This window comes from Larus michahellis, chromosome 19, assembly GCF_964199755.1.
Source record: "Larus michahellis chromosome 19, bLarMic1.1, whole genome shotgun sequence".
Lineage (NCBI taxonomy): Eukaryota > Metazoa > Chordata > Aves > Charadriiformes > Laridae > Larus > Larus michahellis.
Window position 1 is genome coordinate 4,212,985 of NC_133914.1, and position 113,383 is coordinate 4,326,367.

The window sequence follows — 113,383 nt, forward strand, 5'->3', positions numbered from 1 at the left end:
TTTCCTAAACGAAGCCAGGCAGTGGTGTCTCTGGGCAGAGGAGCAGAGAAGCAACACCTTGAAGAGGAGCTCATGGCTCCTTGTTCTCCTGAGCTTCAATCAGGGTCCAGCACAGCCTGGACGAGCCGTGGGGGACCAGCTCCTGCACCTACCCCATCCCTTTCTGCTCCAAGGAAGGGAGGTCAAGCAGGGAAGGCTGGCTGCAAAGCACCAGGGAGATGCCCGTGGGCCGGCCCCGCGGGTCCCTCTGCTCCTCCCGGCTTCTCACTTGCAGGTCGGTGCGAGGATTTGCCGTTTTTCCATGGTCGCCCCATCGCTGAAACCAGCAGAGCCCGGATTTGGGCTCAGTCTGGAAGGAAATGGGGCATCTCTCGGGGCTGGGCTGATGCTTGTTGCGTGCTCGTGGGCTGCGAGCTGTGGCTTGGGGCAGATCAAGTCAAAAGAAAAAAATAAAACCACTTTCCCCCCTCTCCCCCCCTCAAGCCTTCCCAAGTGCCAGCCTGGATAGCACGAGGTGTTTTATGCAGCCAGCTCTTCCCCTCTAAGGCTTTTCCCTGCCTCCAAAATGCGGAGCTGGGGAGCAGGAGGACTCCACGGAGCAGAAATGCTCTTTGTTAAGCCTTGGGCACCAGGCACAGGGCAGAGCTGGCGCCCGAGGATGTTGCTGGCGGCGTTTCCCTCGGAGGCTGCGTACGTAGCCCACCTGGGGCTCGCACAGGTCCAGCCAGGGCTTGATCCAGGCCACCGGGGTCTTCCCACGGGCTGTGGATCCAACCCAGGCAGGACAAAACCACACCTCTGCTCCTCCTGCCCATCCCACGCTCCAAAAAACGATGGCTCCCGGGCTTGAGCCTCCTTGAGGGCGGAGAAAAAGGGTGCCCCGGGTCGTTAGCAGCTGCCGTCCTCCCTCCCCGCCAGCCCCCCCAAGTCTTGCCTTTATTTATTGGCCCCGGTGGACAGCCCTTCTCTCCCAGGGCAGCCCCCCTCCCTGGGCCGTGCCGAAGCCAACGCCAAGTGAAACCTGCACTAGGACGTGCGTGAATGACGTATCTTTGGGTTTGTTTGTCATCTTTGTTTTGGGTTTTGTTTTTGGTTTGGTTTTGGTTTTTTTTTTTTTTTTGGTTTGGGTTTGTTTTTTCTTTTTAATATAAATATTCCGTTTTTGTATTTTTGTATATTTTAATCTTTAAGAAAAGAAAGAGAAAAAAAAAAAAAGAGAGAGAGAAAGGACATAATTCCTGCAACTTATTCTCAGGTATTCGAGCAATCTCAGGGATAAAATGCCTCTGTAGCCCAGTGCTGGACAGAGAGGAGGGTTTTTTCTAACAGCACAAAGACGTGACGAGGTTTGTATTGGAAGCGTAGATCTACCTCACTGGACGTTCGCTAGGTGGACTGACGTGTTGTCGAGCTTTTCGGTTGTGTTTTTTGCTATGTTTGGGATTTGTTTTCTTTTTAACTGTATTTTACTAGAGTCTCTTTCCCTTCCCCATGGACTGAGGAGGAATTTGGGTCTGTAGATCCGTGCGCAGGGATGGAGAAGCCATGGGGCAGGGAACAGCTGCTAGAGCCCATGTCGGCTCCCCAACTCCAGATTTTCTCCCAGCCTGGTGGCTATTGAGAACTGTCCTCCATTTCTCTCTCCTGTTTGCGCTCACACGTCCCCTCCTCGCCTTCCCGATGGGAATGCTCTGGTCCGCCCTGTTCCTGAGTCCTCCCCTTGTCCACGGGCTGGGATGTCACACAGGCTCCCAGCAGGCTGGTGGCGTGTGGCTGGGGGTCGGAAAGTCAGGATGGGGGTCGGAAAGCCAGGATGGGGGTCCCAGTCCATTGAGGTGGTCCCAGCCCATTCAGGGGGACACGGCAAGAGCAGAGAGTGGCTGGGGAGGTCGTCGGGAGACTGAGGGTTATCCTCAATCCTCTCGTCCAGCAGCAAAGGGCTGGCTGGCTGCCTGGGACCTCCTGGGACCAGGGACCTGGTGCCAAGGTGGACCCGAGTCCAAGGGAGGTGCAACTGCTCCATCTTTCTCCTCCCTTCCTGGCTTCCCCCAAACGCTGACTCAGGATGGCCGGGGAAAACTCCCTGGGTTTGAGGGGAAACTCTGGATCCCTGGTTTTGGGGCATTAACACTCCACTTTGCAGCCCGGAGGCTGGCTGGAGCCTTCCCAGGGAGGACATCTCGCCGTGATGGCGTGTCAGGACGTGGGCGCGATTTCTGCTCGTTTTTAGGTAGCGATAGGTTTAGATGTAAGAGCAGGGCTGGAGCAGACAGGGAGCACCTACTCCATCCCTGCCAGCTGGGCGTCACCGGAGGGGATTTGCCAAGGATGCTGGAGCCCAGGCAGGAGGAGGAACTCGGTGTGGTGACTCTTGCCTCCGCTGTATCCGATTGCTGAGTGTGTCCCTTAATTATTTGGATCTTCTGTTTTTAAAGACGGGCATGACGTTGCCCTTTTCTACCTTCAGGGACCTTGCTCACCTCTGAGAGTTGTCAAAACATTACAGGCGGTTGTGTTTCTGGGTGAATTTAATCAGGCGCAGTCCGAAGGATCCAAATTCTCCACGTCCCGGCACGTGAGGGATGGAGAGCGGTTCCCCAGCCACTTGCCTGCTCTGCTCCAGTAGTTTTTATGGTGAGGTGGTGGTCTCTTCTTGGGAGGGGGGGGAAGGACTTTTTAGTTCTGGACTAGCAACGGGATCTATCCAAAAACTACTTCAGGAAAACGGCTTTTTGTCCGAACGGGGTAAATGCAATAGAGCGCTGGGCTGTGTGTCTAAGCCTGGGCCTCGGTCCCGCCGCCGCATTGCGGGAGGGGCTGTTGGCCTTCCCCCGGCCCCTCGGTTGTGCCGGGGGAACTGCTGCCCCCCCTAATTCTTCTATCTGTCTTAAAATCATGTAGGACCTTTCCCCCCTCGCCCCCAGTTTAACGGTTTGGTGATTTTTCTGCTAGATGTCTAGTGTGTGTAAATACCTCTGTAAATCTTTCCGTTTTTCTCTCAGTATTCTCCTTGATTATTGTTTACAAAAGTAAGAGGACAAAAAAAAAAGAAAAAGGAAAAAAAAAAAAATAAATAGCCAAAGCATCTAAATAGGTTACGGACCAGGGAGACAGGATCTTCTCTGTGTACTCTGCCTTGCAACTCTGTGTGGGGATATGAGCTCTGTGACCATCCCTGTCCTAGGCTGGAGCAAATCGCAAATGGCTTAGAGAATCACTCAGGTTTCCCCCGGGCCCAGCGTGGTACCGGGATCCAAGAAAACAGGGATTTTTATTTTTATTTTTTTTTATCTGTAAAGGGGAAGCCACGTTGGAGAAGGTGGGATTGATTTGCATCTTCTCGTTGCATTTGCCCTCGTGGTTCTTCCCGTATCTTGACAATAATTAACTAAAATTGCTGCATCGCCACCCACCCTGCCCGTGCTGGGCGCTATGCATTACCCGAGTGAATCGCTCGGGGTCCTGCTGGAACTCGGGGGCGTTTGAATGTAGGAGAGAAAGCTGTCCCTGGCGAGGGGGTGTCCGCCCTGGTGCCAAAGCCTCGAGTCGCAAGATTTGCCTACGAGGGAGACGGAAGAATGTAATCCATGTTTACTGCTAGCAACCAAAGCTTGTTTGTGTCAAAACTCGTGAGTTTTTATGAAGCGGGTGGGAGGGAGGGAGGAATGGGGGTGGCTGTGTGCGGCTCGGGGGTGACCAAAGAGATTTTCCTGCTGGAGAACCCCCTGCAGCGCGATCCCCAATTCCTGTCGCTGCAGGTTTTCCCTCCCTCCCTTGTTATTATTTTTTTTTTTTAAATTTGTTTTTGTACCAACTATGTAAAATGTGGTTGTTCTTTTTGCTTTTCTGGAAAAATAAAATTAAATAAAGACCATGGGCAATGGCTGCTGGTGATGTTCTCTGTGCGGTTACTCTTTTTTTTTTTCCTTCCTTGGGGTTGGAGAAGCCCAGACCCAAACAGCGTGCTGCGTGGTGGGGAGGGAGCGCTGGGAACTGGGGTACCCCCACAGCCAACACACCCCACGGCTCCCCCGGCCAAAACCCACAGCTCCCACGGCCAACGCGTCCCCCACAGCCAACACCCCATGGCTCCCACAGCCCAAATCCCACAGCTCTTGCAGTCAATGCACCCCCCCCGCCAACACCCCACAGCTCCCTCAGCCGACGTACCCCACATGTCCCACAGACAACACCCCACATCTCCCTCAACAACTGCACCCCACAGCGCCCTCAGCTAATGCACCCTACATGTCCCACATCTCCCTCAACCAATGCACCCCACAGCTCCCTCAACCAATGCACCCCATGTCTCCCTCAGCTAATGCACCCCACAGCCAACACCCCAGATCTCCCACAGCCAACGCACCCCACAGCCAACGCACCCCACAGCCAACGCACCCCACAGCCAACACACCATGGCTCCCTCGGCCTACAGCCGATACCCAGCCTGTTGGCACTGCCAGCCTCCAGCCCCCCGTACCCAGCCTCTCCCCACGCCCCACCTACCCCCCCCTGCCCCGCTCCTCGTCACCCGTGAACCCCCGACTTGTGCCGGCCGCGGCCCTGCCAGCCCCCCGCCCTCAACCCGCCATTGCGGCCCCCCCCGCCGCCTCACGGCGCACGCGCGCAAGCCCCGCCCCGTGGCGCGGCGCGGCGCGGCGCCTGCGCGCGCTTCCCGCCCTGGGCGCGGGCGGGTGACGCAGGCGGAAGGGCACGTCACCCTCCGGTGGAGGCTGAGGCGGCGCCGGCGGGCGAGGTAACGGGCGGGCGACCGGGCGCGCCTTCGGCAGCGGGGCAGCCGGGCAGCCCCTCGGGGGTGCGGTGGGTGTGTGTGTGTGTGGGGGGGGGGTCTTTCCTTCCACCGGGTCTCTGCCGCCAGTCCCGCTCGGTAGCCGCTCACGGGGCCGGGGGGAGGCCTGAGGGACGCCCCGTCCCCGGAGAGCTTCCCTTGGGCCTGCCTCACCCTGAGGGAGTGGGCCCGGTGTCCTTCCCCCCCCTCTCCCTTCTCCGCTCGCTGTCGGTGGGGAGAGCTGCCTGCCGCAGAGAGAGCGGCGGGGGGCGGGGTGTAAGTGCTCCTCTGGCTGTACCCGCCCCAGTCACGGCCTTTCTGGTGCTGTGTTTATGCCTTAAGGACAAGGGGCTTCTTCGCGAGGGTTATTTTTTAAGATGACTGTGTGAAACCATATATAAAAGATCGGTTATCAAGCATTGGAACAGGCTGCTCAGGAGAGTGGTGGAGTCACCATCCCTGGAGGTATTTAAAAAGCAGGTAGACATGGGGCTGAGGGACATGGGTTAGTGGTGGGTTTTGTCAGTGTTGGGTTGACGGTTGGACTCGATGATCTTAAAGGCCCCTTTCAACTTAGACAATTCTGTGATTCTGTCCTTGCTGTTAACAGCCAAAGGTGGTGTTGGAAGAGGGTGTTTTCAGGCTGAGCTATTCAAAAGGAGCATTAAGAGCTTTAGTAGCAGAGCCTGAGGTTCAGCGGTTCCTTGCCTTAATGTTTTGTGGCTATATCTGTGGCTAGGTGTCCCCTCCGGAGGGAAGAGGCAGAGAAGGCCCATACAGCAAATTAATGCAATCAAGTGTAATTTGAATCTGCCTCAGTGCCTAGATGGATACCAGGTGGTTGGATCTGGACTGTTGCCCCCACAGCTCTCTCTTCATAGATGCTTTGCCCACATCTCTCAAGGTTCCTAGCTGGGAGAATTGAAGATTAACATGGAAGTTCAGCAAAATCTTGTTTACTCAAACCAGATCTTAGTATTTGATGTGCAGATAAAGTGGCAAAAAATACAACATTTTTACAGCTCCAGGGGCTAAAGTTCTCTACTTGTGAAGGAAAAGAAATATCAGTGGTGACACAAGTGCAGGGTAGTTGGTGATGCAGACGGTTGCTTCATTTGAAGGTTTTCCAGCAATTCCCATGCAAAAGCATTGAAGGTCAGTTGGTACTGCGGCCACCCTGTGACTCGCCTGGCAGTAGCCCAAATTGTGGGTCTGTGCTTGCTCACCAGCTACTTCTGCTGGAAGACACAGTAATGTCTTTTTCTTGCTACCAGCTAGTGCAAAATCCACTCTCATGACATACAGCTGGAAAACTCCAGAGCTCGTTTCTGAGCTTCTTCATTGTTTGCTTATTGAAGCACTTGTACAGATGATAAAAAGGGCCCCAAAGCACCTACTTAAAGCTTATTTTTCCAAGGTGATGGTTTGTAGAGTTGCTTTGGGCTCAAACAGAATCTTCTGTACCTCTAATCCCTTTATTTTCATCTTCCCATTGAAAAAGAAAAGGAGCTCTTGGTAAGACATGTCGTGGATCAGAGAAGGCGAGCTGACCATCATAGAGAGATTTTGTGCCAACATCATTAAGGTAAGGAAGGAATTTGGTTACCTGCGGTAAAGAATTGGTGGGTTCATCAGGGTTCAGCGTGGAACTGTCTCTATGACTGCTCTGCTCTAGAAAGATAGTATTGCTAGCAAGGGTGCATATTAATGCTGGCACTGGATGTACATCCCTGAACAGCATCCGGGAATGGAAAATTACTTAAGCTTAGTCTTGCAAATGAACAAGGTTGTAGGAAGTCCGTGCCAATAATGAGCTTACCCTCACAGACTTCCATGTTTTTTGCCCTTGCTGATGAAAGCAGGGCATGGGAAGGAGGGAGAGACGCAAGATTGTCAGGTTATGAGTCTTAAGAAATTAAACTGAGTTTCTCTTGATTAGAATAACTCACCAGTTCTAGGAAAATTCTGTCCTTACTCAGCAGAGTCTTGAGACTGGTGATGCTGTCCTTCCTGCAAAAGGATCTGTGCAGACCTAATGAAGTCAGTGGAAAGGAACACTCCTCTTCAGTGGGGGCAAAATCTCATGGCTTGTTTTGTTTTCTCTAAAGTTAATTGTGTCTGTGAAAATGCCCTTGAACTCTGAAATAACAAAAGCTTACAATTATCGCAGCATAAAACTGTGCATCCTCCCCCATGCCTGCAGAGTGGTAGCTGTGGCAGTGCTGTTCTCTCGGGAGTACTACAGTTCTCTGTCGTGTGATAGAAACAGGGAGGGCAAAATTGCTTTTCAGTTTAGGCAATTGTCAATACTGATATGCTTTTTAGATAGCCTGAACCGGGATTAGCAAAGAGGTAATTAGCATCTTACTCTTTCCAGCTCCAGACTTGAAGCTGGGAGGTATGCATTGCACTCCTACAAATAGGTGGTGCTGCCAGGAGCAGTGGGACTAAACTCTCTGTGATGCAACGTGACAGCTTGGCTGTTCGCTTTCTGGTCTGTTGTACTTCTCCTTATTTTCTAGGCAGGTCCAATGCCCAAGCATGTTGCCTTCATCATGGATGGCAATCGCCGTTATGCTCAAAAGTGCCACGTGGAGAGACAGCAGGGGCATTCGCAAGGCTTTGATAAGCTGGCACAGGTGGGAAGGATGTTTGCTGCCTTTATGTCGCGTGTTGAAAGTTTGAGCTGTGTTCACCAGCTGACTGTGTTTACTGCTCGACTGGTGTATTGTGTTCCTTTTCTTTGCTGGAGTCAGGCCTGCGCTTGCAGCTGACGTTAGTCATCAGGGTTCCCAGCTCAAGCTCCTCTCTCTCTCTTCCTGTTATCCTGCAGAGTCATTCTATTCGTCTATTTTTTCCCCTCAATTAAAATATCTGCCTTACAGATCTTGAAGCTTTTAATTCTGTGAAGCAGGTTGAATTTCTTTGAAAAGGTTTTGAAAAGTACGATATTGTATAACTTACAGTGTTATCTACAAGAAGTGCTTTCTCTGGGTGGATTAATCCCATCCGTTATGGATTCACATCTTGTTCTTGAAGATGAATCTGCAGTTCTCATCAAGTGGATTTCATTGTCAGCTCTTGGTGATTGTTTCTTTTGATCTAGTCTTAGCATAGTGGGAAATGACAGGAAGGTTTTAGCAGTGGAGAAGCTGGGTCTTGCTGACCTGTCTTGATTGTCTGAGTCTGCTTATCTGACTTATGTTTTCCGTTATATTTTGTCTTCTTGCAGACGCTACGGTGGTGCTTAAATCTGGGCATTCAGGAGGTCACTGTTTATGCCTTTAGTATTGAGAACTTTAAACGCTCCAAGGAGGAGGTGGATGGACTAATGGACCTGGCAAGACAGAAATTTAGCCGCCTACTGGAAGAACAGTAAGAACTGCTCTCTCACTCTCATGCCTCTATCCCACAGGGTGGAACTAAAGCAGAACACGATTAAGAGGTGTTTATGGGGATGTTACAAGTTGTGAAAATGGATTAAATGAAGCTATTCTCCACCTCCAGCTAGAGATTTGTGTTGAGGGGCCCTCCCTACCTGGACGGGATGTACAGCTCCTCAGCACGCACAGTCCTCAAGCACACCAGGTCTGTGTCCATATCATATGGCTTAGTGTGCAACAATCCCATCCCATCAGTTGGGACGGTACAGCTTTCAGATAAGCACAACACAATTAGAAATTCCTCCTTAACGCTAGTGTGCTAGACGCCTTGTTTTCATGAGGTATCAAAACCTCCTCTTAAATTCTGTCACAGTATTCTTGGGAGATCAGAGTTTAGCTCAGCAACTTGCTTTGCCATAACTTGAGATTTCTACGTGTGGGCACATGGTGTGTTAAGTCACTTGCTGGAGTTGGAGAACCAGTTCATTTATTGTACGTACATGCAACTAGCACGGATCTGAGCGAGCAGGAAGTGGTGTTACAGTGTCCTGTTGCTCAGTGGATATGTTTGTTTCCCCACACCTGACTGGTGCGAAGAGTGGTGTGTGGAAGGGGTGCTAATCTGGCTAAAGTAAATTTGAAAGGCAGTGAGGGAGCGCAGCTGGAAGAATGGGAGGGAGAGGATAGCGTATGTGCACTAGTAGAAGTTGGGAAGATCAGGGTCAAAGAGGCCATTTCCCTGATTTCTACCCAATGTGGCCCTTTGTCAGGGAGTTTGTAACACCGGACAGACAGCAGGAACCTAAAAGATCCCATGGGATGTCCTGTTGGCTCAGAATAATGCTATAGCAGGCATGGATGGTTTCCTACCTCATGTGACATTCCCTCCACCACCCTCATTGATACATTAATCTTTCCTTAACCTTTCTGTTCCAGAAAGTAGTTGTGCTACTCTGTGGGTGACCATTAGTCATCTTAATTTTTAATTGGCTATAGATGCACAGAGTCTATGGTTGTATTCTAAGTTTTTCATATGGATTTTCATAACTTCAGGTAGGAATGCCTAATCTGTGATCATTTTATAGTCCTTTGCTCTTGTGTGTATCTTAGGAACTTCTATGGGGAACGATCAGTTTCCCTTTGTGGAATGGTTTGGGATGATCTAGTCTAAGCCAGCTCTCAACACCTGAAAAACATTTGGTGATTTTGCCTTTTTCTGGTTCTCAGTTTTGCTGAAGCTATGCCCGCTACATGGCTCATGTTTTAATTTGGTGGGTGTTACACAAGGCAAATGTGGCACTTGTGCAGTAGAAACTGGTCTGTTTTCTGTAGTCCTCACTCTTGTTGTTGGGTGTAGGGAGAGCTTGAAGAAGCACGGTGTGTGTATCCGTGTCCTTGGGGACTTGCCACTTCTGCCCTTGGATATTCAGGAGCTGATTGCCCAAGCTGTGCTGGCAACTAGGAACTACAACAAGTAAGTAACGCACAGTTTAAAGCAGCTGATACCTCATGCCTTCCTCTTCTACCCGAAGGCTGAGACTTGGCAGACATGCTACACAGTGTTGGTTTTTTTTTTTTTTTTTTTTTGCTCTTTGTCCTACAAGCACACATAACTGTTGTAGATATTCTTCTCTCTGTCATCTACTGACCTTCCCTAGGTTAGTCTTAACATCTTTCTCCTCTTTTCAGGTGCTTTTTAAATGTCTGCTTTGCATACACCTCGAGACATGAAATCAGCAATGCTGTCAGGGAGATGGCATGGGGGGTGGAACAAGGACTGCTCGAACCCAGGTAACTCTTGTCTTTTGGTGTGAGGTTTCACAGATGATGACTGCCTGTCTTACCTCCTACACTTTATTAATAAACCTCTCAGAAGCCAAATGGCTTTTAAAGAGATCTCATTAAACCAGTATGACTGGAACAAATGACTTAAAGTTACTATGCAATGTTTGGTTTTTATTATTTCGGTTACCATGGTGATAAGATACACAACCAAGACAGAAGAGAAATTAGGTCTGTGTCTTAAGTTAGTTTAAATGTGAAGGCAGATTTTATGCCACAACAATTGGCTGCTTGGCTGGCAGTCTTAGCTATGAGGTCAAACAACAGATGAATCACGAGTACTGAACTGTTCCTCCACCCTGGAGGAGATGGAGTAGTTAGCACTCTGCTCTCTGCTCCAGATGGAAGTCCTCACAGTCTGGTTCCACCACTGTATTATGTTTCAAAGAGCACGGGGCGGATGCTGTGGGGGATGAAAGAGCATTTGAAATAGCCTGTGGAGCAGACAGCAGTGTCCATCAGAAGCAAGTTGGTGACTGGCTGTGGTGCAGCTCCACCACCCAGTTTTAATCTGCAGTGCTGTGTTTTTAAAAAAAACCCTCAGTAATTCTGATCTAGTAGTGCCACCTCCATCGGGACAGGAAAGTGATCTTAATAAGATGCATCTGTCTTTCTTAGTGATGTGTCTGAATCGTTGCTTGATAAGTGTCTGTACACCAACAACTCCCCTGATCCAGACCTCCTGATTCGAACCTCTGGAGAGGTTCGGTTGAGTGATTTCTTGCTCTGGCAGGTAAAGTCTTTGTTTTCTCCTTGAAATATTCCATTTTTGCTTCACAGAGTGTTCTACTGACTCCAGGCATGAGCTGACCTGAGGGCTCTTAAACTCTCTCTGCAAGGGGTTGGGTAACTTCTTGGATGGACTGAGTAGTGGGGCACCTCTGAGGAGTCTGTTTATTGTGGTTCTGTGATTGCCTAAAATACCTTGTGGCACTGAAATTGTGTCCTCCTGAAAACACTTCATAAGAAATCACAAATTAGTCTAGCTGACAGCAGTCAAGGAAATCATGAATCGCTCATCCTTTTGCTCCTTTTCTTACATTTAGGTAATTCCTCATTTGATTGGTAAATTCCCAGGTTTGATTAATTTAACCTGGCAATATTCTTCCTGGGATGAGGAAATCCCAGGAAGGATTTCTAGATTCCTGGGAGAGGTGTTTGTTGCCTGTCAGCTGTAGGTATTGGAGGTGTAACCCTATAATGTACACGTAACGTATGTGCCTGGCTTGTCACAGTTTCAGAAGTGTTATTTGACTTTCATAGTGAAACAAGACCCTGCAAGACAGGTTCTAAGGATGGCAAAGTCAAATCAGCATGACTAGGCTGCTAAGCTAAAACATAATAAGTTCTTAACGCATAAAAAACTGATGTTTTTGAAGTTACAGTATCCAAAGCTGCTTCCATTTCTTTTTCTCCTGTGCTAGGCAATACGGACTAGTTTGTAAGCCAAACTTTGCAGGAGAGCATTTGAGTCAAGCTGCTTTACTTAAAGCTAACACCTTGTTTTACATGTATAATGTGGAGCCAAAACCCAGTTGCCTTTGAGCACCCACATCAAATGTTCCTGTTCTGACTTATGTAACTGGCAAGTTCACAGAAGTTGTCTGGCTTGAGTGGTGGTTGCCTACCAAGGCATCTCCCTCTCCTCCCTGTATTTTTGGGCGTCAATGCTGCGAGCTAACATTTTGCTTGCTCCTTTTGGTGGTCGTCCTGGCGGAGGTAGTCGGAGGCTGAGCTTGTAACTAGTGAAGCGTTCCTGAGGAAGTCAGTGCTCTGTGAGTCTGGCTGGTGTGATGCCTCTCTCCCGTGCCGTGAATTACAGCAGAAGCAGTAGAGGAGAAGGTGTGCTTGTGCTCCCACTCTGCCAGCTCACACACCAGAGCGTTAGTGCAAATTTCCCTTTGTTAACAATCACGTGGGTGATCCTGACCGCCCCAAAGTAGAACATTGTGCTGTTCAGGATGATTCTCTGCTGTCAAAGAAAATGTCCTTACACTGTTTTTTGTATTATAGAATTGACACTAAGATTTTCTATATCATTACAACTTTGAATCATGCAGAGTCCTTTTAAGTGTTAGATTTTGTAGTAATGGTCATAGGAACACATTTACCTGGAACCGTGAGGGACTTGATGGCAAAAATAGGTTTTAACTTGAAATCTTGCATCTTTTCAGTGCACTGCAACACTTAGATTCATTAAGCACTTTAAATGCCGTGAGTGGGCAGCAAAGAATATCATGAGATGTCATTTGATGAATGGCTTAAATGTCATGTCCTGATCCTCAGTTCATCTGTTATTCCCTTAACTCAGCCTTTGGTAGTCCAATGTTGCTATTTTGGTTTTGTTATATGTCCATGATGCTTAAGCTATTAAAAATACCTCTGCGAAGACGAACATAGCATTAGAAAAAATTCTGCTGGTATCTCTGCAGGAATGGATGACTAGTGTCCCAGCATTAAAAACTAATTAGAAAAACTCTACATTGTGAAATTTCAAACTCTCCTGGCTGGCATTTATTTCACTTTAAGTGGATAACACGGCCTAGGTAAAATCTTTGTGGGGGAAACTGGCATTGTTTGACCAGCAGAGCTGCATCTTGATGTCTTTTCCCTTGTGAGATGATTGAATTGTTGGTGATCTCGTTTTCTGCAGACATCCCATTCATGCCTGGTGTTTCAGTCAGTCTTGTGGCCAGAATATTCCTTTTGGAATTTGTGTGAGGCTATCCTTCGGTTCCAGATGAACTACAATGCTTTACAGGTAAGGGAGCCTTAGGGAGATGGAAAGCTCAACACAGCACATTATCCGCACAGCGATGAGCTGGAGATCAGGTGAGAGTGTGTGAAATGGGAACAAAGGAATTGTTCGTTTACTGTGGTTAGTTAAGATCTTGTTTCATTAGCAGCTAATGCCACATGTGTTGCTTCTCCTGTACCCATATGGCTTGTTACAGCATCTTAGCGTGTGGACAGACTCCTCTGCTTTTGGGAATATCTAAGGTATCTGAAGTCACCACTGTGTCTGTTACTCATTGTTTGTTCCACCAGCTGGAAGTATCTGTCCTCAGCTGTCAGGACAGAACAAGCACTCCTGATTTGCTACAGGGCAAAATCAGCCAGTTTAACTCAAACCATTTCATCAGTGGTTTAAGCAAAGACTGCTGAGTTTATTCTAGAATGGGCAGGGAGAGTTTGCGTGCCCTTCCTCTAACTCTGCTATTGTTTTTAGGGTTTTAAGAAGTGGGTTTAGAGTTTCCTCTCTGGGAGCTGAAGTGAGGCTGCCTGGGCTGTGAGACACTGGACAAGCGTCCTCTTGTGGGTCCAGATGTGCCTACTGAAGAGACTGATCTTATTGCTGGTTGTCATTGTTCCTCCCCTCTTAGATCTGTTGTTATGAGCTCTCCCTGGCCTGGTTCGGATAAATCTGGCCAATTTAGTAGCAACTTAGTAATTTGGCTATTTTTAAGCAAAACAAATTTGGGAGCTGGAGCGCTTGATGGGGAAATCTGGGGGGGGCAGCTTGTGGCACAGAGACAGCTGTAACTGGCAGGAGGAGGAACTCAGAGTGGCTACTCTTACCTCCACCACATCTGATTGCTGAGCGTGTCCCTTAACTATTTGGGTCCTCTGTTTTTAAAGACATGCATGATATTGCCCTTTTCTACCTTCAGGGACTTTGCTGACCTCTGAGAGTTGTCAAAGAGATTATAGATGGTTGCGCTTCTGGGTGAATTTAATCAGGTCCATTCAGTTTGGAAATACCCAAATTCTTTGAGTCCTTTACCGCTTTTATTCCTATTTCTGCCCCAAGTCTGCCCTTTTCCTACTAGCAATTCATTGTATTAATACAACTAATGGCAATTCACCTTCTGCACGAAGAGGAAAGAAAAAAAGGCAGTAGTGTTTGTCATTGACATTAGCTTGGCCTCTGTCTTGAACAGTAAGGTCACTGTTCTGATTTGTTCCTAGTGCTAATTTCTGATGGGTAACAAATGCTTCTTCTGTTCCTAGCTAGTCTCGTCTTTCTTAATTCTTGTTTGTGGCTCTATGTGTGTTCATGCTACGCTATTATTAAGGTTTCTTATCGGCCAGATTTGTTCCTTGGTTAGTTTTCTTGCTGTGAAACCTGCTTTGTCGGCAGTGTATGAGGCTGCCGTTGTTTTAAGGGTGCAGCCCAGTTGTGCAGAAGGGAGAACTTCTCACTCAAAGGAACTGCTGAGATTAAGAAGCTTCCCCCCACCTCCCGCAACACGCACACATTTGAAATAGGTGATCTTGAAAGCCAAAAGTATCTGGAGCTCTTGAAACAAATTACCTTGCTGGAAGGGATGCACGTCAGTGGGAATGGTGGGGCTAGGGGGTTGACTTGCTGAGAAGACAGAATATATGACAGCAGCTGCGTCTGATGTGGGAGAGTGCTGCTGTGTTCTGGACACTGGAGGCGGTTACGGTGTGGATTGGCAGCTGGATGGAAGGTTTGACAAGGTACAGAAAAAAACTTGATTTGGAGGCATTTGACAAAAGATATGCTCCTTCCATCAACTCAAACAGCGTCACTTTTAATGGCCATCTTCATTTTCCCATTAACCTGTTGCTCAAGGGAGGCTACTGGCTGGTTGTTGCTCACCCCTTAGGCCCAGGATCAGGTTTAACCTGCTGGTGGTGCATGGTAGACCTAGAGAGAATGCAGATGTTGGTTGGCAAGCCTGCCCTACGGAAGTGGTCACACTGGCTCTTTTCTGGTGAATAGACAGAATTTCACTTTGTCCAAGGGTGGAAGTCTTATGCTGAACAAGCTGACGATCTTTGCATTTCAAATAAGCAGAGCTACAGGAGTGGAGTGCTCCCAATTCAGTGAGTTTTCTGTAGCTAGGCATGTTTCTACTCTCATTCCCAGCGCAACAAAAGCTAATTTATAGTGCCAGAGCATAGACTACTGACTTGGGTGCAGGGAAAGTGTAATGAAGAGTGAGTCAGGCTCTCATTAGAATAATTATTTCTTTTTGCTCGTTTGAAATGCCAAGCTCTCTCTCAGTGTGTGCGTGTCAGGTTATGTCACAGTGACCAGTTTTATTCTTTTTAAAAACAAAAGCTTAATATTCCTGCATGAAGATGTGTTTTTAGCAGCCTGCAGTTGGAGGCTGCAGGCTAGGATATGTGCAATAAGAAAAAATCCAAAAGCGATGTTCTGCAAAAATATTTCAAATATTTGAAGGGTAGGCAAGGATAGCTACTGCCTTTACCTTTCTCCTGCCCATCCTGCTGTGTCTTGAGCTGGTATGTTATGAGACCACAGGCATTTGGGAATGCTGAGCCCACTTTTGCCTTTTTACTGAAGCTGATTAGCTCAATACCTGATCATCAGCTCAGAGAATTGCCCCATAAATCATTATTCTGAATCCTTGAAAATCTTTCAGCTGCCATGTGAATAGCATCAAAGACACTGGCGAGGAGAGCTTGTGTGCGCGTCTGTGGTTTGAAAGTCCTCTTGTATGCTGTTCCTCTCTGATTCCGGTATCTGAGGGTTTTTCCACAATCTGTCGTGACCTTTACCTATTTTAACTAGGAGTTAATGCTATGAGCTGACTTATGTCTTAGGGAGAAGGTCCAGAAGGATATCCCTGTATTTTTATTTTTTTTTTAAATAACCAATCTAGCAGGCTTCCTCAAAGCGGAGGAGGTGCGCAGAGAGCCACCCTTCATTTAACCTGCAGATTGATGGCCAAGCAGAGGCTATCTCTTCCATAACCTATGTGCCTTGCGTCTGTACCACAGATGAGCTGAAAGGCCTGATAAAGTGCTAACGCTCTGCTGCTTTTCACTCTAGAAGGCCCGAGACTCCTACATGGAGGAAAGGAGGCGACAACAGATGGAAAGGGATCAGGCTTATGTGACAAAGAAGCTGCAGCAGGAGGGGTTCGCGTCCCATGGAGACTCTCGGCGTCGACGGACACTGTTGCAGAAATGCACCGCCATGCGGGAAGAGAGAATCCAGGGCTTTCTACAGGCACTAGAGCACAAGAGAGCGGACTTCTTTGAAAGATTGTGCACTGTGTCTGCATGACATAGGTGCTGGGCTGTTCTTGGGAAGATAATTTTTAACCGCGTTAGAGGGAACAGCTGCTGCCCAGAGGAATTCACTCGGTGTGGTTCTGCATCACGGATGCGGGGCTGCTGTAGGACTTTACGTCCCTGCTGGTCCTGTCCGAGGGCAGGGACAGAGTACTGTGAACCTTTCTAGTTCTGTGAATGCTGCTGAGGAAGGTAATGCCGTCCTTCTGTCTCGCCTCCCTGCCCCGATGATGGAGAATACAGGCACCCCACCATATCTCTGCTGCTTGATACTTTACAGTGATAAGAAGTTAGCTAAAATGAGCCTCCAGTTCTGTTTGACTCCTTGTGAGTTGGCCCAGGCAAACCAATTCAGTCCTGTTAAATCAGTCTGGACTTGAGTTTTTTTCCGTGGCTTCGCAGTAGTGAATCTTCTGCTGTCCCATAAGGGGAGCCTTGCTTTCTGTAGGGAGAGGATTATTCCTGGTGTAGAAGGGAGCCCTGTGCCAAGCGGTGGCAGAGGTAGTCCCTGCTGCCTGCTTCACAAGAGCATCTTGTCTTTTCCCCACCTTACTGTCCTCATTTTGATGTATCTGCTCTTGGCTTCCAAAGAGCTAAAGCGAGGTGGTGTCAGCCTTGCTGTGAAGGCAAAAAAAGCTTCATCGCGTCCTGTGATCCCTTCTGAGCAGTGTGTGTGGGGAAAACCCAAGTGCCGAAGACACTGATATTGGAACAGACTGACTTAGGAAAGGCTCCGAGCAGGCAAGGAAAAAACATTGGTTGGGAATTGACTTTGTGGCTTAAAAAAGGAAAAGAAGGTGCCTAAAACCAGGTGATGGATGCAGTATGCTAAATCCCTCCAAGACCTCTGCAGAGCTATGACTTCACATCCCGTTTCCAGGGAATGAGGGTGGGCTTAGTTCAGGAATACAGGAGCCAAAACCAACCTCTGCCCCCAGCCAAAATGGTTTAGAAGGGCTGTTTAGCTGATTTTAATGGGAGTGGCTGGAGCAGCTGTGGAGTGTTTGTTCTCAGTTTTCCATCGGCAGGGAGATGGACTACCTAATTTCCAAGATTGTTTCCGTCTCTGATTTCTCCTGGATTCCGTCCCCATGGTCAAAATAACAGAAAATGTCTTGATTTTTGTTTCTGGTGCGCGTGCAGGTGCAGCAGTTACTATTGCTGGTTTTTAAAGTGTTCCTTTTTACCTCCAGGTGAAAACTAGAAAACACAGATTTAAAAGACTTGTAAGTGCTGCAGACTCAGCACTCTGAATGTGATTGTGAAGAGGAGAACTACCATTGTCAAATCGTGAATAAAGCGTATTCATACCAAACTTACTTTAAAAAAAAAAAGCCGAACATCTAGAAGTACGTAGAGCTTATTTGAAGGTGTAATGAAGTTGGCATCCAGGTCTAATATAATATTGTTTAACCTGTGGCAGACTCCTCACCTGATTGCTGTTAAACTGGAAATTATTTGAAGGCTGTGTTCTTTTTACAGTCTAGCATGAGCAATTTGCTGATACCCCAAGGCTCGGCCGAATGAAGCTCCGCGCACAAACCTCCTCTCGCGTAAGTACCAAACAGCAGGTTGGATGAACGCATGCCGAGATGACGGGAGCTGTCGATTTTTAAAACTTCTTTTGCCCTGTTTTATTTTCTCCATCTTCGCATTTCAGGAAGTTGTCTGTGGAAATAGTTTGCTCTCCATGAGACAGAGCACTCTCTGCTCTGCATTGCCAGGCTGATGGGGAGACTGTCTTCTACCTGAGAATGCGTTTTTTGCCTTAAAAACCACCAGGTTTTCAGTTGTGTTATGATGATACAGGTGACCAAAACCACAGTGGTGGTTTTCCACAAAGTAGAGGTACTGTTGCAAGTGTGGTAATTGAAGGATTTGGTTTACAAAAGGCTGGTAGGGAAAGTTTTAATCCCTTTTATAAAAGCCATTGTTGTAGTAGGGGAGGAGAAAAAAGTCAGGCCTTCAGGCAGTGGAAAAAGGCTTGTGTTACCTGGTAGTTTGTTTATTCCGCCTGCATTAGTTATTCTAGCAAAATACCAGTTTTCCCTCTAAGCCTCCCTTCGTTAGAGGCTGAGTGTAAGTTACGCAGGCAAACTCCCAGTTTCAGGAGCGCGTCTTTCAGCCGCACTGGTGGAAGCAGAGCTACAGGCTGCCTTTCGACTTCCCCAATTCCTGTTTATGTGGTGAAGATGCAGAAAAATCAGCACAACTGTGGGGGGGGAAAATGTAGCTCTTCTGGTCTGGAAAAGCCTGAGATTACCCGGGGAGGGGAAGGAGGGGGAAGCTCCTCTTCTGGATGAGGTTCAATGAGAAGCTTAAAAATTGTGGGCATGAGGAAGGGTGTTCTTTAATGGCTGGATTTGTGGTGGAGGGGCTGTGCCTGCATCCGGGTGGGGGAAATGGCCCGTTTTGGAAGGGGCTTCCCGAGTCCCTCGCCACAGGTGAATTTGGTGTCACTTTTCTTACATTTTGATTTTTTTTTTTTCTATTTTAGCACCGCCTCCTCCTCTCCCTTACTCTCTGTCCATTAACGCTCCCCATCTCCCTTTCTTTTTCTTTTTTTTTTTTTTTTTTTAACAGGAAAATCACGGTAACCCCGCGTCCCCCGTCCCTGGGAAGTGGGAGGGGGGGTACGGGGCGGGGGGGGGGGGGGGGGGGGGGGGGGTCAGTGCTGAACGAACAGCTCCGCTCCCCTCCGCGCCGGAGCGTTTGCGGCTCCCCGGTGTGTGTGTGGGGGGGGGTATCCCCTGTCAGTCCCGTTTTTTCTCTTTTCCCCCTTATTTTTGCCTTCTACCCCCCGGGGTGTTTCCCGCCGGCGGAATATGGGGGGGGGGGGGGGAGGGGGCGCGAGGCCCCGCTGCGCGCGCGCCACCTCCTCAGCGCGTCCCCCCCCCCCCCATCCCCGACTGGCCCCACCCCACGTGACCCCCGCCGTCCAATGGGCGGGCGGGGCGGTGGGGATCCGGCTGGAACCGGTTGGGCCGCGTCCGGCTCTATATAAAACTTTATAAACACCCGATTCGAATGTAGTGGGGGGTCGGGCGGCCAGCACAGCGCAGCCGGCAGGGAGGGAGCCCGCCCCGCACCGAACCGCGCCGTACCGCCGCTCCCAGCCCTTCTTCTTCCCCCCCCCTTCCCCTTCCCCTTCTCCCCCCCCCTCCCCTCCCCTCAGCTTCTCGCCGCACCGAGGGCGTCCCTCACCCTCTCCACCCCCTCACGCCGACAGCGCTCCCTCTCTCTTTCCCCCCCCACCACCCCCCCACTCCCTTTTCCCTCACGCACAACGCGCCCGCGCGGAGCCATGCCGAAGAGAAAGGTACGTGGCGCCCGCCGGGCCCCTCGGGGCCTACCGTCTCGCGGCCCACCCCCACCCCCCCCTCGGCTTCCCTGAGGAACGGTGAAGGGGGGGGGGGGGGCGGGACTATGGTTCCCAACCCCCCCAGCTCCGGGGCGGTAACGGTTGTGCGGCCGCGGTGAGGGGGGGGGAGGGGGCGGGGCGGCGCGGGGACCGTTAACGGGCGCGCTCGGTTAACGGCCGCGGGGGAGGGGCGCGCGCCGAGCGGCGGCGCCGGTGCGATCCGGTTGGTTTTGGCGGGAGGTCGGTGTGAGGAGAGGGCGGCGGGGGGAGGGGAGCGCCGGTGGGGCGGGAAAGGGCGGGAAGCGGCAGGGCCGCTTTGCCGCCAAAACCGCCGCCCCCACCGAGGGGAGGGCAGCCGTGGGCGGGAGTGGGGCCGCCCTGAAGGGGCAGTGCCGCTTCATCCCCCCCCATCCCGCCCCCGGGGAGGGGGGGCTCGGCCGCCCCATCGCTCCCGACGCGGCCTCCGGCCCCTCCCCGAATCGTCGCGGCCTCCGGGGCGCGGTGAAGGCCTGGCACCCTCCCGCTGCCGTTTGGAAATGTTCCCTTTGCGGATTGGGGGGGGTGTGTGTAAAAATAACGGCTGTTGCGGGGATGGGGGTGCTGAGGGAGCCTCCCCGTAACTCCCCGGTACGACTTGTGTTTCCCGTCCTAGGCTGAAGGAGATACCAAGGGCGATAAGGCCAAAGTTAAGGATGAGGTAAGAAGTTCAGTATTTTGAGAAAGTTGGATCATTAAAGTGTTTGCGTTGGAAGATGAGGTTTGACTTCATCAAAATAGAAGAATTGGGGAGGGGGGTGGAGGGTTGGTCTCCGTTGATTCTTGACTTTTCAAAGTACTTACTGTTAACCTTAACCATGAAAAATCTCCTGAACTGCTAACTTAATACTGTTAGCAGTGATATAAACTGGGATAGTTCCATATTTCTTGAGAATGGGGAAAAAGTTAAATAAAACCTTAAACATTAGTTATGGGATTTTACTACTTTGAAATGGGAGTTTGTTTATGACTTTGGGAGTTTATACTTTGACATGTTGAAGTCAATCATTTTCCTTTTTTAACAGCCACAGCGGAGGTCGGCGAGGTTATCCGCTGTGAGTATTCTCTTGTTGAGCAGAGATGTCACAACACCTGGTAGTTCTAGGCAGAGTTATGAGGTACTGCATCTGTGAGAGCTGTAGGTATTCTGGAGAGACACATTGTTCAGTTGAAAGAGAGTGACTGGCTTAACGAACTGCCCCATTGTGTGGTGTTATGGGACTGGTAGAATAATTGACAAATCAAGTAAGTATTTCAATTTCAAATGTTTGTATTTGCTTTCCTACAACTAAACTGCTCCTGTTGAATGTTTTTTTTTAAAGAAGTAGTATGTGTCTCTTAAAATTTTTAATTTGAATAACACAAGGTTTTTTTCCTCACTTGCAGAAGCCTGCTCCTCCGAAGCCAGAGCCTAAACCTAAAAAGGCAGCTCCAAAGGTGAGCTGTTGTGTCGGTGCTGTTACTGAGAGATAAATGGGTTACGAGGTTTAGATTTGTCTGGTAATAACTAATAAAACTTTGAATTACAGCATATGTAGTGATGAAATCGAGCTGCATCGTCACTTCTGTAAAGTTGCACTGAAAACTTTTGAATTTTACAAAACTTGAATAAAAAATGCCAAAGTGAAGACTCTTCACTGTTGTTGTCAATCTCTTAAACATGGAAACATTTGTGTGTTTGCATTCTTCTTGGGCCAACATCCAGTATTGATTTTTTTTTTTTACCATTCTAGTTTTTGGATTCTTGTGGCTTAATAAGTGGATGTTGGTAATTGTAATGGTGTACGTCATCTTATGTTTACAGAAGAGCGAGAAGTTGCCCAAGGGAAAGAAGGGGAAAGCTGATGCTGGCAAGGAGGGAAACAACCCTGCAGAAAACGGAGATGCCAAAACAGATCAGGTATAACAATGGGTCTGGCAGCTTGTCTCGTGCCAGACTATTATTTTGTTCTGTATCAAACATAGACAGGTCTAGGCTTGCGCTAATGACGAGGAATTACTGCTTGATCGTTTAGACCTGTTGCTTATGACACAAACAACACATCAACAGATAGGGAGGGGGGTGTTGCTTGGTTGGTGAAGAGTTAAAGTTGTCTGTTTGCCAGTTGAAATTGCCACATGAAAGTTACTGTTCTGAAAGTGCATAAAGTTTGCACCTAATAAAGCAACTTCAGCTTGAGTTTTATGGTTCCTCGAATGTTAGATTTCATTTTGTTAAAAATTACTATGGTGCAGGCCAAAGAGCAGTTCTCTGAACAGAAGAAATCTTATTTAGAAAAATGAATTATCGGTTGTTGGCGCAAGTGCGTGCTCTATATTGACTGGTTCCCCTTTTTCTTTTAGGCACAGAAAGCCGAAGGTGCTGGTGAAGCCAAGTAAAATGTGTGAATTTTTGATAACTGTGTACTTCTGGTGACTGTACAGTTTGAAATACTATTTTTTATCAAGTTTTATAACAATGCAGAATTTTGGTTTACTTTTTTTTAAGCTATGTTGTTAGCACACAGACCGCTTCGATGTTGTGGTTGGGGGGGGGAGGGGGGGGCGGGGCAGTGGGAACAAATGTCACTTAGTCTATTTCTCGGAACCTAAATTTTAATCAGAAAAGCTTTCCCTGTCCCCTGGGTTTTGGAAGCAGGGCTCTTCCTGAATAGAGGAGGAAGGGATTCCTCCGTGCTGCACGTCCGCTTAGTTCTGTGAAGTGCATCCGAGTGAACATCGGAGCTCCCAAGATGCCTTTTGCCGACTTGAAAACCGCAGTTTGTAATGTCCTCTGTATTTCCTTTCGCATCCTCGTTGTTTGCCTAGAGCCTATCACTCCAAAATACGGCAAAACCGGCATTTTTGGACTTACTACTCCAAATGCATTGTCAGGTGACCCAGACTTCTGGTGTCTAATGGGATAAAACAGCTCTAAAAGGAGCTGTACTTCCTCTTTTATATTGTGGATCTTCAGACTAAGAAAACCTTCATTTTAATTTTTTTTTTCCTCTAAAAGTCAGGGTAGGTTTGTGAAGAGTTGTTAAACAACATGCTAAATGTGAAAGTGTCCACCCTCACTCTAAACTTTTCCCTCTACAAGTATGAAATGACGATTTCTTCGGTTTTATAGCAACTTTTACGTTTTGGTAGTCCATAAAGGGAGGGGAGTTTGACGGTTGTTGTAAAATGTTGCAGATTGTAGCCCATGTCCTGCCTAAATTACCATGATTGTTTATGAAAAGTACCTTTAATAAAGCTGGATACGGTTTGGCTTGGACTGTTCTTAATGCCTTTCTAATTTCTCTTGCCTTTATTTCATCTCTCATGTGGTTAGTGGCAGAAGAATACTTGCTGTGTACATGTATGCGTTTGTATTGAGGCGATGTTTTGCTAATGGCCAAGGATTTGTTTTAAGCATCTTAATTCAGATAATTAATTCAGTCTTAATTCACAAGGAAAAAGCGGTATTTCCTTACCTAAAAGCTAGATCGCTGCAGGGTGTTTTGAAACTCTTGGCTTATTTAGGTGTCCCAAAATGGAGCGTGTAAGTGAATCTACTGAGATAAATTATCTTCATTATTGTCTAAAAAGCAGTACTATACAAAAAGGGGAAGAATATAGCAATCTTGCAGTCGCTGTGTAGAAAAATAAATTTTGGTGAGGTTTTCTTGGTAGTGAAACCAGAACTAGCTCCATAAAACTGATTATGTGTTACATTTCTGCACTTAAGCTTGAATATTGTTGCTTCTGCTAATCAAATACAGACTTTGCAGTGGTAGTGACTAAGCAGGAAACAAGATTTGTTGAGTAAAAATGCACCATTTTTATAGTTGCTACTTTACACTGTAGAGCAGAGCCAAACCAAAAACCCTAATGTGTGAATGTCCCCTTTGGTAACTTTCTCAGATGGAATATTTTTTCTACCTCTGCTTGGCCTTTTCTGGGGCTTCAGTGTCCGTTCCCGTGCTGTTTTCAGAGGGAATCCAATGAAAACGGACAGGGTGGAGCTCCACATCCAGAAATCTTTGGTGTGTGTAGAGTGCTAGAAATACTCCAGAATGGCTGGACATACAGAAAACAGCCAGTTAGAAATGTACCAATAGGAATTTTTTTTCTGCATTATCACAGCTGCTATGTCTTAATTTGCCTTAGCAAATGTAAGAAAAATAATGTTTAATAACCATGCATGTACCCCACCCAGAAAGCAGTAGCTTAGAAACGACCGACAAAAATACTGACAATTACTCGAGCAACCAAGGGGTAGGATGTCACAGTAACGGAAAGAGGGAGAAGAGGCCTGAACTGTCGAGGGCCTTCTCCGAGAGAACCAGCTTGTGAGAAACTGTGGTTGAGATGATGAGAGAAAAGCAGAAAGTGAGTTTTCAGATTTATGAGAAAAAGGCCGTTAGGGTGTTGTGACATGGCTCTGGTCTGCTCTGCCTCGTCCTGCGGAAGAGACTCGTTGCAGGGTTTGAACTCTGGGTTTCCCCATGACTCTGAAGTCTCAAGTACAAGAGGGAGATGAGCCTTGAGGCTGTGGAACAGTCCGAGACTTGGTCTGGGTGACACTGTAAGCACTTTCTGGGTGGTGAAATCAGAATTTCATCCAATAATAATGAAATGATTACATTAAAACAATACTCTAATTAAATGTTTTTAAATCAGAACTTCTGAAATGGCCTACCTTGCTTTTGTAGAGCCTTGTGGTGTTGGGCTTCTACAAAGAGAATGAGCAGTTCTAAATGAAGCGGCTTTTGAGCGGGTTGCTGCTGGCCCAGTTGCCAGCTGGAATGCTCCGGTGTTCTCTGCGAACGTCTTTGTGGTTGGAAGGTCTCTTCAGCCCCTAGTCATTCAATAAAATACTGCTAATGAAGTGTAATTGCAGGTGTTTTTTTTTGTTGTTGTTGTTGAAGAACTTACTACTTAACTATTACTTAATCTTTTCAATACCTAGAAGTCTAAGCTGTGTGTTGCTGTCCTGTGTGTTACTGTGCAGGGCATCTTCCCCAGCCGAGGAGGAAAATTATTATTTCATGTGGTAATTGCCACCTAAGTTTCTCTGTAGCTCCTCAGCCGTGCTGTCTTACTGCAACCGGTGAACTCCCAAACCTCACTACATCTCGCGTGTACCGAATCGACTGCCTTAATGTCTCTGCCACACATGTTACTCCATGCTGATCCTGTAATACGGTTTGGAAAGTGTTGATGCTTTCATTTTTTGCTACAAAACTCCTGTATTTTCCTTTATCCTGGTCTGGAATCTACTTGCTGATCAGAATGTCCCCTCTCCTCCCTACCTGTAAAGCTTGCTGGAGAAGTTTCAACCTGCCAGGATGATCTGTGCCGTGGCGAGGCGAGGGTTCTACATGAAGTGCTGCGTATATTCGGTGCTGCGAGATACCCACCTCGTGCTACATCCGAGGTACTTCCCACTGGACGTGCCCTTGTGCTGGAGTTATTGGCTTATTGGGCTTGACTTGACACGCAAGGCTCATCTATTTCTCCTGAAGCAAATACAGGGTAAGGGATGCTAAACACAGTAAATCCAACTAATTAGTTCTGTAAATTAAAAGCTAAAGAGCAGGCAACGCTGTGCTGCAATCCGTGCTTGTTTAGTGGTTAGAACAGCCACAAATCTGCATCCCCAGCTGCCAGAACGCCTTAAGCTAAAAATAAGTTTTTCTGTTAAATCGTAATCATTTTACATGGAAAATTGTCTCTGTGTATTGTCTGGGAATGTGATTTATGCTGCCGGGTGCATTTAAAAAGCTGGCCTGTCAGGTGGTCTTTGCATTAGCATGTGTTTTGTCCTATTTGTTTGAGTTTATAAAAAAAAATGACTGGAGACCACCGGGGCTTGATGGAAACAACGCTAACGCTAAAAACCACCCTGTTGAAGGGCAGCGGTGCTACGCAGTAATGTGCAATTATTTTCTAACTTAAAAGACAGAGAACGTCCTATTTTAAATCAAACTGAGGATCTGAGCTTTGACAAACCTGGGTATGCACGACAGTTCCCGCTTGCAGCTGATGAATAGGAAAGACCATGGATTGCACTAACTTTAGGTAAAAAATACAAGTACGAGGTGTAGAGACAGTCAGAGCTCGGTTGCATTCTTGGGCTCTGCTGGAGTATCTTATCGAGGAATTGGTCTCTTGTGGAAGACATCATCCTCTGTTTTTTTGACCGCTAGCCTTCAATACTTCTCAAATATTGATATTTTGAGGACCGGCAATGAAATTTTGGAAGGGTAAAAGTGCACTGGGATCCTGGTGATGTTCAAACAGCTTCGTCTTTGGTGGTTACTGCATGTCTTGAAAGCTGGGCTGGGCTGTTGGGCAGCGCGGGGTACGACAGATGTGACCTGTACTAAGACACAAAAGCTTTTTGTCTTTCTGCCAATTACCCCAGTTCTAACATTCGCTGTCAATTTACACGATAATTTTTCTTGTTCTGCTGTCTGATACCTTTCCCTCCTTCATTTTATCTGTCCTCTTGCAGAAAAACTTGTGGAAGAGACAGACGATGAACCAGAAGCCTGTTGCGATATGCTGGAGGAATCCAGCTGCTCATATGCAAAGGGGAACAGCCACGTGCAGGATCCAGAAAATCACCGGTGGCAATAGAAAGGCGAATGAGTAGGTTCCGTGTTCCTTATCAAGCCTTGAAGAAGTAGCTGCGTACCAGCGTGGTTTAAATCTACGTGAAATTAGTGGCTGTGTCACTAAATTGTTTCTCAGTTTATTAATTTCAGCACAAATTGTCTGGGAAATAGACTCAAGCTGCTGTTTTCATTTATTTGCCTCTTAATAGGCAAGATTGCCGAGTTCTTAATGGTGCTGAGACCTTTGGCAGGCTTCCAGCGGAGCCTGTGGATGATTCTTGTTTTCCTAATACTTCAGATTTTTGCTGGGGTCTTAAGAACTTTTAGATTACTGAGAAACGATAGAGCAAAGTCTCTGGACCCCCCAAAAGCAGTGTTCTAAGTGACAATTAAAACTGAGCAGAAGTTAACGTGAGCTAGTTACGGTAATCCTGCAGAACCATCTTTACCCCAACTGTGGTTTTATTTTGGGCTAAAAAAGGCACAAGAACAAATGAAGACTCCCCGGGAATGACAAACTCCTGTCCCCCCTCCTCCTAATGCAGTGCACTTGGATTAACAGTTTTGAGTTTCAGGATAATTCCCTCCTTCAGCGGTTTTCATCTTGCACTCGCGGAGCTCCATTATATTTGGAAAAAGTGACAGTATACTCCTCGTGTTGGCCGAGCCCTGCCATGGGTGGGTATGAAAAGGAGCAGGGAAGGAAAGCGTACTAAATTTCAGTGAGCACGCCCGGTGAATATTGAGTTGCAGGATCATTTGTGCCTGAAGAATCGCCGAGCTTGATGGCACAGGGATTTCATTGTCCCTAAATCATCCCAGATATGGTAATACCGTACCCAGGGACTAATACTGCTGACTGTAATTTCTGAGAAATGGGTCCTTATCCTGCAGCTCATAGGGATGAAATGGAGCTATAGTTAAACTCACAATTTACAAGGCGAGGCCGTCCGTGTTGGCAAGGGATGGGAAGGAGATGGCACAGGGGAAGCTGGTGCTGAGTAAAGTTCGATTAAGGCTAATGAGGAGGAGATACCGACTAATAAAGAGCTTTGGTAAATTGACATTAGGAAGACTTCTGCATGAAAGGCTGGGCTTTTTTGTTTGTTTGTTTTAAACTATTTTAACAATTTTGGTTTTTAACCATCTCCTTGCAAAGGGAATTTTTCAGGTGCCAGTAAATCTATGAGTTAGCAACAGAAAACATAAGGGAAAACTTGCTAAATGTGAGATCTATTAAAATGCATTAAAACCTCCAAACAAGAACATCTCATCACCTTCGGTGCGTAACGCCAGCCTGGAGAAGATACTAAGACGACACAGAAGGAATGGTCCTACAGAGGCTGCAGATGACCCGGGTGCGTAACATCTCATCGCTCCGCCTCCCGAAGCACCTGCAGCTACTGGAAGACTTTGCATTTTGCTACTGGATGCTTAAACCCCAAACTTTCTAGGCTTCCCCTTCTAAACAGATTCGATCGTGGATTTCGTTTTATCTTACTCAATTATCCCACCGAGTTTACTTTTGGATCTTTTAACAAATTTCCCTCCGGGCAACAGCCCTCCCCCGCTCTCAGGCTTGTTGGTTGCTGTGCATACTGCAATCACAAAGCGAGAGAGGAGTTACTATTAGATTACTATTAATCTAGTTACACTAGATTACTGTTTTAGCATTGCCCAGACAGGAGATTTTGTGTGCCTTTATTCTAACAAAGTGGTATCTCGGTGCTTATTGTTGATCGAAACAAGTGTTAGATAAGAACTGTATGTAGTATTAGGGGTTCTCGGTCTAGCCTGAGGACTGATTGTAAACTTAGGCAATTAAATTCTTTTTTCTTGTCATTTCCTTCTTACTGGAGATAATACCAGAGATTGTTACTATGCTGTGGGTGTTGGGTGAATAGGTTTTGTTGGACTGCAGCCTGGTTCGAGATGCCCACGTTTCCCTGCCGTACCTTGACCAAATTAGCTTCCTTCTTGGCAAGCCCTGCAGAAATCAAGGAAGGAGAATTCCATTGATACTCGATTAATTTCTCTTGCATGGTTTCAAAAGTATCCTGGATCCGAGGCGTGCTGGCAGGGGGGCAGGCTGGGTTTGGCAGCCTCACGGTACCTCCCTGCCACAGCCCAGTGGACTCGGGGATTTGTGTAGTGCTGTTTATCTCATTAACTACCGCTTTGATTAACAGCCTGTTCCTTCCCTTCACCACACGGTGGTACCAGGAAACACAGAATCGGTGCTCGGAAGGCAATAACGGCAGGCAGCGTCCAAATGCAGCACAAGCCACCTGGTAGTAAACTTGGGAGACTGAAGCCTGGTTTATCCTGATTTATACCAATCTAATGTGCGTTACTTGCTTTTAGAAAGTGGGAGAAGCACTCCCGCAGCAACCTCCATCGCCCTGCTCATCTGCCACCTTCAGAGGATCAGCGTTAGACAAACGATAATCACCTGAGCAGGGTGAGTCTCCTCTGAGCCTCGCTGATGTATCTATACATCACAGTATGGGAGCGCTTTCCGGTTTTTGTTATGTTTTTGCTTGAAATCCAGACAGAGTGCTCAATTCATTGTTAGTTTACAGGCATAGCTGACATCTCACAGGAGCCTATCCACAGTATAGGCAGCCTTTGACCTTAGGCTTCCCAAATTCTATTTTAAGAATCACTGGACCATTCCTTCTCTTCCTCAGGCAGTTATTGCAGCTGCTGTGGCACATGTCCTGGAAGTTTAAGCCTAAACTAGAGCTGCTACTATCCAGCTCATCTGTCCTCAACTGGGGAAGGGATACTTTATATTAATCACGGATTTAAATAGGCATCATATAAGTCTGGTCACTTTTAGGCATGTTGGTACAAACTACTTATATCAGATTTGCTGAATCTTCAATCTGAGATTACAGAATAAACTGTATTGTCCAAAGAAATAATACTTTATGGAAAAGCTTCCTGCATTTTTTGTCGTGTCTCCTTTTGGTTTTGTGTGCCCGTGTTTTGAGTGCGTGTGCTTTTTCTCTACGAGCTAAATCTAGGAAATCGAATTGTGATATTTGTGCTAATTCACTATGCTCCTTAAAGTCTAAGTAGCATGACTTTTCTGATGCTGTAAAACTCTGTGCTCAGTTTGCTAGCCAGCAGCTTTTACCGGTGTTAATTCTCACAGAATGCCGTCCTATAAGGTGGATGGGGCTGAAGCAATGCTGTCAATTGCAGAGAGTTGTTTTTCCTTCACCTTTTACATTATGAAATACCTTAGTCATTGGGTTATCTCCTCCTAACACATGCTTTCCATGTTTACCTTTGCCAAGGAGCAGCCTGTGAAGCTGGAAAGGAAGTGGCTGCTTCCCAGAGTTGGCAAGATTGCATGTGGAGCACTTGACACCTTCATGATACTTCCTTGAAGTGGGTGCAAAACTGAAAGATGAGCTCCTGGTAAGCCAAACTCATTCCTATTCTTCAGTTTGCAGTGCCTGCTTGGGGCGGGAATTTATGCATTGATTGGGGCGGGGATTTATGCATTTATTGGGTGAAGTGGGAAAAACACCGCCCAGAATTCTAGGGAAAAGGCAGAGATTTCCAGTCACTGACAAGTATAAATGCTGTGGCATGAAGTTGTACCAAACATTGAAACTAAATGTTTCAGGGACATCTCAGTGTGCACTCTACTGAAAAATACGACGTAGATTTTATTCACGCATCTCCATTAAACAGGCCCTGTCACCATGCCCCGCTAATTTCTAGATAACAAACCTACAGTGATTGTTCAGCGATTAGCAAAATGAGCAGACCCGGGTTCTTATCCGTTTGCATGGCAATGCTTTGGGAGTTTGGTTTATTGATTAACTCAGTAAACGAACAATTTCTATCAGCAAAGCAAGGATGAGCCAGCCTTAAGTTGAGTTCAGGGTTTTTTTCGGGGGAGGAAAACAGCCTGGCATTGGGGATGCTGGTAGACTCTTTCCTCCTGTCATTCACGGAGCTGGTGGGGCTGGCAGCCCCACAGCCGCCCGAGCGAGCACACCGAAGTGTGGGCTGCAGTGCAGTGGCCCCAGCTCGGTTATATTCTATGCAGTGCCTGGCTTGCACACATGAGTAAACAGATTGTTTAAGATAAAACACCCCAATGTCATCCCAAGGTCCTTCTCGCATGCTGTGTGCTCGGCACTGGGTTTGTGCGCTCGCTGCCTTTGTGCACCAGAGCGGTGAGAAGTGCAATGATTTATTTTTTGAACTCAAAGGCGTTGGGTTCCTGCCCGGTGTGAAGAAATAACGTCTGAGCAGATCGCTTGCTGCACAACCTGATGTAGGTGAAGACCAGCTCACCCAGCAGCGGTTCCCATGCACAGTTGTCATGTAAATCTCCGTGCAATACCCGGCTTTCCTCGCAAGAGGGATTCTTCCAGCATCGTCACCTCACCCACACTCGGCTTCTGCAGATTTTTTGCATTTCAGACACAGTCCCCATCTTATACTGGGAGGCAAATAGCTCAATTTTCCCCGTGACTGGTGCTAAGAACTGCAGGACCGTAAGGGGCAACTAACCGATACTTTACCCTGTTCTTCATCCAGACTGGTTTGCTTTCTGACATAACCCTTTCACTTTACTGAACAATTAATTTCTAAGGCCATAGTGATATTTAAAACCATCTGTTTCTGTCTGTATCTTCCTCTTCCAAAACGCTTCTGGCAGCAGGCGAGCTTGTGCCAGAAGTGAGCTGGTGATCTTGTAGAAGGGACATTTGTCCGTTGGTAATTGACTCCCATATTAATTTCCATGGAGCTGGCAAACAGCTGCCAAAAAACTGTTTTCCATCTCTGTTGATCAATATTACCTTTCAACAAGTATACGGTGTTACTGAGTGTTAGCAGCTAATAGCACTGTGTTTCTTCTACTATTTTAAGGACTGTAGCATACCCCTTATATTTGAGAGAAGATTTTGGTTTAAATGACGTTACATTAGATGTTATTTATTATCCATTTCCAACGCACTGACCCTGTTTCAATCGTATCTTATGCTGGGCTGCTGCCACAGGACACAGGACATTTATCTCCAACATTATGTTAGTGGCTTCTTGGGTTAAGGGGAAAACGATTCTGTGCGGACTTTAAATAGACAAATAAGGCAGCAGGTCTGGCCAGGACTTTCTGAAACCAGGCTGTGAGTGAACATCTGATTTCCCACAGCAAAAGGGTGAAAGGAGTCGTTACCTACCATGCAAGTCTCGTTTTTGCTGTCTCTGAAGTCAGTGGCAAAACTTAAACCATGTTCCACAGTTGGAACCTTTTAAAATCCTCACTGCCGCTGGCAAAACCTTTATTGATACGACGCAGTGGCCGCTGAAGCTTTTATCTGTCCATTGGGTGACAAAATACCTGTCTCTGAAGCTGCTCAGTGGCTGGAGATGCAGGTTTGAGCAAAGCAGGGGCGAGTGAGACGGCAGGTCCCACCAACGGTGATGACGTGTCCCTTGAGCACTCTGGGTGCTGGAGGCTTTTCTGTGAACTGAGCAGTCTTTGATTATTTGGGGGGTTTTTATGTGCTTATTTTATGAATTCTTGAATATGACTGTTGCGAGGCATTTCTCTATAAAAGATATTTAGTCCCCAGTGGTAAAACTTTACTGTCTGAGCAACACTACCCTCCCCTCTTTACAGTGACAGACATAGCCGCAGCGTAACAAGGAGGTGGCTTTTGATCACATGGGTGCCCACAAAGTTTAGCAGACGAAAGATAAAAGTAAGCTTCTTGCTTTTGATCACAGAAATTATCTTTTCTGAGCAATTTGGGAGTATGACAATGAAATGCGACCAGCACACAAGAATCAGGCAGGGGGATTTTTAGCCTGCTAACAGAAAACCCTTTGGGCTGAACTTTGAATGCCTGTATAGTCCCTAGAGAATAATTCTGAAAGGGGATTTTTCTAGTTAAGGATCAAGTGGTTCCTCCCTCATCAGCAGAGATGTAAGTACTGTAGGTAAACTCACCCAGAAATGCACCAAGTCTCTCCTCTGAGAGCCAGAAAAGGCCCAGCTGGGCAGTGCTTACATTGCTAATATAAACCACAAGCGCCGCTTTTTGGAAAGGAGCAGTCTCCAGGCTCCCTTCCTTTACTCATCATGAAGGTGAGAGGAGGAAAAGAGCAATTTAAAAAGCAGAAACAAAAAGTTCCCCCATCGTTAGCAAATTCTCTTCTGCTGTCAGGTATTGATTATGTCCCCAGGGGAGCAAAGAGGGAATATTCTGAAATAGCCGAGCAGCAAAGTACCAGCCTTGTATTTCTGCACCATTTTACGGTGTGCTGTGAGACATGGACATGCAACACTGTGAAATATCTAAGAGCCTCACTAACTCCAGAATCTTTTTTTTTTTTTTTTTTTTTGTAATGCTGATGAGGGATGGATAGATTTTCTTTTGCCAAGTTTCTGACATCCCTGAACCTGTTGTGCCTTTTGTTCACTCCCCAACAAGGAAACCATTGAGCAGCGTGTAGATGTATCTGCTACCTGACCAAGCCAGCTGAGTCATAGCGGTGCTGCTGCGCTCTCTTCATCAGTTTTTAAAATACAGAAAACAAAGTGTTACTAGAAGAAAAATTGGAGACCTGCTTCTCTCTCCTTGAACGGTGGAGGCACCTCTTTCCCACACCTCTAGAAAATCTTGCTTGTCTTATGTCTTCCTGTGTAATACAATTGGTCATTAGGCCAAAATATTCCCAGTCAGGATAATTTCTCATATTTTGGAAGTTTATTTCTCTGGTTATTTTGGGGATGTGGCTTTTCAAGGCCGGATGTGTGCAACAGTCTCTGTTTTGTAAGAGGACTGAGAAGTAAAATGCTGCCAGTCGTGAGTGTATCAGTCTTGAACAAATCAGAAATAAAGTTTGTTTTTTCTCTCTAAGGAAAATAGTTTACTGGGATCTTTAGGCTTCTCATCAGGATTTCTGAAATTCACTGTGGTTTTTTGTTTTGTTTTGTTTTTTACTTTGGGTGATGGCGTCCCAAACTGTGGAATGGGGTAATTAGGAATGGGTATTTGTGTGTGCCCTCTGTTAAGCAGGATGAGACTTGTTCAGTTGCATGATGTAGGCTTGAGACCGCAAACACTGGAATGACATTTTCCTCTCGCTGGAGCCCGGTTTCTGTTGAAATGTGCTTTTGTTTTCCCCTGCCCTGTCTGGAGAAACTGGGACCTGTATGCTCTGTAAGTAGCAAAAAACTGAGGGCATCTATTTGTATCTCCTTAAAAGCCTCATCAGTTGTTTACAAGTTCTTAAACCTAAAAGAACCGTAAAAACTGACTGTACTTAGAGCACTGTTGTTTACTCAGCTTTCTCCCTGGCTAGGGGACAGTGAAAACAGGCCTGGCAGTTTTACTTCTGTTTACAGTTTCTAATAGTTTTCTCTTTCATGTTATCACTCCCTTGCATAGTGCTACACTGAAATAAACTACAAGCGTATCTGTATGCTAATTAAAAACAAAATTTGCTGGATAACTCGCTCTAAATAACTTACCACCTGGGCTGCAAACCTGCTTTAAAAATTAAAAAAAAAAAATAAAGCAAGCAATTGCTTGTGTTTTATATGGGGTTTTGTAAAAGCTGGTTTTAGGTGTAGTTAGAGCCACACTTGACCTCTCGTTTTTCCTTTGGAACAGGGAGCTGAAGTCACTGGAGCCTGCAGAATTGTGCCTGGGTGTGTGTGTGTGCGAAGGCAGCAGCGTGCGCGTGCAGCCAGCAGAGCCCAAGTCCCTACAGCTTGTCATGAATCCAAAAGGCTGAGCGAGAGTGAAGGCTGAATGGACTGTGAAAACAGCTCCTCTGAGGTCCTCGGAAATAGCCAAAGGTTAGGACAGAACCACATGGAATTGGGCAGAGCATTATCAGACTCACATAGTTGGAATACTGAAAAAGCAAGTCACCTCCCACTCTCCCCTCAGATGATGTTAAGAAGGGATGTCTAGGTTTGAAACAGATTATTTTCTCCTTTTGTTTGGGTGTAGAGGGTTGTGGCCAGCATAGGAAGAGGAGCAAACCACCACTTGGTTATTTGCATCCAGGAAAGGGAAGGTAACTGATACAGGAGACCGGCAGCGATTGTATCCATGACAACCAGCAGATATGGCCTCGCTGCCTCGCAGCTCATTCCCCATCGCCTCCCCTGCCTTCCTAGGGCACATCCCGGCTCCGACAGGTCCCTCTCCTCAAGGCACCTCTTGGCTGCAGTTCAGTGGTTCCTGAGAGATAGGTGCAAAATTCACAAATTAAGCCAACGGCTTAATCAATTCCACTAGCAAAACTCTTCCCTGGCTTGAGCTGCGTGTGCTTCAGCCAGGGGCTCCCCGGGAGATGCTTCAGGAGACCTGGTCCATGGAGGAACGACATGGTTTACAGCAATACCACGTAGAAGCAGGATGGGCTTAGCAGACTGATAGTCGGTTTGCAGAACCAGCAGGCAAAATGCAATATATTCTGCAAAAGAAAGGGTTTCAGATATGCTAGACACCTTCTGAAATGCACGTGAGCTGAGCAAGGTAGCACTATGCTCACCTTTGCGGGAAGTATCAGCAGAGGTTAAAGGTGTTTTGCTCTTCAGCCTGCGCAAACCCCATCCAGGGGGATGAGAGCTGCCTGGGCTGTGCTCCCCGAGGAGCTCTTCGTCCCACTGTGGTGTAGTTCCTGCATTCCGACCGCTGCCTGGACCTGCCTTGGAAAACGCTGGCATTTGAGGCAGCTGCAATCGCGCATGGTGCTAAGGAACGGAAAGAAATCTGTCAGAAAAGCAAAAAGTTATTCTGCTGTTAAACACAGCCAAAGTTTTCTCATTTACAGGGCCCCTGCTTTATATCTTCAATGTGATGTTTGTACCACGCTAAGGAAAAATGTGTCCCTGGGATCAAAACAAGGTGATCTATCACCTCGTCTTTCATAGTGCAAAAACAAAGCAGAAGAGGCGAGGAAAAGAGATTGTGAATTGAGAGCTAGGGCTTAGAAGACAGGACGCGGAGTTCGCATTCTACCCTGACAACCTATTGAAAACGTGACTCAGTTTCCCTATTAGTACAGTGGGGGTGACAATGAACTATGGAACTAATTAGTCAATCTTAAAAATACAAAGAGGGTTGCTGCGCGCTCTAATTAAACTACTCTCTTAGTGTAAACACAAAGCAGATTACACGAGTCTGTAAATTGTAGCAGGCATTTGGGACTCAGCCGTGCAAGTTCTCCTGCCCGCAAGCCTTTCGCATTTCCTTATATGTGTAAAAGCAGCGTAGCATGAAGCAGGCAGTTAACAAGAGATGTTCCCTGGCTTCCGTAAAAAGAATGGATATGGTGAGCCGTGGAAGCACTGGGTTACTCTATGGTTAGGTGGAAAATCACTTGGACAGCTTCTGGAATAAGGAGGAAAAATTGGATCTGGTAATGTGGATAAGGACCAGTCTTGATACGTCTGCTTTGGAAGTGCTTCTTTGGGGATAACTGGCTTAACAAATGTTGTCAACCTCCCTGAAAAGGAAAATGTTACAAACCAAAAGCCAGCCAGCTGCAGAGGCAATAATATCTACAATTGTATTTGAGGAGGATTTGATTAAAATCAACCTAAAACCGCAGCATTTTGAATTTTCAGCAAATGCAATACTGACAGAAGGGTCATCCAGCTGATCTGGAGTCTCTGTTTACCATAGCAGCAGCTCTCCCCAGCCTGCAGCTGTCTCAGAAAAATGCCAGTATATATGTTTTAATCACTGTATTTAGCCGTGACACTCACCCAAACAGCAGGCTCTGCTGTTCGACTCCAAAGAACACTTTTTGTACCCTGCTTTCAGGTTAGGGACCGCTTTTTATAGCTGTTCTTTGATGAGGAAATAAACCCCGGAGGAGACCAGTACCTCGTTTCTCTTACCCCGACATCCTGCCCTGGGCTAACCAGCAATCTGCCGTGGCACGTTTCATGTTCTGTTCATCAACTACGATTCAGCATTATCTGGTGTGGGAATCGGGAGAAGGTCAGGCTGATAACAGGTAGCTTCCATCAGCAGATAGATTGCTTCTCTTTGAGTCCTGCAGGTGGGGGTTGAGAGACCTTAGCTTGTCTGCCCAGCACTGCTGCTGAATTGCTGTGGTATTACCTAGCCTTTTTGGGGGGGGGTGTTAGTATAATTTTGAGGATGCTGTAGAGCTACCTCAGCAAAATCCTCTCCTAGCCTTTAACAAAAGTAGCTGCAGAGATGGAGGGAATAATCATGCACAAATCGTTCGTAGTCTCCCCATCTTTAATTTGCTGTTTTATTAAAAGAACTGGGCAGGATAATTTGGTAGTTTTATTTAGGTGCAGTGGTACCCATGGGTTTAGAGCCATCTTTTTCTTCCAGCCTAAAGAAGTCATTGCTCCATAAAGCTTTGTGATTCCTGTCTTTTGTCAAGTTGACGGTCAGACTGCCTGTCTTTCTGCTGTGAAATATGATGGACTTTCTGCATCTCAATAGACCTACCAGGGGAGGGAAGCAGCAGCGGGTTCCTGTCTCCCTTCTCTCTCCGAATTGCAATAGGCCTTGGCTCCTCTGGATATTGCCCATTAACTTTTCACCATGACCTTGAAAACGAAGGCTTGCTTTTCTACTGGTTACTGTACCCTGTAACTGTTCAACACTTCAAAAGCCATTTATTTTATTTTGAACATTATTTTTTTTTTTTTACTGTTTATAATAACAATCGTGACCTTGGAGTGAGAAATTTCCCAGGAGTTAATATTGACCAGCTGGGCTGGGATTACCCCCTCAGCTTCTGCAGATAACTGCTCAGCACCTGATCCTACCTGACTTCCATGGAGAACCCTCCTTGGAAGTTGGGAGGGATTCGGTGGGTCGTCTGATGGGAAATGCATGGCATTATGGCTTAAATACCTCCTGTGGGCTTGTCACCCAGGTGGGAAGCACCAAGTGCACCGGGATGTGACATCCAAAGGTCAAATTCATGGGGTCTGGCATTAAAGCACAGCAGGTCATGGAGCAGTGTCTCATTTTTTTTCCTCCTTCCAGAAAGGATGCAGAGAACACTGTCCTACACTCGCCTTCCCTCTGCTTTCTGACCCCGGACATGTCTGATGTGCACATGGAGCAGCAGGAAAGGGAGGTGGGTTTTGTAAACAAATGGAGAAGGTAAATGGGATGCCGGTATTGACATCATTGTGTTACTGATGCCATTTAAAGCAGGTTGCAGCAGCTGGAGGACGGCTGTAACCAGACGGCACGCCGTGTACCAGGCAATAAGGGGAAATTATGGACAGCTTTGGAGCTGAATGAATAACTCACCACAAGATCTGCTTCAGCTTGCTCCAACCGTAAGTGACATGAGTTTAATTGGCTATAACAGGACCTCACTTAGTACCAGTCGGGTGGATTTGTGTTATTTAATGCCTTCATCTGAGGCTCCAACACTTATGGCACAGAGGGGGGCTGCGAGCACAGGACCAGGAGACGGCAGTTCCCAGCCTTGGCTCAAACATGTACTGTCACCGTGGGAATTTTCTACACTCGATTCCCCCATGTGCGAAAAAGATGACGGCTCTAGCCTTAAATTGCAAGCAGGTCCTGGTGATGATTTACAGATTAGTTTCAAGGGCTGTGAAGATTAACTGGAATTTTTCTAAGCCCTGGGCTGTGTCTTAATTCGTTTTTTTCAGAGTTCGCGGTGCTCCCTGAACAGGTTAAGGACTGTACAGCCCCAGCTTCCTGGGACCGCTGCCCTCAGAATGCAAAACCCCAGCTGTATGTGCTTTCACTTACGCTCATTAAATATTTCCAGCCACACCTTGATGAAGTCAACCCTTAGCAATGCACCCTTTTAAAAAGATATTTCATTTTTTTTAAACAATTTTATAATGAAACATGGTGCTTTGGGGTTTGGCGAAATGTGAGTAGAAGAAAACTTTTTCCTATTTGAGAAACCTAGCAGGTGAGAACAGCCATGACTTATGAACGCTTGTGCTTAAGGTACCTTTACTCTGAGTATCTCCAAGCACCACAGAGAGGTGGATGTGTGTTTTACCCATGTTTTGTTGTAGGGAACGTGGGAGGGGGGGGACACTGCAGGCGGCGGTGAGCGGTGACTCATTGCGCATCTCAAACTTGGAATCCGGATTTCCCAGAGCAGTTTCCTGCTTTAAGCAGCGATCTGAATTGTGTCACTGAGTTTATCCTCGCCACCTCTTCTTCTGCTGATGCTGTGCACCATTGTGCGTACAGAGACCCAGCTGGACGCTCCTAGAGGAGAAAAAATAATCTTTCCAGGGCACAGAACAGCGGGGGACCCTCGGCGCTGTGTATTTTTCAGTAGATATTTGGTGTTCAGGTGTTCTTGGTGCCTTGAGCATTCCCTTGCTAGACATGGGCAGGCAGTGAGTGCCCCCCTCACCTTGCGAGGAGCGAGCGGGACCCTCCCCGCAGTTTTAAGCTCCGTTTTCATCCCAAATTGACCGGGGAACGGTGAGGCTGGTGGGGATCGGGTCACCCCTCGCCACCCTCGCCGCTCCCATGTGCCATCCATGCGCGGCTCCTCATCTTTGTCCCTTCCCCAGCCCGCCGCGGGGGGGGGGGGGGGGGGGATGGCTGTTGGCTGGAGGTATCCCCCCCTCCTCCAGCACCGCCCCGGCTTCCCCCGGGCCCCCCCGTCCCTGCGGCGGGCGGAGCCGCCCCGCTCCGCCCCGCCCCGCCGCTCCCGGCCCGGCCCGGGTAACCGGTGCCCAGCGCCGGGCCGCCGTTCCCGAGCAGCTCCGAGCCCCGCGGGGCAAACCCCCCCCGCGCCGCCGCCGCTCCCCCCCACCGGCAGCATGCCGCTCGCCCAGCTGGCCGAACCCTGGCCCAACATGGAGCTGGTGCATCTGGACACGGAGGTGAGCGGGGCAACGGCCCTTCCCGGTGGCGCGGAGCCCCCCCCCTCCCCCGGCCCTGCCGCGCTCCCCCCCCTACCCCCGCCCCGGGGGTCTCCGCCGAACAAAGGAGCTCCCGGTCCGGCGGGACCCTCCCGGCTGCGGTCGCCCCCCCCGCCGTCCCCTGTGCTTCCCCGGGGAGGAAAGGGGGGTTTGGCGGCACGGGGGGGGGTCGCAGCCGGCCGGAGGCGGGGGGGGGGGGGCGGCTGCCGCCGGTTGCGCCGGGGGTCGGGGTGTGCACGGCGGGGCTGGGGCAGCGGGGGCTGCTTGGCTCCGCTGCTGCCCCTCCGGGCTTTGATTATTCGGGGAGCGTGAGCAGCGTGCTCCTAAATCTCCTCCCAGATAGAGAGGAAAACTGTCCCCGCTGAAGGCTCAGGGAATAAATATCTCAGATTTTGGGTATTTCTCCACCAGGCTTCCTCGCTGTCTGCCTCCCCATCTGCTCTCGCCGGGCCTGTGTTTCAAACTCTGGTCACGGTCCTGTGTCACTTTGCTGGGTATCCGCTCTTCCCTCCTGCTTTGCTCTTTTCCTTCTAATAAAAACCTCTGAGCCAGATGTGGAGGACGGTGCACAGCATCTGTCCCCATCTGCAGGCTCACATCACAGCCATTTCAGAAGAAAGGGACAGCTCGTAGCAGTTTTCACCCGTCGCAGAGCAGCCAGCTGAGGCACTGTGTTCTGGCACTCTTTAGTTAAACATCTTCTCATCCGAATTGGAACTAGCAGCTTTCCTGGAGAAACCAGTGGGATGGTGGGGGGGTTTATCCCAGGTGTCTGCGCAGACCTTGGTGCATTCCCATCATTTTGGCTGGATTCTGTGTTGTCGCGCTCTTCTGTCACTCTTACGGATGTCAGATGTCACGATGGTGAATTGGTCTGATTTAGAATCATAGAATGGTTTTTGCTCGTTCCTGTTTAAAATTGCCTCTTAAGAGAGCTCTGCTTTGAGTGGAGGCAGCGTTTCACCGCTGCTGCTGGCGATCGGAGGTGAGGTTACTTAATTTTCATCGGCTCCGTATGGCAGGGCTTCTCCTAGAGACCCCCCTGTGCGGGTGGGTGCTGTGCCGAGGGACTGCCCCTGCTGGGGCTGCAAAGGTGTGGGGAGACCCTGCAGTGGGCTGAGAGCGTCTGCTCTGCAGCATCGCTTGAGCCATGAGGATGGGCTTGTGCTCCCAGGTGGGAGAGGAGGGAAGTCCTGCGGCGACTTGATCGTGATTCCTGAAACCACATCATGCGCCCAGAGCTGGGGTGTAGGTTACTGCTGGGAGACGGGGCTTTTTATTTGTGGTTTCTCCCTTTTAAGTAGGAAGATAGCCTGAAAAGGTGAAAACACAAGTAGGCTCATAATGGGAGGAAACTAATGCCGGTGCCCAGGGTGGTGAGTGCCATGGGCGAGATTCGTTTACTCCTTAATCCCAGGTCTCACAGGTGCCAGGCAGGCGCTGTGTCAGCATCAGGGGATCTCTCCTGAGAGGAAACGGCCGGGGGAGTCCGGTCTGTTTTTCAGCTGTGAAGATCATGGCAGCAACGAGGACTGTTTTCCCCATTGCATTAGTAACGGGTGTGTTAACTGTAAACTGAAACTGGAGGGCCTGCCTACGGCTTCAGCTTCGAGCTGTCCCCTTCCCCCATCTCACCTTGGCCAGAGCTCTAGGTCAGGGTCTGGAGCCGCGTGCAGGTGGTATTTCTGCAGAGCTGTCTTTTTACATCTCGGGATCACAAGTGGGACGTTGGCTATTTACCTCCCTGTGTGTTAAGGCGAGCAGGTACATGCAGTTGACTCCAATACGGTTGTTCTTCACCTCTAAACTGGGCTGCCATCACCTGGGCCAGACTTCAGAGGGTTCCCTTAGAGCCAGCAGCGTGTCTGCGAACAGTGGAGGGGGACCTGGGCTCGGGGGGGAGTTTTGCACCTTGAGGTTAAAATCACCAAGGGCAGGGGCCCAAAGGGAAAGTTTTCACCACTCCTGGGCAAGGTGGCACCACTGAGAAACTGAGGAGACTTTTCTGGAACGCCAGTTACGTAAATTGCCCTGGGATCGCTGCCATCCAGGTTAGAAACTGGCTTCCTCCAACCTTTGCTTTCTGAGTCATGGAGCAGAGGTGCTGTCACCGCGCTGGTGCAGGCATCAGTCCTATTGTTAAGAGATTTGGGGTTTTTCCACTGCGTTCCAGGAGTGTTGGTTGTCTGCTGCTGGGGTCGGGTCCTGGCAGGTCCCCCGTGTCCCGGCCCACTGGAGCTCAGCCTGGAGCTGTGCCGGGAAAACGCATGGGAGTGGGTGGCAGTGGGAGCTTGAATTGATCCCTTGCAGGAGAGAAGTCCCTCTGTCCTGGGGACTGAGCTGGCTTCGTAATACTTTTTCCTTTTTTTCCTCTTTCCCCCTGTTCTCTCTGCTGCTTATGTTATTCAGAATATTGCTTACGTAGTAGAAAAACCTGGCTGGGGCAGAGTACAAGCGATAGAGAGTGGAGTTGAATGACTTCATCACCATAGCGATGGATGCTGTCATCGGGGCTATGCTTTTCTTTAAACTCTTGTCTTGTTACACAAACACACAGCAACACAACTGACGTGGGATTACGCCAAACCCAACCACTTCAAGCTAATTATTTTTCCCTGTATATGTGTATCATCCTTTATTGAGCAGGAGCTATTCATGAATAACTATCCTTTTCAAGCATCTTAGCTGAACAATGCATAAAACAATGATCAAAAGATAGAGGAGGAAGCCGAGCGACTGTCGTCTCCGATATGCCTTGTGCATAGACTCCTCGGTCTGTTTAGGCTACGTGAGTTCTTTTGGAGATCTTTATTTTTGCAGAATCGTTTCCTTTCTCTGAATTGCAATAGGCAAGATCCATAAATTCCACGTAATAATAAAATGGCTTATTCTTGTGTCAAACTGGCAGAAGCTCTGGGGTGAAGGGTTTTTTCTTCCCCCACTCATACCTGCTTGAATGCTTCACGGTTCATCAAAGTTGGGTGAAAGAGCATCTCTGGGTACCTGGTACCCTTGTTGTATTGTGTATGGGCACCTCAAAAGTGACTAGTCAAAACCTAGAGGTCCAGAAATAACAGGAGGCTGCTTTTCAAAGCAGAGCTGTTGATAATCTGGGATGACTTGTGCTGATGGTGCTAACTATAGAGCGCAGCCCTTGATGGCAGCAGGAGTGGACACGCTCTCTCACGGTCCTGCCAGGGGTGCCACTTATCCTGCTTTCAGATCAGAGCAGCACTGGCCTGTTCTGTAAATTGCTCCCTGTGCTGCGGATTATGTGGAATTAAAAGGATTTAAAATGCAAGATGTCCTAAGATAAATATCTCCCAAGTTCAGCCAGGCTAGCAGTTGTGTAACCGAATGCACTTGGTTTTCCAGTATACTTTTCTGCGTGCTATTAAGAAAACTTATTAGAGCGGCGTGTGTGCAGAAGGGCTTTTGCGTTACCTCTCGGGCAGTTTTAGCTGTCGCTCGCCCAGAGGTGCCCTCGCTGCCAGGCTGCCGCTCCATGTGCCCGTCAGATTAGCTCTGTAATCCCCCTTTACGCTCACCCCAGAGCAGGGATGGATGGAAAGTTGCAGGGACAGGCTGCTGGCCCCGGTGAGGCTCGTGCTACTGCCTTCTTGGTAGCCCAAGCCCTGCTCTGTCACTATCAGATCATCTCCTTACTGCCCTGGGCACCCAAGGGAAGGAGCTGTGCCTCCCTCCTGCCTGGTTACTGCCTGCTGGGAGATCTTCGGGGGGGCTTTCAGAGTAGGATGTTCACGAGGCTCCTTTCCAGCCCTGAGAACAATGTGCTGTGAGGGGGTATCTGGCACGGAGGCACTCGCTAACGCGCTGCGCGTGGTATGCAGGGGGAGTGCAGAAATAAAGCATTTTAAAGGGACAAACGTCAAACCAAGAGACCCACAAACTATTTCAGCTCTTCTTACGACGTGGTGAATGGCTGTATTTTATCTTGGGAGGTGATGAGTCTGTAACTGAGTGCGTTTCCATCTTGGATGCTTACAAATGGCTCTTGAATTCCATATGAGGCAATAAGGACTGGTTTTGCTCTGGGGTAGGAAGGAAAGCACTTGGCTCTAAATACTGCGATTCTCTCCTTACACATCTGCCTTATGTCAGCTTGAGAAAAGTGACTGTTTCTCAGGAGCTTCATCCCATGGACCTACATGCCCAGGAGATCTCCCAGGGATGGATGCTGCTCTGTTTCTTTCCACATCCCTTCCATCCCCATGTAGGATGGATTTCTTTCAACAGCAGGGTATAGGACAAGCGTTCCTCAGGGTAGGGAGCTGATGAAATGCAGCACTCAAAAGGTCCGGAGGTAGCACCCGCGTCTCCTAGCTTATCCTTGAAGGCAAAGTGTTGGACAGACCCTGTGCTTGCTTGCCACGTGCTGGTCTTCCCAAGGGAATAAAAGACCTTGTCCCATGCATCAACTCGCCTCTCTCCTGATGCGTGTCTTATAGATCTGTTCTCCAGACCATGAGCCAGGCACTACTTCCCTCTGTCCGACACGGAAATTCCACTTCTTAAGCTGTTTTAGACATAAACAGCCCTCCCCGAGCTATGGTTTGGATTAGCAGCGAGCTATGATTTGTTGATCAGTGACAGCAGAGCCAGTAAACATAAGTGTGTTTCCAAGCCTGGTTATCTTGAGCACGGTGTCTTCCCCTCTCTTTGGGGAGGCTACACATAAACACAAAATCTTACTTCACTTCTTAGCTATTTGTGCTAATGGCACCAAGAGCTCCGTGTAAACATCAGAGCAACGTTCTTCTGGAAGAACTTGGCTTGCGTGGCAGTGCTGTTGCTTTTTTCAGTCATCGGCTGGAAAATACTTAGGAACGTAACCTAGGTTAAGTCGGTGCTAAGGTGAGTTACGGAGCTCAGAGTGGATCCGTATAAATGTAAATATTGCAGGGCCAAGCGGCTGGTGGTCTGCTCCCCAGCTGATGTGGTGGTACTCCACGCTGTGGTAGGACCAAGCTGTTCTGTGAGGTGCTATCTATGAAGATATCTGGAGACTCTGGACTATTGTCTGTGGATTTGAAGTATCTGAAAACTAAACTTGTGCTTAAATTCAGTTCTTTAGTGTTACACCTGTTCTTGTGAGCAAGCAGGTACCCAAGCAGGTTGAAAACGGCAGCGATGACCTCCTATAAAGCAGAAGAGTGTGAAGCTGGAAGCACCCACTGAATGTTGTAGAAAGTGAGCGCAGCGTTAGAGGGAGGTTTTCTTGGTGGCCCCAAAGCTCTCAAGATCAACAACTGCAAGTTTTGCTTTGTATTAAAAGGAAGTGAGTTAAATGCGGCCCAAGGGGGAGAAGGGGATAGTGTAGTCCTAAAATGGATGTCAGGTTCGTGTCCTCTTGCTTCTCCAGGGAAGGAGCTGGCTTTGTTTCTGTTCGATTCCTGAAAGGCTCTAAAACCCATTCACTAAGAATCTGAGGTTGAAATACAGTTGCACACCTTTTCTCTTGGACTGTAACATTGAAAGAGAAGTGTATACATTTGCCTTGTTCTTTCAAGGGAAGAGAGGACTTCCACGAATTTTTGGAGCCCGAGACTGTAGTGCAAATAGATGTCACAGCAAAATCTTCCTGCCCTTGTTTTTTAGCGTAGTCTGCAGAAAACTTTTTGTACATGCTTATCCTGCTCTGAGTGTCTCTGTCTGAGTAAATCCTACCCAAATCTGCTCCCGCTGGCTTCTCCAGGCACGGTGCTGTGCTGAACCTGATACGCCTTTGGGCCAGCGCCGAGTGTGACCGGCTCGATGCCACTCCAGGCGGTTCAGGTCACCGGCTGTGACTTTGTGCGTGGCTCCAGCAGCAGGAGCTGGACTTTCAGGCCTAGAGCCAAGCGAGTGGTGCGGATTTCCTGCGGCCCTATCAGCTGCGATAGGGTAATAAATAACTGATAAATGTTTGTATTAAAGCCAAAGTCATGGCAAAATGGCTGTCAGTTGCACTCTAGCGCTGCTTTCCCGACTTCACCTGATCTCCCCTCCTTGCTCCTCCCGGCCGTCCCGGAGAAGCGGTGGAGGGGGGTATCCTCAGCGAGGGTGTGGGAGGTGGGATGCTGCGACCGCGGGGCTGTGTCTCTCGGGCAGTTCCTGCCGTCCGTGCTGTTGAGGGTGGGGGTCCTGTACCCCCCGCCTCGGGGACCCACGCCTGAGGAGTGCAGGGGTGCCCTTCGCCCCACGAGCGATGGGCGGTATAAAAACAGCCCTAATTTCATTTGGGGGAAATGTGGAGAAACTCTCTGGACAAGAAACTCTGGACAAGTGTTTTTTCCTTGGCAGAAAGCGTCCCCTCGGTGTATGGGGAGTGTCCAACCATGTCTGAAAGTGTCATCCTCCCCTTTTATCCTGCACGAAGGGCTCTCAAGGCCAACAGCCTTTCTAAGGGGGTGTAAGGAACGGTCCCATGCCTGGCGTGTGCTAATGTCAGTTCTCTTCCTTTGCAGAATGGGCAGGTTGCTCCAGAAGAAGGCGGAAATCCTCCATCCAAGGTAAAAATGCTCCGGGGTTACGTCCTTAAATCATCCCTCTGAACTGCGTAGGGGGTGTGAGCTGACTTGGGGAATGGGTTGGGGACGGCTATTTTTAAATCCTGTAAGCTGCTGCTTTGTAATCTGGATGAGTGCACGTGGGAGTGTAAGGGGCTGGAGTAGGGGAAGAGAAAAGATAAACCCTCTTTCTTCCTGTCCCTTTGGTCACCCAAATATATCTGGAAAGTTTCCCAAAGGGCCTCCTCAGTCCGTCACCCAGGAGATGGACTGGAGGCCGCAGCAGAGGGCTAGAAGCGAGAGTCCCTGGGGTGTTTCAGCGCTGTGTTTACACCTTTCTCTATGTTGTGATCTTGCCAGACGGGATGAGAAATGCAAGAGTATTTGATGGTTTTGGCACAGCTGCCCTTGCTGAGTGCTTGGTATCTGTTTGTTCTCTCAGCTTGGTGGGGCTGGGAGAGGCGCCACTTCTGTCAGGTTGCCCTCTGCGTCCCCGGTTACATCGGCAGGGAATGGTAGAGGGAACTGAGCTGCTGTTTTCCATGTTTTGGGCAAGGGTCTTAATCTGCTAGACCTTCTTCAGACACCTAAAGCTCTTCCTGTTCCATACGTGAGCAGCGTGACGTTGAAGGTCTTGATTTCCCTGATGGGAGCCCTCTCCAAGTATAAGACTGAGGGCTGATGTTGTTAGTGTGGGTATTTCCTAATTGTGCCCATACTTCTCTGTCCTGCAAGACACTGTGCAGCGTATAAGAGCCATATCAGTACCTTGAAATCCTTTCAGGATTTCCTTTTCTGATACGTACATGCTATAACCGTGAAGAGTGACACAACGTGTTTGATTTGGCTTGGGAGACCTTGCTGAACGGGTTGTAAAGAGCTTGTCCTGCACCTTACCCTCAACGAGTACCCTGTAGCAGTTTCACTCTGAATTATCATCTGTGCTAAAGGCCATGGGGGTTTATTGTATTGTTTTTCCAGTTGGTTACTGTCGCATTTTTAGTAAAAGAAATTTAAATCTAAAAACCAATCGGCTGCTTTTCAGGTAGTTCTTTGCCAGGAACTTATGCGAGACTTCTAGCATTGCTGTTGCATCTCACCTACGTGTTCTGCATTTCTGTCCCAGTTGCTGGACTGGCACTTTTCCAGCGGCCTGCACAGAAATCTGGCGTGGGTCAGATGAACTCAGGTCAATGAGACTGTGCACTTCCCTCCCCTGAGAATAGTGGTTTTACGGTTCTTCACTGTGCCTGCATCTCTGGCATGGGAAAAAAAAATAAATCTGTCTCTTCTGGTTGGTTTCCAGCTGGGCTTCTAAGACTTGAGACTTTGCCTCTTTCATCTTCAAACACTTGGCTAAACTGCCCTCCCATAAAAGCAGCTGAAGGATGTTGCTTTAAAAATAATTGAAGATTTTTTTTCTGTCTGAAGGACATCACTGGGACAAACCCTGGCTGATTCCATCTGTAGATGCAGCCCCACAGAAATATGAGGCGATAGAGGCCAAAAAGCACTCGGGGTTCTCCTTGCTGCTGTGTGTCTGTCCCGCTGTGGGACAGGGAGGTGAAGTCCCCACTGCAGCTGGGGAGCAGGCGCAGAGCAGCGGGCAAGTTGTCCCGCATCCCACAGCAGGAAAACCACAAGAGCCCTGTGCTGCGTGCAGGTGTCCTGCTTTGCACTTTTCCGAGGCGCCGTGGCCAAAATGCCTGTGAGCGGTGTCAGACAATCCCATTTTCGGTAACTTTTGAACACATGAAGCCCTGCTACGTGCTCCTGAAATAACCTCGGTGGCGTTTTCCAAGTTTGTACAAGGTACGTTTGCTACCAGCACAGACAAATGAAATCCCTCCTATAAACACATACCTTCAACTTCAGGGCAAACTCTCTGGCGCTCTGCACCAGCTGCGGTGCTGCAGACGGGGGAAGCAGGCAGCGCGCTGATTATCATAGATTCATAGAATCAAGATACCTATGTATTTTTCTGTCCTTTTTGGGGGTAGATGTCAGCAGCAGCTTCTGGCACTGGCTCTACCTACAACAAGGACTGAGGAAGGAGAAGTAGGCGGCAGTAAACATCTGAGGCTGGCTATTCTCAAGTTGAAGGTTGCTCAGGATCCCTCCCATGCCCTTCTGTTCTAGCTGCGTGTGGAGAGCTGTAAGGGGAAGAGGCACCTTTATTCTAGGTTTGTACTTGCTATCCTTTTGCGGCTAATTCTGTGATCTCTTCTAAAAATAGCCCGAAGCTGTGACAGTGGCGATTACTCAACACCCACGCAGAAGTGCCGTCCCTCCCCCTGTCCCCGTAAGTAGGATGCTGCCAGAAGTACAATCGTTATTTGCCTGGGCAATAACCGAAGACACTTTGCAAAGGAGGAAATCCAAGAGTTCCTCAAAAGAGTTGGGAACTTCGCAGCTGGTAGCGTGAGACTGATGCAGTCTAATGCCTCTGTCATCATCTCACCTGCTGTTGTTGCACATTAGGGATTTTGGGCATAAAAAACAATGAAATGGTCACTGCAGAGGTAGCGAGGGGATATTTTGGGCCAGGCTGGCTGTGATCTGGTATTTTCTGGTTGCATTTGTAGCTTCAACTCAGCTTCCTACCAAGGACAGCTGGTGCATTTCACAACTTCTTGTGGCTTTTATTCCTGTGTGGATTCCCACCTTTCAAGAACAATTGTGATACGCAAGTCCCTGCAAGCATCGTACCTCGGTGTGTTTATCTGAGTATCTTGGAAATGCCTGCAAGATCCTACAGGTTGGGCAGAGAGCTGTCTTGGAGCGTCTGCCTCCCTTTGCATGGTCACAGGGAAAGGAGCCTGGGTCTGCTGTCAGGGCCATCCCAACATCATTCCAGCTCTGTAAGCATAAGGAATTCCAAGCCAAACCCTCTCCTGACAGCGAGCACAATCCTAGATTGCTCGTGCCTGAGTCCTTGCTTATCTGCATGTTCCCAGTGTGTCCCTACTGTAAGAGTTTGCAATCTGCCAGGCAATCCTGGCCACATCCCTAAAACCAAGCTGCCGATCCGACGCTGCATTGAACAGGAGCCTTTGGCAAAGATAGGTACGAGGATGGCTTTTTTGTTTTCCTCTCCTCTTTGGTGGTGGCGTTTGGCCCTGTTTAAATTTGATGTTGGCTTTCGGATAGCAGCAGCGTGGCTTGTGCAAGGTTTCAGTGCGACGTCTGTGGGCTGCTGAAGAGAAGAGCTGCTCTTCCACGTTCGTATTGGTGGTAGAGGAGCAGGAGCGATGGTAACGGAGCAGGACTGCTATCCTCATCCTTTGCGTTTCAGGGCTCAGGGCTTGCTTTATTCCTGTTCTGTTTCCTTTGACTCAGCCTGGGCTGACACCAAGAGAAGCATCTCATGCAACAGCCTTGGATTAACCTCAGCTGCGTCTCCGTGCAGGTTGGGAGCAAAACAGGAGGTGTCTCGCCCTGCTCTCAAAAGCTGCTCTGCCCCAGGGGCTAATCAGCAGCGCCGAGCATTGGTCCCTAGGTACTGAACCTTGTTCTGTCCTACGTTCTTTAGATTTTAATTGTCAGGTAGGCTGAAGATTGGTCCTTGTTCAGCTGGGGAACGGCAACAGAGAGCTTGAATTCAGTGGGAAAATGGAACCTCTCATAATTGGGGTTTTACAGCCTGCTCTGCAGCCAGCTTGGCTGAGGGGTGAGCTTGTGCTCCCTGAAGGTGCCAAGTGTGAGGAATTATGCATGAAAGTACAACAACCAATTAGCGAAATCACTTCATAATGAAGAGCAGAGGAGTGGATTTGCAGTGCTGAGTGTACCCACTCTCTCTCTGGAGGTAACGCTGGCGCAGGCTGGGAGTGCTGATCAGCTTGTTCTTGGGTGATAATCACAGTGCGCAATGAAAACCGGGGAAGTGAATGAGTAACCTCTTCCAGCTCTGCTTTGCACCATCAAGGAGACCTTTGAGACCGGAGCGAGGGCTTTGCTCTGCTGCATGCACCAGGCGTGAGGTGCCCCACCTGTGCAGGCTGAGCCTGTTGGGCAGCAAAAACTCTAGTGGGAATGCAGCAAAGGGGAAGACATGGCTCTTTCACAGATCCATACAGCTCCTACTGATTTATCCTTGTGTCCTGACCAGAAAGGTCCTCCCCTGGAGCACCTTCAGCAAGGGAAGTTATAGACAGGAACCCTGGGTCTGGACACTTCTGGCCAGAGAAATACCTGCATCGCCAGCGTTAACATCAGTTTGTGTTGTTCTGGGTGAAACGCCCTGCTGTAATGCTCAAGCGGTGACAACGTGCAGTGGCAGTTGCAGCTCTGAAGTGTAATTCTTTGGGACGAGTTGGAGGAAACAGGGTTGTAGCCATCTACCTGCAATAGCTCTGTGCCGGTCCTCGGTGTGGTTCGATAGCAGTCACCTGCTGTTAGAATTATTTCTAGTATTTATAACATTTCTTATGGCTGGTTCTTGGTTTTGGTACGCTCCTCCTGCACCTGCCGAGGTACTCAAGCCCAGCTCTCCACTCCTGCCTGCAAACTGGATGGATGGAGCAGCTTTCCTGCAGGCTGGACTTGACGGCTGGTGAGGAATCCTGCTCGGACCTCTAGTCATGAACTGGGAATTCTTCGTGCTCCTCCAGCGAGCTGTAAGAGAGGAAGGCTTTGTGCTGCTCCATTGTGGCACACTGCATCAGTGCTTGCTCACAGCCCTGCTTTCCATCAGTACATCTCTCCCCTTCACCCAGACTTTGGGCTCTGCCCCTTGCTGTGGGCTTCGCTGACGGGCAGAGCATCCATTGCCAGTTGTCCTGTCTTCTCTGGAGCTGCATCACCGAGTGGGTGAGCAGAGGGGAAACTTGAAGCGCCTTCTCTTCACAGTGGGAGAGGAAGAAAGAGTCATCTGAGACCTGCTGGCCACCAAAGGGCAAGTCCTGTGTGCCCACCTAGTGTCCGGGTGATGGAAGGCTCTCGTTGCGTAGGCTGCCAGCGTTGCTCCAGGGTGGGTGCAGACCGTGTTGACAGAAGACACGTCCAGTGGTGCAATCCTCATCACTACTGGACACTGCTCTAATCGCGGCCTCTTAACATGAAAGGTTTTAAAACAAACAAGTGAAACGCTCTGCTTTGAAACAGGCCTGGCGTGTTTGCACAGCTGCTGCTGCTGTTTTCTCCAAGAACTGGAAAGCTATCGAACATGGGAAGAGCCAGGTACCTCAGCACATCCCTTCTCTGCCCAATGCCCCTCTTCTGTTGCTTCCAGCTGCTCGGCCAAGAGTGCTCCGGCCGGTCTGGTCCCCCAGGAGCTGGGATAACCTGGTGGGAGCAGAACACCTCCAGCATGGCGTGGTGCTGCCTGGAAATCCACCTTCCCCTCTGCACCTCAGGGACCGGGCTGCAGCTATTGCCACTCTCTCAACGTTTGGCTTTTTCAGCCTGTCGGGGTAAAGCTCTTAGTTTAAACTGGCTGCTCCATCTTGTCACTTGAAGTAATCAAGTGGGTTTGTTTTTAATGTAATACCTGACATCTGCCTGGCTGGTTCCTGCCAGAGTGTTTGCTCTTCGTCCTTGGCAAGGCTGGGCTATGGTTAACAGCAAGCTTCTGAGCTCTTAAAAAAAAAAAAAAAAAAAAAAAACCACAAATGCCTGTTTGAGGAGCAGAGTCTCTGATGAGCTGCAGACTCTAATGAATAATTGAAGAGGGGTCAGTTTACAGGACTTGCACATGAGGAATGCAGCAGAGTCTGCAGCGCTGGCGAGCAGCGCTCTAGCAGCCCTCGCGCACGGCACGCCGACCCATCAAAACTGCTCCGGGTTCTTCTCTTCCATTTCCACCCCCCTCCTGGGTTAATAGAAACTGCCTCAAGCTCTGTCTCCAGAAAGCCTCTATTACTGGGGGGGGGGGGGTAATAATAGTTATAATCTTTTACTTTGTGCTGTACCTGGAGGAAACATGTGTAATCTATCTCTCCATCAGAGTTAAAGGAGTTCTTGATCCCACAGCAAACTGAGGGACCCTCCTGCCAGCCCTCCTCAGCCAGGCTTCCCCCGGCTGTCTGGGAACAGAGGGCAGGGAATTGCTGAAGTCACGTTCTTTGGGGACCCAGGAGGAGGGTGGGCAAGGCCAGAGCTCTGCTGGCGCTTCCCCAGAGGGATGGAGGAGCCACGGGCTCCTCTCTGACCAGGGGAAAGGTAGATGGAGACCGGCCGAGGTGGTGGCAGCTCCCTCTGTGCCAGGGACAGCAGCAGAGAGCTGGCACCAAAGAGGACTCTCAAGAGCTCGAACTGAAGAACTTATTCCCATTTGATTTTTGAAGGGGTCAGAGTGGGCTTGTGTCTCTGGAGGATGCCACCCTGGCATCTGGGAGCTTTGAGTCCCCTTGACTGGGTTTGTTGGGGGGTCACTGGCTCCATGGCTGGCTCAGATCCCAAGTCAGGACTCTCCCTCCACATACAAACCGTCTCCCTGAATCTCCTGCAGCTTTACAAGTCTCAGCTTTATTTGGAAGCCGAAGCCTAGTTTTGACATGAGCAGTAAATTCCTTCTCTAGCTCCACGGGAAGCTGTGATAACTTTCCCCCCGCCCTCGATTGCACTGTGCTGCCTGCCAGGGGCTGCCACGGGGCTGGGGACCGTCCAGGGAGGATGACAGTCCAACTATCCTGTAAGGAATCCTGCCTGCCCTGGAGCATTTCTCCTTCACTTTAGGAAAAGCCACTCACTGGGGCTGCCTCCATGGCAAGGAGGGCAGAGGCATCCTCCCAAGAACTCCAGCTGATCTCATTGCAACGATGCTCTAAGGCAAACAGAGTTTCCCAACTGCAGCGTGAAATCTGGGTCCTTCTCTCGCCAGCCCTGGAATGCACAGCCGGGAAATGTCACCCTTACGGAAAATGAGGGCATTTATCCCTCCTTTGTACTTGAAACCTTGGTCTCAGCAAAGCTTCTGACGTGGCTCTGGGGACACCGAACGGACTGCGAACACAATTTTTTTGTGCTCCCGTAAGCACTCTCAGACGTGGCGGTATTGATTTCCTCGCCGTCGGAGAGGTGTATTTAACCGGACAGTGCGGGCTGGCCTGGTTACAGATTGGGAATACGTGGTGTCTGCTTACAGAGCAGGGGAGGCGATGGCTCTGCACCCTCACCGGGGCTGGGGGCAGCGGTGGCATTTGGGGGGGGTGTCACACTCCTTTTGTGCCGTGGGAGGGGAGCCCCAGGGTCTCCGCATGGACAGAGCGGGGGGAAGAAAGCCCCTTAAAATAGCATTTTTCATATCTAAGGGGAACAGGACAAAACATGTTATTCCCAGTGTTCAGGGTGACTAATCCCCGTGCTGTGATGTTTGGGAAGGGGGGGGCCGGTGATCTTTGCGTTACGGCCCCGTCCCCGGCATGCAGGGCAGGCGTGTGCCTGGGTCGTGGCTGAGCCACGGAGGGGGCGGCTGCCAGTGTATTTTTTACAAGCGTTAAATGAAAAATCGTGCTTTGCTACAGTAGGTGCTCACCCTGTACACGCACGGCGTTGGGAACACACGGCTCAGGGTGTGTTTTCGACATGTTTTGGTTTTTTTTTCTTTTAGCACTGATAAAGTTCAGAGACACCATGGAAATGTGACGATTGCTTTTCTCTCGGTGTGTCTCGCACACGTGTCGTTCCCGGAGGGTGGGAGAGAGCTGGGTTATTCCACATATGGAAACCTGGTAGATACCAAGCAAAGGCTTTACCGAGTCCTAAGACCGCTTTTTGTGTGTCTTGCAACAAGAAAACCGCCGGCAGCATGTGTGCTGTGGGAGGAGTATGGAATTCCTGCATTCCTGTGATAGAGAATAGTTTCCACATCCCACGATAACTCCAGGGGCAGCAAACACTTCTCAGTTCTCGTTGTGAAACCAGTGTTACGTTTTATCCTTCAGTTATAAGGAGTTTTTATCTTCTGTACTGGAAGTAGCAAACCTGTGTCGTTCCTAGATGGGGGGGGGTTGTGTTTTGATGCTGGTTCCTAAGAGTGATATTCTTTAGAAAAGCCTGGGCTGCAGTATCCTGGTTTTACCACCATCGAAGCTGAATTTGCTGAGAGCGGACCCTTCCTCCTTGCTGGGAAATGTGTGTAGGGCTGCGGGAAGGGGCGGCAGTATCCCTTGCACTCTCTAAATGGAGACTAATTTGTTCTGTAGAAGATGCATAATTAAGTAGTTCCTTATCTCCTGGCAATTAAAGGTGTTTTCCTTTCCAGCATCTCATTTCACTGGGAGCAAAGTCCTGCCGGCTGTGAGTGCTTCTCCCGCAGCTCCACGGCAGGCTGCGCTGGCATCGGAGAGCTCTCGGAAAGTCTCGGTGGGGTTTGGGAAGATCTTTTGCCCGAGCTTGTATCTTGAGCCCAAACTGCTCATTGTCAGGTGATCCTGGCCAGCTGTGGCTTGTAGTGCCTGGAAAGGGTGGAGATATTTTTATTATTATTATTATTTTTAAAGAAACTTTGTAGGATCTGGTGCCAGAATGCCCCTGGAGAGAGCCAGGAGAAGGGAGGAGACCAGGGAGCGCAAGGGGGATGCCTGTGCATGAGCCTCCCTGCTCTCTCCATCCCCTCTCTGGCGTAAAGCAGATACTTTGGTGCTCCTGGTCAAATGAGTCGGGTAACAACAGAGCAAAAAAGATGTTATGAAGCAGACGGATTTGCCTTGCCGTGGCAGCTCTGCTGCGTGAGGCCACCTTCTGCCTTCTCCAGCCTCAGGCTTTGCTGGAGAAAACATCTCATCCCTTAATCAGTTCCTGGATCCCCCCTCTTTTAGGGGTGCTGAATCTTCCCACTGAGGTGTTTATGAAATGGGTGTTGATGAAGTGGGTCCTTTTGGCTCTCACCCTCCTCTTTCAGAACAGAAACGTGGTTTGGACATTAAAAATGCTCCGAGTGCCACCTGCTGGAGCGTGCTCAAGGGGGAGCGGTGGCCGGGCAGCCAGCCTGGCAGGGTTCCCTGGGGCTCTCAGCCTCTTTGGGGGTGACACAGCCTTGCCCTGTGGCTGCAGATGCCGGTACCTGTCACCGCTGTCCCACCATGCTCTGCCGGCAAGTTCCATGCCCTGTTAGTGCTGCTCTCCTGCCCGTTGCCAGAGCGTGATGGCATCTGCTTGTGGCCTCCAGGATTTCACAGTATTTCCTCCCTGTGACAGCTCTGTCCACCTCCACGGAAGGTGGTGGGGGTCACTTTCTGACATACGAGAGAAGTGAACTTGCTGGTGAGAGAAGGGGCCAACAAAAAAGGGTGGAACTGCTCCATCTAAACACCAAACAGGGTAAAAGCGTGCTGCCTTGCTCTGAGTTTTCCCTTTTTAGGGATTTGCTTGTAACCCCCATTGCGGGGAGCCAAGATCGCTGCTCGGAGTGGCAGCAAACCCCTTCCCAAGGGTGACCAAATTAATTTTACACTGAGCGTTTGGCTGCCTGTCTGAGCAGAGAGGAATTGCCCCGAGGAAGACAGCGGTGTGCCTCGCTGTGCAGGGGTCTGACTGCGTGTCCTGGGTTTCTTCCCTTCTCCCTCCCCGGTTTTTTCGTTTGTTTTGTTTTTCGGAAGACCAATAAATCAGTCCTCGGAGATGGTGTAGGGTGAAACGTGCCTGTTTCCCCCCGCATCGCTGTTCCCTCTCAGTAGCCCTTCCTGCAAACCTCTAGCAGCAAAGCTCCTGCCAGGAATCCGCCCCCATCCTTATCCACTTATCGGGAAGTTCCAGTTGCCAAAGTCTCCGTTGCTCCTTAGCTGTGTTTGTAGAAGTGACTTTGTCCAAGACTTCCATGTTCAAAGCCACCCTGCAGTGGGCCCTGCCTCCCCCCGGCTCCGGCTGCCTCCCGAGGCTTTTGTCTGTCAAAACAGCAAATGCCCTTGTTCAGCGTGAGTTTAGTTTAAAGGACTAACGAAGCCGTCTCTTTCCTTGCAGATCCTCTTGCATTGCTCTAAGAATCTCCCTCTTCTTTTAAGCTTTTCCATGACCCCAAGCATTTACACTCTCCTGTTTCTCCCTCCTCCTGCAAAAGCTGTTGCTGATTCTCTGACGTCTCACAGGGGCATGGGCACACTCTTCCCTCCATCTGCTGCCTGCTTTTATAAAACCTCCAGGACTGAGTTCTTCTGCAGCTTTTCCTGCTCCGAGCGTGGTTGGAAGTGGCTGAGGAGCTCAAGTGAGAGGTCTCGTGTCTTTTCTCCCCGACCTTTTTGCAGATGTGGGGATGCACGTACGAAGCAAAAGTCGCCCTGTCTTTATAAAATGCAATAAAACGGTGCTCGGACCTTCACTTTGAGCAGGCAGCCCTGCAGCGGCGCTGGGTCGGTGATGTTGGGGATGATGCTGGAGTGGGAAAAACAGAGCCCAGAAGGTTTCATACCTGGAAGGGAGGGCAGCTGTGGGGCCGAGGGAGCGTGGGCTGGGATTAAACCCGTTGGAACATGTGCGGGAGAACAGGACAGAGTCTCCTCTTGGGCAGAGAGGTTTTAAAATCTGCTTGAGGTTTCAAATTACTATTTTTTTTTTCTTTAATTGCATGTGTGGTATGTGTAAGCGGGCGAGAGATGGCTTTGGTGTTTAATCTTTGAATACAACCTTGATACTGCAATGCCCGCTTAATTAGATAGAGTGAAACTCTTGAATTCTCCCAGGTGTTGTTTTGTTGTTGTTTTTTTTTTTAACTTCAGCAATCGAATGAAATTGGTACGATCTCACAGAATGTTCTGCTTGGCTGGACTTCTGTTTTCAACTTCTCTTGTAAGCCGTAGTGAGTGGCAGGCCAGGAAACGTCTCCTTTCCTGATAAACACGGGGCAGCAGCATCTGCTTACTCTGACCCAGCTCTTGCTCTCTCCTCCCAGCAAAGCCCCAGCAGCGGCAGTGGGCTGACGTGGTGACCCTGCCGATGTGCAGGACGTGCGTGTCCCACAGGTACAGGGTGACATTTCTCAGCTCCCGAGAGGTGCCGGAGCAGTTGCAGGCATCTCGAGAGGCATCAGTCGGAGGGCAGGTTTCCTGTGGGGGTAGTGAGCATCGCCTGCCCTGCTTTCCTGGAAGTCGGTGGATGGCAACAAAGCGAGTTAAAATCTGCAGCTGCTGATACGACCATCTCGTCGCTGTGGGCAGCGTTTCCTCTCGTGTCAAAATGGCTCTGCCTCGAGGCACAGCTCCCTACTCCCCATCCCGTCTCTCCAAACGGGTCCAGTCCATCCTCTGTGCTGGCTGGTGGCACCGTTCCGACGCAGGTACCACAAGCTGAAGCCCTTCGCTTTGCAAGGGTGTCTCTGCTCAAGGAAGACCGGTGCTGCTCAGGGACAAGCATCCCACAGGATTTCTTAGTCTGGGGGGCTCCCAGGAGCACTGGGCGGGGGGGATCCACCAAAGAAGTACAGACAAAAGTACAGGGTTCTGGCCAGTTCTTTGGTTGCAAATGAGACCAACCGTCAGCCTTGCCCAAATAAGGCCTTTGCAGGAGGGCAGGCAGTGGCTGGGGAGGTTGCTTTGCTTTCTTTGTTCCCCTTTTTGAGAACCACCACTTAAAAAAAAAAAAAGCTCCAGACAGAGCAGCCTTTGCCTCTCTGCTCTTCACAACAGCAAAAAACAGACTCGCTTCCTCTGCAAAGCTGCAGCATCTCTTGCTTCCCATTTATTTCAAGCTCCCTCCGGTGCAGGGATTGCTGCCCTGCAGGGAGGTTATTGCTCTGGAGTAGATTGCATAAAATAACTTAACGTCCTTAAAAGTTCAGGAGTGTGAAGCTCCCACTCCTGAGGCCGGCACCCAGGAGTGGTGTGCGCCGGAGGGTTCTCCATGAGCCATGTCTTCTTCATCCAGTGCTTCCTGGCCAACAGCTGAGACCTCTGCTGAGACATCCCTTTGGTCTCGCACAGGGCCACCAGTCCCACCTCTGAAACGTATTGACGTGACAGCAGCTGTCTCGCAGCGGTTCTTCACACCATCGCCTTCCTGTTTATGAAACCCTGCTCCTTCCCTCCCCGACGCTGTTCCCAGTGCTCGGTGGGGTGCAACTGCGTCCTGGCAGGAGGCGAAGGCAGTTCCCTGGTTATTCTGATTTAAATCTATAGGGCTAGCGAGTGTCCTGTTTTATGGAGCCGATGTTGAGACTTGCTGGAGCTCAGCCCTACGGTCTTGTCTGCTGACACAGAGTTGGATTACAGTGTCTCGAAACCGTGTGCTGGGAACCATTTGTACCTGGCACCGCTGGATTTGGGGGTCGTCTTTCCTAGAACTGGTGTGCCAATGACAGCGGGTTCACGCGGAGTTTACAGCGGGGTCTTGGCACTTCGGTACCAGCGTCTGGCCGCCCGCCGCTCGGCAGCATCTCATGTCTCCCAGCATCCATGGGTATAGGAACAGAACGAACAGAACCGGCAAACCCACTTCTGTCACCGGCTTTTCCCTCTTCAGAAAATACGGAATAAGGCCTAGGAGCGACTTAATTCTGCCCTAAGAGTGTCAAACTCAGCTGGGATGTGTAAGGTCATTTGGAAGTGTGATGGAGGAAGGCTCTTGGCTCAGCCCACGTGTCTCTTGCCCTTAGACCCACAACCTGCCTGTTCGCATACAGCTGCCTGCACCACAGCTTCCCTGGGTTTATGCTTCTTGCTTTAGATTGATCACATTATATTGGGATTGTTACCTGTTTGGTTGGTTCTGGTCCCTTCTCCTGGGAGCAGAGAGAGCGAAGCAATGGCGGTTTGCACTCTAGCAGCAGCCGGTCCCTCCGTGGCTGTGAACTGCACCCGAAGCACAGAGCTAATGGTTTCTGCTTCTGACCAAGACTGGTTTATGGTCTCTAGGTTTAGCAGAGGGGCTTCGGGATGGGACTCTTCCTTGTGAAAAACTTCAGGAATTCGAAGCGCTGTTTCTAGGTGAGAAAAGGGGCAGGCAGGCAGGCTGAGCCAGGCCTCTGGCAAGGCAGGATGGGGCGCGGATGCAATTCTTTGTGTCCGTATTAACACACAGGTCAGAAAAACGGTCAGAAGAGAGGCCAGGCCACGACCCAGGGTACTGCATTGTCCCATCTCGCACTGAAGCAAGCCTGCCTTCCGCAGCTGCTTTAATTCCTTGCACAACCTGTACCTGCCCAAACGTAAGCTCCAGCTTCTGTGTTTCTCTGCTGCAGAATTATTTTGAGATCTCTTGTGCCTCCTGCCACTGTGGAGGGAGTGATCTCCCCTGGAAAACCTGAACGCAGCAGTCCAGGGCAGCACTAAGCAGCTAAAGAGCTGCAAAAGTTGCATGGATGCGGAAAGAAGTTTGGCAGGAACTGCAACTGCTTTAAGGTACAGAGTAGGGACAGCTAAAGGGATTCTGTAAAACAGCAAAGGACCTCGCAGTGACACTGGTGAAACAGCTGGGTAACTTTTGAAACCATCTAGGGCATCTCTTTTGCATAGATGAAATGCAGATGGTCTCTTGACGGGAACCGGGGGTCAGCACGTGGCTCACTCTTTTCCTTGCAAACACAGAACTTGGGAGAGGACTGATTCGGAGCCATAGGGCTGAAGCCCCTCTTCCCTCTCTGCTCCCCGCGTCGGTGCTGCCCAACTTGGCCGGTTCCCGTCTCCTTCCCGCTCCGGCCCTGTTGGGGCATCCCTGGATGCGTACGAGTGGGGCGCAGAGCAGTGTCACGGTGCAGGACCCCTGAGCAAGTGGGCAGGATTGTGCAACCCTCCCATAAAAGATGCCAGCGTGCAAACCTCACGAGTGGCCTCGCAGCAGCGTCCCGACGACCTATGAAGCAGCAACTCCGACACGGGGCAGGGACAAACCAGGGACGGCTGTGGGAGCTGCCACCTCCTGTCCCCTTCCCCGGAGACCCGCGGTTGAGCTGATCCCCCAGGGAGAGCGTTTGTGCTGCAATCAGCATTTGTGCTGCTCGGAGCAGGGACAGCGTAACTTTGGGGAAGAAAACTACACAGACTCTCAGTTGCTCGTTGCTGCCTCACGTAGGGACTGAAATTGCTCTTTCTGTGCCTGTTTTCCTGTCTGTGACATGGGAGACTTTATACTGAACCTCTTGAAAATCCTGCCGAGATTTGCTGATGGAAAGCGCCATGCCTAAGCACCCGTAAAGCCGTCCAGTGTTTTCATCTGGCTGCTGGCGTTGTGCAGCCATCGCCACACAATGCAGTTTCCCCATACGAAACCACAGTTTCCTTTCAGCGAAAACTCCCAAAATACATCCCAGTGACGTAACTACTACACTCGGGGTTCTCGTGCTGGTCTGGGTGCTGCAGAGCACTCTTAAGTTCAGAAGCCAGCTTGCAAAGTATGGGAGAATAGCAGCCTAAAGCTTTGGAGATGCTGAGGCTCCTCTTTCGCAGCAAGCCAAGGATCCAGGAGGCAAGTGTCTAGCTGGTAAAATATCTGCTCTGCGTGCAGTGCTGTGCTCTCTCTCTTCTGCAGGACACGAGACGTTGCTGACTCGCCTGACCTTAGAGAGCCAGACCTTATCCAGTTTTAATTAATGACTTCTCTTTTGGAAAAGGCATTTCCGATGGTAACACTGCTTTCTAAGAAGTGTCTTTCCTAGGTGCTGCCAGAATTTGGGAGTGTTTGGGGACCAGAGCATGTGTTGAAGAAACAGAAATTAAAACAGCTTCTGGTTAGTTGTTGATGAATAGGAAGGGAAATGCCAAAAGCGTAATCTGTTTCTAGCTCTTGCAGGGTTGTGTTTTTTTTTTTTCTTGCATTTAGATGTGACTGTCTCAACCAGCGAAGTGACAAAACGCGAGCAAAAACAAACCTGTCTCTTGGCTTCTGGCTTGTAAAATCCTTCCTCAAAAAAGGGGAAAGTAGGAAAGAGGACTTGTATTTTGAACTTGGTGTTGGGAAAAAAAAAACCCAACCAACCCGTATGTACGTCCCCAGCCCCTGGTCTAGGGTGACTAAGCCATCTGTGCAGTTCGACGGCGGCAGTGGGAAGTTCAGAAGAAGTCGTCTCCTGCTCTGACTTGAGCGTCCTCCTGGGCTCAGACCTGGCTGGTGGCCAGGGGCGACCTTTTATTTTCCAGGAGCAGCAAATATCATTTCCCAGTGGCGCAGGAACCTGTGTAAAATGGCCTCCCCCGGGGCTGTGGGTGTCAGAAGATGGCTTGGTAGCTCGCAGGGGCAGTGTCTTGTAGGGTGGTCCTGCAGGGAGATCCATGCTTGTGGGAGAGAAATCAACCCCTCCCCATCCAAGGCAGGGTTTGGTGCCCGCTGGAGCAGTGAAGGAGCCGTTTTCCCTGTGTGTGCAATCCCTGCGGAGGGACTGCTGAGGGTTTTGTGATTGCTTTTGGGCGCTGGGGAAAGGGTTTAGTTGTGGCTTCGGTAGATGTGTCAACTGGCTGCCCTGGGCATCCGCTTCCCACGGCGGCAGCGGGACATCCACCTTCTCCCAGACCGAGAGAGATCTTTGCTGCTCCCACATCAAGGGCAGAGCGATGGAGGGGAGGAAGGGAAAGGGTGACTGCAGGGGCCCCCTTCGATCTGATTCAGTCCTTCCGGAGCTGAAAATCAGTTACCTCTTAACTCTAATCTCACTGTTTTCACGCAGCTCCTCCCTTCCCTCAAGGCTTGCTTTTTCTCCTCTCACCTCTCCGTAGCTCCTGCTCTACTTTCAGGTCGCTCTGCCTCGCGCCGTGCCCACCCGGTTGACGTTGCTGGCGCCGAAGAGCCCTGCCAGCGCCGCGGGCTCCCTCGTGCTGACAAACGGCTCGAAAAGGCACAAGAGAAGTCACAGCTTGAGTCTCTCCTAGATCCCTTCTGTCTGCAGTCACATGAGTTTGCTCTCATCCGCAGCCAAAGACTTGAACCTCTCGGAGGAAATGTTAAAAATCTGATTTGATTTGGGGGCAGGGTGCGGGGGCTGATTTTTCTAATCAAACTTAACTCATTCTCTCAAAAAAAGGTGAAAGAGCACCTAGATGTGATAACAGATCTGTGTATGTTCATTAAAATACAGCAGGCTTGGGGGCTGACCTTGCAAAAACTTCCCTCTTCCCTTGAGTTTTTGGGGGAGAAGGAGCCGTACCCCAGCTGAGAAGCAGTTCTTTTCTGAGCTCCTTTGAAATGCTTCTGCATCCCTCCCCATAAGGGTTGACAGAATTGCATCTGGCCCCAGAGGCAGCGTAAACTGACATTTCTAAGGCTGCTCAGGGACCTGTCAGAGCAGCTGGCCCGGCCCTGCCCTGCCCTCGAGGGATGTGGTGAGTTTTGGTATTTGAATGTGTTCCTGCTGGCTGCTTTAGAAATGCCGCGCGTGCCCCTGGAGAGAAGCGAAGCGAAGCCCTCTCTTTGCCATGAGGGTGCCAAACTTCCCTGCAGACCCAGGACGCCACCACCAGAACAGATGCTTCTGGAGTTTGTCCAGCTGTAGCTGAGAGGAAAATGTGATCTAGATGTTAATCAACCTGCCAGAAATTAATTCTCTCTCCTTGCTGCTGATACTCTGATTCTTGGGGAACATGTGTAACCAAGTGCCGGCACCGTGTCCTTCTCCACCACCCATCAGAGTTTATCAAAGCCTTTAACAGGAGCTGGCTCCTACTGCTCTCCTGGAGCCACCAACGCAGCTCAGAATCACATCCTGAGGAGCAATGTGTGGTGGGACACCACTGCTGGCTGCAAACAGCCTGGTCTTGCTAAACAAGTTTCTTGGGGAAACTTTAGCAGAGTATCACAACCCCTCTTGTGCTGACGCTCCTTTATTGTCCCGCAGGCAAAATCAGACATCACTTGGATAGAGAAAGACCTCGTGGACTCAGCAGACAAGGTAAGAACCCGCTGCAGATGTGCACCTCGAGGAGATTCGTGCATTTAATTCGCACTTTGTCCCATGGCGGGTCGTCCCACGTATGCGAGGGCGTAAGCAGAGCTCGCAAGGACCTTTCTGAAAACCAAACCCGTCCCTGCAGCACGCCCCTACCAGCCCGTCTCAGCTAGGTGGGACTGCTAATACAGAAAACAGCTATTACTCACTTGCTCATGTGACATCCTGGACTTGACTTCATCCTCCTCCTCCTTCCTCCCCACACCAAACCCCTTTCCGTGCTGTCATTTATGTCTCCTGTGGCTTTCTGATCTTGTCAGCTCGCTGGGGCGGGTGCTCCAGCGTTTTAGTGGCATTGGACGTACAGTGGGTTTTTGTGATTGCTTTTCTGAAGCTGCTCTCCCCGCGCTGAGTGCCTGGTGACACAACATGCAAAACTGTCTCGGTCGGGACAAGATTTATCAGATCTCGCCGGGCCCACGCGCAGCGAGGTGGCTGGCTGCAGCACCTGCACGGCTTCGCTGAGCAGCGTGAAGCTGCCTTGGAAGCGGTGATGCTCATCTTTGGACTGCACACCGCGGACATGGTTTCTGCTTCACTGGGACCGTGGCAGAGTGAAGGATGTGTCAGGACGACCCAAGTCTCCTGGAGACTCGTGCTCAGCAGCTGCACAGGGCTGTTGTGCTGCACTGACACCAAGCTCCCTTGCTTTGGACCTCACCGGCTACCGAGGTTCCCTCTGTGGAGCTGGGACCAGTTGCCTTGCTGGTATTAAGTCATTTTTTTCTTTCGTTATCGGTTCCAAAAGAGTATGTTATGGGGGCGGAGGAGGCAAGACAGTCATAAGTAGTTTCTCTGGGTCCAAACCAAGATCCTCTTTTCGTACTCTGCACTCTCTGGAGAAATTCAGAAGTCAACGCTGACACAGGGTTATTTCTAATTGCAAAGGTGTGTGGGTGTCTTTTTACTCATTTCAAGGGGTTTCGTTCTTACCTGCACTCTCTGGGGGCTTGCTGCAGAGAACATCTGTCTGTCCTGACCCAGTGGAAAGGTCAAGGAGGAACAGGCTTGGAGGGGGAAGGAGGAAAACCATGGGATCTAAAAACCTCTCCTCTGTCCTGCCAGTAAATCCGAGCAGCAGTGGGTTCAGCAGCTGTCTGCATCAGAAATGCTCTTAAAAACACCTCGCGTGGAACTTCCCAGCATGGCTTTTAGATAATTCCAGCATCCACCGCAAGGACTCTTGTGCAGCGTAAAGCAAATGAAGCACTAGATGCAAATCGTAGTGATGCCAGAGGATTTGCTCATGGGATCGATGCACCCTGAATCCCATCATGGGTGACCCATCATCCCTGTGCCAGGGTGAGAGCAAAGAGATGTGCAGCTTTCCAAGGTGGTGTCAGACTTCTGTGTGAGCTTTCATGAGGATTTTCTCTTCCTTTTTAAAGAGTAAGCGGCTTCTCAGAATATTCCCCTCTTATGGAAATACCCGCAAATATTACAGCCTGACATGAGATTCGCGTGGCACGAGGTGGAAGTCACTTTAACTAGACCGTGTATGTTTTCTGTCAGCGTCTCATCTGAACCAAGGAGCCCAAATGTGAACAAGCCGAGTTTGGTTGGTTGTTTTTTTTAAAAAGTAAAACCAGAAAAAAAAAAAGAAAAAAAAAGCCCCAACCACAAGCGCTGTTGCTGGGGAGTGGGAGCATGAACCTGCCTCCGTGCGACCGAGTCGCTTGTCTCTATTGCGCATCTGCCAGCTGGGCTTTAACCACCTGTATCTCCTCCATCCGGCAACCTCAAGCGCGGGGCGTCCCTGCGGCGCCGCCGGAGCCTCCCGCATCCCCGGGAGCCTCCTGCAATCCCCGGGAGCCGGCCCTGCTTCCCCGGGAGCTCGCGAGGGCGGTGGTTACTGGGGCTGCGCGATGGTGATGGGGATGGGAGAATGGAGAGGGACCCTAAACTTCCTCGCATCTGCGCCTTCCTCACGCTCTGGCTGCAGAGGAAACACCGAGCCAAGCCCTGCAGCCTGCAGCTGCCTGCCCCCAGCCAGCTCGCCAGCCCGGTCAGTACTGCCGCTAGCTCGCTTTGCTTCGCTTGCTGTCCCTGGTTGCTCATCCTGATGCTTCCAGATGGATGTTTGGAGCAGTCTGGTTTGCTTTTCATTTTCTGCTTGATAGTTTGCTTAATGGCGCCGTTGGAAGAAACTTATCTCGGTGCGAGCGAAGCCTGTTTGTGCTGCAGGTCGGTGGCACCCAGGAGCTTTTGTGCTGGAGACTGGTGTGCTGCTAAACAGGCTGTAGGACCTGGTTTTCAAAAGTCCTAACTGTTGAACTGGAAGTTATTGGATGAGTCCATGGGAAGAAACCTCCCTTGTGTGTCAGCAAGATGCCAAATGACATCTCAAGGCTTTTCTCAGAAAGCCATCAGCAGTGTCTCCGCTGATGCCACTTTTGGTCTAGTTGGCGTGTGTGTGCGTTTGCTGATGTGGTCTGGCTGGCAGGCGGCGCGTGCAAATCCCTGCCCGCCTTGAGAGCCAGCTTGGGCTGCTGAAACCACTTGCAGTTAAACACACTGGGCCTTGCTACTGGCCAAGGCGGTGGATTCCCACAGCTGTGAAAATACGTCGCTCCGCAGCTCCTGAAGAGCTGTGGTAGGAGGATGGGTCGAGATGCCTTGGAGGTGGATACGGGAGTTTGGTTTCAGTGTTCCTCTCTGCTTAGGTGTGCGATGCTACAGGGTGAAACATGGACGGTTGTAACAAGTGCTGATGCTCGGTAGACCTGGTTTCTAGTGTTTTCATGAAGATGAGGGGGAGGGAAAGAGCCTACAACTTCCACTGGTCCAGTCCCCGGGTCTCTCCCTGCTGTGGGGTCTCTCCCTGGGGAGCTGAATGACGTGGAAGGACTGGCAGGAGGAGACCTCTTGGATGACTCTCGCTCAGGCTCTTGGCCAGAAGTGGGAAGCTGTTCCACGCCAACAGCTGTCGGCCAAAGCCTCCGAACGAAACCAGAAGCGTGAGGTGGCTGCTTTAAGCTGGGAGATCATATGGAACACGGAAACTTGTTGTTACAGGGATTATAAGATCTTTCTTGTCTGTGATCACTGAGACCAGCAAAAGGCAGGATAAACACGGAGGGAGCTGCTGTCCCCTTGCCCTCTCAGGCTGTACGTGCTGTGAGCATGGGCTTCTCTGCTAGCTCTTAGTGTCTGAATATCCTGAATAATGCAGGAATTTGAGAGAGCAAAGCTACCAACGTGGAAACAAAGCCACGTCCTAATCTAGAGAAAAGCCAAGCGTGAGAGCGGGAAGGGAAGGGTGCTGGGTGCAGGTAGCAACCACATCCGTGGGCGCTTGGCAAGGCCACGCTCCCCGAGAAGGTGCCGGGAGGGTGGGGAGTGGGGCTGGGGCACAGGGGAGAGGCAGGGCCTGAAACTTGGTTCCTGTTGTTTTCAAAAGCTGCTTTGATTAAGTGGGTTCCAGAACAAGTGTCTGAACAGTTTTAAAAAAACAAAGCGTAACTTTTTTCCCTCAAAAACTCTGCAAGGGGAAATACTAAATGGCTTTCTGGCAGCCTCTGATGGCCACACCTGCCCTAGAGTCAGAAAGCAACCGAGTTTAATGCCCTTTGGAACATAGTTGCCAGCCTTCAGGTCCAAATTCAGGTCCAAATAGCAACCAGACCATGTCTAACACTGGATAATGTGGGACCGAAGTGCTAAGAAGCCTGGACTTGCCCTTACAAGACGTACAGCTACAAGGGATTTCTGGCCGGCGTAAGATTCATGTCTGTGGAAGCGGGACGTTGAGTCCAGCCTCTGTGGTCTCTGCCCCTGGCCAGAGGGGTTGGAAGAGGGGCTGGAACAGGTCAAGTTCAGAGGAAACCTAAGTACAGATATACTGACGAGGTGTGATCAAGAGAAGTAGAGGGAAAGGCACAGCTGAATAAAACGTCTCTTTCAATTTGGGATACAAACAGAAAGCAGCACAAGGTGTTTCTGTTGAGCTGAACTCCGGGCTTTACGCACCGGAGGTACGGACAAGGATTGCTGGGGAGAGGAGGTGTTTCAGCATCACCTCGGGGTCTGTGGCTGTTCTCCTGTGCTTCGTTGGTGAGTTTATTCTAGATACTGCTGATCAAAGCTCTTTTTTCTTCTTGATTTTTTTTTTTTAAATAAAAGAATGTGTTTTAAACAAAACATGTGCCAGAGACCTTGGCTTCCCCTCAATCTTCTTGAAGGCTTGAGTCTGTTAAAGCATCATCTGTATGTGCTGAAGATGCACTAAGACTTATGTTGCAGAGTTGCTCAGATTGCTGAGCAGATGGGCTCCAACATGTCTGATTTTTGCCAGCCCTGGCCGTGTTTTGACAACAGAGCCGTATTTTTGTGTTGTGGGATTTTTAGTGGCATAAACACTCCTGTTTTTGCCACCAGTGCCTTAAAAAAGAAGGTGCTTTTCACGCAGTCTTCTGAAATGCAGTTCAAAGCAACGCAACGCCTGCGGTGCGAGGAGCGGAGCCTTTGGGGAGAGCGCTGGATGTTTAACACGGCTGCTTGGTGCAAGCCTACTGATCGCTTGTTTATTCCAGATGTTGAAGCCAGGAGGTACCTGTGACAAACACCAACTTTCATGGCGCTCTCAGATGTGGTTCCTGTCAGTCTGTAGCTGCCATCCTTGTTCCTTAATGCGATACGGTTTGCTTTCCCTTGTTCGGGAGTATATTCCCAGTCAACCGTGTCCCCTCTTTTTCAGGGTGAAGGTGTTGTGAAAGAAATCAACATCACGCACCATGTGAAGGAAGGCTCCGAGAAAGCCGATCCTTCGCAATTTGAGCTCCTGAAGGTGCTGGGACAGGGCTCTTTTGGCAAGGTGAGATCACTTCTTCCTATGTGTCATGCCAGATAAATGGTTTTGATGACAAAAGGGACTGTCCCCAATGAAACCACTTCCCTGATTCCCGTCAGATCATGAGAATCTCCCTGATGAGCCCACTTAGCAAATGGTTGCTTCTGACTTGAAAGGCAACTTGTAGTGATGCCTTCTCCTAAGGGCCAGCCTGTATGTCCAAAGCTCCCCTGTAATTCTTTTTTCAGACGGTCAGGAGGAAAGGATCCTGCTTGTGAATGCAGAGGGACCTCCTGTAGCTCTCGCTGGCTGCCAGGCTGTCAGTTGAATTGAGGACTCGGGCATGTTCCTTTCTTCTCAGAAACGATGCTGTGTGCATCTGGTTTTGGCCCCTGCTTACGGTCCAGTTTCCCTTCTGTGAAGGGGGAAGGAAGTAGCCTGTAACTCTTATCTGTTTCAACACGTAAATAATCCAGGTCTCTTACAGACCATCTGCTCGCCCATTAAATCAACTTCACGTCAATCAGTTACCAGCGCTAACAGCGGGGGCTTGTGCGGGACTGTGTGCTGTTGCCTGGGCAAATGCAGCAGTGGCTTTGTGCACGAGAAGGGTGGTGCCTTTTTGAAGCTGCCTAAAACCAGGTAGCCTGGGACATCAGGGGAGGGAAGGAGGTAAAAATCCAGAGAGGATGCAGGACCTGAATGGTAAGAAGTCGATCTGGCTGTCAAGCCAGCAAGCCACCAGGAGGCTTCGTGGTCCATTGAAGCATCAGTGCTTCAAGTCACAGCTCCCAGGCGTCCGGCACAGCCCCACAGAGCTGCAGGAGCGAGCAAGAGGTGTGGGAGATGGGAGAGGAGGAAAGTGAAAGATTAAAAAAGCACAAGTACCGCAATGGCTGGAGATAGGGGATGAGAGGAGTCTCCACACAGCACTTTCCTGAAAACCTCATGGGGTTTCCCATGGGGAGCTTGAGGTACAACTTACCAGTCCCATGGCCAGCTGCTTCTCAGGGTTACCGTGAGGTTTGCCACTTTGGGAGGCATCCAGCTCCTGCTGCTAATGTTCAGTGCTTGGCTAATGTGGTGCGCTTCTGCCTCAGGTTTTCTTGGTGAGAAAAATAACGCCGCCAGACAGCAACCACCTCTATGCCATGAAAGTGCTCAAGAAGGCGACATTGAAAGGTAGGAGACTCCTGCTGCGATGTGTCCTAAAGAGCACTGGGGCAATGTCACAGCAGTCACTGCTGGCCCCAGGGTGGTCTGGGTGAAAGAGAAGTATCTTTATCTCAGCCAAACAACCTCCTTTTCTTTTTATCTATAAAAAACCCTTTTTGCAGTGATGGAGGTGGGAAAAGATCTGGCTCGAGCTGCCTGGTACTAAGGAGCTTAAGGCCGGGGACAAGGCTGACGCCGGGGCACTGTGTGCCTTCTTCAGTGTCTGAGCTGTTCCTCTCTCTTCCCACAGTGCGCGATCGAGTAAGGACAAAGATAGAGAGGGACATCCTGGCTGATGTAAACCATCCCTTTGTGGTGAAACTCCACTACGGTGAGTGTGGAGCGGGTTGGGATGCTGGGAGAGGGGCTGCAGGCTTAAACAGACGCTGACTGCCTTAAAGCACAATATGGAAAGATGGTACTGTAGGCACGCCTGCCATGAACAGGTAGATGAGCTGCTTGGAGGATGCTGAGAGCCTCTCGTGGTTCCTAAGAGGCTTCTGGAGATACCTGAAATGGAGAAGAGGCCCGGATCAGTCTGTGTCCCCGATGGCTGTGCTGCTCTGGAGCCTTCACAATCCCCTTAACACAAATCCTTTCCTGGAAAGGTCTTTGGTCCCATGCCCACTCTAGCTTGTTGAATGGGGAACAGAGCATAGACCGGGAGAAGAGGTTTAAACATCAAATCCTTGGGATTAAAACATTAAATCAGGAGAAACTGAGAAAGCAGAGTTAACTAGTCAAGCCAGAGTTTGGCAGGATTAATGCTCTGACTGAGGAAGGCGAGGACAGCTTCTTTCCCTGTAAAGTGACCAGTGCCTCTCTCAGGAAAACGGCGCTTTCAGCAGGGCCTCACTGGCTGAAAGGGAACCAACACCCCATAAAATGAGGATTTTCTGTAGCGCCAGAGTGCTGCTGGTGAGCTCCCATTTCAACATCACAGACAGGCTATCTCATTTACCCCAGATAATTAGCCCTACCTGTGTTTAACCTAGTAACCACGCAGGGCATCTGCACAACTGGAGCCATTAGGATTTAAGTGATTAATGTTACACCGTGGAGCCTTCTCTCAGCAGAGAGGCCTGATTCCTGCTCCGGCTTGTGTTTCAGCATTCCAGACAGAAGGGAAGCTGTATCTCATCTTGGATTTCCTCAGAGGAGGTGACCTTTTCACTCGGCTTTCCAAAGAGGTGGGTATGCTCTGGCATCTTGGTGGGTTGCTGAGGCTCTCGGTTCATCTGGGCTTAATTGCCTGGAGAAGCGATTGACCCTTGCAAAGTCTTTGAGAGGGGTGGAAAAAACCTCCAACCTGCTGCTAGCCCAGAGCTGGCAACTGGAGAGGATGTCTCGGGAGCCCTGTCCTCTGGCAGAAAAGCAGCAGCATAGGAGGCAGGTCTCACCTCTGCTGACCATCACGTCAAGAACGAAGACATGCGAGAACCGTGTTCTGCTGCAGTGTCGGCTGGTTGTGTCGCCTCGCTGGGACGGGGTGAGGGCAGGGAATGGGAGGGGTGACGAGAAGTTGTGCCAGGTGAAGACATCCAGGAACATAACCTGGTGAACGCAAATGAAGAGTTTTTTAAAAACCTGTCTGCTGCTTAGCAACCCCATTTGGTTTTTTGGTGTTGCCGCTTAATTGATACTTTAGGATGGTGGGGGAAGCCTGGGGAACTTGGGTATGGAAAGGCAGGAGGGAGCAACACGGATGTGAAAGGTCTTGCATGGCTGCAGTGGAGGTGGTCCCACTGCCAGCGTTGTAACCCCAGCGCCTGTCCGCTTCTGCTCCCTTCCCACAGGTCATGTTCACCGAGGAGGACGTGAAGTTCTACCTGGCAGAGCTGGCTCTGGGGCTCGACCATTTGCACAGCCTGGGAATCATATACAGGGATCTCAAACCAGAGAAGTACGTGCGGCACAGCTGAGGCAGGGAACTGAGTCCTTCAGTCCCGAGCCTGTAGTCAGCAAACGGTGCAGCCTTCTTCCACCGAGGCAAAGCTGAGTGGTGCCCCGAGGCCAGCCAGATGGAAGGCAGCAGTGCCAAGCGACAAGGCTCCTGCTCCTCGGATCAGCAGTGACGGCCAAAAGCACTGCGGAGGCAGCATGTGTGCGCCACATGTCTGAGCAGTAATCCTTGGCTAGTCTCCGGGCTCCATCTTTATGCAGTTGAGAGCCTTCGGAGGGAAAAGGCTCTGGGCTGGGCCTCTGCAGAGACACGTACCAGCTGCATGAGTTGGGTATTCTTACCTGGGGGATGTGGGGGATCAAAGGTGGTGTCACCTGTGTGGGTCATTCGTTCAATGAGAAGTTGAGGGTGTAGAGAGAGGGGAACTGCTCTTTCTCCCACTCCTGTCTTGGTGATAGAGCTTAAAGCACTGGGGGAAGGGACACATAACTTTCTCCTCTGGATTCTGGGAGCATCTCAGACCAGCCTCTGCTGTGTGTGCTTCTTCTCACCAGCCCTTATTGCAGACAGTAACAACTTGTTTTTTTCATTCATGCTGTAGCATCCTCCTGGATGAAGAAGGGCACATCAAGCTCACAGGTAAGGGACTCCACAAAAGCCTCGTGCTCCAGCAAGCTTGGTTCTTGAAATGCAGAATTGCTTTTAGGCCTCTCTGCTCTGTGTGATTGCTCAGAGCACGCGGGCGCATGCTGACAGCTTTTCTCTTGTGTAGATTTTGGCTTGAGCAAGGAGGCTATAGACCACGAGAAGAAAGCGTATTCCTTCTGCGGGACAGTGGAGTATATGGCACCAGAAGTCGTGAATCGCCAGGGCCATTCCCACAGTGCTGACTGGTGGTCGTACGGGGTGTTAATGGTGCGTACCCAGCCAGTGGGTTTGGGGACCTGGCTCAGCAGCTGCTCCAGCGGTAGCTCTGAAACACCTTGACGTGACTCTGCATGTCTAGCAGATGTGCCGGCCTGGGGAAGTTCTCCAGGCCCCCCCAGAAGGGCTCTGTGACAGGCTGTCCAGGCATCCAGCCTGGTTTCTTGGGGGAGACAGAGCTCCTGAGGCTGTGGTCCCAGTGAGTGCGGGGTGCGCAGCGTGGGGCATCCGACTTGGGGGTGTCCACGTCCACCCCAGCGCTGGGGCGCTGGTGTCTGTGCAGATCTGGTGTCTGTGCAGATCTGGTGCCACCATCTGGCGGTTGCTGAATCCCAGGGCTCCCGCAGGGGCAGGTGCTGGCTTGAATATGTTCCCACTGCAAACCTCGTGAACCAAGCTCCTGAGAAAACAGGATGTCTGCGATCTTTTTTAGAGCTAGGCTTTTGATCCCTCGCAAGCTTGTCGCTAGCTTTGGCGAGCTGCCAGGTGAAGGTGCAGTGGGATCTGTGCAACCCTCAGACTTGCTCGGACGTGACCTCCCCTTCTTCTCTTTCCCTCCCAGTTTGAAATGCTCACCGGCTCGCTGCCCTTCCAGGGGAAGGATCGCAAGGAGACGATGACCCTCATCCTCAAGTAAGAGGAGTTTCTCTTTCGTCTATGTACAGGAGGCGAACTTCTGCTCGTTCTCTGAGTGTGTTGCAATTTGGGGGTTCTCGCAACTTAATGGCATTATTTGGCAAGCGGTTTTGGATCAACAGTTAGTTTGAAGGGTGCAATGTAAATGCCAATCAGATGATTGTACTTTCGGGGGTGGAGATGCTGCAGTCGGCTTGTGGGTTGACTTCTTTAAACCTGCAACGGATTGCTTAACTTCCTCTCCAGAGCAAAGCTGGGCATGCCGCAGTTCCTGAGCTGTGAAGCACAGAGCCTCCTGCGAGCCCTTTTCAAAAGGAATCCAGCCAACCGATTAGGTAAGACAATTATTTTTTATTTATTTTTTTTGGTTTCTGAGTACACCTGACGCTGTCTTGGGGCCTCTCACATCCTCGTGGGTCAGCAGCATGTTCACGCTTGTGCACAGTTAATGGGCTTGTTTCATTACAGCCAGGTTCCCCGTAATACCTGGCTGTCTTGCGTGTACGTGGTGGTAGCCTTTGCTTTGTCGGTGGTCCTGATTTAATGCGACGCACTCCACGGGTGCATCTTTCAGGTTCTGGACCAGACGGGGCAGAAGAAATCAAGCGCCATCCTTTCTACTCCACCATTGACTGGAATGTGAGTATCAGAAATATAAAAGTAAACTTCTACCCCACTCAGCACCAGTAACGCAGTTCTGCTGATTGCAGTAACAGCAGAGTCGTGATGCTTGACCAGCTATGGGAGAGCTACCAGTCCAGGTTTCCATCTCTTCCAATAATCCTTCCCGAAACTAAAATTCTGTTTGTTCTGTGAATAACTGTTTCATCCCTGAGTTTGCCTATAATCTCACCCTGGTTCGAATTTACTCATCTCTCAGCAGTAAGGTGCAGGTTTTAATTGGGGTTTGGCACAACACGGATTGTCTTGCACAAAGCGGGAAGGACTCAGGGAAACATTTCTGGCAAGGAAATACCTCATTTTGTACAGAGAAGCAGGGCGATAACTCAACCGGCATTTCCCAATTGCTTCTGACCAACTCCCTACTTTACCACATAATTTTGTCCCTTCCCTGTTTTCCCTTACTTGGTAAGGGATTTTGAAGATCAGCCTTTCAGAGCTTTCGAGGCGCCCAGCAAGCTGCCAGACTGAACCTCCGGCAACGCTAGTAAAGCTTATTTCAAATTTTTGCTTCAAGAAGCAATTTGGAGAGGCTGCTTGTGGGTGTGCTGGGAGATGAATGTCCTCCTAGGGCATCTCCTCTGGCTGTCCCTGGGGGGATATGTGTCAGCAAAGCCCTAATGGCAGTTAGGAGGAGGTGGAAGAGCCTGGCGAGGTAAATACTTTATGGATACTGCTTTTGGAGTGGGACTAAGCTACGTATAGAACACTTTTTTTTTTCTTTGATTTATTATAAGGTAGAACTTGTAGAATTTCTCCGCAAACTGACTCAAAATGCACCCCACTGGCCAAGAAGCCTTCCCTCAGACTACTGAGCTGCAGTTCAGTGCTAAGCCACAGAGCTGTTTCTAGGTTCACAAAATCTTTTCTTGGCCTCTCGTTCCTAGCAAGCCTTTGCGCCCTTCTGAGTGCGTACGGGAGCGCTGACCTGTCGGAGCGCTTTCGAGCTGTCTTTGTTTTGCAGAAGCTGTACCGCCGGGAAATCAAACCGCCCTTCAAGCCTGCAGTAGGCCAGCCAGATGACACCTTTTACTTTGACACAGAATTTACGTCGCGCACACCAAAAGGTTTGTGTGAATTCACGCAAAGCCAAAGTTTCCTGTGTGAAATGACACTGTACGGCTTAAACGGTGATTTGCCGGTGCCAGGAGGGCAAGGTTTGCCTCCTGCTGCCAGATCCAGAGGCTTGCAGCGCTGAGGAGGTGACCCAGCCATAGATAAGTGGAGCGTTCTGTGTAAGCTCGGTGCTATGCGGTGTGGCTTTTGTCCTGAATAACCTAAAGAGGAGCCACAGCTGCTGGGGAGCACGGGGAAGGCGCCTGGTTCTGCAGGGCTCGCCCTCTTCAAGTCATCCCTCAACTCCTGTTGCAGATTCCCCAGGCATCCCCCCAAGCGCTGGGGCCCATCAGCTCTTCCGAGGCTTCAGTTTTGTGGCGACCGGATTGATGGAGGATGGCAAAGTGAAACCCGCCCAGTCGCCTCTGCATTCGGTGGTACAGGTAAAAAGCGGGGACAGAGGAACAACTGTTCGAAGCTGCAGTAACGCTCCAGCGTGGGTCTGCGGGACCATCTGGAGCAGAGCTCACGGGAAGCCTGAGGCCGCGTCGTTCTGTTTTGAATTCTTGCTTCCTGTTGTTCTTTAATTTCTATTGACTGTCGCGTGCAAAGGCTGGCAGGGCAACGCAAGTCTCTTTGCTTTCCCCTCCCCAGGTGGGCCCGTGCTGGCGGGAGGTCCGTGGGTTGGTAGGTGCCACCAAAATGCACCACGCTAGCCGCAGATAGCGTTAGCCCACTGACCTATATCTGCCTTGTTCTCTTCTGCCTCTCCCCAGCCGGGAGGAGAAGCTGTGGGATGGAGCAGACAGCCGTCTGTCAGCTCCCTCTCTGTTGCTGTTATCACTCATCGCGTTGCACAAACCCTTCCCTGAACCCTCCCAGCTCATCAACTCTCTGCTCTCCTCTTGCAGCAGCTGCATGGCAAGAATGTCCAGTTCAACGACGGCTACGTGGTGAAGGAGACAATTGGCGTCGGCTCCTACTCAGTGTGCAAACGCTGCATTCATAAAGCAACCAACATGGAATACGCAGTCAAGGTCTGAGATTTGCCATCTGAACTGAACTCCCCTGTTAGATTTCTGTTCATCCCCACAGTGACCAAAATAACATCCAGGAATGAAATCGCTTTCCCTGCTTGAGTAGGGCCTAAGTGGACAATTTCTGTGCTGCTGTGCGTGTAACTGCACAAGCTTTCTTATCTGGGAATAGCAGGGAAGCAGCGTTCTCCTCTCAGAGGGAGGACAGTATCTCGCCTTTCTTTGCAAGGCTTGCTGTGGCTATGTCAGCTCTTAACAAATAAGCCAGACATAAAACATTGGGGTTTGGGGACACAGAACTGATGAAACAACTAGGAGCTTATTGCTAAAGAGACCAGGGGACAGGGAATGGATACGGTGCAGGATCTCTGCAGGGCTCCAAACACTCACCTTTTTGCATTGTCCTGCTCCCTCTTCCCTTTGTGGCTAATGCTGGTCCGTGCTCTTGCAGGTTATTGACAAGAGCAAGCGAGACCCTTCTGAGGAAATAGAAATCCTCCTGCGATACGGGCAGCATCCAAACATCATCACCTTGAAAGATGTGAGTGTGACTGGAATGACTTCTCCCGTAGTTTGGTTTAGGAAGGGCAGATGGTCTGTGGGGGGAGCAATGCAGCTCCAGCACGGGCAACCCAGTGCCCCTGCTCCGTGTATGGCTCTGGGGTGGGGAAGCATCCCCCCCCGGCCTCGGCATTGCTGATCTCTGTCTGCTTCTTGGTGGTAGAGGTACAGAAGGGAAGCTGTGGAAGCACTTTCCGGTTAACCCCTCCATGTTTGCTTTGGTAGGTGTACGATGATGGGAAGTACGTGTATCTGGTGACTGAGCTGATGAGGGGAGGGGAGCTGCTGGATAAAATCCTCAAACAGAAATTTTTCTCGGAGAGGGAAGCCAGTTCAGTCCTGCACACGATCTGTAAAACAGTGGAGTATCTGCATTCCCAAGGGGTGAGTTTCCTGTTTTCCTGGGAAGCCGCCTGGCGTTGCACTGTGCTCCCTCTCCTCCAGGGAGTAACTGTGCCTGTCAGGACTATTATTTCTTGCTGGTGTTGCTGTCTGGGTGAGCCAGATGTGGGGCCAAGGCAGGGATTGACTGTCCTGATGCAGCTTCGGACCTTTGTCTTCTGGGGGTATGAGAATGGCACTTTCTTTGCTCCACAGGTGGTTCACAGGGACTTGAAACCCAGCAATATTCTCTACGTGGATGAGTCAGGAAATCCCGAAAGCATTCGCATTTGTGACTTTGGCTTTGCCAAGCAGCTGAGGGCTGAGAACGGCCTTCTCATGACTCCCTGTTACACGGCAAACTTTGTGGCACCTGAGGTAAGCACCTCACTGACCTGAGTCCCTTCGGTAGTTCTCGCGTCCCTCCCCCAGCCTGTGCTCTCACTCGGCACAGGCAGGTCTGCCCCATTCCGAACTCCAGCCTGCTCTGGTGTATTCTGTCCTGGAATAGTTAATTACAGAAATACCACTTGTAGTAATGAACACATAGGGGATCTCACGTGCAGTTCTCCAACTTGTGCTGCCCTGATGGGAGGCTCTGCTTAGGGTACTGAGACTTTAAAATCCCAGTGATTTTCTAGGTTGCTTCTCTTCCTGATTAACAGACCTGGTAAAAGAGGTGGGATGATTTTCCACTCAGCTGTGTTGGTTTGTAAGAAAGGAAAAGAGCAGGCACGCGATGGAGCGTACGTGCAGTGTCACCGCACTGGAACATGGCTCCTTTCTCACTTGTCATTTTGATGTGCCTGGGGGGTTCCTCTGTTCCATGAAACCAAAATTTGATTTGAATCCTGATCTTTAGTCCAAGACTTCGCCGTCAGTAGGGCTCTAGGAGCTTCACATACAGACTGCACGCTCTTCAAGAGCTGAAGAGAGCTCAATGACAAGAACCGAGCATTTATATTTTTTTCCTTTGCTTATTCTGTTCAGGTACTAAAACGCCAAGGCTACGATGAGGGCTGTGACATCTGGAGCCTGGGAGTTCTCCTGTACACCATGCTCGCAGGGTAAGTGCTTCTGCATCGCTGGAAGGCAGCAGCTGGGACTGTGACCACTGACCACCTTGCTCTCAGACACGCTCCGTGGTGGCAGTTGGACCTCTCCTTGTCGGCTGCTGCTACCTGGAGGCGCTCCCTGGCTGGGTTACAGGACAGTAAATCAAATGCTCTCTCTTCTGTCCTCAGCTCCACTCCGTTTGCAAATGGTCCCAGTGACACTCCGGAAGAGATCCTGACCCGGATAGGCAGGGGGAAGTTCTCCGTCAGTGGAGGCAATTGGGACACTATTTCTGACATGGCCAAGGTAGGGTTTGATATTCATCTCTGTTACATTAAAGGGTTGAGGTGACGCACGGCCAGTTGCTGTGAGGCAAGTTTAAAGCAGGTTGGGGAGGAAGGGCAGAAGAGAGCAGAGAAAACCAGCAGTGTAGCTTCTACCCCATGCACGTCTCCTCCATAGCAGCTTCCTTCTCCCTGCTTTGTTTTAGCTCTGGCCGTGAATATTTGTGTGCAATACCAACCTCATGCTTGACCTGTGCGGGGTTTGCTGCTGTGTTACACCTCCCAAGCCTACTGAAAACATAGTTTGTACAAAAGGAGACTGATGTCTGAGGGCTTTAAACTTGGCTTCTGAATTTAAATTCAGAGGGGGCCAACAGGTGGTATTTTTGCATTTAAAGTATAAAATCTTCTAAAGTCTAACTTTCCAAATGATGCCCTTAGGATCTGGTATCAAAGATGCTTCACGTAGATCCTCACCAGCGTCTAACAGCCAAGCAGGTCCTGCAGCATCCATGGATAACCCAGAAGGACAGCTTACCCCAGAGCCAGCTGAATCACCAGGACGTTCAGCTTGTAAAGGTACAAAGTCTGGGCTGGTTCCTCATGGACCTTGGGCTCTTTGGAAAGCAGCGGTCCAGGTGGGGTGACGGTGGTGTGGGCAAAGCAGGATGGAAGGTTGGAGACTGTGGGCCAGGGGAGGCAATACAAGACAAGCAATTTTTTTGGCAGGAAAACCTAGGGAGGTTCTTTAACAGCATGTCGGTATGGGAGGGAGATTTAAAGAAAAAAGAAAGACGCTTCTGGCTTTGTTTGTGGGTCTGACTACTCTGGTCCCTCATCTTGAAAAGCCATGAGTCTGAAATGCTTCTACATGTAAATGACTTCTCGTGCCTTCTCTCCAAGGGGGCGATGGCTGCCACATACTCTGCACTGAACAGCTCCAAGCCAAGCCCCCAGCTGAAGCCCATCGAATCCTCCATTCTGGCACAGAGGCGGGTGAAGAAACTCCCTTCCACCACACTGTGAAGCTGGGATGGTCTGCGGCCGCTCGGCGCGCTGCAGGCACACCAGACTTTGAACACCTACTGAAGACGGGGGGGCAGGAGATGGGGCGGTCAATGCCTGCATAGGAGCTCCCTTGAGGACTTCTTCTCAAAAGGCCAAGTGCCTTTCTGTTTCTGAAAGACTGGCTCCTCCTTGTGTGGACTGATCTTTGCCGAGAGAACTTCACTGTAAAACTTTTTTGAAGTGTAAATTGTCAATTTTTAAAGACATCCATCTGTGTATATGGGAACTAGAATGTATAACTGATGTCAAGTGGCACTAAAAAGCAGCTCTGGTTCACCCTTTCCTGTGTAGGGCCAGGTATTCGTTGTAGCTACATCATTTCTTGGAACTGATCCTCTCCAACGCCATTGCAGCTGGAAGAGTTGGGTTTTAGGCTTTAGGGTTTTTCCTCCCTTGAACCTTTCAATGCTCTTCCCAAATGGGATGCTCTTCCCAAAGTCGACCCCGCAGCCTCCTAGCCAGCAGCAGTCATGTTTGTAAAGGACTTCCCTCCCCTTCACTTCTTGTGCGTGTGAGTTCAGAGTGTAAGGTCGATTTTTCAGACTCCATTTCTTCCTCTCTCCTGCCCTCCCCCAGCCCAGACGACAGTTCTCTGAACAAAATAAACCACGGGTTTTCCAAACACCCCCAGTGATGCTCAGCTCTCCAGAATACCTGCTGGGATTGGCTCACTCCTGCCCTCTGCCCTCCCATCTTCATGTTCTCCCCATCACTCCCTGGGGAGTTTGTCACCCGCGCAGGCAGGGATGACAAAGGAACTTTCTCCTTGGCAAAGCTGGCTCTGGCTGCTGCTTTTACTATTTTTGGGTTTCCTTTGCTTCAGCAGGAACCTCTGAAACAAACCATCCTCTTTTTTAATTTAACTTTGTTCTACAGCTGGTAACTCAGGGTTTCTTTCTGAATCGTACAATAAACGTGTCATTCAGTTGATGGGTTTTTTTACTCGCTGACTTTTAGCCGCAGAATTAGCGACCCTGGTCATTCCCCTACGTCGGACGGGGCTAATGATTCTTGCCTGCCTTTTGGGGAGATCTGCAAAGCTTTTTCCTTTGGCCCTGTGATGGGAAAACCAGCAGTACTGCAGTAGGGCTGCATATTATGCCACCTTCTCTCAGGTGCAATACCTCACTTTGCAGCGGGAAGTAATAAGAACCAGTTCTGGAATAAGGCCGTCACCAACAGGAACGGTGGCAGGATGCGGGCTGCGGAGGGGAACTTCTTGCTCTCAGGACATTTTAATGCTAATAGAAACCAACACTTGGAGGCAGATTGTGCTAGAAATGAATTCCCGACCCATTCTGACTCGCAGGGAATTGCTGGAGCTCCCCGGTTCGGCGGTGGCTGTTTCTCGGGAGGAGCGGGAGAGCTACAGCGACTGCAAACGCTCACGTGCTCAAGGATGCGACTGAAGCCAGCAAAGGTTCTCACGTGAATTTCTGCTATTGTGGCTGATCATGTAAGGAGAGGGGAAGATTTCTTTTTTCCTTTTCCCTTTTGCTTAGTCCCAGTTGACTCTAAAGTGGAGAATTCCATAAAAAACCATTTCTCAGAGACGTACAGCTCTCTCCTCCTCTACCCTCATCCAGGCAGGTCCTGGTTTAGTCCCTGGAGCAGCCAGTGAGAAGCTGAAATAGGCACGATTTTTTTCTATATTTATTCCAAGTACTGCCCTAGTGTCCCGTGCCGCTGCGAGGAGGCAGCCAGTGCCCGTGTACCCGGGATCTTCTCACTGGTTTTGCCACCGCCCCCCAGCAGAGCTGGATTTACTGTTTTGCTGATAGCTGGGGAGGGGACACTCCACCACGCAAAATGCCTTCTTTAAAAATACTTGCTTTCTCCTCTGGCACGAGGTTTGCGTTGGTGCCAGTGGACCTGCCTTATGTTTCCTACAACTGTGCAGAAACTCTCGTGCCGGTGAGAAGGTGTGTGGATTTTAGGTACCTGAAACAAATACAATAATTATAAACAGCTTCTTTCTGGAGCTGGAGTCAATCCTGTTGGGATTGACGCAGACACTATGACAGTTTTTCAGAATATTTCCTCTGTTGTGCTTCAAGGGTGGGGTCTGAAACGGTGGATGGGGTTGGACGCGTTGGTGGTGATCACCACTCGCTGGGAGCCTCGCAACGGTACGGGATGGGTCTTAAACCAAACGTTCATCCCGCTTGGATGGCAGCCGGCTTGTTTGTACGGAATTGTAAATGTTCTCAAGTATCAGTCAGGAAAAACACGACAACCTTTGCTTAATCCTCCAGTGGTGCTGGTGTGAAGCCAACTAGTGACAACTCCAAGGTGCACAGGCCAACCAGGGGCAGAGCTCGGTGGGCACAGGGAGAGCAGCCCACGGTTGCTGCAGGCTCTGCCTGGCCGTGAGACGATACGCGGAACGTCGAACCCCGATACCCGGAGCGTCAAACCCCAATAGCCGGAGCATGAAACCCCCCTGCCTCACTGGGGTCTTCCATCAGAGGAACTTTGTGTTTGGTGCAGCTGTAGCTTCTGGGACCTCCATGACTTTGGAGAACAGAGTGAACATGAAGGGCTGCACCTTGCTTTCTGGGGTGCTTTTAACCAAGTTGTTTTGCGTGATCTTTCCATAAGTAATAATAAGTCTTGATTTCTAGTTCCAGATCAAGCAAGTGCTGTTACTTTTTTAATTCCAGTGCTCAATAAAAATGGACTTGTTGATCTTTCTGTGTACGAGAACTGTAGGTGTTTGTAACGGGTCAGGTGGGCCCCCTCGTTCCCTTTCTGGTTTTGTCCCGACAGTATTAAACCTTTGCCAAAATACAGCTGGGACCAACCGCTGTCAAATTAACTGAAATTGCATTTTCTGAGGTGAAACCTGTGGCAGGTTGGGTGTCTAATGCCTGTTGGGGGGAGCCACTGGGTGTCTTAGAGAAGACCAAAATGATCTGCCCTCACCAGAGTTTGAGGTCATTCAGCTTTAATTTGGGACAAAGGATATACAGCTTACCTTTGTTTTGATTTGAAAAGGGACAAAAATGTATTTAACGTTCATACATAAGGAAATCCTTACAAGGAAAACTGCTTGTGTTATTTCAGGTGTTTAACAGTTGACTGGACCTCTAAGATTCTTGTCCTGTACGTCTATACGAAAGCTCAAGGGAGCAGAAATCCCGGAATCCAGCCTCAAATAGCTGAGTCTACCTGGAATTAACCTGTGTGGAAATAGCATGTTAATCCATAGACAAGGAGCCTGAAAATAATGTTGAACCGCTCTATATAATACAGCTTCTGTATAAGAAAGGTTAAACTTTCCTCTTTCGGGGCGTAAAAGAGCAACTTTTCTGTTGTAAAAGAGGTTGACCCCGCTGAGAGGCCGTTTTCCTTCTTCCCACTGTGTGAAGGAGTCGTGCCTTCCTCTTAACGACGTGGTACTGACCTCTGTCAAATTAACCGGAGCGTAAATAAATGTATTTTGGCCTGGTAAATATTCCCATCATGACTATTTAGGCTGCCTTTAAAACTGAAGGCGGGTAACTTTCTCAGCAATCATCTTTTTTTTTTTTTTTCCTTAGTGAAACGTCACCGAGCAACTGATCTGCATTTGAACTTCCCATCCAACTAATGCCAACGCCCTCTTCAAATCCCCACCCTCAAGTTAGGTCACGCTAATTCTTTTTCTGGCGTCTTTAGGCATTTTTGGACAGGGAATTGCGCAGCCGGCGGCCTCCTGGGTGCCACCACCTCCTCGCGGTGCCGCCTTCCCGAGAACGGGGGAGGCTTCGGAAACACTCGGTGACCGCAAGCGTGTTCGACGGTATGCGGGGCGGCTGCTGCGCTTTCATGTAATATTCAACAATTTAATCCCTCTTTTAACGCGAAGAAAACAGTTAAAATATTTCAAGGTCTTCTTTTGCAAGTACATAGGGGGCTCTGAATAAAACCTTCATTCATGCTATGAAAGCTGGAGGTCCGCTGCCGCTCCATTTTTTTGCCTCTGGTTATTAAAACATCAAGCTGTCTTACTACTTAAGCCGAGCTAACTTGCTGCCTTCCTCCCTTTGTGTTCCACTGGAACACCTGCCATTAATACTAATTCTGCTCTGGAGAGCAACTCCCTTTCAGATATGCTTGTCTGAAAATAAATTGACATGTAAAAGGTCCCTTTTGTCGAGAAGCGCGTGTAAAGTGCCGGGGTGAGAAGCTGATCGCTTACAAAAGGAGCCCCCGACTCTTCAAATGCTGGGTGTGTGGAGGGGGTTCTAAATGGGAAATACGGCGGGTGACGCTGTAGACGGGCTGCCGTGATGCGGCTGGAGAAGGATTGCGTAGCCGCGTCCTCTCTTTGCTATTAGACTCTTAAAATTTGGGGTCATTTTTGTCTAAACCTGCAGCAATAAAATCGCTGCCTCGTCTCAGGGGGAATGGCTGGGCTCCACAGGGACCCGTTTGGAGAAAACACTTTTTTTTTAAAAAAAAAAAAAAAAAAAAAGTGTTGTTATTAAGAATACTTCTTTGCTTTTTAACGCAACAAAAACTAAAAGCATCGGTGGCGAGACCTTTGATTTAGGTGTGTAATGACCTCTGGGGCTCTGTTGTTTTTCCTGGGACAAAAGTTTGAATCGCTTCCAATTAGGAAGCAGCAAAAGAATCCTTGGTTGGAGTATTTATTCTGTCATCCAGGCAGCGGTGTGCGGCAGTAAAAGGTAAATATTTTTATTTTTAATGGAAAGAACAACTTTCTTTGAGTTCCTCATACCCTGTGGAGGTTATGGCTCTCTCCTAAGGAAGTATTAAACTTTTTTAGAAGGTTGTTTTTTCTTTGGGGGGGGGCAGGCTTTGGATTGGAGTGACGCCGCTTTGAAATTTGCTTCAGGACTAAGAGGTTGGGGTCCTGTGGCTGCGGACAAAGATTTAAGTTTTGTGGGGCGGCCCTGGCTTTCAGCTGCTGTCACTGGGTTTCGGGGTCTTCCAGCGAAGAAATCGTTCACTTCATAATTAAGATCAAGTCGAAACATGTTCAGGGCTTGAAAGAACAGAAGTGCAACGTGCCAATTGCACAAACCTTCTAGATGAGCTGGTGTCACTTCTGCTTTATCAAACGAGTACAAACTCTCGTGCGCTGCCTTGCTCAAATGCTGTCTTATTTTTAAACAGCAGATGGTGTTAGAAACCTGTAGCAGGTGGAACCTCTTCAGTTTTATGCGAGAGATCAGGAGTAGCAGCAATTTCTTGTTTCCCTAGGGGTAGTTCCTTCACGAGATAAGCAGCAAGCTGGCCCTCTACTTGGGTATTTATTACAGAGGGAAAAACTTCTGAATCACACATGTTCCCATGAAAGCAAGCAATTCTGGGTTGACGTATCCTGGTTATAATAAAAGGAACCTGGTAATGTTCTCCATAATCCTCTGCTAGCAACTCTAAAAGAGAGATGCAGCAGGAGAAATGAGCTGTGTTTGCTGCTGTACCTCAAAATCCCGCTCCAATCTGCCGTAGTCTGTTGGTTTCTTGTCTGGGATAATAGCACTTCACATGCTTAAAGTGTTTTATAAACATTTAATTACCGCAGCATTTGACTCGAAGCCAGGAATCTCTCATTCATCTGCATCTTGCAAGGTTTGTGAAAATGATATTCAAATTACAGGATTACGAGAAGGGCTGAGTTCAAACTTCACGTAGGGAAACCTCCGTTAGCCGGGATCTGCCAGCGTCGCTTGTCCCTGCGCCCGCGTTCTCCCGAGCGAGTGACTCCTTCAGCAGCGGAAACGGTGACGTGGTTTTGAATCCCTCCAGATTTGAGGATTTGTCAGTACCCCAGGACAGGGAGCTGCATTTTAATCATATTAGGGAAACGATATGCTAAATTCTCCTCAGCCCGTGCTGTAGGAACTTCTAAGGCAGGCGGGGACTCCAGCTCTGTCTAGACCAGAGCCGTGTTTGATCCCGCCACGTCCTCTGCAGGAAAAATCATTATTTGTTAAAAGTCGCTTTTTTTCCCATTCGCCAAATTACTTGTAATTTTAACGTGTCTTCTCCGCTCCGACTCCCAGCTCTATTTTTTGAAAAAGGTAGAGAAACGCGGGCTTACAGCGTGGTTTTTGTGCTGTGCCGCCTCGCTCAGCTCACTGTCAGCCCAGGGGAAGCCCCCAGCTTTGCTGGGGTTTGTGACGCCAACTGGAAGCAGCAAATAAAGGTAAAAAAGCTTGTATGGGATTAATAATTTCTATCCAACCATCTGCCTCTTTCACCAGCTCCCTTTTCTGTTCAGCAGGTTGTTAAACGCAGACTGGGTGTGCAGTAATAGAAATCATTTCCTTCCCGTGGAAAGAAAAAAAAAAAAAAAAAAAAAAAAGAGTTGTTTTGGTGGATGGATGCAAATGATCGCTTCTGGTCAGGGCAGGAAACCCCAGGTGAGAAGTTCTTCTCTACGAGCCACGTATGAGCTGACCCCGATCCACTGGCTTGAGGAAGAGTTATCCTAAGAGGTCAAGGAAGAGTTATCCTAAACGATCGAGGAAGGGTTATCCTGAACGACCGAGGTCTGCAACTGCTAATATTTCCAGTCTTTACTGCAATTCTGAAGGCATATTGTGAGTCCCCTTTAATAAATGCCATTGCTGGCAATTAGAGCCTTTTTAATGAGACAGATCCCTAATTTCAAGGCCCCAGATGAGTTGCTGCTACGCCTGCGCTCTGTTCAGCGAGTTGCGAGCTCGCGATGAGCAGCGACCCGCCAAGTAAAACTGGAGTCCCTTTTCCTGCGCTGTTTAAAGAAGGGGTAGGGAGCGCTTCTGATGTTTCATTAAAGCTGGCTTTTCTCCTTGTGGCAGAGCAGATTTAATCAGACCCGCCTCCTAGTTCCAGCTGCTGGGTTTGAAGGCTCTGATCTGTGCACTGGGTGCACGTCTAATTATGGAGGCAATTCCCATGGATACCAAGAAGAATTGTCTGTACTGGCAAAAAAATGATCCCAGCTGGGAAAATGGTGAAGGAAAATGCATTGAAATATTCGGGAAGGGACTTCAAAAGTTTCTGGAAATGTAAGTGAGAAACATTTCTGGTGTTCTTGCACCTCAATGTGCAAATCTTCACTGTTTTAAAAATAAGATACAGGTTGTTTTCCTTCTGGTTTGCAAGAGCTAATCCAGAGTTGCTGCTTTTTGTGCCGCCGGGGGATTTACCAGCACAGCAAAACTGATATTCCCCTGCCTTGTTGCCTGCATCCGCTGCTGCTTCGCCCTTGCTCTTGTACCCTACAAGGTTCCCTCCGCTCACCTGCCCAGCAGAAGGGTGGTGTTGGGAGAAAACTGCCAAGAGTTTGTGTTTCCGTAAAGGCACCACCCCGGGAGAGGCAGCTCGCTCCCCTGGGGAGGCACCTGCCCAAGGGCTGGTAATTCTGGTTCCAGCTGCGGTGCCGGTGCCGGGGCCTTTGGTAAGTTCCTCCCCTTTATGCCTCGTTCTTCTGAAACATACGAATTTAAATAACTTATTTCTGTGCAAATTAATATTTGAAGGGGCTGTTTGAGGAAAAAGAGCACTCCCTGGTTAAAAAGAGAGGGGGAAATACCTAGTCATGCGCTGCTCAGAAGTGGAAAATTAAACGAATGTGATTTTAAATTATTTTGTAATTGTTGAGCTGTTCAGACTGCATGGGGAAAAAACAGATTTTTTTTTTTTTTTATTTAACAACACAAGTGAAAAAGTCATTTTGAGGGTTTGTTTGTTGGTTTTGTGGTTTTTTTGCTTTGGGTTTGTTTGGAGGTTTTGGGGAACTTCCTAATCAACTACATAATGGTTGTAACTTGTATTTATGGCTCTAATTTGTCTCCAGCAGGAGCTCAGCCACTTTTCAAGATGTTGCTAGCTAATATAAACATACAGAAAAGAAAAGCTGCAGTACTATTAGGTTGGATTTCCATCTCTTTCTCATCCAGGGCACCTGCTCCCCTTTCCCTCCCCCCCACCCCAGTCTTCCCAGCTGTCTGTCTGTCTCATTTATGTCAATTAGAGATTCAATGCTGCCTGATTTAATTGGCCTGACTTTCCCCTCTAATAGAAACCCAAGCGAAGGCAGGGCAGGCAGCTCTCCGTGGGCTGCCTGACTGGGGAAGGAGCCTGTCTCTCCCGTGGTTGGGAGGGCTGGGGCTTGTTTGCAGAGCAGAGCACAATAACCTGTTTGTTACCATGCACCACGGAGAGGCCGGTGACCTCCTAACGGGGATGGGACGCGGGCAATGATGTCATTTGAAAGCTTGGGGGTGTTTCTGAGCGATTAAGGGATTTGGGCAACCAGCGGCTCACCTCGGGTTGCCTTTTAGCGTGCTGTAGAGCTCGATATTTGCTGCCCAAGCTGGCAGTTCTCCCTGCCAGGAGGCTGAGTCCACGTAGCAGCGCTTAACCGTGAGCGAGGTTGACCAAGACCTGGGTTTCACGAGGTTTCCATGAGGGCCTGATCCTGTGTCCCCTTCGGGCAGCAGACCTGGAAGCAAACCAGCTCAGATGAGATCTTTGCCATCCCTCCGCTCCCCCCGCCGACAACTGAATCCCAGGAACCAGACCTGACCTACTTCTTCTCCCTGGCTCCTTGCTGGCGTCTCCCTGACAAATAACACGGCCCTTCTTCAGCTCTCAGCAGAAATGTGAGTTTCCCAAATAGCTGGCCCACAGAGGCGTCAATATTAAACAGCAACAGTACCATCTAGTGACTTGGACTTACAGAGAGCATCATTTAGAAGGGGAAGAGGAAATCTGTGAATGAGTGAGGCCGAGCAAGGTCCCACGTTTGCAAATGAGATCCTCTCTCTCGGTTCATTTGGATTTAGGAAACAAATCGTGCCGATGCCACAACTGACTGTCTTTGAGAGCGCTGTGCTGTGCCGCTTCCTTGGGAGACAGTCCCATTTTTAGCCTACTGCCTCCCCGCTGAACCCAGCCCTGACCCACGCTCCCTCTGCTGGTAACCAACTAATTGATTTAATGCCTCCGCAACTTCTCGCACACCCACTCGCACGCACAACAGCAAATCCTTGCAAATGTACCAGACGAAATTTAGAGCTGTGGTGGTTTCCCAGTGCCAGTAAATTTTGCTCTGACGAGCCACCAGTGGAATCCTGAATTGGACGCATGAAATAAATATGATACAATTCAATTTACTAAATCAAAAATAGGTCCAAAACTGAGCGTAAAGGGCGCACTCCATGCCGATCTGAAATTACAGGCTCTCCTTCACAGCTGAAGGGAGGAAATCAAATTAAAGCATTTATTTTTCCATCAAAGGACATTAGTCCTGATACAGGCTTGTTGCTCCTCGCCATCGTTTATCGTGCGCAGGAGTTACCCCTGTAAGAATCTGGGTTGACCGAGGCATCGTTTGGAGGTATCAGGTTAATGACGGGCTATGGCGTGTTCTGCGCTTAAGGTGGGAACTTTTCACGGCTGTTTTGTAACACGCGTGCGCGTGCTACCCCTTTCCCAGTGAAAGAGGCTGTTATCGCAGGCACAAAATGCAGCGGATCGAGGAGAGGTGGCGCAAAACCCTGTGCTGCAGAACTTCAGTGCTAAAGCGCTTTATTGAGCCTATTAAATACCATTGGCACCAGCAGAAGAAATCGCTTTGCTGGCTGATCAAATGTGTCCCCTCCTTGCTGCGCAGCGCTGCCCTGAGTCCACTTAGCCTTGCTCGTGGGCTGATGAGCGCCTGACAATTTTCCGGTTTCGAATTAAACAGAAAACTAAATTAGCAAATTAATTGTTTGCCATGTTTTTCCTTGGTCCCCATCAGCTGCCTCAGGACCCGCAGCCAATCCCGAGCCCCTCTCCGCAGTCCCGAGTAGAAGGTGGAGCCCTGCGCTAGGTCCCGCTATCTACCAAGTGTCAGTCATGTTAATTTTAAATTACTTTTGTACAGCTTGGTGTCAAAACGATTAAAGCATGAAAACTAAAACTGAACTGGAGGGAGGGAAAGGGTGGGGGGAGAGCGAATGAATAATTTACCTTGCATTTACAGCAAGGACACTTAGATTTCTTGAACTCCTCAACTCTGAGGAGCCTGAAACTTTTATTTCCTTGACTGTAACCTGTTTGGGATTATGCCTGAGCAGGTGCTCTGTAGTCTACAGGGAGGCAATAACTGCTCGCAGCACAAAGCTGTGATTTTTATCTCCGTTTCTTCCCAGGCAAGACTTTTCTCTGCACTGCACTCGCCGATTGTTGCAATCGCCAACACAGACAAATCCACCCACCCACATGCAGACCTTTCTCCCCTTCTCGCTGCACCACTCCCAACTGGGTTTACTCCATAACCCACACGTACCGTGCTAGGTAATTACGTACTCAGAAAATACAGAAATGCATAATCAGATACAGCCTGAAATCTGCAAGAATTAGAGTTGTAGGACTGCAGTGTAACATCCCCGTAGCTCTCTGTCGAGTTCACACAACCGGCCCATGTGCATTGCGAAAATTTGGGGGTTGGGGCACAGCGTGCTTTTCTCTCTCTTCTTAACTTCATCCACGGCTTTTTTTCTCTTTCCAGTTACTGAATGGCATAATCAGCGGTCTTTGAACTATCCTTCTAGATCTGTTGAGGCCAGAAGAACAGCAAAAAGATTTGTAAGGGGGCAACCTGTCATCACCAGAAAATGTGAAAGTTAGCTGCTTCTGTTGATGTTTACTGTGTCTTCAGCTTATACATAGGAGCATCTTCCATTCATTAAAAAAAAGGGTATAAATATTTTGAATTATTTTGTCTTGAGGGACTACAACCTGCAATGAGGTGCCTTTGACAGATGATTGCTAGTAGGGTGACAGAGCTGTTTGGGAAATGAGAGAGGCTAGATACTCGCCTGTAGTGTATCCCGCAGGATGTGTGTGGGCTTGAACTGATTTGTCAAATTTGAGAAAAGAAAACAATTCCACTAATGGGTGTTTTCTGAAAAATGAGCATGCTGTCTTGGCAATTTTTGTTCTGTCTTGTGCTGTCTTCTCACTACTTCTCCTTGGCAGCCACAGAGAGGAGACACCTCTACCTTCTACCTGCATTTTACTTCTTCGGCCTTCGGACTAACGCAGCCTTGCCCGATCGCAAACAGGTCGTGCGACGGGTTGAAAAGCGTGCTTGAAACTTCCTCCTCCAAAAAGACTCGCCTGACTTCTCTAACGTGTTTGCTTTGGCTCGCTAATCTCCACCTCTCTTTGTCCTCGTGACTGTAGTTCCTGTGACCCGCAGCGCTGGCTCCGGCGCGAAGGTGAACACAGGTACCCCCGACAGCCACTCATTCAAACAAGCGGTGACTCCTCTCTCTGCTCCCCGTGTTTGTGCCGCCTGCGCTTGGAGCACAGAAACGGTGTGAGTTTGCCTGGTTTAGGGGCTGTGACTGGACGGCGGTGGCGCACAGGCTTTCACTGAAACCTGCAGGCGTGAAAACATTTCTTTCATTAATAGTGGGATTCCCTTCACATGACAATGTTTCTTCAGCTGCTGATTCACAAATACATCATTTAGCTGACTTTTTTTTTTTTTCCCCCCATTTGGGAGTCTCCTGTAAACTTCCCTCATCCTCCGCCAGAGGCCTAGCAAGAGGCTCGAAAGATAAAGAGCGGAATCTCTTGCAGTATATTTCAGTAACATCACTTCAGACGTACCATGTGGGAGTACCGAGTATCAAGTACTCCGGTCTGATAACCACAGCTTTCCCTCTTTAATATGCGCTTAGTGATAGAACAGCAGCTAAATAAAACTAACACCTTTTTTTTTTTTTTTTACTACATTCTGCTAGTCCGGATTCAGAGTGATCTCTGCTCGCTGGAGTAACTTTAAAAATTAAAAACGTCAGCTGGAACATTAAAAATACAGGTGTAAATACTACACTGGATCTGGTAATTATTTAAAAGAAAGCACAATTCTCAACCAGATTATCTTTTTTTTTTCCCCTAAGCAAGCAGGACTGCCCTTCTACCCGGCGCTGGGGAGCCACCGTAACAGCAGGAGAGGGATTTGCATTGGATCTATTATCAACAATACCGTTAAATCACTTCCAACTGCAAAATCTTTACCTATCAGTTATGAAACGGTTTCAAATTCTAAACTGTCTGCCGGCCAGGCAATTAGCATCGTTAATTGAACAAAATTCAGCCAGAATAATTGATTTATGCTTAATTACAGAACCTGGAACTTTTCAAGGTGCATCTTTGCATCTTAGCCCGTCGTGCTGAGGATCCCCGCGTCGGGCTGCGGGCGCGGGAGGCACATTATCACTCGCACAGCTCTCAGGAATCACTGAAAACGCTCAAGTGGTTAATATTAAAGTGGTCGATACTGGAGTGGTTGCCATAAAAACAAGAGGACAAACAATAACTTACTCAGACTGGAGCACACTAAAAGGACATTTAGGAATAAACCACTTTTCCTCAATTAAGAGTTCATGAAATCAGGGAGCTGTGGGCTTTTTTTCTCTCCAACATTCGAATTTCCTGCAGTTGGACAAGAAGAATTTGAGTTCTTCGTTTTAATGTGTTGTTTTTCTTTTTTTTTTTTTTTTCCCCAGGCTTTTGATAATCCTTCCATGATAATTTAAACTATCTACCAGGCAACGTAAAGCTTTTCAGTCCAGACTATTGAACCAGCTCTTTGTCGGTAGACACTTTATCCCCTTGAAGTATCCAGGATGATTTATTCTTATGGGACTTGCAGACAAAGTGACATTTTCCTATCTCCTGCTATCTAAACACAAGATTGCAATTACTCCGAAACAACCAGCATCAGAATGTGGTGCGCCATCGGCTTTTCAATAGCGGCTGTTTATTGGCTTTCCCCGGGACCTGCCTTTTTTATTGAGGGGGAAAAAAAAAAAAAAAAAAAAAAGGATCTGGAAACAATCGATTCTCAGCCAAAGTTTTTCGGAGGCGTTGTTTTTAATTTGCTGACTTGCTCCAAAGAAAGCTGTCTGGGTGTAAATTCGCAGATCTGCTGATGAGTAATCAGCGAGCTTTTGTGTTTTAATATTTTGATGGTAGAAGGGAAGCAGCGCAAGACTGACAGAATAAATACATATATTTACAAGACGTTCTGTACTGATTGGAGTACAAAGACCAAAATAATAAAAGTGCAACAAAGAGAGGAACTAACTAAAAGATACTAAAAGGGAGCTGAGGCCTAAAACAGAGCACAGATCGTCTTTAATTGACTGGTGCTGGAGGAGCGTAAAGCCGATAGATGTTTCTCTCTTTGTCCTCAAGAGCTGGAGGCTGCACTTTCCAGTAGATCCTGAACTCCGTAATTTAGAGCTAAAACCAATGAAGGAGACGGCGACTTCAAAGAGATCAGGAGGTCGAGGACAACCTTCACCCTCAATTTACATTTGGATTTTAGGTTTGTAAATGAAGCCACGAAGAGATTTAGGGAACAGTGTTAAGGAAATGGAAGCGTGTGAGCGGTGCTGGGCATCTAGGATGAGGAAATTTCTATGGAAATGCTTGGCCGCTAACAGGATTTACGGGTATCTACTTGCTATAATGGATCTTTCTCTTCCACATAATTTCATTACATGTTGCCTGCTTCTCCTGAGTGGTCCCAGCATCCCCGAAACTCACGGATTCAGCGGAGGAAGAGGGTTTTTTTTGTGTCAAAGAGTTGCATTGCAACAGCAGAGAGGATCAACAACAACACGTTTAAAGTGCAACAAACTCTGGGACCTGAAAGAGCTGGAGAGAGCAGCTTGTAAAAGGCCACAAGCGGGAGAAGGCAGTGGGAGCAAGTTCGACGGTTAGGCAGAATCACTAAAGCCCATATCTAATGAACCATACGCTATTTACTGATGCTGCGTGTCCTTGTTTGTGTATCACGGGCATTTATCAGTGGCCTTGCTTTTCCCTCCTGTTTTTTTCCCCCCCACTTCATTTTTTATTTTTATTTTTTGTGGCTTGCATACACTATGTGCTTTTGTCTCGTTAAGCAAGTACTAATGTGTAGACCCCAAAGCCCTCCCAACTTGAGAATATCCTTTAGCTGAGTCTAACGAGTTTTAGCCCCGTAAGAAATCCTGTTGTTTGGAAGCGAGGAGAAGAGTGGTGCATGAAAACCCAGGAAAAAAGGATAACCGATCGTATTCAGAGCAAGAAAGGCAACACAGGTACAAGAGCTGGCCCCATTTCCTCCATTTTTTCACCCCCCCCCCCCCCAAAAAAAAGGCGAGTTTTCTTTCAGCTCTCTGAAGCCAGCAGCCCTGCGCAGGAGGGCCCGGCCGCCTCGCCGAGCGCAGCGGCAGGCAGAGGGCAGCAAAGGGAGGCTTTTCACTTTTTTTTTTCTTTTTTTTTCTTTTTTTTTTTTTGTTCTCAGCCCTTTGCAGTTGGAGCTTTCCAGCCCGATTGTGCTAAATGCTTATGTACCAGTGTTTCCATTTACAAACTCGGGCCTCCCCTCCCCCGCCGGGCGCTCCCATTAACTCCCGGCCCCCGCAGCCCCGCTCCCACCGAGGCCCACGGCGGGGAGCCGGAGCCACCCGGGGCGGGGAAACACGGGGGAACAGGGAACCGATTTGGAGGGTAGCTGCCCCCTATTACCCCCTCAAACCAGGCTGCTTCTCCCCGCGCCCCCTCCCTGCCAAGGCCGGGATGAAGAGCTCTTCGTCCCCCGGCCACTCAAGTCACATTCTCCCGTTCCCCATCCCTCTCCTTCGGGTTAATGAAGGGGGAAAAAAAGAGGGAAAAAACGGGGGGAAAAACGGGGTGCCCACCCCCCACGACGGTTATGAGGGAGTTTATCCTTCACTTCCCCGTCCTCCATGTGCACAGGAAAGGCGGGTGGGGGAGGTCAGTTCGAGGGGTATCAGCGGGCTCAGGGGATGGCCAGGCTGCCCCTGCCGGTCCCCGGTGCGGCGGCGGGGAGGAGGCTGTGCCGTTCCCCCCCCTTCCCGACCTGGGACTCCTTCCCTCCCGCTCGCCCCCCCCCCCTTCGCTCCTAAGCGGGAGTTTCCAGGAAGCGCTGAGGAGAGCCGCAGCACCGCGCATCCTCTCGCACAGCGAGCTCCTTCCGCCGAGGCCGTGGCAGGAACGCCAAGTAGTCCCAACCGCCTCGCCTCTCTCAACCCGGCAAAAGGCTCCGTCCCTCAGCGGGTTACCGTTACAGGAACGGGGAGAGAAAGGTTTCTCACCCCGCGCCCTCACCCCGCGGCCTTGGCCGGAATAAACCAGGAGGAAGCGGTGTGGGGAGGGGGAGGGGAGGTGAAAAAAACCAAGCGCCGGCTCCGGCGGAGGGGTCCGGAGGCGCGGAGGAGTGAGGAGACACGGGGAGCTGTGCGCGAGGGCGGGGGGTGAGCGGGAAAACGCGGCGCGGAGCCGGGAACAGCGCTCCCTCCCCCGGCGGCGGGGGTGGCGCTGAGGAGGCGGCCGGGCCGGCAGACCACCCCCCCCTCCCCGCTACCCTCAGTGGGGCGAGCGGGCAAAGTTCGGGGAAACTTTTCCCCTTCAGGTTTAAAGGCGAGGGTCTGAGGGTCGCGCCTCGGCCTGCCCGCCTCAGGCGACGCGGTTTCCTCCTGGCAGGTGAGCGCCCTCGGAGCAGTTTCCACACGGGCCCCGCGGGGCTGCCCCGTCTCCCCCCCTAACCCGTGGTCGGTGCTTCCTCCCCGCCCCCCCCTCCTTGAGGGCCCATGTTTCTGTCAGCACACCTGGCCCTTACCGTCGGCCCCCGGGGGGGCCGCGCTCCCTGCGCCCCACAGATAAGGAGCTGGGCTCACCCCACCCCGCCGACGGCCACCGGCAACTTAATGGCTCGTTTTTCTGGCCGAGCGGGCCTGCGAGTCGCCGAGAGGCAGCGCCACGTTTAGGGAAGTTTGTCCTTGGTCCCCGCCATGTGTGTCGTTCCACACCCCCTCGGGTGTTTGATTTTACACAGGACCCCACAAACCCTAAAGCCGCCCCTAGACGAGAGTTCGCATCCTCCTGTTAACCCTGCAGGGAGAGCAGGGCAAGAAACGGTGATCTAAGGCCCTAAACCGCCCCCCCCATCCCCTCCCCCTATCCCAGTTACACAGGCTTCATGTCCTCCCATTAACCCTGTGGAGAGAGGACAAAAGCTAAACTATGATCCTGTTCTGCTTCCCCCATCCCGTTCCCAGCTACATGAGCTTCACATCCTCCTGCTAACGCTGAAAGGAGAGGAGAACAAGAGCTGCTGATGATTGTAAGGCCTTGCTGTGCTTCTCCCCACCCCCTCTGCCAGCCCCATCCCCCACTGCAGCTCCCATAGACTCGTATCCCTCCCATTAACGCTGAAAGGGGAGGACAGGAGCTCTGATGGGTTTTTCTCAGGCTTACTCTGTTTTCTCTCTCCCCCCCACCCCCCCAACCAATACCAGCTCCACAGCCCTGCATAAGTGCAAAGCATGCATCTGGCTCTGCTAGCACATCGACTGAATGCCCCCTTTCCTCTGAGCTCCACAGCCCTGCAAGGGAAAAAAAAAAAAACCTGATTCCCCTCGTTTTGCTTATTCATTATAGGGGCTGGTAGTGTGCTTTTTTAAAACGTGTGATCTCTTGTTTTAGAAGCATCTGTGCTTTAAGGTTTTGTCTTCTATCTTGAATGTAGCTCTTGGTAATAATCTCTTGAAGTGCTCCATTTTTGTCCTTAAAGTTCTATTTTATTTCCTCTTCTGGATCAGTGAAGGTCGGTTTAACCCTTTATATGTGAAAATCAGCAGTCACTTTAGAAAAAGGTTGCCTTTTTCTTTATTAATTCATAGTTATAATATTTTATTGAATGAGGTTTTTTTTCCAGATCAGTCCTGATGCATGCTCGAAGAAGTGTGTGCTTCAGCACTGATTAAAGTCATGTATGAGTTAATGAGAAGCTTGCAGAGTATGTGAAGCAAGAGAAAATCTTTAACCAGCTCTGCTGTTCCTTCTACGTACCACAAACTTGTAAGCTGTAACCAGAAGGTGGATTGAATATGTGTGAAATGCTGCAGTAGGAGACTCTTGTAATTGCATCGCAGGTGGATGCTCACTCAATTAATATAATTTTAAAAATACCTTAAAGTTGAGCAGGTTTGGGTTTGGGGTTTTTTTTCAAGTATTTTGAGACTTCATATTTCAAAGTATGTTGAGATCCTTGGATGAAAGATGCTGGAATCCTGCAAAGTATTATTTTCTGGATTGTTTTTTTATTTTAAACAATCTCTCCTTTTTTTTTTTCCCCTATGCTAACTGCTTCCTGGATTAATAGATTGGTAACGCATAAGAGGCTCTCTGGTGCTGAAGGAACATTCATGGTGGTGCCAACATTCTAGTTGTGGGACTTCTAATTTAAGAAACGTATTGTCATAAGGAATAAGATCAAGGCTGAATCCTGCTTGCATTTAGGTCCAAATATAAAATACACTTTGGAAGGAGTCCCCAGTGAACACTGAGAGTAATTAAGTAAAAATAAAACCTTTCACTTCAGCCCCCCCTTCCCCTTTTAACATAGACAAGTAAGTGCAACACTGTTTTCATTCCACCATTTTCATTGTGTGTCTTGATATTTCTTAATTTTGTATTGCATCTTAAATCCTCAAGTGACATAATTTCTATGATTTGGGGGTATTTCTAGACCATATTTTTAAAGAAGTCATCTCACTGTGTCCCAAAAGGAGCTATTGAGCAGTCATTCTCGTAAAAAGGACTGAACTTCTTACAGCTTTGCCTTTCCAAACGTGTATATTTTTTTCTGTAATTTTCGTACTTAATTGTTGAATTCCTTTTTCCTTACATTAAGTAAATATTTATTAGTACCAGTTGGATTTTTTTCATCTTTTTAAAAGAACAGAGCCTTGTCACTGAGACAATCACTTCATACTGTATTGAGGAGATGACATAAAAAAGGAGTGAAGGAGAGTTGTCTTGTGCTGGGAACGTCAGTGCCATTTTTGGAAAACAATACTATAGGAAATGGAAATGAAAAATACGTTTTATGCTGGTGGGAACTTGTAATGAGGCTAAGAGAGGATTTGATGTCTCAGAAAAGCAATCATTACAAGGGGAAAAGCGGGAGTTTATCATCCATTTGTAAAAGTTCTCTGGCTGAATATCCTTTTGGGGAACTGAAATTTGGCTCAAGTCTGTTTATGAACATCTGTTGAATGGAATTTTAAAAAGGCACAGATTATAACCTTAGTTTTTGTTGACTATTTAAGATGACAAAATAAAACAAAATAAATGGATCTGCAAGTACAGTTTGTTGTTTTTTTTTTTTTAAATAATGAGCTGCATGAACGTTCAGTCATCTATACTACTGATTACCTGGTCCTATATGTGTTTTCCATACATTTTTCTCTTCAGCGTATAAAATATAGCCTCTACCCCTTTCTGTAGCTGTTTAATTCCATTTGAATACTTTACTAGTAAGCTTTCAAGTTTTACTTTTTTTGTAACAGGAGGCTCTTGGATTTTGGTGTCTGACATTTTTTTGCACCAAGAATACAGCAATACGTGAGGGGAAATTTTGAGAACTGTTGGGTATTCCCAGAACTGTGGCCGTTTGCTTAGATTCACATCCTGCCCACCTGTCTTCTGCTAGGTTTCTGTAAATGCAATCACTTTGTGTCCACTCTCTCTGGGTAGTACTACTTCAGCATCTATTTCTGCAGCGTTTGTGACCTCCTGTTATTCAGGGAGGTCTTCACTGTAATTTTCCCTCCTATTATTTTGCCTCTTTTGCAGCCTGATGTTTTTGCTGTTGTTTTATATTCCAAGCAAGGATGCTGTGAATGCTTCAGCTCAAAATTTAGGTCATCTCCGATGGAGGAAGGAAGACTTACAAAGTGAAAATAAGATTTCAATGTGCCTTTAAAAGTGACAACTCTTTTGGAAAAAACTCATCTGTATTTTGTGCCTGTATGGACTGGGGGGAATGGAGGGTACCTTTTTTGATTCCAGAATGAAAGCTAAGTACCTTCATGTGAGTGTGGCTTCTTTCCCCTGTGCTTTCCTGGTCTTTTTCATTTTCACACCTGCTTTGAGCTTTAATCACTCAAATTATTCATAGACTTGCCCTGGAAAAAGGAGAGAGTGACCTCTTCCCATCTGGAGTAGATGGATTTACCATCAATAACTGTAAATGGACTTGGATGACTTAATAATGGGTTTTATGCTTAAAATTTTTAATTCTGTGATTTCATTGCGTCTTAAGAATTCTGCACATGGTCTTTTCCAAACTGATAAGCTGAAGTTATACAGTAGAGATTTATTCCTTGCAAATTATCTCTTAGCATTGGGTTCCCATCTAGAAAGTGCCGATGGTCCCCCGTGTACTGCTGAGTCATCAAAGAGCATGCATCTTTCACAGGTCCAGGCCCGTAAGTTGCAGTCTTCTTTTTTTCTGTAATTCTATACAATGTCTTTCATGACAAAGAACCTCGAGACAATTTATGAAATCAACAGCCACGAAAGTAGTGCAGTGCCTGTTGGGGGGTTATGTAGTCACATTGATTACAATTTAGCAGTCCTTCAGCCTGAGGGTATCTAAGGAGATGTGGAGCCAACTGCTTTTAAATTCGTGTGTGTTGCTATAAGCAGCAAGCTGCAATTGATGGATATCTGTTGCTATTCCCAGCAACTCTTCTTTTTCTGTTACTTTAGTGGCTTAATTTAAATTATTAAGAAACTTGTGAATCAGTTTTGTTTGTTTTCTGCTCTTCCTAGCAGCTATCTGCAGTTTTATGTGTATACTAAATGTGCTAAGCATCATCTGGCCTATATGTATAATAAATACCTTCGTAAATGTGGTTAATTCCAGTTTCCTCTATTAACTCAAGAGATTTTTTTCTTATCTGAATCGTTCCTCCATTCAGAAGGAGAGAAGCTTTGCGTAGCCAGAGTTTGCCTCGTAAATCACCTAGACAAATTGAACTTGGGGCAGAAGAAGACAGAAAATGAGAAGAGTTGTGATTCAGACTCAATGAACGAGCTCTGTGGCGTTCTGCTATGAGGATGTGCTTGGCATGAGACAAACAGAAAGAGCCACCTGTCACCAAATGCATCTTCATGATGGAGGGAGCACCATCAGGTGACTTCAGTGGGCTCAGAGTCATGTAGTGTATTTAGATAGTGGTCCCATAGTTCTTTGATGCTGTCGTTTGCATACATTGCTGCCGTTTTCTCTCTGTTTTGCTTTTCTGATGCTCAGAATACAATGATATTTTTCACTAGCTGCAGACAGGTTGTTGGGGAGTTTGGTGTCTTCTTGGCGCTCTCTCTCGCTTCATAGGACAAGGTATGTCACTTCCTGACACCAACGCAGTGTTCTCTGCAGCTGCATGGAAGGGCCGCTTCAGAAATCAGCAGCTCTTCAGCTTCCCAGGTTTTATTAACTGAGTTTAACCTTTGGTGATTAGTAAGCAGAGACGTTAAGAAAATCTGTGGCCCAGCCATTCCTTTTTGCAGTTCCTGAGACTTATCACCCAAACTCTGTACCCTGGCCTGTCTATATTTCGGTATCTCTCTCATCTTGGTGCAGTTTCTGGCTTTTCTGTTGGAGATGGAGACATGTAAAGGCATCTTTAAGATGGCAATATTTTTGGTCCAAAGAAAGAAAGAAAATGCTCTTCAACTTCTGAACATAGGTTCTAGGTGCTTTTGTAACACCGGGTCACTAGTTTCTCCTTCCCCTGCCTCCCATATTTGGTAGAATATTCACTGTGATTAATTCTAACAAATTCATAAATTAGTGATGTATTTCACAGGCCTGTGACTGGCTAGAAAAAGTCCTGTAGCAAAAGAGGAAGCAACTGCTTTTTTTCCCTAGTTTCTAACAACTTTTTGAAATATAAATGTTTAGGATAGTTACCATTTCCCGACTGTTCAACTGAATTACAGTTGTCAACTAAGCCCCATTTCTCAAGCGTGCCTCCCTTCACCCTTAAATATCCTCTACCTTAAAGCAGTATTTAGTAGCTTCCATTTAACAGTATTGGGCTGTTACTGATAACTTTTTTATTCAAAGATTAGAAAGATCTTCCTGATCTTCACCCAGACTCTGCTATGATATGCAGATATGTCATCATCTACTCGCTAATTAGTCAGGCTATATCGTAAAAGACAGGGCTACCAGACAGTGGTCTGTAGCCACAATAATTCATGTGGAGTGCAGGTTCTGTACCAAGCGATGCCAATGTGCAGGCTGTCTCTTCCTAACCCCTTAATAACGCTGTGACTGCTCCTGATGATTAGAACTCTTCTGATTAGTTACCAAGCTGCTCTTTGTTTGGTCTTCTGCCTAATTTAAACAATTCGTCTTGTCTTTTTTCAATACAAGGTTATTTTCTACTATTAGCTCTTTCATAATACCTTGGTTACTTATTGATTACAATTCTGGAATAGTTGGGGGCTAAGGAGGTTCTTTTTGATTCAAAGAGCGTTTGATGAATGTATTTGCTGGCACCTGCAAACTCTGTCCTTGTTTCCTCCACTCCTTCCATCTTTACTTTAAGGACCCTTCACGACAATCTTGACTCCCCTCGTTACGATGGGTCTTTCCTTCTGCAAGATTAGAGCTTCCTGTCAGGGAAGTCTGATATCTTTCAGCTCAGTTGTTGCTTCATCTCCTCTGCTCTCCCAGGGGCCTTGCATGCGCTTTCAGTTCTGCCTTACGTTTTTGATTTCGTGAGCTTCCCTACTATTTACATTTCTTCATGTATATCCTCTTCATACCATCTGCTACCTTATGTTTTGCTCATCTCTGAAATTTAGTAACCGTATTTCATGCAACGTTGTTCTACATTATTTTCTTAACATTTAATTAAAAGGTTCTGAAAGAATAAAGCAAATTAGAATTCACCCTTTCTGTGTAGACACCTTAACTGATGAGGGGACAACTCAAAAAAGACCTTCAAACGCCTTGACACAAATGAATTTGTAACCAAAATTTTGTACTTTGTTTATGCAAAAGGTGTATTATCAAATCAACTAGGAGAGTTTTATTACTTAAAAAAAATAAGGCTATTATTTAAGAATGCCATCTTCTCTATAAACTCTTTTTCTTTGGAACTCAGCAATTCTTCTACGTAGTATTTACTTTTGAGCGAGTGTGTGGCTGTGCCTTGTTAGATAAAAGCTGCAGTAGTGAAACTGTTTTACTGAACTTAGCTCCTGACCTACCTTCGGAGGGCATGTCTACAAAGGGATGATACATCAATCTACTTTGTTTGATCTAATTACAGCTATTTAACTATACTGAGCACAAGTAACACTCACCCCATTTTGTTATGCTGATTTAAGGTATTTTCACTGTTAATGGGGTGCACGGTTCTTTCTTGTATTAATTTACATCTCGAAATATTCTGGGCAGTTATCCCATGGAGTGCTGTTCTGCTACTCAGCTGTATGGTTTTCTTTCACAGCGCACTGACAGGGAATTCTCAGGAATTTGTGAATTCTTTGGGTCAACCTGACAAATTACTCTTCCTTTTCTCTTGGCATGCTTTGATTTTTGCCTATGCCACTTCTTTTTCAAAATGCTGCAATGTTGCATGAAGAAGAAACTGGTAAATCCATTACAATGTGTATTCCTGTGAGGTTGCACAGGTGGAAGGGTTTAGTTCTTTATGGAGCTTTTGCTACTTTGGTAATGGAAGAAGTGCGCAAAGAGCAGCAGTAAGGTGTAATCAACCTGTTACTTCTGTACAGGATTTATCTGGAGCGGTTTGCTTAATGGTGTGCTGTTTCTGGGTGTAGACAGCTAGCGGTGACTGATAGCACAGGGTACTGGTGCAGAACTGGGGTGGCCAGTAGTGGCAGCCAAACATCAGGATGACAAAATTGCATTCCTAGAAACCTGTGCAGATCGCTGCCGCAGAGGCAGAATACAAAACAAAGACTTTCCATGACATGTAGAAGGCCATTGCCATCTGTGGAAGGGCATAATTTCTGATGACTTCCAACTGAAAACTAACCAGTTTTCCATCAGGAATATTGTCATGGGATTATTATTTTTTTTTTAGTGTATATATCTAGAGAAGGTGCTGATCTTCTGTGTCTTCTAATTGAAATATTCCTTTCTCACCAGTATTTTTCTTCCTGTATTTGCTGTAATAATAAATATAGCTATCATAGGGGCATCAGGAGGTCCTTAGGTCCCATCCCGACTCTGAGACGAGAGATGCTTATCTGTATCCCATACAGATGTTGGTGTATCCTGTCCTTAAAAAATGTGAAATGCAGGGCATTCTACAACTTCCCAGACTAGTGTTTTTATTGTTTACACGTCACTTTTGTTACTTTACCAGATAATACTGTGTATTAACTCTATTTCCTATTCTACCTTCAGTGGACATGAACATTTGATTGCTGACCTTTACTGTAACAGGATGGAATATTGGTGTTTTGTGCCCTCTCGGTTCTGACATAAGCGCTCTGCTTTTTCTTTTCTTTTCTTTTTTTTTTGATTAAGCAAATAGAGTATTTCAATTTGTTTTCGGGGGTTAGATTTCTTCAGCCTTCCAGCATTCTTGTTGCTCTCTTTATGCTCTTTCCAGTTGGTTTATATCTGGTTTTATTTTTTTTTATGTGGTACCTGAAAATGGATACAATATTCCAGCTGAGATTTCACCAATACTGACTTAAGCAAGATAATTGTCATGGGCGTCCTACATAAAGCAGCCTTATTAAATATTTCTGTGATGTATTATCTTTATTGTGTTGACGCAAATTCGGTTTGTGATCCATTATAACCACTGCCATCGTTAGTGCAGTACTGCTGCCCAGCCGGTTACTCCCCTCCTTGTGCATGCTCATGTCTGGATCCTTGGCTACAAAAGACTCTACTAAAGTGTCATGCCTGAAAATAAGGAGGATAAAAAAATCTGAGGAGGTTTTTCTTATGCGCTATTCTTGTGAACTCCAAGAGGGTCAGCCTGCCAATGAAAGAGGAATTGTGAGATAATGTTAATTTTCCATATTGGATGGAAATTATAATATGTTTTGTCTTATTATTACTCAGAAAGTGTTAATTTCGTAAAAGCTCTAGTATGAGGTGGAATAGGAATGATTGCTTGCAAATGTCATTTTCTTGCTAAGCTTTTTCACTTTCCTCCTTCCTTCACAAGATGAGCAGAATAACTTTGTTAATGTACATCTTAAAAAATCATAGACATAGTTGCTAGAGTTGCAACGAACCAACACAACATTAAATCTGAAAGGCATTTGAAAAAAAGAGGAAAACAACAACAGAAAAGTTATGGCATTCTGGTTTTGTCCAAAACATTGATGACATGAAGATACAATTTATGGATGTGAGGTGTCTTCTTGCTCTTTCATGCAGTTATCTGGTCAAAACACTGAAAAAAGAAAAAAAAAAAACCAACAAACCCAGAACTGGAGATGCATTTCGGCTCCATGCCCCTGCCTATTCCTGTTTATAGAAACATGAAGAGGTGGCTGATAGAAGGAAGGAGTCTTTGACAGCATGGAACACTGTGCCTTTGAAATTATGGAAAACATCTCCAGTGGTCAACACAGTTAAGAACAGAAGATCCCAAGAAAGGCAGCCATGGTTTGTTTGCTAAAGAGAAGTATTGCTAAAGCAGATATGTTTTGTCTGGAGAGATTGATAGACCCTAAATGGAAAGAAATAGGTGATACTGGTGGTGTTATTTGTGATGGAAACAAAAAGCCATTAGCAAAAACTAGAAATGCGGCGTGAACCTTTTATAGTCTTCTGGGGAGGTGCAATGCTCTGGCTTTTTGGAAGACTTTGCCCTTAGAAAAGCTCGTTCTGCCAACAGTTCTCTGCAGAACTGGAGGACGGTGGCACTGCTGAGGTGACAGCGTGTGTGGAGGCTCCACTACAACAAGGATCACCGCTCGGTTCTCCAAGCACTGTCTGACACGGAGAATTTGCTGAGCTTGTGCGTACTCCAGGGCTGGGTCAGCCTACATATTATTCACTCGCTGTATTTCATGCCTCTTTACGCTCCTGTGACCCGGATGAATTTAACAGGGAACTGAGCAGAGCGTTCAGTTTTCCTGTGTGCGGTTCTTACACTTTTGCCCGTCTTAATCCAGTTCTTTGCTCGCTGTGATGCAGTCTCTAATTATAAATCAAATCATACAACCTGCCTCCTCAAACTCCTGTCTCATTCAGTGAATGTTTTTTTCAGATTTTTCTTTTATCCTTGTTATTTGATGTTTGCTTACATATTTTATTTATTGCATATAATTCAAGTGCTGCGGTAAATACAGAATTAATAATTGTAATGGATTTTCGTTATGCTTTTCGCTATAGTATCTGAATACTTTTTAACCACCATAAATATACCTTCATGATATTGCAAAGAGATTTTCCGCTCATTTCACTGATGCAAAGCAGGGAAATTATTGGCAAAGCTAGCAGAGTTCTCCACTGTACGTTCCAGAGTGACAATAAACAAGTTTCCAACTTGCCCCGGTAAACTAATTGTAAGTACCTTCTCCATAAATCACCCACCAGGATGCAGGTGAGCTTTCGAAGGGGGCTGCTGGTACTGGTTAGCCTCTTTGGGGCACTGGGAGCCTCCCTTACCTGCCTTACACTGGGCTTTTGGGGCTATCGTGTCTCATTTTGGCCCTACGAACATCAAGCTCCAGCATAAAAACAGTTAGTCCCTTTGAGTCTGTTAGCCCCACTAGAAGGATGTTTTTAAATCTAATTTTTCTAATAATAAGACATTCTATTCCAGCTATCATCTTGAATGTAATCAGGCCTTTATATATATTTGGTGCCAACGTGACCTGGTAGTTCATATACCTGTGTTCAAGCCGTAATCTGTGTATACGAACTATCCCTATCCTATCTTATCTCAGCCTTTTTTTGATGAAGTTAGCTGAAATAAAACTTCAGTCTTTTCTCATGGTAGATTCTTTGCTCTTATAACCACCTTGGGAAGCCTTTTCTATCACTATTGTAGTTTTCACGTATCATTCTTGAATATAAACCATACCCCCAATTCTGCAAGAGAGCTGTTGCCGTAACATCTGGATTTGCCTTACTTGATCTTTAGATCACATTTGTCATCTTTGTTTTTGTGATGTTTCATCATTTCTGTGACTAAATAATGCTTCTGAGTCTTTATCCTTCTCTGTTAACTGTGATGAATTCCCAGTTTACAAGAATTTTGGCTGGTAGTCCCTGTGTGAACCGCCTTGTGCTTTGCATTAATCTTATTACAGCATTCCACCAGTCCATTCCTCGGGATTCCTGTGCTGTTCCAGAACCTCATCCAGTTCTTCATTTAGGATATTCCGGTCTACTGTATTGATGCCTTTTAATTTTGTCAGTAACTAGTTATATTAGCACTCTTTCAATTCCTTGTGCTAATGTCACTTACAAGCAATAAATAGCACCAGTTCTGAGACAAATGCTGCAGGAGCTTTTGAAGCACTCACTTTCTAGCCTCAAAGTTCCCATTTTAACACAACTCAGCACAGGGTGTTTAGTCATTTTTTACCCACAAAACTTTTCTTGCACTAATCTTCATATTTTCCAGTTGAACTTGTATTTTCATATGTGGCACCAGATCAAATGCTTTACTGAATTTTATGTGGGTGAGATCAACCGTGTTTTCCTTTACCAAGAAAAATCTGCTTTCTTATCAAAGAAAGAGATCAGATCTGTCTGGCATGATTGCCTTTGTTAAACCTATGTTGCATTTTATCTGTTTATTTTTCCTCCACATCTTTTCTCTCTCCGAGGGACAAATAACTTAAGTTTTACATCTCACTGAAGTCAGGCTAATTAGCCTCTGGCTGTCTGGACATTACTTGCCAAGCCTTTGGCTTGATTTTGGGGTTTGTTTTGGTTTTTTTTTTTCTTTCTCCCCATAGTAGGATGTAAATTCTAGATTATTTTGTACCCCTAGAGTTGGTAGAAAAAAAATTCATTCATTTGTATCACCACTCAACTTCAGTGCTTTATTTTTTGTTTGTTGGTGGTTTCTTTTGGTCTTTGGTTGGTTGGTTGGTTTTGGTGGGGGTTTTTTTTGTATTTTTAAAGTAAGATGCTATGTCATGGCTATTGATACAGGGAAAAGTAATGAATTTTGAAGTATTGCAAAGTCCTTTAAGAAAAATAATAATGAGAAGCTTCTTAACTAATGATGGCTGAATGCAGGACTCCATAATCCTGTTGATAACTACCAGTGGATCATTATAGCCCTTGGCAACTTCTGTCACTGATACCTAAAAGTTCTGTTCCTTGTGCTTTGGCGTTATTTATTGTTATCATTCCTGTGTTTAAACAGAAAGTGAAGTGTGCTGCCTACTCTGCACATATGTATAAGGTGGTCCTTAAGAAAATACAGTCTAAGAATAGACAAAATAAGTAAACCAATACAATAGGAAGGTCGTGCATCTGCATGGGGAAGGCTGCAGTACTCTCTCTCAGCGATTGCGTGAACTTGTGCCACTGGAAAACCTAGGTCATTAACTATGTTTCCCGAAGGTAGGAAAAAATAATGTTTTTAAATACTTTGTTTCATGATGTGTGTAGTTACGCCCTTTACCAATACATACAATGAATATGAATCTTTCTGAGCACATTTCACTCAGGTACCTAATTATAAAGATAGGAATGTAAGCAACAACCATTAAATGTTTGGGAGGAGTGTTTTTTGTTTTTGTTTTGGGGTTCTTTTGTCAGAGATACTCAGTATTTTCATAAATATTTGAAAACTATGTCTTTTTGTGATTCTTCAGTATGTCTGGAGCTCAGGATTCGGTTTTACAGAGAAAGTGAACAATTCTGACCAATGCCTTTGTTTTACTGAAAGTGCGTGTGATAGTATCGGTCTTTATACAGAAGTAATATTGCTGAGGTGTGACTGTGGGCCTCTTTAAGGCCAGAGATAACTGTTAGATAAAAATGACCTTGTTTCACAGTTCCAGTACTGAATTCTGAAAGTTCCAGCGAAGCTGGTCTGAATGCGCTTAAATTTTTTGTTTCTAATGCAAGTAAATGTCACTGAGGCACATACTTGTTAAGAATCTTACTTTTAGGCCATGGACATTTGAGCAAGATTACAGGATGGAGGCCTTAAATGCAGAAAATCGGTCACATCCCCGCACGCAGACTTCTGTGCGCATGTAAAGTCCTAAAGCTCCCCATGTGGGTTAGATTACAGAATTAAGATTTTGAAATACACATTTATGGGTGACTGTTGAAAGGTGAATACTCAGAATTTCTGTCCAACCCTTTCATGGTCAAATGTTTCAAAGCTGGTCAACACCTTGTTTATGGTTTATGTGGAATATTGCAATTGTTTTCTTTTGTTAAATTTTCTAGCAGTTATTTGTGCCTGCCTTTGTACATCTGAAATGAAGGGACATTACTAAGTGTTCTCCCCATAGCATGAATATTTAATAGTTTGTGTGTTCTTTCTCTGTATTGTGTGTGTGCCTATATAATATCAACAGAATCCCTTAAAATCAATTTTTGCAAGAGATTTTCAAAGCGTATCGTATGATTGAGTCACAGTGCTGAGTAAACTGAGCTATTGTAGAATTTCACCTAAAATACTAGAATGAATTTGCCAAATGGTGGTGGTATTTTAGAAATAAGCATGGAGTCAGCTAACTTCCCCTAGAGATTTTATTTCAGTGCGGTCTGAGTTCCCAGTCCTGATGAACCGGTGTCTTTTAAAAATCAAAAAATCCTTTGGCCCTTTCCAAAAGAAGATTTTCTTTGTTTTATCAGAGGTACAGATACTCTTTTTTTTTTTTTTTTTTTTGAGCTAGGAGCTGGTATGAGTATTCTGGGTGGACCCTGCAAAGTGCTGAGTACATGGTTAACTTTAAGGGAGTATATGCTTAAAATCACCGGGACTGCTGATGTTTAAAATTACGCATATACTTAAGTACTCTGATGGCCTGAGGCCAGTGGCTTTTGCATCTTCTAGGTCTGAGCCCTAAGGAGACTACAGTGAATGGCTGCAGCTGAATTTTTGTTTCCCATTTTAAATATGAGGTTTAAAGCACGACTCCTGACAGCTGTTTAAGTAAAAATACTTAATTTAGATGTGAGGAATGCGATACGCAGAGTCGATACGCCTGGTTTCTCTCTGTCTCTGCTGGCATCCGAGCTCGCTCCTCTCCAGCCTTAGTGCAGGGCTTGCAGTTTTCCGCGGTGCTCCGTTCCTGCCGTGTCCTCTTCCAGCTTTTCCATCTGCTTCTTTCTGTTTGGAAAATGGCAATGTAGAATGTGTTTGGTGTAACCTTAATCCTGAGCAGCATCTGGGCTCCGTTTAAAAAAAAAAAAAAAAAAAAAGCATCTACTGCAGGCAAGGTTTCTGTATATGTTTCCCTGCTTTAGTAAAACAAAGTTGGGGGGGGAGGATAGAACAACCAAAAATAACCACAGCAAAATAATATTTATTTTTATTTATTTTAATGGCCATGTTCATTAATATGTAGGTTTTAATGTGTTTTCCTGCATACATGGGCACACCATGGTGTTTGTACTTTTCGCCTCACCTCTGTCCTGGTGGGTGTCGTGTCAGGGGTAAACCGGATTTGCACCATTTTAGAGAAGGAGAGAAAGGAGGGAGAGGGGATTGTCTTTAAATCTTATTTTTAACAGCCACGCTATTAATTACTCACAAATATGTAAAAGTTAATGCCACCATAAAAAAAATGTGATGAACCGAAAGTCCTGTGCCGTGCCTTATGCCATTTCCCTATTAAACTTTTACAGGCCTTTTAGAGCTCCCCGATGGTGAGGCGATTTTATTAAATACTCCAGCAGAAAGTCATGAAGGTGCAATTGTGGCGACCCAGCCGTTGACTACTGATGCTCCCTCCTCGCCAGCCATCCCGCCCCGATGCCACCAGCCCGAAGCCGCTGGTCAGGTCGGTGAAGCCCGGTGGCGGGGGAGGGAGGGAGGGCGGGGGAGGATCCTCCTGCCAACCCCCGCCGGTCCTGGGATATTTTCAGAGCTTTTGGGCACCCGGGAGCCTTTGAAAATCTGGCGCTAGATGTCCCCAGCACCTGGGGACCGCGCAGATGACTCTCTAATTGCGTACCCCGCCGAGGATCATTGTGTTTGGCCACACGTTAAAACAGACGCTTCAGAGCCAGTTCCGATCGCTGGGGTGTGACTCTTCATTACAAAGCCCAGAATAACGCTTTTCAGCCAATTGCGCTTCCCTGAGGGGTGTCCCGTCCCCCCCCTCTTTTCCCTTCCCATCTATTATTTTTCTTGATGTTTGATTTTCCCGGAGCCGGCGGGACCCCGCCGCGTCTCCCTGCTCGGGGCTGCTGAACTCCACTCCCCGAGCAGCCACAGAGGTCGCTTCTGAGCAGCACGAAAAAGGTTTTATTTATTTATTTTATTATTTTCCCCCCCACACACTCTCAGTCCCTCATGGCCGGAGTGGAAAAAGCACGTTTAAATCCTGCACTGGGATTTCCCACGTGGTGTCCCGTTGAGCTGCTGTCACAGCCACACCGCGCACTGCCTTGGCAGAGGGCGAAGGCGCTTCCCTCCTGCCTCTCCTCAGCACCCAGAAAGTGATTAGCATTTTTTTTTTTTAATCAAGCGGTATTTTCAGGACACAGAACTAAACGCCAAACTTGTGCGAAAAAGCTTGCTCTCATCACCAGCAAGCTCTTGCTTTTGGAATCCACCCCCAAGTGTACAATTAAAGAGAGGATTAAAGTTCTACTCCACCTTCCGTGAATGACTGTTTTTAAGTGATTTTTGACAGCGATTTGAGGGTTAATTCAACCAAGTTTATAGCGTTTGGTGTTCTGGGTCTGTATACAGGCAAAGAGCACGTGTGGTTTTGGCGTGAAGAATTAGCAGTGTGTACCAGGAGGCAAAACCAGTTGTTTATGTGAATATAGAATATATTGGATATGGGTATAAGCATTAAATCTGGGGGATGGGGGCCTTCTTTTTAGTTGTCTTCACCTGAATCGGAGATCATGGTCATAATGCGCAGTGTTTCGGCACGTTTTTGGAGAGAAAGGAAAACAGAGGGGAGTACACAAAGTTGCATCTGGTCTTCAGACCTTGCTGTAATTTTGAAGGGAATCTGTCCCCTACCTTTAATTATTTAGTTTAAACAGCGCTAGAGTATGCCTTGTCTTTAAGGCCTTTTTCCCGATGTCTCTAGGAGGCACCCTTCATCGAGCAGGGAGATAAAAATCTTGGCAAAAAGAGCACCGAAGGATGTGAACCCCTCGGAAAATTCCACTTCCTGCCCAGCAACGCCTGTCCTCGGGTCTCTCCCTCATTCCCATGCCCTTAACGAGGGAATTTCTGCTTGCGGCTCCCACACCAACTTCCTAAATAAATGAAATAAAGTCCGTGCTGCGGAGAACACCCGAGCTCGCCGCTTCGGCGGTTAATCTCAGCTCAGCACGCTCTCTCTCTCTCTCCCTCCTCTCTTCCTACTTCCCTCCATTTTATTCCTCCGCTGTTTGGGTTTTTCCCCCCCTCTCTTCGGCAGATTCCAACTCTCCCTCCTCTCCCCCTGAACTTGTCGGGAACAAAAGGCTCCGTTCCCGATCCAGACCGCAGTTGCCGTGAGAAACTTCCTTGCGAGCGCTGCCCGTCGCTCCGCTCTCCTCCCTCCCTCCCTCCCTCCCTCCCTGCCTGGGGAAAATGGCAGTGCTGGATGAAAAAAAAAAGGGGGAAAAAAACCTCCTTTTTCGACTCCTGCCTCTCCCGCAGCAACCCCCTCCCCGCTCCAGTCGTGACGCTTGAACTCAAACTTCTCTAAAAATACACTTTAGGAGGGCAGAATTTCACGGGAGGGCATGTTTTGGGTGGTTTCTTTTTTTTTTTTTATACTCCACTGAAAAGAGCAGCCGAGGGTGGGAGAAAGGCAGGGACAGCTCGCTGGGAGCTGCTGGTTCCAGCTCCCCACATTGCCGCTTCCCAAGTACTTGAAACACAAGAATAGTTTTGTGGGAAAATCTTCAGTGGGAAAATCCAGGCCCAGAGTTGAGGTCTTTCTTTTTTTGCAGCTTTAAAAGCCTTTTTTTTTTTCCCCCCCCTATTTTTTTTTTTATTTTTTAACTCTTGCGAGTGGGGTTCGCAGTGTAACACGGTTACTCTTTGAGCCCACCCGACGGGTCCCGAATCTGGTGGGATTCAGTAGGAAATTAGACGGTTGGCTCCCGATCCAGTGCAGGGGTTTTTAGAAACTCCGGTCCGCGTTTTGTTTGATTTTTTTCTTTTTTTTTTTTTTTTTTTTTTTTAAGTAGATTTACTCTTCCTCCTCCGAGTGCTCAGCACCCAGAGCTGGTGTTTGAGGGCGGCCGGCAGCCCGGCGTGCACACCCGCCTGTAGAAAATAAATGCGGTTTGCTCTTTCCCTGCACTTTATTCTTATTTTCCTCCCCGAGCCGCCCCCTTTTCCCAACATCTCCCGGGTTTCTCTGGAATTATTAAATTCCAGCTCCAGCATTTTTTTTTTTCCCCTCGATGGGTGAGAGTCGCTCTCCTCGCTTAGCCCCGAATCCGCGCACGCGTGCCCCAAAACTCCCTCCTTGTCCCACTCTGACCGCGCCGGAGGTGGCAGCGGCCCCGAACCCCGCGGGGGGAGGGGGGACGCTTCCCATCCCTTCCCAACTCCGCTTCGCCTTTTACTCCTCCTAGCGAGGACTGCTAAAATCATGCATTTCCTTGAGTCCCACTCTCCTCCCTGAATATGCATCCAAAGTTTTGCAGCTCAGATGCGACCGGCAGCCTGGAGCAGGGGTTCCCTCCCTTCCCGGGGTGGGTGACCTTTGGTGGGAAGCAGGAAAATCCCCTACACGACCCGCTCTTGCCTTGGAGCTGTGCTGCTGCTGCTGCCTTCAGCCAAGGGACAGAGTTCCCTCCTGCTCAAACTCCAGCCCCTCTGCCATTGTGCCAGCGCTGGAGAGGCAGATTATACAATATCTTGACATTATTAATTTTTTTTCTTTTAAGAGGATAAATAAGCATTGTCTCGCACAATGCCCAGCACATTAGCCTCTCACAGCAAACAAATAATTCAAATAACACTAATCTTAGTGGTGATGAAGCTGCAATGAGAGCGCTTAACCTAGATATGACAGTGGCTAAAACGGGGCTGGGCAAATATAAACCTTTTTACAGGAAATGTAATTTTCTTTAGCAAAACTACTCTCAGATAAGCGGAGGTACAGGAGATAACCTTTCCTTACTCCATACCGTATTTTGCAGCATACTCCGTGAATTATAATAGATGGGTCTCTTGTTCTTGGGTCCAGTCTGCATATCTCAGCATACCCTGCCTCTCAGTAAAATGGAATAGCATCCTTCTTCACCCAACTATACTAATCGCTTCTCAGCTCGTTTCATTCCAGCTTAGTTGCGCTAGTTAATACTTTATTGTAGAAACTCTACCCAATTCCCGCAGCAATAATCCAGTCCATGTTTGTAGCAAGTTGAAAGGCTGGGGATAATGATAACTTGTGTGTGTGCGAGCGTGCGGGAGCGCGGCTGACTTTAGTCCGGTTTCCATGTCAACGATTCAGTCCATATTTGCCATCACACAGTTGGCAGAGCCTTTTTTTTTTTTTTTTAATTTTCAGGGAGGGGGGGGACACACATGCTACTCCTGTTTCTAGTACTCTAATCTAGACCAGGTTTCCTAAACTGCCTGAGCGCTGGGTTAAATGGCATGGCCACCTTCATGAAGGAGACTTCCACTCAGGAGGAGCCAGCCTAGTGGTGGTGGCCTGCAGTGCCATGTGAGAGCTGGTCCCCCAGCCTATCTGAGCAGGCAGGGGCTGAGCCTGTGGTGGAGGAAAGCGTGCTCAGCACTTAGGGAGATGGTGGGGGGGAAGAGAGGACGGCCGCATGCGACTTATCGGGGATGGCTCGGGCTGAGAAACGTTGATGCGCTGCAACAAAAAGTCTCCTCCGGTTCCGCGGAGCTGGAAAGATGGTCGTTATCACACGGGATGAGGTGACTGGTGGGAGGATTTTCAGCTATTAGGTGGAAATGTTGTTAAGAACTGTACTGTCATCTGCTTCCCAAACCCCATCGCTGGAATTTCATCGGATGCCTTAGTTATTTAGTAAAGTGCCAGGCCCTCATTGATGAGGCATATTCCAAAATCTGCTTCAGCTTTCACAAACATTTGGTAAAGTGAGTGTCTCCTTATTGCGTGGGTGGCTGGGGAATCCAGTCTGCTTTTCACATTACAGTCAACACCAGGTTTCATAGTCTGCCATAGCACTCTTTGAAGAAGATTCCAAAAGACTGACACATGTAGAGATGTTGGGAGTGTGGAGTCTTTATCTGGATGCACCTGAGCATCGGAAACTGTAGTCGTTAAACTTTTGGTAGTGCTCAGTTGGATGGCGGGGCTTTGCTTCCTCAAGTAGACCTTAGCTTTGGAGTTGGGGAGATGGTTGCTCGAGACGGTTCTGGGATTAAATGGCAGAATTCTCTCCAGTTTGTTATTGTTTTTTTTTTAAGTTTAGTGTAAATGAAACAGATGAAGAAGAGTATTTTGTTTTTGTGGCACAGTATAGCCCACCACAGACATCAGTAAAGCCCCAGGGCCTCACTTGTGAGCCTCTAGCCTCACGTCTTGAAGGAGTTTCTCCCTCTGCTGCTTTGTCTTTCTAGAACCTGGGGTTTGATCAAATAACAGAGGCTCCTCTGAAGAGAGCATGTAGAACAACTTTTTGTTCTAGCATGTTCCACAGTTTCCAGACTCTTCTGAAGAAGAATATCTTGCCAGTTTTGCTGCTCTGTGGCCCACACAGATATCTGTAAAGCTACAGAACCTCCGGCATGAGAGTCTAGCACCGTACCGGGGCTCCAACCTTCACGAAGGCCTTTGAGTACTATCACAATATCGATGTCATCATTTATTAGCCTTTTCTTTCTAGTAGTTTATTTACAGCTGTGGAGGAAGACCGACTGACCAATTTGCTGAGATGGAATCTGCTCCGCGTTGCACAGTTAACTGTAAAGACTGTAAAATGGCAAAGCTGTCTTTGTTCGGGAGCCTGCAGGGCAGTTTATCGCTCTAGAATACATTTAAGATTTTTCTATTTATTGCCCTGTCCCGCCTCCCCTCCCACTTTCCAGCTTTGGAATAAGCCCCTTTGTTCCGCCACCTGCATTCTAGATGATAAATATTTTATATTATAAGTTTTATAATGAGTGTGAGGGTTGAGTTGACAGCAGTAGACACCAAAATCCTCAATTCATCCATAACAGGCATGCAGCGCTGGCAGTGATTCAGGCCTTCTGCGCGTTGCCTTGCCTCTCGCGCTGGACTGAAGTTTCCCCACTGTCTTCAGTGTTGTTAAAATGTGATTTCTTGCGGTATGTCCCACTGATCGCCAGGCTCGGGACGAGCCCTGGGCTTTGTTCACTGTACAGCTGGTAATTGGGGTTCCTTCTGCCCCATTCTAAAATGGCAACCTCAGACCTCAGAAACATCTTTTGAGCTGAAAACCCATTGTTTTCGGATGTTTTCTCTCTCCTTAAAGTTGCATTTACTTAAACTTCACTTTTCCAAATATTCCAGGGGAGGTCCCAG

The 113,383-nt window shown here is 48.2% G+C and overlaps 3 protein-coding genes across 19 annotated transcripts; all 3 read left to right on the forward strand.

Moving 5' to 3' along the window:
- The first annotated feature begins 4,677 nt into the window (after nucleotides 1-4,677).
- DHDDS (dehydrodolichyl diphosphate synthase subunit) lies at nucleotides 4,678-18,742 on the forward strand. Of its 8 annotated transcripts, XR_012584214.1 has the most exons (11): nucleotides 4,678-4,756; nucleotides 6,291-6,374; nucleotides 7,312-7,428; nucleotides 8,022-8,164; nucleotides 9,530-9,646; nucleotides 9,862-9,963; nucleotides 10,633-10,747; nucleotides 12,668-12,775; nucleotides 15,842-16,278; nucleotides 17,569-17,639; nucleotides 17,747-18,742. XR_012584214.1 is itself a non-coding variant. In XM_074562860.1 (10 exons), the coding sequence occupies exons 2-9, from the start codon at nucleotides 6,312-6,314 to the stop codon at nucleotides 17,611-17,613; spliced, it is 810 nt and encodes a 269-aa protein (XP_074418961.1). In that variant the 5' UTR covers nucleotides 4,678-4,756; nucleotides 6,291-6,311; the 3' UTR covers nucleotides 17,614-17,639; nucleotides 17,747-18,742. The 8 variants fall into 8 exon arrangements, 5 of the variants coding, with proteins under 5 accessions (XP_074418961.1, XP_074418957.1, XP_074418960.1 ...); XR_012584212.1 differs by having other exon boundaries at nucleotides 15,842-17,639; XR_012584213.1 differs by having other exon boundaries at nucleotides 17,569-18,742.
- A 203-nt stretch (nucleotides 18,743-18,945) lies between these two features.
- Nucleotides 18,946-22,747, forward strand: HMGN2 (high mobility group nucleosomal binding domain 2). 2 transcript variants are annotated; one of them, XM_074562873.1, is made up of 6 exons: nucleotides 18,946-19,405; nucleotides 20,100-20,144; nucleotides 20,509-20,538; nucleotides 20,870-20,920; nucleotides 21,288-21,383; nucleotides 21,827-22,747. In XM_074562873.1, exons 1-6 carry the CDS (start codon nucleotides 19,391-19,393, stop codon nucleotides 21,860-21,862), a joined length of 273 nt encoding a protein of 90 aa, XP_074418974.1. In that variant the 5' UTR covers nucleotides 18,946-19,390; the 3' UTR covers nucleotides 21,863-22,747. The 2 variants fall into 2 exon arrangements, with proteins under 2 accessions (XP_074418974.1, XP_074418975.1); XM_074562874.1 differs by lacking the exon at nucleotides 18,946-19,405 and adding an exon at nucleotides 19,588-19,687.
- Nucleotides 22,748-22,875: 128 nt separating this feature from the next.
- Nucleotides 22,876-80,599, forward strand: RPS6KA1 (ribosomal protein S6 kinase A1). 9 transcript variants are annotated; one of them, XM_074562831.1, is made up of 29 exons: nucleotides 22,876-24,985; nucleotides 25,968-26,104; nucleotides 28,435-28,531; nucleotides 29,376-29,499; nucleotides 33,723-33,910; nucleotides 37,104-37,197; nucleotides 37,275-37,405; nucleotides 45,463-45,507; nucleotides 62,198-62,251; nucleotides 67,005-67,121; nucleotides 68,198-68,279; nucleotides 68,563-68,643; nucleotides 69,423-69,502; nucleotides 70,109-70,215; nucleotides 70,817-70,854; nucleotides 70,988-71,130; nucleotides 71,702-71,772; nucleotides 72,022-72,110; nucleotides 72,350-72,414; nucleotides 73,421-73,523; nucleotides 73,828-73,955; nucleotides 74,424-74,549; nucleotides 75,001-75,090; nucleotides 75,336-75,494; nucleotides 75,708-75,869; nucleotides 76,482-76,558; nucleotides 76,736-76,853; nucleotides 77,273-77,410; nucleotides 77,735-80,599. In XM_074562831.1, the coding sequence occupies exons 7-29, from the start codon at nucleotides 37,364-37,366 to the stop codon at nucleotides 77,855-77,857; spliced, it is 2,238 nt and encodes a 745-aa protein (XP_074418932.1). In that variant the 5' UTR covers nucleotides 22,876-24,985; nucleotides 25,968-26,104; nucleotides 28,435-28,531; nucleotides 29,376-29,499; nucleotides 33,723-33,910; nucleotides 37,104-37,197; nucleotides 37,275-37,363; the 3' UTR covers nucleotides 77,858-80,599. The 9 variants fall into 9 exon arrangements, 8 of the variants coding, with proteins under 8 accessions (XP_074418932.1, XP_074418931.1, XP_074418937.1 ...); XM_074562830.1 differs by having other exon boundaries at nucleotides 25,968-28,531; nucleotides 37,278-37,405; XM_074562836.1 differs by lacking the exon at nucleotides 62,198-62,251 and having other exon boundaries at nucleotides 25,968-28,531.
- The last annotated feature ends 32,784 nt before the right edge of the window (nucleotides 80,600-113,383 follow it).

Bases quoted from the DNA above. Each gene is read 5' to 3' on its own strand.
- DHDDS (XM_074562856.1), top strand. From the start codon at position 6,312: ATGTCGTGGATCAGAGAAGGCGAGCTGACCATCATAGAGAGATTTTGT. The intron at 6,375-7,311 runs GTAAGGAAGGAA...CTTATTTTCTAG, and splicing joins TTTGTGCCAACATCATTAAG to GCAGGTCCAATGCCCAAGCA. The intron at 8,165-9,529 runs GTAAGAACTGCT...TGTTGGGTGTAG, and splicing joins AGCCGCCTACTGGAAGAACA to GGAGAGCTTGAAGAAGCACG.
- HMGN2 (XM_074562873.1), top strand. The intron at 20,145-20,508 runs GTAAGAAGTTCA...CTTTTTTAACAG, and splicing joins AGGCCAAAGTTAAGGATGAG to CCACAGCGGAGGTCGGCGAG. The intron at 20,539-20,869 runs GTGAGTATTCTC...CCTCACTTGCAG, and splicing joins GGTCGGCGAGGTTATCCGCT to AAGCCTGCTCCTCCGAAGCC.
- RPS6KA1 (XM_074562829.1), top strand. From the start codon at position 38,894: ATGCCGCTCGCCCAGCTGGCCGAACCCTGGCCCAACATGGAGCTGGTG. The intron at 70,216-70,816 runs GTACGTGCGGCA...TTCATGCTGTAG, and splicing joins AGGGATCTCAAACCAGAGAA to CATCCTCCTGGATGAAGAAG. The intron at 72,111-72,349 runs GTAAGACAATTA...TGCATCTTTCAG, and splicing joins GAATCCAGCCAACCGATTAG to GTTCTGGACCAGACGGGGCA.